At 33.3% G+C, this 133,239-nt stretch overlaps 2 protein-coding genes across 7 annotated transcripts; one reads left to right on the top strand and one right to left on the bottom strand.

The window, feature by feature from the left end:
• Positions 1-9,234: 9,234 nt before the first annotated feature.
• On the top strand, positions 9,235-92,969 carry Appl (amyloid-beta-like protein). 5 transcript variants are annotated; one of them, XM_013317589.1, is made up of 17 exons: positions 9,235-9,370; positions 85,441-85,605; positions 86,304-86,439; positions 86,684-86,905; positions 87,081-87,281; positions 87,440-87,600; positions 87,732-87,839; positions 87,930-88,055; positions 88,309-88,446; positions 88,590-88,736; positions 88,834-88,929; positions 89,039-89,221; positions 89,296-89,511; positions 89,647-89,739; positions 89,993-90,094; positions 90,224-90,379; positions 90,783-92,969. In XM_013317589.1, exons 1-17 carry the CDS (start codon positions 9,305-9,307, stop codon positions 90,891-90,893), a joined length of 2,427 nt encoding a protein of 808 aa, XP_013173043.1. In that variant the 5' UTR covers positions 9,235-9,304; the 3' UTR covers positions 90,894-92,969. The 5 variants fall into 5 exon arrangements, with proteins under 5 accessions (XP_013173043.1, XP_013173046.1, XP_013173045.1 ...); XM_013317592.1 differs by having other exon boundaries at positions 87,081-87,272; XM_013317591.1 differs by having other exon boundaries at positions 86,687-86,905.
• A 17,177-nt stretch (positions 92,970-110,146) lies between these two features.
• Positions 110,147-122,704, bottom strand: LOC106121807 (uncharacterized). Of its 2 annotated transcripts, none has more exons than XM_013317624.1 (2): positions 122,479-122,704; positions 110,147-112,356 (listed from the first exon to the last, which is right to left on the bottom strand). In XM_013317624.1, exon 2 carries the CDS (start codon positions 112,353-112,355, stop codon positions 111,867-111,869), a length of 489 nt encoding a protein of 162 aa, XP_013173078.1. In that variant the 5' UTR covers position 112,356; positions 122,479-122,704; the 3' UTR covers positions 110,147-111,866. The 2 variants fall into 2 exon arrangements, with proteins under 2 accessions (XP_013173078.1, XP_013173077.1); XM_013317623.1 differs by lacking the exon at positions 122,479-122,704 and adding an exon at positions 112,679-112,907.
• Between the last annotated feature and the right edge of the window lie 10,535 nt (positions 122,705-133,239).

The following is a 133,239-nucleotide window of genomic DNA, read 5'->3' on the forward strand; positions in this document are numbered from 1 at the left end:
ACTTTGGCTTTTATAATATATTCAATACTAGCTGTTGCCCGCGACTCTAGCCGCGCTCGAATTAAATTTCATCAAGATCCGTTGAGCCGTTCCGGAGATATCTTCAAACAAACTATTATGCATCCATCCATCCATTTAAAATATTATAAACATCGGAGGAATTAAATTAATAACAGGTTTCCTTTTTAACATTTGATATTTTGCCAGTAAGTATATAAGACGTCTTAATAAAGTTTTATGTGACCTATATAATTTCTTTGTAACAAAAGCCAGGTCAAGGCTCAAGTCGAAAATGTTTCTCAAAGCACTACATCAATGCTGTCAATTTTAATAAATATTTTATTTAATTTTCAAGTTAGACGAAAAATAAGCTTTTATATTTTATCCGATTTTGTTCACGTAACCTTGAACTTTCGTTTTAAAAAAGCGAAATTCGAAGACGTCAATAAAACGAAAATTAACATTCCTTGATATCGCACTCAGAATTCTTAAATGGTCTCATGTCCTGTATATCAATGTATAGTCATAATGTCGAACTTATAGAATTGCCAACTAAATGATTCCTTAATCACTCAAATAACGACTTAGTTAACCTATTACTGAAACATTTCGAAATTTTTAAAATTTAAATTCGCGAATATAAAATAATTGTTCTGCTCAAATCAAATGATTGTTTGTTATTCATTATTCAATTGTTTCAAACACCCTTTATAATAGTTAACTTAGAATTTACTTGGTCAATTAATATACGTAACTTGTAGTATGTTGTTCACACTTTGCACAACAGCTTCCATCGGGAGTGGCACGTTTGCAAGGGGGTAGCAGTCACCCTATTGTGCAAGTGTCGAGGCACAAAGGGGAATTATTAATAGCTCCGTTCAATGCAAGGCTGTAGAAGGGACGCCCGCGGGTCGATACGTTCGCGTTTGATCAAAGGTCATGGTGTTTGGCAAATATCATATACAAATGTTTGTTAATAAGAAAATTAATTATAAAATGTTATTTTACAACTGCAGTCAGTGTCTATGTAAAAGAAAATTACCTTTTAAATTCTGGTAATATTAAAAAAAGTAAGAAAAATATTCCGAAATGCGATCGTTAAAAAAATATATAATATTATTTTTTTTCAACAGATTATTTGGACTAATAAAGGTTTGTCATTTATGTTGTTAGTTATATAAGAAGTTTTTAATCCATTCTTTGTTTAAAATATTTAATAAATTTATATTTTCACAACAAAATAAAATAAATTCTTTTAGTTTATAAATTAGATGTTCAAAGAGACCTTCGTTACACGTACGCTGTACATTCGTGACGTCATTACACAAGAGTTCAGCTGTACTAGAAACTTCCAGCGCTCCTTTGCGGATGCTTGAAATTAACTGTGCCACGTATATCATTAAAGCTTGCCTCAAAATATCTTTTAATTAAAAATAAAGTTAAGGGCAAATTACTGCGTATGTATTACGTCACTTAAAAAGAGTAAATTAGAAGAGGCTAACAAAAGAAATATGACGTCATAGTTTCTTTTGTTCGCTCTTTATTCTAGTAATAGAAGCTTGTTAGAATATATTTTGCTGTGTTCGTAACGTCATTTCATTAAGGGTAAGTGAGTACAAATGAAATAGGGTAATATTTGACTTATAAAATTAAGCGACTTAACAATTACTAAGAATATAATATCTCTTAATAGTAGTTAGATTAGTATATGTATATTCATAACTAAATCTAACTTAACACTTAGGGTTAACTTAGTGTCTGATTATTAACACCAACTTTGGCAGTTAATCTATACTTAAAATTACAATGAGGTAAGATTTGCATTTTTGTATATAACAAACAAAACTAATAACATAGTCTATCTTAGATACTTTTGTTTTATTCAAAGAAAACAAAAAATTTAGAATCGTTTCCCTTGGGCGTATAAAATTTGAAATTTCCCCCTCGTTTTTAAAATATGACTCATAATCAAACATGAAAAAATTCCTTTGAAGTCCCTTAAATACATATTTATGACAAATTGCTATGACTTGTGTATTTACTTTTTACTATTTTACTAACTTATAGTCACTAATATTATAAAGAGGAAAGATTTGTTTCTTTGCATTGATTAGGCTTCGAAACTACAGAACCGATTTTACAGAATGTTTTTTTCTCATTTCTTTTTAATTCCACACGGAAGAAATCGCGGGAAACTGCAAGTGTAACATAGAGTAATGGATATAAACTTATCATAGATTAAGCTTAGAGCAAATGTGATTTTTGACATAGGTTATGTTAAGTTTTAGGGTCGGAAATTGGTTAAAGTGTCCAGAAGAATCGATAGTCAGTTCAGAAAGATTGTTGTTATTTTTTGATGACACATCATAAGATTTGTTTGTCTTTTTCGTGTTGTCAATGTGTAGGGTGAAAACACAGGGGAGCACTCGTGCACGCTTTGCACGCGGCTGCATTCTATTGAAGGGAAATTGGCAGTGTTTTCATATCGTCGGTGACTCGACATACGAGATGTTTTAATATTCTTTTTAGTTAACTCTAACACGTGATTTTTTCTTTCATAAATACATATCTGCAATTGGGTTTACCTAATGTAGTCAATAAATTCCAGACTGATACCTTCACCCGTTTTTGATAAAAAGAGAAAAAGACAGAGAGACGGACGGACTTGACGGAAAGTGATCATATAAGGATTCTATTTTTTTTCTTTCGATGTACGGAATCTTAAAAATGACAAAAAAATATTATTCTTCTATTTTCGTGGTATTATCCTAAGTCTCTTACATCGTCATTACAATTTTGTCATTAATTTAGTATAAAGTTTGATAGAAAAATAATAGGGTTTGTGAGAAAAATCTGAAAGAATATTCTAGAAAAAAGTTTCGTCAAATCCGACCGACATCCCTAAGGTTACGTAAGCCTTTATCTGAGACCATTAAAGGTTAAACTTTGAAGTTTCTTTAAGATATTCAGTGGTACGTGACATTTGCACGGAGCTCGTCGACTAAGTTTTATACGTTTAAATACAACTCTATTCCATAACGTGAAACTCTGAAAGGAATATCGTTCTACTCTTTTTATTTTATGTGGCAAGGATGAATTTTTAACGCTGTAGACAAAATCAAATACATAAAGAAATTGCGCAAACCGATGAACGTAAAATACATAGTTAATGTTGAGAAAAAATGTATAAAGATATAATAATTTCAATCAAAATAAATCTTTGACTTTCCACCAATAGGAGACTATTAGTTAACAGATATTTTATATTTATAGAAATAACATTACTCTTATTTAGTGCCTATTTAACCCTTATTGTGGCAAGATTTCTTTGTTGAAGAAAAGCAAAAAACCAAGTTAAAAAACTACGTTAATAATTATTATTTCGTAGTGATCGTATATTTTTATAAAGTTGTATGTATGGTATACTATACAAAATGAACATAAGGGAATCCTTTTTCATAAAGGTTAGAAACGAAACAAAGAACTCAAGGTAAAGCAAGTTTTATAACAATACAACTCATAGTGCAGATTACGGATTCCTGTCTGTCGCAATGCTGGCACACCTCTTATACGTATTACATTTTGTCAATAAATTCCATATATGAAGTTAAAATTAAAATATCCTGAGAAGAAAGATATTAAGTTTATAAACTAGATATTGTTCTAATATCTACTAAAGTGACACTAATTCCAATGAGCAACAATGTCAAATATTGCGACAAATATTCCCAACAGCATACATTTCTAAAATGTAATGCATGAGCTTTATCTTATTATTCAGGATTTCATTTTGTGTTATTACAACTTTATATTTGGTTTACATTATTCCAGTACAGTAACTCTTAAAATTAGCTGGTATACAACTGGTATAATGCAAAGACTAATTGGCGCTAGTGAGCCGACCAGTTCATGCCTGGTCGGCGCTTTTGTCCTACTGTACTGGCATGGTGTAAACTATTATAACTTCGAAATGCAACATAGCACGGTTGTAACATCTTTAACAATGATATTAATAATTTCTTTATTTGCTTTTAACTCAAAATAAATTAATTAATAGCGTAATTTAATTTTATATCAGTTGTAGAGTTAATGAAACGTATAATTTATCTTGTGTAAAATGTATATTTCTTAATATTTACTTTTGTATACAAGCAAAATATGGATGAAATAACTATTAACTGAATGTACCGAAAGTCTGCTTTATAATACTTTTATATTCTTTGAAAAGTTGAAATACAACAATGAAGTGAACACAAAAGTTTTGGTTTTTATATGTAACAATGTGAATTTTTAGTTTGGATTGAAAATTAAAATAATTCATTGCGAGATGAATGTAGTAACATAAAACCTCGCTGCAGTCAGTAAATTCTATACATTTTATATCCACATTAATCAGTTAATTGTGGCTCTTTGAATGCATGAAGAGATGTTTAGATAGTTTCGCTAGCAGGTCAAAGAGTTTCGCTACCATTAAAGCAAAAAGCAACAGACTGTTTAGTCGTTTGCAAAATGCATTAACTCAACAAAACTCATCTTTTTGTCTGAATGCTTTAGACGTTGCAATATTTACAGCAATATTGGTTTGAATATTTGTCATCTAGGATATAAATTTATATTCTGTTACATTCGAAGATTAGAAATAGAGATTATTAAAAATTGTCCGTTTTATTTTAAAAACCATTTAGGTATTAAACAATTGTCAATTGATAATCGTTGACAAAAAAAATAACATATCGAAATTTTATTTTTATTAAATAAAAAACTTTATAAGTATTTTTTGTTTTTCTTACTATGTTTTACATCTGTGCCAAATTTCATTAAGATTCGTAGGGATGTTCCGGAGATATCTTTTAACAAACATCCATCTAAACTATCCACAAAGATCTACAAATAATCAAGAATCTACAATGCACTAAATAAAAGATAAGGCTTATCTTTTGGTTTGTGTGAAGGGAGTACATCCCCAGTCGGCAGTGTGGGTGCCTCGAGCGTGGCGTGGCACACGGGATCAATGCAAGCGATAGATGCTCCGTTTGATAGCTGATATTATGTGAAACATTCCCTTGACGGTTATCACGGAATAGTGAAGGGCCTTTAGGGATATAGTTGAAATGGCTAATAATGGCAGACATCTTGGCACATTTTTACACAAATCTTTAAGTTAAGTTGCAAGGGAAAAAGAAAACTGTATAAAGAAGCTCTTGATGGATTTTCTTAAATATGTGTAAGAAGGTAATGAAGTCAGATATGACAGGAGCATGAATGATTGTAATTACTTTTACCACACATAATACTCTACTTAAATCTGATTTTAATAGCTACCACGCAAATTCAAGATATTTATGCTTGGTTTACATTATGCCAGTACAGTTAGACAGTAGCACTCATAACAGCGCACACTGGCGTTAGTGAGTCTGGCTAGTGCTACTGGCCAACTGTACTGGTATAATGTGAACCAATAATTATGCCCCTTTATATTGTACCATAGGGTTACTTATTCTTTTTTTAAAATAACTCTTTGTTTTAATATGTAAAGTTTAAATAGCTACATAGTTCCAAGGATGCAGGCTATCTGGTATGTACCAAATGCATACGAGTATATGTTATATAAATTGGTCGGTACTGACGCAGAGCGTTTATGTAATATTTCTCTCGTCCTAGTTTCGACGGCATTACGAGAGCATGTCCGGGGACAGGAATCGATCGTGAGTGCTCAAGTGCATCAGTTTGGTCGCACAAAGCTCTTTATAATACGGCACGGCTAAATACCGGACCGTCTGGCCAGTGACGTCATCTCGTATGCAAATATCTCGAACATTCTAGAGACTAACTGCAGATTCAATCGCTTGGCTTGCTGACTAGACAACGCGATTTGCTATATTTTATTGTATTGAGATGTCTCAGTATAATAAAATATTAGCGAAGCGCATAATGTATAGGGTTGTTATGAAATCCACTGCTGAAATATTTCTATTAAAAGAATATTCATCTCTCTGGTCTTATCCCAGTCAAGTGGGGTCGGAGAATAAGGTTTTATAAACCTTAATGTTTTGGGATTAAATTTTACGGCCGGCCGTCTGCCTGTCGCCATTCCTACTAGGGAGGAGTAAATAAAAATTAAATATATATTTTTTTATAATAAAAAAAATAAATATGATACTTTGCAATAGTACAAGCAATGTAATTATTAAATTATTAATAGTTTATCTTATGTATATAGTTCTCATGTTACAATTTTCGTTCCCATACTCCTCTGAAACGGCATGAACGATTTTTATGACATTTTATATGCTTACTAGCTGTCGCCCGCGAATCTGTCCGCGCGGGATTAAAAATAGATGTTGGCCGATTCTCAGACCTACTCAATATGCTCACAAAATTTCATGAGAATCGGTCGAGTCGTTTCGGAGGAGTATGGGAACGAAAATTGTGACACGAGAATTTTATATATAAGACTTATTAGGTATAAGAAGCGGCTACTATTTATTTTTTATTCCCGCGCGTAAGAAGTCGTGGGCTCCAGCTTAGTATTATAATAAAATGTAATTACTATATGGGGGACATTTTATTATTTGTAGTACAAAAGGTATCAACGAGTAAATGCTCCGCACATGTCGTTGAAGCGAAATCTGACAATGGCTTTGGTAGCGAAGGAAATCGAAAATCCGATTACTTGTGTTAACAATGCACTCTATGTGAGAGAGTTGAAAATATCATTTTTGCAAACTTCATATACATTATTTACTTATATTGCAAAAAAAGATATATTTTCGTACATCAATGATATGGGATAAATATATTATTAGTCCTAAGGAGTAACCGACTATTTACCAAGAAAATAAATGCTTAAGCACTTCTATAATATAAATGAAAAATAAATAGATATTACTTACGTATACATCGACTAGATTTAGATGTACAGTCAGCATCATAAATATGTATACAAAGTTTTAGAAACTTGTATACGCCTTCGGTTTACAAAATTTTTATGCACTTATCCATCTTTACGCTTCCGACCATAAATTTTACTTACGAATATGCATGTGCATTTTTGAAACCGAAGACCTATACAAGTTGTTATTATAAATACATATTTATGCAACTGACTGTACATGTTTCTTTTAATTTTCCAACATTAAGTGTACCTTTAGTATGATATTTGAAATATAAAATATGTGTATTGTTTTAATGTAATATAATAGTTGTTGCCCACGACTCCGGTCACGCGGAATTACAAAAAACCTTAATAAGTACCCTATGTATTCTAGACTATGTTCTACATGTGTGCCAAATCAAATCAAAATCCATTGAGCAGTTCCGGACATACCTTCAAACAAATATTAATCTATCCATCCATCTAAACTTTCGCATTTATAATATTATTAAGAAGTAACATGTTAACACAATTCTGGGTAATAGCTTACGAAGTGAGTCGTAGAAACAACAATAAAATGTATTGTTTGGCTCATATCCATAGCTTGGAAGCTATTCGTATTATAAATAAGGGAGTTACGTAAACTAGGTTGTGTGGTCGACCACATAGAAATAATATATCGCTAGTGAATAACCATGGTGAGACTTTCATTGTATAACAATTACTCTTATCTTTTAAATTTCAAGATTATTGTTCACATTAGTCAGGATAAATGGTTAAATCAACACCTGACACCACAATCCGGACACAAGAACCGACCGATAAATGTTATGACTTGTTAATTTTTGCACAAACGTATGAATTATGTTTGAATTTAAACATGTTATGACACGTTTTACATTCTTTTAGTATGTGTGTTTTTAAGACCAATTTATAAACTTTATGTTTTTAAAAGTTTTCGAATAAAATATGAACAATTTGTTTATTTCTAGTGACAGTTTTAAAATAATAGACTCTATCTGCTTATTTCTTTACGGTAAAGACTTCAGCGCGCCTATGTAATATATAAAGTCGGATACAGACGTACAGTTTCAGCTGAGTAGTCGAAAAGTTAGAGATAAAGGTTTGCCTATGTAGGCAACTATGTATGTAACTTTTGTTACATATGATTATGATTATCTGTAACATATGATTAACCATGCGTATGTACGCACGGTAACAATAAAACTGAAAGTTAAAACTGAAGGTGTGTAGTGGATCTAATATTATTACTAGGACACCAAAACATTATTCTAAACAATATTGACAACCAAACTTATGTTCAATTTAATTAATTTCACAAATTAAGCACGTAACATGTTGAAGCCTTTATATCCGATCAGTTGTGTAAACGTTAGCAAATCGTATGTTAAATGCTTGTACAACGAATATATCATTTTAATTTTAACAATTTGTTTGTAACGTATGAGCAGGATACGTCAGTATTAAAGGTTACCCCTTTCATTCTCACACAAAAGAACGACCTCTGGTTCGCTTATTGAACGCGCAAATTAAGTATGTATTTAGGTATTCAAAGTGTGATCATTAACTTTGTTATTATCTGGGTCAATTTCTATATAACAGACAAATCCAAAACGATAGAGCAGCACAGTGGTAAAAATCGTGTCGTAATAAAACCAGCAATAGGTCCTAATGATTATCCATATGACACTCTGGAAATTACGAATTGAATGTCACTAATATTCCTCACACCGACCGTCAAGCCGCTTAGAATCTTTATATGTATTAATCTACGCTGATTGAAAATTAGGAATCGTACCCTGGACAACCAATATGAATCGTTATGTGCATGCAGTTAGTTCAGCCAATTATCTCTACGTCCTCGTCTTTAACACTAAAGACTTCTAGAAGCTAATCACATTGTTATTTAGTAGCATTTACTAAAGGCTTCATCGTATATTGATTCGTATTAATTAAAAGAAGTGTTCGCTTCGCTGCCTCCAGTTTATTGATTTTGTCGAGTCGAACCTTTTAACTTACGAGTACTGAATATTGAGAGGGAAGATCGGCATATGAAACAATAAAGTAATTAAGAAACATATTAGCTTTCGTCGTTATCTAAAATGATGGCTCATCACCGGGAAATCCAGACGAGAAGGCGGTGGCGAACGTGATTCGCTCAGCTGCGGAGGGAGTCCTCGCCTGTGTTGCGTTGTACCGCACCGCGCGTGCGCTATCCTCCCTCGTTCCTCTCTCTCTAACCTGCGCACTCCGTCCTCCGTCCCTCTCGCTCCCGGGAGGGTCGATATATACTCCGCTAGGTACGCGTACGGTGTCGTACCGAACGACCAGTACGCAGGTTTCTGGCGTCCTGAGCAAACGTCACTAGAGACCAGTCGGTTCGAGGAAGAGAACGCCGCGGCCGCAACTATGTCGCGCGCCGTGCTTTTTATAAGTGTTTTTACCATATTTTTGGAAGTGCTGCATGCGAGCCAGGTAAGATTCTCCTTTTAGCAGGTTGATTCTAGCGTCTCGAAGGCGACCCGTGGCGATGTGTCGTCGTGTGAGCTCCACTAAGTCGAAAATCGATTAAACGTTTGGTAATGTTTTCACGGCTCGCGTTAAATAGCGTGGCCGGCTGAAAACAGCGCCGGATACCATAAAAGTTTTTAGATGCGAACACCTCGACCGTTCCGGTTTTTTTTTTCAACGTAAGCACCTCTGTAAAGATTGCGTAATACTCGTGTCCTTTCAATTAAAATGCGACGGCAAAGTGCGAATTTACGCTTACTCTGCCACATGATTTTGACACAAGCGTCGAGTGGTTTGAACGTTTATTTATTTACTTTGCATGTTGGTTGAAATATATTATGATAGGGTTGGAAAATGAGTTCTTTTATTTAAAAACGACGGTACCACATACTTACGGTACAACTCATAGCTGTTGTTTTTGGTTTTTTAGTACATTTTCATTTCCCGTCGGCACTTTCGTGTGGTCTGAAACGGTACCTTCTTGTAATTTTTGTTTCAAAACTATAGCATAAATGAAGAAAATTCCTCGTATATGTTCGAAATTATTCTAGAAGCTTCCAGAACTACTTGTTATGAATAATATTAGAGCGCATAATATGTAAATGTGGGGCCTGAACCTTTTTGTTCGGGACCGTATCTAAATTAAAAGTGACTTAGTTCTCATAGTTGCCTCGTTAAGGGCAACTATCGACTGGAGGACGGTATTTTAATGCGATTTACTTGCAATCGAATCACGTATCGTTTTATAAAAAAAAACATAAAAGTGATTTTGTTTTCGTTTAATTTTATTCGAATGTTTAACAAATATCATTACGTAAATCGCAAATATTGAACATTAAACAGTACGATTTCACAAAGTGTTAAGAAGCGAAATAATTTTCTTTATGTTTTTGAAGCTATGTCTAGATAACGTTGCAGGTATGACGTAATATGCAGGTATATGAATCATCTGCATTATATAGAAAATTCCTGCCAATTTTAGCCTGAATTAAAAGTAATTTTTATTTGAAACGGAATCCATTTTAATTCCATTTTAAAAGGTTTAAAAGAGAATTTTGAAATTTAAAACATCTTGCCGACGGACCAAGTACGTAGTACGTCTTTAAAAGGAGCACAAATGAAACATAAATAAAATCAATATTAAAGAAACATAAGACAAGATTTATAAAAGTTTTGGGTTTCAGTAGATTTTTTTTTAATTCAGATTATTTAAAACAAAATGACTAAAATGAGCAATGCATATTAAGCCTCTTCGATTGAATTTGGTTTGCAGAAGTCCCAATACGATTTTGAAAAGCCTGAAGTTAAAAACATATTTATGGTCCAGAATTTTGTAATCACAGTATACTCAAATACTACTTAAAGCTTCTAGAAATAAATTCAGTTCAACCAATGGGAATAAACCTCTGTGTCCGGTTTTTTTTTTGTTTTATTATTCTAGCATGTCTGTTCCGAAATATTTTGCCGTCGGCGTGTTTTGTGTCCATTTTCAAAGCGATATTATCAGCGCAATATTAAATTATATAAGCTAAAAGCAGAAAAATATGTTAGATTTTATACGCGATATTTCGCTTTGTCTCATCAGAAGTAGTGTTAGCGTATTTATTTAACAAATAGTCAAAGCAAGATTATCGTATATTATGAATTTCTTTTTCTCCTTCTAGATTTACAGTCCTTTGTGGGCCTTGGCTTGGTTCAGCAACTTTTTCCACCTCGGTCTATTTCTACCTCGGTCTATTTCTGGTCACGGACTTCCAATTTGTTATGCCCAATTTTTGCGTCTTTATTTATGCCGTCTATCTACAATGTATTGTTTATAGTATTATAAAATAAAGTATATTCGTTTAGAACAAAGAAAAAGTCAAATTAATGAATATTATATAAAAAGAGTTGTCTAAAATTATATGAATAATATAGAGAATAATAAAAATAAATTCCAGTTTGATACCTTCAATCGTTTTTGAGAAAAAGGGTCTTGTCAGACAGACGGACTTACAACAAAGTCATCCTATAAGGGCTCCGTTTTTTACCTACTACTACTACTACTCAGCCATGAGACGCCCACTGCTGGACATAGGCCTCCCCCAAAGATCGCCACGATGACAGATCTTTTACCTTTGAGGTACGGAACCCTAATGAAGTGATAGAAAAAATTTTCTGAGATGTTTCATACTATGCGAGACTACAAACAATACTGGCAAAAGAACACTTAATCTGAGTTGTTCACAATAAAAAAAAACATTAAACTCTTAGTTTAAGAGGCACTAGATGAAAATGGATTTATTTAATTTAATAAAGCATAACTTTGTACAATTAAAAAATAATTACTTTAATCAAACTCTACTTTGCTGGATTAAAAGTTCGCAGAGCGGAGAGAGTTGCACTTAACCTTGTTGCTATAACTTTACACTGAAAAGTAATTAATCGCAACTAACATTTTAATTCAAATGCTGTTCGTGTTATTGAATTTTTCCGTCCACTTTTTTTAATTAAGATAAGGATTGCAATTTCTCTTTGTAAAGTAAATTTGTGGAGTTCGTTTTAAGTAATTCCTATTTGAATCGATGAAACGGTAAATCTATTCGTTCATTTTTGTGAAAAAGTAATAAGATAACATATATCTTTATAAAATAACATACAATATATTTTGAATAGTAATTTTATCAGTAGACACCAACATTTTATATATAAAATTCTAGTATCACACTCCTCCGAAATATCTTGAGCGATTGTTTGAGAATCGACTACTGTATCTTTTTAATCCTGCGCGAACGGAGTCACGGTTGACAGCTAGTATTTTATATATAATTAGTTCTTACAAAGCTATTTTCTTACGAATTGCACAATATACAGAATGCACTTCGGTATTTACTCAAAGAGCTCGGAAAATAAAAGCTACTTCGTATCCATATGTCGTTGCTCCAAGCTTCAATATTATGTATTATTAGTACATAGTACTTATATACACAGAGTATAAAGAAGCTTCGAGTATTTGTATTGATCAAGTAACGTCGTTTCCATGAATAGCTCTCCCGATATCACAGGCTATTGATTTCACAGAGCAAATAGCGAATGCTTTGTGTTCATGTCTACTATATATATTGTATATAAAGTGTATACGTGTAATACTAATACTAATGAAGCGCTTCTATTTCAAAATTAGAAAACGATGGGAAAAGGACGAACATATATAGCTGTGTCTATTCAAAGATTATAAATTTAATTCACGCGCAAATTATGCGACGTTTACGAATGACGTTTATGTATTAATTTAAACTCTGTAGACATCAGAATAATCTTACCCTTACTAATATTATAAATGCGAATGATGGATGGATCGATGTTTGTTTGAAGGTATCTCGGGAATGGTTCAACTGATCTCGAAAAAATTTGACATATATGTAGAACATAGTCTGGTAGAACACATAGACTACTTATTAAGTTTATTTTTTATTTTGAATTCCGCGCGGACGGAGTCGCGGGCGACAGCTAGTAATACATACAATACATTTACATACATTTTATAAGTACATTTTACATAAGCTTTTGTATTAATATGTCCATCGCAGAACAATAGCAAGGCTAAAGCCTTTGTCTGACACGGTCTGAATAGGGCTGTCAAATTTTGTATAGAGGTCATCTACAGCAATTAGCATCTGGAATGAAACGTATCATAAAGATCTTTATAATTAAGTGATGCTTTTTAATTAATCGACATAAGACCACATTTTTTAGAAGCCATCAGCCATCCATAGCTGGTTATAAGTTTTTTTAGCGTACTTTATATTAACCCTAATAAAAATCGCAGTAATAACAGAATATCCATTAGCCGATTGATCTATTTTTGTACTCTGACCCATTAATAATTCAGATCGATTATTGGGTTCGGACTTAAGTAAACTTCAATCTATCCTAGATCGTGATAGACTAGCTCCAAATGGTAATTCCATTAGGATAACATATTTCTCTATTTGAAATAACCTTTTTTAATATTTAATTTTCAATCTCCAGTACAATTGCAAAAGAGAAATTCTTTGTTAAATATAGAATGCTTCATTGAAGCATTATCTGCCTCCGCTAGATGGCGCTATGCAAACTTAAGACGGGCTTAGACGAGTAGAGCGTAGAAATGAACATCCTTATGCATCGAGTATTTAAATTTTTCCTTTTAAATGTGTACATAACTTTAATACAAATATAAAAATTATATATATAAAAGTGATAAGTGAAAATAAAATTTTCAGAACGAAAATCAAATCTCGATCCAGCTTTTGACAGGGACATTTCAAATTTTGTTTTGTGTCTGCAGTTATAAAAGTTTTAAAGTGAATACACATATTTTATGTGTCTGGAATTTTGTTGAACGAAGCATTAAAATATTTCTATTGTAACTTTTAATGCTATTTCTAATAAAATAAATAATTTTCTTTTATTATTTCGGTATTAAATATCAAAAAGAGTTATATTTTAACAAGAAGATACAATAGTGATGGCAGAAGCTTTTGGCTTATTAAACGTATATTATTCTAACATCTCTTTACTTAAATACTCTGTGGTTGTGTGCTTACATTCTCTGGATCATTACTCTATTTAACAGTTGGTAGTTATACTATAGAGATGTACGCATTTTAAACAATGCGATAGCAGACTTTTGTTCCTGCACTACAAATCCTGAAAGGAAACACGGTCTTTAAGATTTACAGTTTTCGCTTAATGTAGGCTGTATTCTGTTAGTTCTCAAAGTTGCTTACTTGATAATGAATAATTTTTTTTATTTTTGTATAACAAGGAAAATAAGTAAAAAAATTCCAGCTTGATACCTTCACGCGTTTTTTGAGAAAAAGGGTCTTGACAGACGGACGGACGGACAACAAAGTGATCCTATAAGGGTCCCGTTTTTTTCCTATGAGTTACGGAACACTAAAAACACGAAATAGTAATAAAAATGTTCTGCTCTTTGACAGATTGTTTTTTTATAGTCCTGTATAAATAGACTACGTTTAGTTTAAAAAAAAATACGTCAGTGAGATTTTTATCCTGCCAAAGTAGAAATTAATTATACTACCTTTAAAAAGTTCAAAAGAAAAAATATTTGGGTTTGACTTTCCAAGTTTAAATGGTTAAAGAAGCTTTGTGGTATCCTCTAAGTATAACTAAAATCAAAAGCTTTTACGAGCAAAAATGTAAGTACAAAATGGCGGCGTCAAATCGCGTTATTTAATAAAGATTACGTCACAACTCAGTACATCGTGTGAAAAGCGGAAATGACAGCGAGTTGTGATTTATACGCGAAATGTGCAATGGAAAATGTGAGGTGCAACTAAATATAAAAGTTATTTCGGTGTTAAATTTTTAGCTTTAAATTTTAAAATAGTTTTTATAGTACGTTCAAGCTTTGTAAAATTGGGATTTGATTTGTAAAGAGTTTTCCTTTTTTTCGATTTATAAGTTTGATTTCCGAATAGTAGATGATTTATCTGATCTGATTTTTAAATAAGGAATTAAACGCATATTAAAAAGAAATAATTCTTTTATCATCATAGAAAGGTTACGAATACGTATCAAAAATATTGGCAGGAAATTATTTATTAAAAAAAAATGTTTTAATTTAAATTTGAATAGTCAAGGATCGTTCACTAACGTAACCTTCAAGCTTAATAATCATAAAATAGTATATGTTGGAGCCTAATTGAGTCATAGGCGCATGGAATGCTCAGTGGAGCGTACTATGGGCCCTTCTGCTCCAATTGCCATGGCGACAGACCTCGATTCACTTATATAGAGTTAAACTAATCTCGTATATGAGTCTTGAGGTTGATCCCGTGAAAAATGAATTTTGAAGCTACTTAAACCTCGTAGGAGAGTAAATTGGGGTTGAATAATTTAGTTGCGTATTCTTATCGGCCGTGTATTTTACTCGAGGGCGCTGTTTTTATTTATTTTGATGAAGTCGGGACGCCTGAGTGAATGTTATCTTCAATTTGATCTCGTCAAATGGTACAATTGTGTGGTTGTTGGAATAGTTTAACTTTTTAGTACAGACAACAAAAACATTTTTTCTTAAACGTGTCCGAAGCTGTCACAATTGTTTTTTTTTATAATAATATTAGCAGACTTTTATAAATTTCTTGTACCATTACTAAGCTCTATGCTTGTGCTAGGATGTGGTTTACGACAATAGTTGATATAGAAGGTTTGTTCTGTGTAATCGACTTTAATATAGTAGGCATGTAGAGATTCTAGTAATGTAATTTTCTAGTACAATTAGTAAGCAAACTCTGACGTTTGCGCTGCCCATTGAGCGAAACAGGACTATTGTCTTCGTGTTTGGCTTACATCCCATTCTGTGGATGTTGGCCTACATTTGAAGCATCGTTGGCCGCAAACATTTGGCCAAACGCTTGAATACGTAGTCACTTGAGCGTGGCATGTCCACAATGCCAAGTTTCCGGATTTGGCTGTTTGTGTACGGAGTGTATGTCACTAATCGGATTGCAATACGTTTATTGGCATTGTTGTGCAAAATCGATACACATCGCTTGCTCTATTTTGTTTATGCCGTTCGTAACAATGTTAATATGCTTAAAATGGTTACATTTCTAATGATATTTTTGTTACGTCAAACATTTATTATGATTTGAAATTAATCTAATATCAAAATACTAATAGAAAAATTTATTTTCTGCTTTAAAATCTTTTCGCCCTATGAAAAAACGTTGAAAGGAATGGCGTCCAAAGTAAATTAGAGTAAAATGTTACTTTTAATAAAACAAAATACAGACATAAAACATATTTTTCTGTTTATGATTTAATGTTATTACGTCAAATATAAGGCAAGGTAAAAGCTCCGTATGTGACGTCACAGCTGGAATAAATTTGAAGTAATTAGCTTTGTAGTTTGAAATGCACGCTCGCCCCAAACCTGCTTGCTTTGTACATTTCGTACTCAGTAAATAGGTACGGGGAAATTGTCATTTGCAGCATTTTTAATTTCTTTCGTAATAACTGACGTGAATTAAAAAAATCTACGGAATTTTAGTGACACAAATGTATTTATATGTTACACAAATAATAAAGGTAATCATTATACTTTTAATTTGAAATTAATATTAAATATCTTACTTCTTACTAATATTATAAATGCGAATGTTTAGATGGATGGATAGATGTTTGTTTGAACGGTACGGAAGGTATCTTCAGAACGGCTGTATAGATCACGCTGAAATTTGGCATAGATGTAGAACATAACTTGGAAGAACACATAGGCTACTAATTATATTTTTTTATTCCGCGCAAATCGTCAAATTATATTAAAATGAAACTACTTAAATATCAGACTTATTTAAATAAATAATACGATTAATAATAGTGTAACACACTTTTATTCTTCTCATATAATATGTTGTGTTGTGTTGTCTCTATGTTGAAACATAACAAATCAAACACAATGTATAGGTATCGATTACATTAACAAACTAATGTCTATCTACATTATAATTGCACGTATGTTGGTCCGTGTAAACTAGCAATTAATGCATGCAAGCCATTAACGCCATCAATATATTAACTACGATAATTGGTTGTCAATACCTGAATACATGGTTATCGGCCGGTTAAGCCGATTGATTTACAACCTATGCTACTGCATATTCAGGCTTATGGTTTATGATATACTAGCTGAAGACCGCGGTTCCGTTCGCGTGAAATTAAAAAAGAAACTTAATAAATAGCCTGTGGGTTTTTCCAGACTATTTTCTACATCTATACAAAATTCAAGCAGGATTCGTTAAGCCGTTCCCGAGATACCTTCTAACAAACCATCTATCCATCCAAACATTCGCATTTATCATATTAGTAAGAAAGTGGTTATGGTTTAAAAATAATAAGGTATCTTGCCTTTATGTCTTAATAAAGAAAAAAATAGTTTCAGATCTTTTTAAAGGTTAAAAAAGCCATTGAATCAATCCATGTAAAGCACGATTTTACACGGATTTTTAAGAAATCCAAATTAATTATTATTTAAAATATATATAATAAAATCTTATTAGATACTTTTATAGATCATTATACGGTGTACCATTTAGATGTTTTTATGGAGCAGACGTACTGTCTGTAACAATGACAGTTAACGATCACTCCCGGCCGCGCCACTAGCGCCCCCAACAATGGTTGAATAGTAAAATACAGTCGACGTCACGAATCATAAAGCTTAAATCACCGGCTCGAATGGCGTTGGTAATATTTTACGACGCCCATTAGATAGTTTACTCCCGCGGTGCAGTTTGCACTACGCTACACTTTAACTGAATTTAGCTTTATAATGTTATCATGCATTTTCACTTCTTTAAAACCTGTAAACACATATTGTTATCTCTGTTTTCTGATATAAAAATGAGAGGGATAGCGAAAGAAATAATTTTCTGTTCTATTCGTATTAATTTATTCGCTCAAACCGTACTATAAACAATAACGCCACATTTAGAATTTCATAATCGCTTTCAGAATCCTTTACATTTATCTTTAATTTTAACCTACGCTAAGGGACTTTCTAAATAATCATCTTTTAACTCTGAGAGTGGCATTATCATTTAATTAAAAGCAAAAATTAAATATACAGAGTTTCGCGTACATAATTAATTCAGTGAATATATTAATCTCATGAGAAGTTTAAAGTGCCTATTACGTATCTAATGGCCATCCCTTTGAAGGGCAATGAAACGTTCGTTCACCGGCGCGCCTGCTAATGGTTGCGCTACGTCTCTGAATTTCGCACAACTCTCCAAGAAAATTTACTTACCGAGAGCACATGAAAGACATTACACATGTGATAAGTGATATTTTACGACTTCTTACAATGAAACATGTAAATGGTTCGGATTTTTGTTCAAGAAAAAGAACCATAGTTCATAAAAAGTCTAATTATTTAAGAATAATCGTGTCTTCTATGATATCGATTATCAAATCAATTTTAAAATATTGTATGTACTTCTCGATGTACTTTGAAAAAATTAAGACTAACTAAGAAATAATCCCTTTTTAAAATCGGTTAAAAGGATCTTATTAAGATTTGTGGCAGTTCTTTTGGTAGACACTGTTTTTTTGTATTGCTACTTAATTTTGCCCTCAAATATTTTTTCTATTTTTTTAAATAGCGGATTTCTGTAAATTACCTAATATTTCTTGTACCATTCCTAATAAGCTCTATTCTTGTGCTAGGACATGGTTAACGACAATAGTCGAATGGTGGGATTCAAACCCCCGACCTCGGGGTCGGAAATCCGTACCCTTAACCGTTTGGCTATTAGAGCTTCGAATATATTTAAAGTAAACGCTATAAATGTAATGGGGGGTACAATGTTGATAATTTATGTGTTGTAACTTTTGACATTGTGCATTCTCTCTCGACTCATCCGCGGCATAATAAATTTACGTTGTCAAGGGAGATATTAACCAAGTTTAGGAACAAATTATCAACTCAAAGTCCCCACCTCGGGTAGTTTGCGAGTAATTACATCGTTTAGCAACGTCCCAGCTACTGTCGTTTTATTGCACGTGAGTATACCTGGTACAGTCGTTACCAACCAAACGATCAGAGATAACCACTTTATTACGCGACGACATGCCACACGGCAATTCCAGAATCAATATCGAGTATTCAATATGTGAACTCCGTATCGTTCTGTTACCCTGGTACAATTCTCGGTGTATTATACGCCTTTTTATTACTACTAAAAGGTATACAAGCGTATACGAATCGTATGTGCAATTTGTATTGTAATATTTGGAAAATAGAATTTTCTCTTACATTTATTTGGGTGTCAATGTTTTTTTCTTATTAATTTTTTAACCTGTATCAACTATTTACTGCTACTGAAACTACTAGATAAAACACATTTGTTTGTTATTCATCCACTGACCTCTATAAAAGGACTGGCTTAAGACGTAGCATTTTGTGCCTATTTGAAGTAACGTCAAGCGCTTCGAATTCGGAAAGCAGCCAAAAGCTATCATTTAAAATCTCAGTGTAGTTATCTGATTTCCTTTTACTTATAAGATTATGATTTTTATGTAATAATTTAAGTTATATTACTCTATTTTTAGATTTAAAGTAAAATAAACCTACGACCAAATGCGGAGTAAACTGTTATATGTTGCCTTTTACATAGGTCGCACAACTATTTATTAACTTGATGAATCTAAAAAGGTTTGATAAGATTTAAGAGGTTTCTAAAACCTTTTCCATTTATTAGATTCATTCCATTTAACTTTATCAAGGTGTTTTATTCCAACTAAAACACTTTAGCTACGTTAGCTAAGTGATTGAATGGTTACGGTCAGAGGTTAAAATTCAGAATGTGTTATTTGTAATTCTAAGAAAGTTTTCTTTTTGTTAAAAAGTTTAATTGATTGATTGTTGAGTTAGGGTCTTAAGCTAGAATAAAAGAAAAATCATACTAAGCAAATAAATTTGAAAAATTTTGAAGCCAAATTTGTATACATATAGGTGCAAGACGAATTTTTGCTTTTAGGGGAGGGTTAACTGAGGGAAATAGACAAGTAAAGCAGTTTTAAAAATTGTTCAAGGTGGGGATTAGGTCTCTCTGGGTACCAGGGTAGCAGCGGCCGCGGGGAGTGTGAGCGACGCAAACGGAGCATGTAGGTTAAGGGCCCTTAAAGCTTTGTTAGCGCGCTCTAATCACTGCCGGGCCTTGAGGGCACGCGGCGCGGCGGCGGCGCTCGAGGGCTCGTGGCGTTTTGTGCCTCTATACCCGACCTATCTCTTGCTACTACCTGTATCCAAAACGTTCTTTGTCACGCAAAATCTATAACTATAATAAATAATTAAAAGAAAAACCAACCTTTCTAAATAAGTATTGGTAAGAAGCTAGAGCAGTTTTGTGACTTAATAAAAGGTATAGCAAAAACAACAGAAGATCTAATCAATAAACATGACTGTTATCTATTGAATTGTTATACTCCATTCTAGGAAATGTGCTCACTTTAAGTGAATAAAGGACATACCGTGATCATAGATTTTAAGAATACTAAAAGAGAAGCACGGAATCAATTAGTTTTTGCAAAATTAAAGAAACCTTAAGCAATTGATATACGGCTTAAATTACCTTGATCGTACATGATACGCAAAACATATTTCGTTAAATATCCAGCTTTTACTGCCATTATTGTTCGTACAAAATTTATTGGCTCCGCGTTGACCGTGCACTGAATTTGTAATTGGATTTCGGTAGTGCTCTTGTCTGCGGTTTCCTCGTGCAATCATTTTTGTATGATATATAGGGTTTAAGGAGCATTATTGCTTTTGTACTCTGCATAGTAAACATCCGTTGGTTTTATTCCATTTATAGCATTTGGATCCTCACGGTAACGGAGTAATATGCCTTACCAAAAATATAGTCATCTTTGTTATTCTGTTTGGAAAGAACAGGGATAACAATTGTTTTGTACAGATGTATTGGCAGTGGAGACGGTTACATTTTATTTTGGTGACATCGACTCGAGTGATTTTAGTTTAGTCTCAACTTAAAAAGTTGCCGCGGCTTTTCTTTCTTAGAAAAGTAATATAAAGAAATTAAATATGAAACAGTTTTTCCAATGGGCTAATAATGAAGTTGGTCCTTTGTGGCTGAGGCGCTAACAGAGCTGAGCCCCCTCTTTAGGGAGAAAGGGGGAGGAGTTGAAACTCATTTCCGGTCCTCCGCCGGCCGTCGACCAATAAGGGAAAAATTCCATTCAGAAATGTCTCGCCACTTCAAAACGTAATTTCATATTTCCGTTTTGCAGTGGCTTGTTAATTTTCTTACTTTAGTTCTTCTGCTTTTTGTGTATTAAATAGTCATTGGTACAGAAAGAAGAAGAATAATCGTACTCCTTGAATCAGCTATAAAGCAAGGCATTTATTTAAACATTAGTACTGTTTGAAACTTCACACAAAGTTCAATTACATTTAAAATTCAATTGTGAATCAGAAGACAGAGGAAATGGACTTTACGTGTTCTTGGCAAAAAGAAAACATGAAATTGGCAAGTGTTAGCAATGTAAAGGTCTGCGTTCGGAAGGCAATGTTGGCAATACTCCAGCCCAGTTGGCAACTACAAATGCAATTCAACGTTTTCACCATTACACCCTAGTTAATAAAATTGTTCTTTGGAATTTATTTTACCAATGCAATATTTGCGCTACATTAGTAATGACTACTACAACTTTAAAGTTTTTCTTTGTATCGATTGACATCAGAGTACCTATCCATGTTGACCTCTTAAAGACTAAATAGATTCGATCGACTTAGTAAGAATTACATATTGGTAAAACATCTCCACGCTGGACATCGAAAGAATACGAATCAAAGTGTTTTACCTTGGGTTTTTGAGACCAAAATCTCTGTATAAAACATATCGTCATACCTGTCATTTTCTTTTAAAAAACAAAGATAACAATATAAAACATATATAAGACTAGCTGTCGCCCGCGACTCCGTCCGCGCGGGATTAAAAATAGATGGTGGCCGATTCTCAGACCTACTCAATTTGCTTACAAAATTTCACGAGAATCGGTCAAGCCGTTTCGGAGGAGTATGGGAACGAAAATCGTGACACGAGAATTTTATATATAAGATTTGGGTGTCAGAAACCGATAGTTTATCACTCAGTCATTTCTCTTAATTTGCTAGTTAATTAAATATGCTAATTTTAAGAGTTTCTATAAAGTGTTTTTATATAATTAATTGTATCGAAAAAAGAAATAGAAATGCTCTCTTTTTTCTAATTTAATCTACACTAGCATAAATTCCTCTAAAGCATATTTGCAGAGGAATCTAGAATATTCCGCTCAGCGTAGTGCAAAAACAAGTTGCAATTTATATCTTCGTGTGAGCTCGTACTAATTGCAATTAAACTCCCTATTAGATACACGTGCTGTGAATATTACTAAAGCATTTTATATCATTTATAAAATACACTTTTTAGTTTCCTAACCTCACTTTTAATATTTAAAAATATAGATGATAAAAATAAGTCTTTCGAAAATATCATAAAAAAAAATAAATGAATAATGAACCTCTAAATTCTGGTTAATTTGTATAAGACCCTTTATTTATTAAACTTGATCCTACTAAGGAAACGATTTTATTTAATCTAATTATTTCTTTATGAAAATTCAGAGGTTTTTATTAGCATTTTTAATTAAGTGGGTCGCTACGTGCTTATTCCATTGTCTTGGCTGTCATTATACGTAATAGCAGTGGGAATTGTCGGCTCTAAAAATTTTAAAGCCGTCGGTCCGCTCTGGAAATGAAAAAATGTTGTGTATTTCCACATTTTCCTTTCCTAGCGTTGTGAATTGTTTCATTTACACGTGAATCTTTTAGCACGCGTTATACATCACTATAGTCTGCGTTTTTTACGTTTCTTAGGAAATGTAAAAAACTCTCACATTTGGCCGCAAAGAGAGTGATAATTTACATCAATTTGTTTGATAAAAATATAATTTAAACAACAAATAATCCAATAACTTTTTGTCAAATATATAAAATTTAATTTTCGATATTGATAATGCTCGAAATAATTTATAACTTTCAATTAATTAAAAAGCATAACCAATCAGCGTTAGTTCGAAATTTGAAAATTGGTGTACGAAATATAAAACAAAATAAAAAAAAAACTAAATCAATTACCCAAATAGGTTTTAGTCAAACACTTAAAATTGATACCCAAAGACAATGTTAAATAAATTCAAAAATATGTTACAACTGACCAAATAGTTTTTGTACATTTGAAATTGATATTTGAAATACTCAATAACTTTAATGGATTCTCAAAATACTCCCCCACAAATGCAAAAAAGCAGACGACTAAAAATGACGAAGCAATAAAAAGTGCTACAATTTATCGCAAAGCCAGACAACGTTGTCGGAATAAAAGATAATAAAAACCAAAGCGACTGTTGCATTTTCAATTTCTTCTAGTCTTTTTGTTTCTCTGTAGACTTTTATTAAAATAGCGGTAATCGTCTGCAGAATATTCCTGCAATTCCTTGCTTCACTTGCATTCAATGTCGGAAGAATTTTTATTATTTTATGTTACAAAAAAAATGGTTTATCTCTTCTGTCTATCTATCTTTCTTGTAACTTATTTTCGATGTAAAAATGTAGACGTATTTAAATACGTAAATGCTTAGATTATTGGCTTAATTACTAGATAACAATATTAGTCTTAGCACATATACTAGCAAAAAAAAGTGTTTTTTATTGATTGTTTGAAATTCAAAGAATTATATTAAAACACTCTTAAGCTATCCGTAAGTTGACTGTTTTTATATAAAAGTATATCTTGCTTTAAGATATTAAAGTAAATTAACGTATCATATGAATCATACGGGATAAATATTCAAGATGGCTTCGAGCGCGGGGAAATAATTAAAAATAGTTATGAAATTCCTCTCTCCAACCGGCTTCTATTAAATTAATTATTAAATAACACAACCAGAATGTCAGTAATTCGCTAAGGAATTTTAAGATAAAATATTAACATTAAATAATAAAGAAATGGTAACAGCTTACCAACTTATTTACTTTCCGTGTTTTAAACATATTTTTATCTCTGTTTTGTCAAACATAATGACAGGGATGACAATATGTTTTATATAGAGATTTTGATCTCTAAAAACAACGGGTACTGTCGCAAAATGTAGGGAAAAGGCAAAAGCCTCTCTTAGTGACCAATTAACGACTACTGAATATAAACGATGCTGCAGTACTTATACTCCAAACAATCCTTAAAACGTGATTTAATAAAGAGGACGTATGAAGAGCCTAGTTCAGAAAATATTAAATAAATATAATACGTGATAAACTATTTCTCGTCAAAAATGTCACTGTAGGTTTACATTAAGGATCTCATCTCTCAGATGGACGAGTTACTTTAGTTTTTATTGTAGCTATAAAACTGAAGCGTGGCAGAGCCGACACGACTTGAATAAATAACACCGCTGTTGCTTCTGCTTTATGGATAGGCTAAGACTAAGTTATTCGGCCTAAAATCACAGACGAAAAAATGAAGGCCAGACATGACTTAAGTTATATTTTAAATCACAGACAAAATTACTATTTTTTAGTTGTGTAAAACTTCTATGCTGGTATAAAACATTACTAGCTGTCACCCGCGACTAAACCGCGCAAAATTAAAAAATATATATTAGTAGCCTATGTGTTTTTCCAGACGTTCTTCTACATCCATGCCAATTTTCATCGAGATCCGTTCAGCCGTTCTGGATATACTTTGAAACAAACATCAATCCTCTCTATCCAACCATCTAAACATTCGCATTTAAAATATTAATAAGATTTCATAATTAAATATCAAAGAATCATAGAGATATATTTTTTTACTAACCCGAGTGAAGGCCGGGATGTTAGTGTAAAGTAGCATTAAGAAAAAAACATTATCATATTACTTTAATAATATTATTCCTCTTATATGTATCACATATTATAGAAAGGAGTTTCGATTTAATTTCCTCCACCTGCTGACTCGATCCGCTTATAGCCACCCGGATATTACTCGGCTGATTCGATCCGGATATAAATCAGACTCTGCTCGAGCGCCATTTTTCCGGAAACTATTTTTATTTTACTTCATCTTCGAATCTTGCACGGTTCTTAGAAGAGCTTATCTCAAGATTTTACTTATCTTTTGTTACCTTTAAAAGATCTTTATCTACTTTGTTCTCGTTACTGGAAGTTTCAGATTTGATAGTTAAGGAGCGCGGAATCACTCAAATATACAAATGCCGTCTCAATTAACGAACAAATCTTTCTACATGTTTAATATGTTATTTGTTAATTATTAATCTTATTTCTTCTTTAAATATTATTTAGCTTCTATGTTTTTTATTTGACGCGCCTTATATAAAAGTTAAACAATTAAATTAATCAAAGTAAGTTTTGCTTTACCGCAATTAATTAAAAAGACGCAATGCATCGGCCACTGCATTGTGCCAAGAGATTACTCCCATATCCGGGTCGACGCGCCCTTTATCTACATTCACCCGGGCAGCGGCGGGCGGCCGGGCGACCGCATTCTGGTCCGATACACCCGGGTATTACCTGGTCAGCCCGGATATAAATCGTCCAGCGATTTTGGTTGCGACATGAATGATATTTGGTGATATCGCTCGTTTTATGGTCACTTTGTCTCTTTGATTAGGTAAATGTTTTTTCTTGTTTTTATGCCATTTTTTTCAATTTATAGATAGCCAGCAATTTGTAATCTTAAAAAAAATATTACGAGCAAATTTCTGAAGTTTTTTTTAACGGACAGTTTTTTTTAAATACAAAAATCCTTGAGGTTATGTGTTACATTAGATTTGTCCCGCTAGATTCTGGAAGCTGAACAAAGCGTGTTTAATTAAAATAGTTCTATAAAACTTTTTTTTTTTTCTGTAAAAAGTCTTTGTCTCCAGCTCTTGTGCTGGGCGCAAACTGCAATAGTAAGATTTCGCGGGCGTTCGCGTGAAATGAAAATCTTTAAAGTCGACATTATCTCACTGAGGGGCTTAAATTGTAATGCCTTTTGTTATTACGTACTTTTAAATGGAAGTTTGCGGGAATGCTGAATGTTTTATATATTTTTCTCATTTCTATGTTAATGAAGTATTGTTAAATATAGTTTGTAAAATGAATTTAGTATGAACTTTGAAATTTAATAACTTTATATCGAACGGAAATCTGCAAATGACTCTCTACTAAAAAGGTATGGTTTATGGTATAAAAATCAAATAATCCATTCTAATGAATTAGAAAATTTTTACGATATTAAAAATATATAAATATAGTAAGAAAAAAAACACATTGTGTTACCGTTGTATAGGTATTTTAAAAAAAAATCATAATAAAACAACAATAAAATTGGCCCAACATAACGTGAGTTGATTATCTTCTCATATGTATTTTAATTCGAGAAATAATAATGAAAATATTTAAGTGTGCTCAGGCTATATTTGTGTATGTAAGGGGCATGCGGGAGTGGGGGGGGGGCGTACCAATTGCTGCGCTGCGCTGGGCGGCAATTGCAATTGGCGTGCTGAAAGTTATTTACAACGAGCAAACGAAGTGAATGTTTTGCGAAATTTTCATTCTGATGAGGAAGCTTCACTCGTTATAAGCTTTTGTATTGATTTTTTTGATAATTTTCGTTAAAAAAATTTGTCTGTCTTCTTACTGCAATTACGATGTTCTCTCTTTCAAAGAAAAAAAACTTGAAATAATTTTTACAATTGAAGCTCCAATAGCCTAATGGTTAAGGAAATGGATTTCCGATCAAGTGGTCGAGTGTTCGAATTCCGCCATTCGACTTTGGTCGTAAACCATATCTTAGCACAAGCCTAGAGCTTATTTGGAATGATTCAAGAAATATTAGTAAATTACCAAAAACCTTCTATTTTCTTTTTAAAAAAAACAATTCTCGTATTACCTTAGTACTTCTGGTCTTGTATACATGCTAACCCGTAATCCAACAGGAAAATATGTTATCTGTATAAATGTATAAAGGTTAAAGAACTCAGTAAAAGCGTACCTTAATTTAAACAGTTGCAGACTGCATTGCGTGTTATTTGACTATAAAGCGGTTGCATACGATAAACCCTAGTGTGTCCGTACCCTTAGAGTGGAAATTAGTTCGTGCACCTCATCCACGTCGAGTACACGGCTTTGTTAGTTTAGGATTTCAGTGTTATGTTAGGGTGCACGCAGACTGGAAATTTGATTATAATCAAAGCGGGCTTAGTGTAGCGTTTGTTTAATTTTGGTTTCATCAGTGAATGCACAATGTGGGGGCACGTGCGTCTGATTTATTTTAGACCTGTTAAATAAGAATGGCTTAAAATAATTTTATAGTGAAGTTACAAAAGTACAAAGGTGTCATTTATTTAGAATTTGACTACAAATAAAATTGTTTAATTATGTTTTATAACAATACTGGCTGTCGCCCGTGACTCCGCGAGGAATGAAAAAAAAACTTAATTAGTAGCCTATGTCTCCAGATTATGTTCTACATCTACGACAAATTTCAGCGAGATCTGTTTAGCCGTTCTGGTGATACCTTCTAACCAACATCCATTTATCCATCCATTTAAACTTTCGCATTTATAAGAAGTAAGATGATTGAAGTCAATGCATTTTGTCCTCCCTTCTCGGTATATTTTACCGAATATATGTTCTTAACAATTATTATCGGGAACAAACGTCCTCCAATTCTAAATGAATTGGTATTGAATCGACATGTACAATACGTGTCGACGTCAGAGCAGATACAATGGACACGTGTGGACGTCAGGTCGGCAATTACATTAGCCGTCGGTCCATTCCGCTTGGTGACGTTGTAGGCAGAATGGATTCCCGACCCACACTTCACTAGACGTGTTCTCTAATAGACTACGATAGTGTACAGTTGAGTCTAAGTCATATACTGAAGCGGGTTTTTTAAAATTAAAATAATAGACTTTTGTTAATTTACTAAGTATTTATTTGTTGCAACTATTCCAATTAAGCTCTGAGTTCTAAGATTCGAATCCACGGGCACGTGTTCGAATGTTCGTACTTTTACCATTAACTTTATTAAGCGTAATATAAAATGACTGATTCATAGCATTTAGGGTACTGATTCAATTAAGTTTTAGATATAATTTCCACAAATGTAATGTCGCATGTCGCAAGGCTAGTGAAAATGGGGTCTTCGAACGAAGCCTTTACTACAATACCATACTCCTATATCCGTAGCAGAAAATACTTTATATTTCCAACAAAATACCGTGAACAACGTCACATAGCTCAGTGCCTCTGAAATGCGAGAATACCTTTGAAATATATGGGCGGTATTCGGTGCGAGCCAAAGTGGGGAACGGTTTATTGCCTTAAATAGAGGAGAGCTAGGCTATGAGAATTATTTCCTTGTTAGCCTTTACCCTTTAACCGTGTGTGTAATTAAAACATATACTTTATTGTTAGAGGAAAATTTTTATTGTGACTGCAGCAAAATAATATAGTTTACACTTTTAAACATTTTCAAAGGTGTCCTTCGTAAGCGCGGAATAAAGAAATTAAAAAAGTAGCCTATGTTAATCCCAAATACATCGACTCTTCTAGTATAAGTCCAAAATTGGTTCAGCCATTTGGGAGATTACCTAAAACAAACGCGGATTTGCGGACGGAAAGAGAGACAAACAAGATTTTTTGTTCAGTATAAACATAATGTTCACATATGATTGTTTCACTTCAGTTTTAGTAATTATATAGATATAGATATAGATAGATAGTTACTACTGCGTTTGGTAATTTTGAGTTCAAGAAATCTTGTATTTCTGTTTGGTAATTAACTGAAATATTTAATCGAACTGTGTACTCTGTTTTTTTAAGCTCTATGTATTTTTTAATATTCTGTAAGTTAATAGAAAGTTAAGTAATTTTTAACAAAGGCCCAAGAACAATCTCAGCCTTCCTTGTCTCGAGTTTCTTAAATAGGAACTTGTAAACTTAAGTTCCTGAGAGTGTAGTTCCGAGGACGCTTTAGCAATATTGACCCTCCGGGAGTTAAGTAAAAGCTCGAGAAATATGGCTTCATAAATTATGCTCGCCCAGATTGTGGGGTTGTACTGAATAATGAATTAGAACTAGAGTAGTTCAGTGGTTGACTGTTTTCAATTATTAAGTGTCGAATCCATTTGATTCATTTTAAAGTACTCTAAAATAGTGTAATGGTTATGAAGTTCAAATTAAATCTACTCTCTGCTATAGACAAAAACAGATTTTTAATTTTTTTTTAATTTAATCTTTGCTATTGTTGAGAGTTTCGTCTCATTATAAGTTTTACGTAAATATTATTGTTAATAAAAAAGTAAATCAAACCGAGAATTTATGTAAATTATAATTTGATGTAAAACAAATATAATTTCTTTAAAAGTAAGATTTTTAAACAGTAAAATTAATTGTTATAAAAAATAATACGTATTATTCCATAGTACTTTCGAATCCAAAATTCAAAAGAATCATTCAATATTGGCTATTCGACTTCAAAGCTCTTTTTCACGTTTTAGCAATCAAAGTCTGTGTCAAACGGCTAAGCGTCCCAAGAGCGCTGGGAGATAAATGGCCGCATCACAACTTCTGCCTCTCAGATAACGGTTATTGTAACAATCGACTTTAAATGTACCATTTGAGATTTCCGATTCAATCAAAATGAAACGAAATTTCTTTATAAGCAAAATTGTTTTCGCAAAGAAAATATTTTACGTTTCGATATATTCGTACGTTGCGTTTCCATTGCCTTTATACTTGTAATAAAACTAATTGTCTGTTTTACCACAGAAAATAAGGCGTTTCTAAAGTATAAAATAACACAAATTATTAAAGTAATCCATGGTCAACTTTGCAAATTAGTCAAAGAAAGATTTTGACTGGTAGGTAAAAATGAAACAGAAAAAAAACAAACTAATTTAAAACCTCCTTCTTTTTAAAATCAATCAAAAGTCGTATGTACATCAGACGACAAGATTATTGTTTTGTTTTTTTTTAATATTTACAGGTTATAAAAATAGTATATTATAATAATAATCTCTTTTATCGTTGCTTTGTAAATATTCTATGTCATTAGCGATCTTAAATCAATTTGTAGGTTATTACGTCCTATCTTATCTCGGAATGGCTTCAGGTTGCGTCGTTAAAACTTTGTACCGTCGCATCGTAATGACCTACCGAATAGAGAAGAGAAACTTCTAAAGAGATTTCCCTCGGACGTCCTCCTTCTAGAGTTAGATAGCTTTGAGCGTTATTAAAACGTTTCGACTGTTCTTAAAATCTCGGTATTAGTTGAAAACGTTTCTTGATTAAAGTGTGATAATTATAAAAGTTCTTTGTAAATTAAAACGCGCTTGTAAATAAATTTGTTCAATTTGTTAACACTAAAACAACACGACGATCATTTATTCATTTACTACAATTTTAAACATATGTTTATGTATATATATATATATATATATATATATATATACAAAGAAAGTCGCGTTAGTTACACTATTTGTAACTCAAGAACGGCTTTACCGATATGGTTGAAAATTGGTAAGGAGGTAGCTTAGAGCCAGGAGACGGACAATTTTTTTTTAATTTGTGCCTTGAAGAGCTGCTTTTTGTGTAACTTACTAATATTATAAATGCGAATGTTTAGATGGATGTGATGTGGACGGGTGGGCTACACCAATTAAGTTTTTTTATATATCCACGCTGACGGAGTCGCGGGCGACTGCTAGTAGATGATAAACTACAAAAATAAGTCGGACGCTAAAACGTATACGGGATAAGTCTTACCATAATTGTCTTATCTTTATTAAACCTTTATAGGCGTGAGATATTTTATATCTTAAGACATTATTGTAAATATTAAGCCAAAAATATAATAAGTTGGAGTATAAAGACTGCTAAAACTAATTAACGAGTAGAAGGTCGCTTACTTCAAGTCAATATAAGCGACGTAATGAGGCGCCTCCAAAAGTAGTACTTTGTAGCGAATAGCACCAATTCAGCTCTGTGTTCGCTGTCGGGCCGTGTAGCGTAAAGCGCTGGATCTGATTCCGCAGTTTCTCTTGCGGTTAATAGTGAAACTTTTCTCATTTATTTGCGTAAATATTGCGCTAATTTTGCTGTGCTTTACATTTCGCAGCGGGCGCTTAATAATAAATTATACGGTATTCTGTTCCTCACTTGGAAAACATTCGCGAATGCGGTTAAACATTACAACAACGGTTTTTGTCTTTTTTGTATTAGGAATGTAAAATTTTGTAAACAATTTTTATTTTATAGCATTTTTCGAGATAATTTATCTTTTTTATACATAAATGTTTTGCTAAGAAATAGCTTATGTGCTTCTCTCCGATAGCTAACGTGATTTTGAGATTTAAACTTCATATTCAACACCCAGACTAATTTACCCAAAGTATAATAAATACAGAGATGTACTTAATTTTATTTAGATGTTAATAAAATTTCTTAATACATGTTTTTACTGCCCTTGTAAAGTCTCTTCTCATTAAGGCATCACTCGCAAATTCTAATAGTCTAGTGCGGCCCTGGCATAGTCACGCGTTTTTTTCATAAAGACCTCAAATACGTGCTCTACATATTAGAGCGGAACTTGTTATTTTCTACGTATACTAGCGGTCGCTCGCAACTCCGAATTAAAAAAAAAACATAATTAGTAACCTATGTGCTTTGCCAGATAACGTTCTATACGCATGCAAATTATTATCGAGATCCGTTTATACGTTCTGGAGATACCTTCAAACAAACATCTATCCATCTAAACATTCGCATTTATAATATTGTAAGATGTACTTTATGAAATAAAAGAAAACGATGTGGTAAAGTAATATTTTTTTTTGAAAATAGATTGAAATTATAATATTAAAATTATAAATTAACATAACACAATAAAGTAATATTAAGTTAATTTTATCGTCCATTCTTTTATTTTTAGTAGAAAAGATAATGTTTTTATTGAAAATTATCATTGGAACTATAAAACTATAGAGTCGCCAAATTAAAAATTTTACGCGCGTTTAAAAATTCAGGCTCAAAGTACGGTCTATTTAAATTTACAACACTTTACGGGTGTTGAATGGCTTTTAAAATTGAAAATGTTCTTTTTTACTGAGCGTAGGATGAAATACTTTATAAAAACGTAGCAATAAAAGTCTATAATGATATAAAACTTAAAATGTATTTACAAGAATAATGTAAAAGGGACGGAGCTGTGTTTTTTAATACTGTTAAGAAATGAAACTGGACAATTGGAAATTTGGAGTTACAAAAAAAATGTTTTAATAAAAAAGACAAACTGATAAATTTTATTTACTTTTTGATATCGTGTTACTACATTACTGTAACAATATGTACTATTAAATAAAGCTTATAATATATAATATATATTATATATTATAGCAGACTTAAAAATGGCGTAGGAAAATTTTATTCATTAAATAATAAGTTGAACAAAGAAAGCTCTTGTATTTCAACAATTAAGCTATTAAAGCGTTATTTGCTCCTTTATTAAATTATTTACCAACGAAAAGGCCAATGCGATTAAGATTATGTTCGTTAAAGAGACGCCTCCTTAAACTCCGGAGTAGTGTGGTCCAAGTTAGAAGGGAAAACCAAGAGAAAGAATTAATTCAAAACGTGTTAAATAAAACATAACTGTAAAATAAAACATAAAAAATGCATAAAACCTGTATTTTACATAACTTAAAATTTAGATTCTTAAAAGTAAATAAAAATTAATTTTTAATGTATATAATTTTGTTATATATTTTAAGTCATTGAATAAATATTACACATTGATAGTTTAGAACAGTTTACTTTGTCGAGTTTGTTTAAGTTACGTAACATATGTTAATGAAGTTGTTCAGCCAGTTTTACAGTCTGTTTGAATCTGTTTCTTCGTTAAATGAGTTGGGTTGACGCCAAAAATTTCGTGTGTATAGGTACTTAACAAGATTCACCCTTTCTCAATTCAAACTACAATAAAAAGTGTTGTTATTGTAATTATTTTATAAATAAGCTGTAATTTTATTTTCTTGACTTAAAATCCATAAATAAAAATATTCAGAAATACATTATCGTTTAAATAACAACAGCGTCGCTTGTGGTTTATTTATTATACCAGCGAGTTTTTTCTCAAAGCTTATCTCAAGGACACTTCGGTGCCTTCCTGCTTCTGAGTTTATCTTCGCTTCGAGTGGTTGCTACTTTATAACTTTAGAGTTCGCGAGCGGGCGTCGCCATCGGAACATTTTCAGTTTGATCAGAGATTTATCAGCTTTTTGTGACGAGGATTTATCTTCTGAACGTGAAAATGCATAAATTTCGGTAAAGAAATGCTTTAAAATTATTTTAAAGATTTATTCAACGCCTAAGCAACCGTCGATAGATTTGAGAATGTTAAGTTTTAGTTGATAAAGAAAATATGTAACAATTACCAATGTAACTAACAAGAGAGAGTAGGGAATCCGTATCATTATTTAAATATTAAATACATATATGATAATTTTAAACCCATGAAGCGCCAATAGCCTAATGGTTAAGGGTGCGGATTTCCGATTACGAGCTCGGGGGTTCAAATCCGGGCACGAATATGTATGTCGTTAATTATGTCTTAGCACAAGCATAGAGCTTACTTGGAATGGTACAAGAAATATTAGTAAATTAACATATATCTGCTAATTTTTTAATTAAAAAAAATATATGAACTAAATGTAACAACGCGGATTGATGTACTTCATTTTAATTAGTGAATAAATTTAATTTATTGCTGCTCTAGCTTAATATAAGGGTATTTTATTATTAATATGAATGTATCCGTTAATATGCAAAATATTTTCGAGCGCTTGTAATGAAATATCGTGAGATAATTAAATGGATGCCCTGATACAAAGCGATTTTAATATCGAAATGACGTTTGGAAGTTGTTTAAAATATAAATTAATATGTTAATGAAATTCTGTCACAAATGGAATATATTAATTAAACTTTTCTGTAATTTTCATGACCTACTTCTTACAGTGAAATTGATAGTTGTTTATACATCACATCTTACATTTTATATATAAGATTCTCGTGTCACAATTTTCGTTCCCATACTCCTCCGAAACGGCTTGACCGATTCTCATGAAATTTTGTTAGCATATTGAGTAGGTCTGAGAATCTGCCAACATCTTTATTAAATCCCGCGCGGACGGAGTCGCGGGCGACAGCTAGTATATTATGAATGCGAATATTGGGATGGATGGATCCTTGAAACAAGTATCCTTTGAAGGTATCTCCAGAACGGCTGAATAGATCTCGCTAAAATTTGACATAGATGTAGAACATAGTCGCAGTCGCTACAACAGCTAGTTTTTATATTATTTTGTTTATAGTTTGTGTATAATGCATATATTTTAATTATGCAAATGTGATGATACATTACGTAATACTCCCAGCTTTCAGTGATACATTTATGAAGCTTTAGTTACTTTCAATATTGACGGATACATTCGTAACCTTTGTAGTATTTACATACTGAGAATATCCATTTTCTAAATCAATATAAAATAGATTATTTTGTTTTAGATTGTTGGATTACCGCTTTGATTAAATGAAATATCAAAATTAATGGTTTAAAATTGTATATTTCACTGTTTCTAACTTGTATTAACTTTAACAGATGTAATTTTTTTATGATATACTGAAGGATACGTAAATCGAGAGCCAAAAGGAACTATAAAATTCTTTTTTGTCTGTTTTTGATTAATATTTCTTTAGCAAGAATAAATGCAATTACATGAGTACACGTCAAACTTCTAAATGTCTTTTTCTTCACGTTCGTATCTTAAAGATTGCCGCGAGCAAGCCTGCTTCAAACGAGGGTAACGAGTGAGAGAATTAAGAAAATTGAACAGAATTCTATTGTTATTGCTTATGTTTATAGACAATGCTGCTATTACATAAATGGATGCTTAGTGTTCTAGTTTGAGCACGTCTCTCTATTTGTAAACGAGATGTTTGTATTGTAATTAGAAAAGTTAATTGAATAAATATAATATAGTTGGCACTAACAACAAGGCAATTTAAATAAACAAATGAATACATATCTTTTACTAGGCATAATAATGCTCTAAACCTCTGTATTTTGATATAAATGTTCGTGAAAATACAGTTTACATTATAAGTATACTATAATGATATTACAACTCTACACTAGACAGCTGTTAAATTTAGACTAGCAAAAATATCATCTCTCCCTATGTTTATAAAACGCTTTCGCTTGTGACTTGAACCGCTCTTCCCTGAGCCATAATAACGCCGACGCCTCCCTCTAGCGTGAGAGATGCTTATCTCGCGCCGGCACCTACGCTGATGTATATTATTTAAATTAGGCCCTGTTCAGTTTTAAGCTTGCGTGGTTAAAGTCCATTAGCCGCATTTAGAGTTTCACGTACGCGTACCACCGAGATATTTCGTATCTCACAACACTAAGTATTGTTCCATCTTTCTTTATGAACAAATAAATTTAGGCTTTTATTAGAGTTTAAATTTTAAGCCTATTTGCTTAAAACTGAAAATTCAAGTAACGCCTAAAGATATATTCAGTGACTGTAATTATTTTTACAGGGTCGTTGCAATTTTCACTATCAAATGTGCACACATTTAAGTGTGTGCTCACTCTTATCTATTAAAACGTCTTAATTTTTAAGGTTAAGTCGTTCCATATAATAAAGCATAGCTTTCGTCTAGCTTCATTGTTGGTTCAAGTTAACGTGGGTTTATTTATAGCTGTTTGTGGAATTAGAAATGTTGTCGTTTAAAACAATGCCTTTTAAAGGTTGATTTTATTGAACTGATAGCACTACAGAGGTTAAATTTAGTAGCCTGTACTTATTGTGACAAAGTTTGTTGCTTTAACTAGGCATTGTTATGACCGGCTTCAGTAATAAAATGTTAAGGAATGGAAAAATTATTTTTAAAGCACCTTCTGTCTAAACTAAATTACGTTAAAAAGGACTATTTTTTCATCATATGGGTGAAAAAAATTACAGTTAGAAAATTTTTATTTCAACAATCAGTTTGTTTTGTCTGTTTTTAATCTTAATTTTAATCCATATCTTCAATTTTATTAAAACATGTTTTTAAAAAGTTACCTTAAATATTATGCTTAAAAAATTAAAACAGAATAATGTAATATTAAAATTCCAGATACAATTTAAAGTCCTAAAAAAAGTTGAAAAAAAATTAATCCGTTTATTTTGGCGATGCTCAAAGTTGCCGTCAGTCTGAGCTTGGTAAATTAAGACCAAAACAATGCCGGCTACGTCAAATATTTTACCAGCTTAATGCTATTAATTTTTAATTTCATGCTTATAAAGTTATTTCAGCGTGTCCTTTTTTAAATATTCTAACATTATTCTGTTTTATTATATTTTAGGCTTATAAAATTATATGAAAATGTAACAAAGAAATAAAATGGTGAATTACTTTTTTTAATAAATTAACATGTACTCATGTCCTTAACCTAGATGGGTAGGCAAAAACACATCTCTCTCTTTAAGAAATAAAGTTTGTCATATAAGTCTTATCGGTCTGAATTTCCTATTTAAAGTTCTTACTCTACATTCTCTGAGTGTGCCGGAGATAGGTTTGAGTGAATGAGAAATTCCACAAGTTCGTACGTGCCTCGACTGCTCGAATCAGGATGACTGGCTGCTCAGAAATGGAACGACACGATTTAATATATCATCTAGAAAGATCATTGTTTAACTAAATACTAATATGTTTAACTAAATATTATGGACATGTCTTAGTTCACCATTGGTATATTAATTAACCTTTTTACCTTTAATTATGGTGATGTGGCACTACCTTAGTAAATGATTACGAACTGTCTACGTCTGTACGTCTGTCTACGTACTCTTGAAGGCACGTTCACTTTCTATTTGTTTAAACAAAAACAGATATAACATGTTTTATAAATGCGTTTCTGCAGTGGAAACTCTCTTTTAAATTTAATAAAATTAAAGCATAACTTTCCCAAAGTATCTTAATAATGAAACAATATAATCAGCCCTGTTCCAGTTCAGTGGATTATCGATAAAAAAATTCGTTTCGCTTCTCTGAATTTCGTTTATCTCGAAGCTTTACAGCAGAGTAATTAATGTTTCAGCCAATATTCTAGTTAATATAGTCAGTCAATTGTTGGGATTTTATTAGGGTTGTCATTCATAAAACTTTCGTTTATTTTATTATTGAATAATTTATACTGTTTTAAATGTAAAAACTCAACTCTAATAGCGACAACCCTAAACGTATTTTTGTGGAAGCATTTTTCTGAGTTTAATTTTCTGTCGCTGTATTTATATTTTTAATAGCATTTTGTCTTGATGTAATTAGGTTTTTTGTTGTGGTGAGTTTTCCGTTTTTTCTGTTAATTTAATTAGAACACAATCTGATTTGGCTACTTTATTGGCTTTATTCTATAAACACAGATTCTTAAAAAAATAAACTGGAAGTGGTTGTGAAATGTAATAAGAAAGTTGTATAGGAATATCTATAAAAATATTTTAGTAATATTACTGCTGTATTTGGTAAAACAAAGCTATCTACAAACTGTATGTATCAGAAACGACGAAACAAATACCGCAAATGAATGCTGTCCAGTCTGATATCGGACAGTGCATAATTATAAGTGATTTACACTGACAGCTCCCGTAGTGATGCAAGTTTGGAGCCATACAGACCGCTCAACGTATACGTACATTACCAAAACGGTCGTATTATACCACAGAGAGTGACAGTTGATAGCCTCGCTATTTTATTCAGTCGGGCCTTTATGACAGCGATGTAAAACGATCTAAATAACTCCCAGTACTATCATATTTATTAATTTAACGCGTGATATATTCCGACGAATAACTCTACAGTTAAAAGAGATTTATAGGCTTTAATGCAGTAACCTGTTAGGAAAATTTATACTACCAATTTATGTACGTTATTACGAATGAAGTGAAAATTTTTATTACTCTATTGTTTTATTTAATTACTCTTTTTGGGGAAAATGATAACTGGCCAACTATTATTGTGGTACAATATTTTAACACGTTCAGTGCCACCGACTCGCCTTGCGATTTGACTTTCATATGTAAAAATATTAGTAGCAAAGAAAGGGACAAAATCCAAACGACACTTATACTCTTTATCTTTCTTTATCCATGATGATCTATACATGTCTATTTCATGAGTTTCATAATCCCTTACTAGCAAGCAATCTAGCTTGTGGTTCGATACTCTCGGATCTCGTGCATCAACACGAATCGAAATGCTAATAGCTCAAAGTAAGATCTCACCTACTATACAAAGCTTTCAGTGAAGTGTTCTAGGTGTTTAATCTGCTACCATTGCGGTTATTGATACGAACACTACAAGCATAGGTGGTTTAGTAATCCAACGAGCAAAGCAATAGCTTAAAGCTTTAAACTTAGCTTAAGCCTTGCTCCTTTAACTGTTGATTTCTGAGACCAAAATCTCTATCTAAAACATATCGTTATCCTTGTCATTATCTTTGACAAAATAGAGATAAAATTATATTTCAAGCAGACAATTCAGTCTCAGAAACCCAAGGTCACTTTTCAATTCTGTATTAAGCCTCGGGTACCGTGTTTTGACTGTCGATAAACCTGCCTAAAACATATAATTTTCTTTGTTCTACTTTTAGTTTGACTTTAATTGATAATCCGAATATATAAACCTGTTTGTATTCACCACTAGTTTGTTTACTTAAGTGAAATAACGTTGGCGGAAACTTCGAATACTTAATGCTGTTAATTTTCCTCTTTGATGTAAGCTCGCTCTTTGAAGTTCATTTCCCGTTCTGAAATATTATGCTTAATATTTACATTGTGTTACAAATGAAACAGTAAATTCTACTCTAGTATTTTACTTTTTAATATTTGTTGGAATTGTATCTTTATATTATAGTTGTCGCCCGCGACTTTGTCCGCGCGTTAAAAACCGTAAGTACCCTATGTGTTCTTCCAGGCTATGTTCTACATCTATGACAAATTTCATTGAGATCCATGAAGCCGTTCCTTATAACAAGCATCCATCCAACAAAAAAATCGCATTTATAATATAAGTATGATTCATATGGGCCGCCGTGATTATGGCTATGGCCTAATCACGCTGAACTTAGGGTAGGCTCCGAGTCCCTCGAAGGGGGCGTATAGTGAGCTGATGATGATGATGATTCATATTATTTGTAGGCACTAAGTTAAATTACGATTAAATTCATATGTAGTCGGGCGTATGTACCGATTAGTTTGAACCATCGGGGGTCTTTCGTTTGACTGTGATAGCTGGATTCGTGGTTGGCTCACGTCTTGCACTAATATAATACTAAATGTTTCACGAAAGTTTCAATAACATTACTTTAGTCTTCTTATTAATATTTCTCATCGTTATTGAGTAATTTAGAACTCAGACTTTGAAGTCTACTTGAAATTCTATTGGCACAAGGGAACTGGAGTTCCGTCGTCATCAAGAGAAGTCACGTTCCTTGGGAACTATTGGATAATGAATCTCCAATCCTTTATATTGGATCGATTTGAAACTTCTAGAATTCCAGTTCGAGATTGCAATATAAAACTTTATTTGAAGTCGATTTTCTAACGCGCATTGGATTTTTATGAGCCGTGTAACATTACTTCGACGTACGCTTTTATGATTTTAATATATGTTTGAATAGTAAAGTGGGAAGTAGTTGTTAATCTTTTATTAGAATGTAAAATTTATGATAGTAGTTTTGACTTAATCGCTCTGAAATCTAGATTGCTATTATATGATCCTAAAGCTAAATTCTAAAAAGATCTTAACATTGGTAGAGCCCGCTTTAACATCTTCGCACGAATTGGCCCGGCTCGCCCGGTGAAATACCACGACCACACAGAAGACAGGCGTGAAGTGGAAGCAATTCCGTGTTTCGTCTGCTGAGTGTGTGTCCCGGAGGCCTAATTTAGTCCTCTTTCCCTTCCCACCCTTTTTCTTAAGAAAACGATGGGAAGTGGAAGTGAACTTTCCGGATGAGAGGATGCATGGAAATATTTATGCGTATGTCTATGGGCAACGGTCACTTCGCTATTTCAGCGATTTCTGGTGGCCGCTCGTTCGTTTGCCACCTTATAATATAAAAAAAAGATCTAATGTGGAGGAAATAATATGATATCGTATCTTTCTTAAATGTCGTAACGTGAATTTTTCTAAATTTGTCTTCTTAATTTTATATGTCGAATCAAAAGATTTGTTTTTTTATTTAACTGTATGAAAAGTAAAATTCCGCAACAGGTATTCCTGTAGGTTGACATCAAATCATTAAAAACTTCCAACGAGAGTAAAATCGCGTTCGTAAAACTTCAAAGTACTTGCTTTTAGAGATTTTTTTTCCTATTAAAGTGTTTTTCGTTGCATTTTAAGCTCTAGTTATTTCGAAAGCTTTTCCTGTATTAACATTGCTCAGATTCAGTGCCGCGACTCGTTTGCGTATAATGTAATTTACTTCTGAAAGGCGATCGAAATGTCGTATGATGTAATGACCTAGTTTGCAAAACATGGTCGTTTGGTAACCTTTTTATCTAGCAATAAATGTTTGCTTTTAAAATATTCTTAATGGCAGCTATTGGCCGCAACTCCGTCAGCGCGCAATTAAAGAAAAACTTAATTAGTATATGTTCTTTCAGACTATGTTCTAAATTTAAAAGATGCGTTTAGCGGTTCTGTAGATAGCTTCTCACAAACACCCATTCATCCATCCTGCCATCTAAACTTTCGCATTTAAAATATTGGTAAGAAGACAGATGACTATATAATTGTATTCAATTCTTTGAATTATATTTTACCATTAATACAAAAATAAAATAATTAATTTTGTCTACGTAATTACGTAGTTTTAATTATAAGTAATTTAGTCTGAAGCGAGGCTATTAAAATTTCTTCATCATTAACCTCTTAGTATGAAAATCGTTTCCTTTTACATAAGAAAAAGCTCATTTAGCTTTAAGCTTCAACGAGCAAGGAAATAAATTTAAACTCAGTTTTATGCGAAGACTTCGTAGATTAGCGATTGGAGTCAGGCCAAGAAGAAAAAGAAACATTCCTGAGATTTAAAAAAATACTTTTTAAGCTTTTTTTATGTCGTATTTACTAATAATACTAATTAAGTTGCTTTTACAGACCTATCTAGTAAAAAAAACCGTATTTCCAAAAAGAAAATGGCAAAATAATAACCACTTAAAATAATATCGATTTATCGTGCAATCGTTTGCCGAAAGATAGACGTCACTTGAAAAATTATATGAAATTTTTTATCCTATGCTTTGGTCAAATATAGACCTACATCAAATAATATTGATAGAATTTCTTTAGTATCTATCATCAATTCCGTACGAATCTGTGGCTATCAATATGCGAACAGCGTGATATCTTTATGTGACTGTGAAAGCGAGGGCGGAGACAAATGGACGCCTGATACGACGCCCCAACGTATCGCACAGACCCTACAATTATCCCCTATGATGTTATACTGAATCCTAAATCTTTTTTCTCTTTGGAGACGGCAAACGAGCGAGCTTATAAATACGAGTCAAGACTACTCAAAAGTATAGGTAGTTAATCACTTGATTTTGGATTTATAAAAATACTATAAACATAAAAAAAAGAAATATTATTCATCTATGATTAAACATTTGCTGTCGAACAAAACGTATTTTTCATTTACCATTTATATTTAAAAAGCAATCTTTTGTAATATATAGAGTTGAAAACAATAAAAATATCGGCAATAATAAGAAATACGGTATATACTTACGATACAGTTAAGTATATCAAAATGTAAAAAGCAATCTCACAAAGATCAACCCTTTAACAGCTGCGAAGCTAGTATAAAAAATACTACGTCTGCCAACGGTTTACGCGTGTAATTCCTAAGCTTGCAAGTATTCTTGCCTAATGAAGAAACCAGATGGCGCTGATAAAAACCGCGTGGGAAGGTCTCAGAGGATTTCTAAATAGGAACTAGTTTGAACCGGTTATCGATAGTTGGCAAGTTTAAATCACGAGGCTAACGTGATATATTGCACTGATCGTGATACTCGGTGCATAATCTTGGATTTACAGCATTGGCTTTCGCGTGGGTAGAAATTCCCGATCGGAAATATCTAAAGCTGCATGTTAATTTAATTTTGATTAGATTTGATTTTCATAAATGCCAAAATTATAATGAAAATTATTATTAGGTAATTCTGGAATGGGTAAACAGATTTGAAAGAAATTTGACACAGAAATAATCAGTCTTGACTTAACTTAACAGATAGAGCATTTTATAAATTAACTAAGAATTCGAAATTCAAATTTAGTGTACTCATTTTAATAAATTGAATCAGATTAATTCTTAATTTATGATACGTTTCTTAAACAAATAAATCTATCGCATCGCAAAACATATTTTATTTACTGAGATCTTAATAGTAAAAAATAATTAAATCAGTGGCCATATAAAAAGGTGAAGACGATGCATCGTAGTCTTGCGTGGGAAGATATTTACTTGGCATGTTGGAAATGAAGAGGCGTTTGCGTCTTCTATAAAAGATACAGTCAACGATGTCTTCTTTCAACTATCAATAAGGAAAAGACAAGTAAAAGTATGTACAGGAATCTACTTAGTTACAAAGTAAATATGTTTACGATGAAATAAGAGAATGCATCATAAGATAAGTTAGACCTAAAAAACCACACCATAATTTTTGTGATTAATTTAGTCAAAAATTCGATTTACTGTCCTATTACCATAATTAAATATATCATTATCTCTAAAGGAGACTCTAAGTGTAAATTAAGAAAATAATATATATAAGGTCAATAGACTTCGGAAATACTTGTATATTAGTAGAATAACAAATGCAAATTTAATAAAAATCCAAAAAACAAAAGAAGACAATTTAGACAGTAATAAACTTTTGTACACAAGAGAAATAATTAAGGTTTTACAAAACGTTAAAAGCTTAGTATTCGCGACGTTGTAAGTTAAATTTACATTTCTGTACTGCAACTACGGGTTCGAATACAACTGCAAAAAGAGTAAAAACGCAGTTCGCCGGCGGCAACTGACGGCAACATTGCACGCTCTCACGCTCCTCCCAGTGCGGATCTAACGACTGTTTATTTTTTTATGATTCGGAATTCAACAACTCGTTTTTAAGAGCTGTCAATGGCCAGTGCTTTCACACCTTTTTCAAAAGAGGTTTTAATTATAGAATGTTGATGAATTGTTTGTTATCGCTTTTCAATTGCAATTTCCGTCAAATGATTAATTCCATAAGTTTTACTTTGTCATCAATTGTCATCAAAAGTATTTGTTAGTATGTTAATTTAATTTAACACGGTTTTATGTTAAACAGATTAATTATTAGACCAAATTATATGTCCATTGTGTGCAATAATCAGTTGTATTTAGCGACGTTTCTCTTTAAAGAAAAGTAACCATATAAACAGCGTCTCAATAAAAAACAAAACAAATTGACGTTTCTCAATATTCAATAGGAGGATTGTAAAAGCTTTATTGTATGAGGGAGCCGCCTATCAATCCGTCCTCACTTGGTGACGTCACAATTGATTGCCAAACGATTCTTTTCATAGGCGAAATAAATTGAACTTTGAATAATACGAATTCGAATCGGGCAAAGCGTGATTGTATAGTAACATTTTTTATGTTTGAAACAGTAATAAATTAAATAGGGAGAGCTATAAGAATGAAAATAAATAAACATTGGAAATAAAATCAATTAATTAATTTAAATAATATTATGGTTATTATCATCCTTAACTTAGGATAGGCTCCGAGCACCTCAGTGGGGACGTATAGTGAGATGATGATGATGGTTATTATGAAAGAAATTAGCATTTGAGAAGTATACGTGTAGATTTAATATTATATAAATGAAGGAATACAATTATTTATTATTCTTTTCTTTTAGCTCTAAATTACTAAACAGAAATCAATCCAGGACACATGCGATGATGAAAATGTTTTTAATATTTTTTATTAAATTACATCGAATGTAATTGGTCTCTGTTAAAGATAGTCTTTTATGTTAAAAAAATCTTGTATGTAGATTGTAGATCGTATGTTGAACGAACAACAAGTATCGTATACTTCTGACCAGAACAATGGAGTCGATATTGATTTTAAGAGCCTTGTTATAAGACCTGCAGTTTTTCCGAGCATCAAATTGGTTGCCGACCTTGCGGAAAATTGCATCGCTGCATACGTTCTCTTTTCTTTGTGAAATATAATTGGTTTCATATAGCTCCGTATTTCAGTTATCGTAGTACGAATGAACGAAACATAATGTTATAAAATAGTAGCATTATGTATTTTAAAAATTATTCAACGCAATTCAATTTCACTTTATAAATAGTAAATAAAATTAAAAGATAGAGGCAATTTTCAGATCTATATTAAAATTCCGATAAGGCAACTAATACTAGAATGCAAAATCCGTAAACTTTACTTTTTATTTGGACTATGGGATTCTATATTTACCTTGTTGTGATTATACGACAATATTTTTCAGTAACTCTAATTATATTTATGCATTTAATGTGAGATGATGATATGGGAGTCAGGTTATTACTACCATCATTTCACTATACAAAACCATTGAAGGGCTCGGAGCCTACCCTAAGTTAGGGATGACTATGCCATCAACCATTCTGGGTTCACACATATCTTTGAATTTATTCCCAGATATATAACCTGCATATACATCACGATGTTTTCCTTCACCGTAAGAATGTCGGATAAATGCAAATCGAATATCTAAAAAAACACATTGGTATAATCAGGTTATCCAAAAATAACCAAAAAATGGTTATTACATATTTCTGTACCTAAATAATATTCAAAATTATGTAGAAATTAAATTTAGTTTGAGCAAGCTATTGATAGAATTGTTTGAGGAAGCGACGGAGGCAATTCGTCTGTATTGGCTCTGCCGCTCCGCTGCTGTCGGCAAAGGAGCTCTAATGAACTTCGTAACAAGTTGCTCGACAAACTCCCAACACATACAAATGTGTTCAATTTCTATTTATTTGCAGTACCCATATATATAAGACTAACATTGGTTTAACTTTTAATTTGTTAGTCTATAATTTTATGTGTAATCGTTTGATTACTGTGAAACATGTGTATCTGTGTATTGCAAATAGGAAAATTCTTCTTTACTTTAAATCATGCTTAGTACTGTTAGGAAGAAAATCCGACACTGTGCCGGTGTACTGGCACAATACTAGCCTTACTAAAATGTCGACATTTATGTCCCCTCACTAATCATTCTGATACTTGACTTTGTAATGAAAGCGCGCCATCCGCGCTAAAGGATTCTACTTAATAATGTCTAAAAGTACAGTCTCAAACATCTTGCTCTTTATTATGAAGAGTTGATACAGTATGTTCTAATCTTCCACATTTCTTCCATACAGCTCTATCAGTCGTCATATTTGAATCCATCCATACTTTCTTTTGTCATCCCCTACTCTGTATTCTTTGTAAATTCAATTGAATTGTAAACTTACTTGTTCCTAAGTTAAAGTTTTGTATTTGTACTCGTTAATTAGTTGACTCTCAGAAATATCAACTTTAATATTAATTAGTTTGGGAAACATTAATTGATCGTCAGTGAGTTTTTGTTTACAATTCAATACCTGAATCTCGATACTGGTTAAGTTCCAAATTAATTAATAATATTTTAATTAAAGGAATCCATTTTAATTGTTCGAGGTTGCGTAAAGTTAAGCGAAGCGAGTGATTATCAAATGGCATTACTTTTGTAGGATTCTTAACTCTTTTAATTTTGTACTTTGAGATATAATTTTAACGTTAAATTGCTGTGATTTTGATATGTATTTATAAATAAAAATGTATATTTGATAATCACTTACTTCAAAGATTCTTTGGTTTTTTTAGCTTATATTATTGTGTAATAAGTAAGGAGCAGAATAATTATAGTCAACGTGAAGTTTATCGAGGCATTTGTTCTTGATATTTTATGACTTGTATGCGTGGTAGTTAGTCAGCAAATATCACGGTATTTAGAAACTTACGAATGAGCGCGTGCTCATTCATGCGTTGAACGCCGACGAGGACGGTCGTCATAATCGATCTAGTGACATTAAATTATGATCAAAGGGAGCGGCTATTAATAAAGTGTGGCATTGAATTTCAATATTATTTTACAACTGTGTAATTTTATGAAGCAGTAAATTAATATACAGCCTTTACAGTATATTTTTTTATATCATAAGTTGGCAAACGAGCGAGCGGCCACCTGAAATCGCTGAAATAGCGAAGTGACCGATGCCCATAGACATACGCAATTGCATATGCGTTGCCTACCTTTAATCGACGGAGGAGAGGATGCATTGAAAGAGAAAATATCCTTTCCATGCATCCTCTCATCCTAAAAGTTCACTACCACTTCCCATCCTTTCCTTATAAGAAACAGGGTGGGAAAGGAAAGACGACTAAATTAGGTCTCCGGGACGCAATTTCTAGTGACAGGAACGAAAGACCCTTTTCTTTAATTTCTATTCCATGTTTTTTTTTATTTCATTGCGTATGAAATAAATTTTGCTGTCATAAGCATTACATTTAGCAAACATTTCTATTTTAGAACATAACATCAACTTACCTTAGTCTGAGACTTTCTTGGCTACCTCGAAGTTAATTGCCGCATCGACCCAAGCTAACTTGGTAACAAATTCCAGACCTTGTGCCGAGCGTTGAAAAGCCTTCGTTAACCTAGAAAGACAAAGAAACTGGTTTTATAATTCAAACCCCGTCCGAACTGGATGGAGAAAATGTTCGAGTATCCAGGTCAAGGCGACAAGATAGGGCTCTAAATTCTAACAGGCAGACCTATTAATATTGCGCCAACGTTCCACTTTCCAATTGTATTGGGCTCTAGGATAAGATAACGACTTCTTTATCAGTATTCTGGACAATTCTTGCTTTTTACAGTCTCGATTAAATTAAGTTACTCAAAAGATATTTTGCTAATGTACATTCTGTTTATTATTTTATTCTTTGTGCTTTCTAGAATCGTTTTTATTTATAACAACTGTTTTTCTTTTTATTTATCGTTTACTTATCAAATGGCAATCACTGAGTACTAATGAGTTTTGTAGATGTATTTACAAATAATACCAATGAAAGCTTTTCAAATATTTAATAATTTAAAAGTGCTTTGTTACATTAATTTTAATGAAGTTTATTAGAAAGTTGATTGTTATTACGAAAATTATTTGCCTTGAGTTGTTTAAGACATCGGAAATTACGAACATTTCTCATATACTAGAGTCCTTGTAAAATTAATGAAAAATAATTATTTCCCTCTTGAGAAAAGACAGGGGTTCATGTTTGACCTTACAAACGCCGCAGGGAACGAGGGTGTTTCTTCCAAGTGAAAAAGCTTATTTTAAATTGCACAATTCCAGATCTTATTCAGTTGGTATAAAAGCTATTTTTCTTCGACACAGTAAGACCACTAAGGGAACAACGAAAAAGGAACCTTCTGTTCCTATGATTAGGTTTATAATGAAACAATTTGTATTCGATCAACTCGACAATAACCAGCTTGTAGATTGTAATATGAACTTAATGTCATAAGCACAAAGTTTAATTTCAAATACAGCTGTTTACATTGGCTCGTTATTCGAGCTTAAGCATAAAATGTATTGTAGGGTTCGTTGTTCTAGAATGTAAATTTTAGTTTACGCCTGGAGGTTGTGTCGTGTAACGAAGACTCGTAAATATCGTTCGACTCAATGTCGCTTGAATATGTTATAGTTTTTTTTATCGCATGTGTTCGGAATAGGCCGCCTGATAGGATTTATATGACGTCTTTACGTTCGGGGAACAATAAGTTGTTTCGTAGATAGAGTATTTGAATTTATGAAGGTATATTGTTTGGTTGGTGCAATAAATAGAGTTATTTTGTACAACTATAGAGCAAAAAAAATCTAATCTATTTATAAACATTATTACGTTTCAAACGACATTTTCGGTATACGATGATACATGAATAGCGTTTTATTTACGCGAATAAAATTGCACAAACTTTGCTAAAGAAACAAACTTTTAAACAATTTTAAACGTGGAAATTTACTTGATTTCGCAAAAATCTTCGCAATCTACTCGCAATTATAGAAGCCGAATTCGGGAAAAAGTTGTGAAAGAAAATTGCCAAATTTCTAAAGTTCTCTGATATTGGACGTTTTCATGGCCTCTTCTAAAAAAAATAAACATACTTTTTACGCAATATGTTTTTGCTATGCTATTGGTTAACAGATCTTTTATCTACAATAACAATTAATAATAATTTTGTCAATATCAACTGAAGTTATTCATTTTATACGCAAATTAAAATAGTGCTTCTCTTGAATAAAATAAAGGAATTTTTAAATAATTTATTTGTTGTAACATTCTCATGATTTAATTTAAAATTATTCTTGTTCGTTACCTAACAAGAAGTATATACAAATATATACATGCTCAAAGTACATAACAAATGTAGTTTCAGACCCGTCTCAGTTTGCGGCGAGACACCACGACTTACACAAAGTTATGTGTTTCATTACAAAGTGCTTTCTAACTCTATTTATTAGAGTCGAAGGAAAGGGCCATTGCTTTCTATCAGGTCTTGTCTACAACTTGTTAATTTAGTACACCAGTTTTGAGATCCATAAATTGTAATAGTAACTCACGACCGTAACCAAAAGGGGGAAGCAGAGACCACGGAGGCAGAATCACACATCTCTAGATTCTTCTACAGTCATACATCTATGCATACATAAATGCACTTCGGTTTTGGGTACTTTTAATACCGACATTCTTAAGTATTTTAACAATCTAGAGGTACAAGTCGGTGTAATTTACCTAAAATAATGTCATGATAACTTAAAAAAAAGCTAACGATATGTTTATTTTTTTCCAGGTAAGTCAATCTGACGAAGTTTTCAATATGGTGTTTGATTTTAATTATAACGAGGGAGGTAAAGATATCAGGTTTGAAGAATGAAAACGTCTTTTGTTGCTTGTTAAAGTTTTTATCTAATACTTGGACTTTTAATCTTAATAAATCTACGAACAGACTTTTAAAAATTGTTTTTGTTAATGGCCAGCATTATCGCGGGTACAATAATGAGAAAAATGTTCGTAAAATAATTAAAAAGAAAACTTATAAATAAGTTCAAACCTTGTTTAAAAATTTAATCGAAGATTTTTTCGTTTAAGTCTACTGCCATACTGCCATTCCGATTACTAGACTGGAAAGCTCATTGACGCGTGTGCGAGTCTACATTTTGCCAATTCCAGTGAGGATTTAAATCGCTACTGGTTTGCTGTACTGGAAATATGTCTTTTTAAGCCCAAAAATAAATGGGTAAATGGGAAATTATTTCTATAACTTCCCTCAATCGCAATAGTAAGTCTAATAACATCATAAATAAAAAGATAAATGCAAATGTCGACATTAAAATAAATTAAAAGCAAATAAAGCAACTTCCTTACTACAGCTTGCAATACGTAGATAGCGTTGAGCTAAAATATTCATTCGCTCGCATTCTCAGGAGGTTTATTAAAGGAGATTAGAGGGAGTTGGAGGGCCAATAAAATGCTGCTCCGAGCAAAATACACCGCCTTGAGTACGGAGTTAGGAATGTACGCAGTTTTTTATATGTTACTATGGGTATGTTATAGTCTGGGGGCATCCGAATTGGTCCCTCGGAGATAATGTGCTGACCATATCATGGCGAGACCGCTGTCGGGAAATAGACTGCGAAATATTTAATGCACTAGCAAAATAGTTAGTGTCAATAGAAGTAAGATAAGAAGCGTATATTTAGTATCGCCATTTATTTCATTCATTATACAGTTTAACTGAATGTTTTGTATATCTTAAATCATTATAAGAAACACTTGTAAAATTGTAATTAAACTAGCTATCCCCGCGACGCCGTCCGCTCAGAATTAAAAAAAAATATATACGATGTGTTCTTCCAATTCCTTCAAACATTGATCTATCCATCCATTATTTCGAAATTTTCGACTCTATACGCTTTTGAAAGACATACTCGTTAAGAAAATTATAGAAAATCTACAATTAAGTGTAATTTAAAACGTAATATACGCCATCTATTGACGAAAAGTGTACAACACATAATTACATTCCGTTCCTCTCTTACTATAAGAAAAGACACTCGTATTTACGAGAGTATCACTTTAACGACAATCTGTAATCAACGTTGCGATACAAGAGGCAATGGTGACGCGACAAATCGTGATACATCACAGGTTCAGAATGGGTCGTCCCGCTGGGATTATTAAGCCATTAAGCAATGAAATAGGAGCCCATCATCCTTATCGTAACACCACAGAGCAACAACGAGCAAAACAAATCGTTAGCGTTACAAGCCGTAGTCCAAATTAACTCATATCAATGTTCTTACTCTGTGTTCTGTAAGTAAACATGTAACGCGAAATGAGGAACATTTAGTTTATGGTACCGTGTAATTAAATCTTACATTGAAACAATGGGAGAGGTTATAACATTGAAACTTCGAACTCAGGGTATTAAATAGTCGCTAAGTGTAAATTTAATACGGAAAATCTAAACTAAGGGACTGTTTACATAACTATTAAAAGTGTTGTTGCTGAGTGGAAGTTAAATTAATATTTTATATTTATTTTAAAAAAGATTTCGTTAGGTTCTTCTTATCCATGAATTTATAAATAACAGTATACTTTAATTAGATTTTAACAAAATAAATTAAGTATTTCGTGGCCGTATTTTGTGTTAATTACCTGACGTAAAAACGTTATTACCCAATTAGACGGGATATTTCAACGACTTTTAAGCTTCTCTTCGCAACGACGAAGGCTTAAGTGTAATTATGAGGGAAATTTATGCTGATAATTGGCGGGCTTTCGATATTGTTCGGTAGGTCGCTAGAAAATTAAGATTTTTCTTACTATGATAACATCAAAAAGCAAGCAATATAACGGAAAAAAATCTTTATATACAGCTTTTAAAGAAATATCTTTTATCAAAGAAAATCTTATTTGATTGATTTTATTATTTACGTTATCAGGAAACTTTGATAAAAAATCAAAAGAACTTAAGCCTCTTACGGGCAAGGAAATCTTTTTCTTTTAAGGAAAAAGTCTTTGAATATTCTAATTGAATATGAATTTCTTAAATAAAAAACATTAAATAAAACATTTCGTTGTTTGTATACGAAATTAATATAGCAATTTAAAAAATTCTTTTACTGTTGGAAACTATACTATCCCCGGCGACATAGGCTATATTTATAACAGGTTTTTTTTTATTCCGCACGGACGAAGTCGCTGGCAACTGCTTGCAAAATAAAATCACAATGGCTTCAACACTAAGTTTGATAATCCCTTATGTATCGTTTCAAATTACGAGGTCCCTAAAATGCCCATGTCCTTTGGGACCTATTGACACTGTATTAAAGACCGTTCCATTATGTATAGGCACTCAAGGTAAATGATTACAAAGAGACTTTCGACACCTTCAAAAGTAGACTAATCTAATTATAGTTATTATGTACAATTATTTTAATTGTTTATTTTATATAATACTAGCTGTCGCCCGCGACTACGTCCGCGCGGGATTAAAAATAGATGTTGGCCGTTTCTCAGACCTACTCAATATGCTCCCAAAATTTCATGAGAATCGATCAAGCCGTTTAGGAGGAGTATGAGAACGAAAATTGTGACACGACAATGTTATATATAAGATAATCAAATTATATTAGATTATTTGGAACATAAAGTTACAGTTAACAATTATGAAAACTTATTTTCTATTGATTTTCATTGTATGTTCTACCTTTGTTCGTCAGAATAATATAGACGTCTGGAAGCCAGACAGTTCTATAGAATTGCTTTATGAAAACCTTTCCGCCGTCTCGTAGCAAAGATGTATTTATTGAAGCGTTAACTAAACAAGAAACGATTCTACCCTCCTATATCAACCCGCGAACGACATTTTCATATCGACGAATTTATTTTGTTACACTTGACTCTATATTAATATTTTTTACAAGCGAAAAGTCTGGAGTATTATTTAATGTTTCTTTTATGAATTGGTATTTGAATTTAACATCTTTGATTCAATTTTCATAAAAAAATAAAGGATGTTTCAAATTATGCCGATGGACTCTATGGATTCGATAGGCTCAATAGAACACACCTTTTTTTTTTAAAGAATCAAAGGAGAGACGTCAGCTAATACTACATGTACTTTAGTAAATACATTCATTAACCACATGATAATTATCAAAATGAATAATTACATTTTCTAACTGAACAGTATACTTAATGAGGGTGAGGGTTGGAGGGATGATGTTAAGGGGTTGTGACAATGCGTCAGGCTGAGTCATGCGTATACCCCCATATGAGTCACGATGAATAAACTAATCGACTACTTAATATCAGAATGATGACAGTTGTTTTCTGTATAAAAAACCTCACAAGAGTTCCTACAAACTTTCAATAAATCTTACTACATTTAAAGGTAAATTTTGGCATATAATTATATATTAAACCTAGCCCCGTCCGTGCGAGGTTATAAAATAGATAGTATCCGATACTCAGACTGCATATGCATATCAAATTTTATAAAAATCAATCCAACCTAAGTAACTAACATTGTGACACGAGAAATTTATCTAAGACTATAAAAATATCTGATTTATAGTTACGGCAAACTTTTACTGTTATAAAACATTGCTATTTATTTTTAGTTTTTTTCATCCCTAAATATTACGCATAGTTATAAATTTTCACTAAAATTAGCTTTTTTTTGTCATTTTTGTAGAGTCACTGTTAATAATAATAACAGAGTTATTCTGTCACGTGTTTCTGCCATGCGCACTGTAATTAAATATACCAAGAGACAGGCCTTGTAATATAATAACTCTTGGGTGAAGTATAAGGAATTACCATGATAAACACGCATCTTTCATATTTTTATTACGCTCTTCCTAACTATATTAGACATACCATATTACGATAATATTACGAGGATAATGTTATGTTGTAATGACGTCATAGAGTAAATTGTTGTAACTAATAATTTATCGTCTATTTTTATAGCTTAATCTTTACTATCTATCAATATTATAGTTTTTCTAGTGTAAATAATCATCAGAATGACTATTTTCTGTTTATGTTATGTTTTTATTCAATACCAATAAGCCATTCATAATCTTACTAATATTATAAATGCAAAAGTTTAGATGGATGGATGGATAGATGTTTGTTAGAAGATATCAACGCATCGGAAGAACACATATGCTATTTAGTAAGTTTTTCTTTAATTCCGCGCGGATGAAGTCGCGCGCTAGACTTAGTTAAATCATATACTAACGGAGTTAACTTTTTATTTTCAGCGATACGATGTAGAAAATTGTAATACCGTGAACGTTAAAGTTAGCAAAAAATTACACGAATGAACGTATACACGTAGGATTCCGCAGTGCGTGAATCGTAATAAGTCGAAAAGCGAATCCGATTAAAGCATAGACAATTACAAATGGCGGGCAAACACAAAGTTAGGCAGTTATTCAAGCTTCACAGAAACGAGCCCATTGTTCCTGACGCCCTTTGTCTAAGCCCGCGATCCGCGGGGGCCTCGAACTCTGAAAAATAAGCCTTTGTCAATGACTATGTTTGAACACAAATTTTTCACATGTTTTAGGTTTTTAACATAATCTCATCTTTACAATTATACTAGGAAATTAACTTATTTCAAAAACAAATGTAAATTATTTTATTTTCCATTTTTCTTCGAAAGTGAGTTGTGTGAGTGAAATGTTTCATGAGTGTCGCAAAATATATCAGCATTAATAATAAAATAAGTATTATAGTACTACCATTCTTAATCTCTTAGCTATTATTATACTTTCGTTAACAACATAACCTAAAATAATTCCAATTCAAAACAAAAACGCGAAATCCGGAAATAATAACATTCAAAATCTATCACACACCGATAACTCAACTGATGATTAAAAATATTCATTTGCACACTATTCATGATTTCCGAAAACCGGTGGATTGCAAAACACAAAGCTTGGCAATAACGCACGGATACCCAGCGCGAATTAACACGATTTTAATCAACGCAGGATAATTGGAGGATGGAATTTAATCGAAATATGCTAAATGAACATGTTGATTTTCATACACGCTCTATAGATAACGCCTATTTATAAAATACGATCATAGTGTTATTTCGATCTGTCTTCATCATGAACATAACTAGTTGTCGCCCGCGACTCCGTTTGCGCGGAATTACAAAAATAACGTATTTTGTAGCCTATTGGTTCTTCTTGACTATGTTCTACATCTATGCCAAATTTGGGCAAGATTCATGTAGTCGGTCTGAAGATACCTTCTAACAAACGTCCATCAATCCACCGAAAGACTGAATATTATTTTGGAAAAAGTTAAATATATTAGATTGAACGTACAATAATTTCTAACGAATAAATCAAATGTAGTAGCTAAAATATTCGCTAAAGAATAATCCTTAAGCCTTTAAAGCGCTTGATAAAAATAGCTATACTAACATAAATAAGCGCTGTTCTCGCTATCAGTGTAATCCACAGTAATACCTAGTACAGGGTTCATTATTTCTCAACCCTTTCCCCGCCATCCATTGTTTGTAAAAAGAAATGTGGAACGCGTATGTCTCTTATCTTCTTTTTTGCCGTTTTCACAACACAACGACAAAGGAAAGAATGTCGCAACATTGGCTTTCCCACTAATGAAAACTTTTTGGTTGCGCCTCCCCCTTCACAGACCGATCTGATAAAGAAGTGGAAAACTGCTTTATTGTTGGAAAGCTTTCGGAGTTTTTCCTTTGTTGGACATTGACTTACTATACTCTTTTGTTATAGTGTAGACTAAAGGCGTATACTAACCGTGGGTTTCTGAGACCAAAGTCCCGTTTAAAACATATTGTTATCCCTGTTTTGTCATAAGTAATGACATGGATTACGATTTTTATATAGAAACCAACGGTATCAGATGTAATGTTAAGTTTAATAAAAAAAAATTATAATACGTGCTATAATTTAAACAAGGAACGACAAGAAAGGCATTAACGCATCTGCGGTTCCTCTGGTATTGCTGATGTCCATGGGCGTCGTTGAACACCTAGGTGTTCCCGCTGCTCGTTTGCCCCCTTCTGTTATAAAAAAGACAATTTCACTCTCACTATTCATGAAATAACTTTTTTTATGTTTTGGATTTTTTACTATACTATTTTCTTATTTTATGCTTAACCAGAAAAAGCTTGAACGAGACTTAATGCAGCCGAAACCCATAAATACTCGTAAGTCAACTAAATAGAGACTAGAAAAGTGGACAGTGGTTTTCCATTTCAAACGTCTTCTTTTTAATTTATAGAAGTTAGATATTAAAAACTCCTTCATAAAGACTGGAGAGGAATATTAAAAAATAAGTATTTATTATGCGCATAATATTAAAAACGCGAACTGAATGGAAACAATAGTGTATTGTCTTTTGATGAAAAAAAAACTCTACTTTTTCCTAGAAGTTAGTTGCAATAAAATTAATTATTTATATGCAATGCCATTTCCAGAAACTTCACAATGTTTCAACAATCAAGGCTATATTGTCGATTAAGTTTACTACTAAATATATGAACAACTGACTAACTAAGACTTCGTTTATCTATAGGCAAGTAATCGAGTCGTATCGGTCAAAGGAACCGCGGAATTTGCAGAAGCGCGTGTTCCATTTCCAAATAAAAGGGAAACTAGGCGCGTACTAATCAAAATGTTTTTGTTTGTGTCTTTTGCCGCTGCCGCTACCGTGGCCTAATTCTTAGCCCCACCTCCCTTTGTGTCGCCTTTCCGTACTCTCCGACATTCCTTTATGTCAGTTACAATCAACTTGTGTTTATTTTAGTTTTTTTTATACGCTTCTTATTTTCTTTGTGATTTTCTGTGTAACATTTTTAATATCTTTTGATACTAGTTGAGAAATGCCGTGATATGTACGCGTAATATTTTTTTTTAAGTAAATTACTTTAGTATTAATATGGTGATTTTGCTAATAGATACGACTAACTATAGTTAATCTATTTTTCTATTGTATATCTGCTTAACTATTTATTAACCGAATTTAAAAAAGTAGAGTAAAAAGTTCTTCTGTATCTTATTTATTTTTAATTTTTATTTCATAAATTTTTATGTAATAAATTAGCGGTCAGTTATTAAAACGTTGACTGCGCGTATCCATTATCCTGTGAGTGCAAATAAACTCGTACGTAACGTCATCATCCCGCACTGGACGTGACAAGGGTTTGATAAATAAATTGTTTGTATTGTTACAACTCCCTCTGTGTAACTTTACCCAAAAACTCTTTTGTTTTTTGAACATTATGGAAACAAACACCTCTCTTATTTTTTAAATATACTTTTATATTATTAATTAAAACTTAACGTTAAAAAGTTTTTACACAATATAAATAGAAAATTTCCAGCGAAAATAATTATTACAAAATAGTATTTACTCTACAATATAGCGATTTCCATCTTATCTTAATAATGGATGGATGGATTTTTTTCTGTAGGTATCACCAGAACGGCGTAACGGTGCTGAAATTTGACAAACATATAGAATGTAGTCTGAAAGAACACATAGGCTACTAATTATTTTTTTATTTCGCGCGGACGGAGTCGCGAGCAACAGTTAGTGTAATAATAATTTAGAAAATTGCTTAATTAACGTTTGTTTCTTCTACAGTAAATGATGTTTATTTTACAATTAAAATTGTTACACAAAGAATAAGAGAAATGTCTTTGTTAGAGTTTTCTACGAAAAAGGTTTTGTTGTATCTTTTAATTGGTTTCGTTAATTGCTCGCTGCGGCCGCGGCCATGATGCGACGAAAAAAACTTTTATTAATTAAAAACGAATAAAATATTCATTTGTATCTGTCAACACAAAATTATTATTCTATTGAAAGATGATACAATTCTTTTACGTTTACGTTAAAGAAAGCGAAAGGTGTCTGATGTTTTTACAATAAACTTTGTAAATTTCAATATATTTATATCTTTTTGTCAAACAACTATGTAACCTTTCCATCTATATTAATCTGAAATGACTTTATCATACAATTTCCACACCATTATGTGGTGAGGTGGTTGGCAGAATGAAAGATCTTCCTCTTCTTATTACTTTATAATATCTTTTCACCTGTACTCGTTTCGTCTTACCGTCCTTCATATTGCTCATTCTATTCGCTCCCATACCTCCGTTCCATTCTGTCCGATCAGTCATTCACGCATATCAATCTTAATTGTCTAACATTCGTTCAAAAACCACAGACCTATAATTATATTATTTTTTATATACTTTATCTTTTGAGTTGAAAATATATAAACGTCATTGTGTCGTAGTGAATCGAAAATGTGAGGCTTGTAAACCACGTAGCTTGAAAATAATAAAATACAAGTATAACAATCAAAATTCGCGACGGCACTTACACAACTTTAAGTTGCAAGCTGACAACAAAAGAAATTCAGAGAGCGCGTAAAGCCACTTCTCTAACTCGAGACCAGCAAACGCTTCCAAGATGTACTCGTATTCAAGATAAAAACTTACTCCTGCCTCATGTCTGTTACAAGGATTCTGGAAATGAAAAACGTACGATTCAAAATGTTCCTAAGTCTAAAATATACACTATTTTATCTTTAAGAAAACATAAAACGTAATTATTTAGTTTTTCACATACACCCAGAATTTATAGCTTTTTTATAAGAGAAGAGGGGAAGTCCGAGCTGATCAACGACACCCATGGACATCTGCAATAACAGAGTAACTGCAGATGCGTTGTCGGCCTTTAAGGAAATGGTCTGCTCGCTTCTCAAAGGACCCTAAGTAGTATTGGTTTGGAAATACCGCCGAGGACAGACCGTTCCACAACGTGGCTCTGCAAGGCAAGACATTACGCGAGAATCGCACCGATTAGTAATGCCAAATGATTTTGTAGGAATACAATTTACATATAATAGCTTTTATCCATTTGTTACTAGCATAGAGTTCCCAAATTCCATTTGACGTGTGCATCTAGAGCAATATTTCGTTGCGATTGAAAGTTTCCCTCCGTCGCCATTTTGTGGGGAAATATGAATTCAGTTTCTGTACAACATTGTCGGTAGCAAAGGGAGAGAGGGGACGTATGTTACGCTACAGCGTCGCAATTCTATTGAAAATCGAATACACGTAATGCTGAAAGAGGATTTCGTAGAAAACTACTCGACGTCTGTGACATCTCAACGAATTGAATATCTTGCTTCTAATGCAAAACATGGGCTGTGTTTTATTTGAAAAATAGATGCTATGAAGATATATAACACATGTAATATCGTACCTTACAGATATATGAGGTAGCTACTGCATGCAGTTTTAGTTCAGGGAAATAAATTGTTGCAATTGTTATAGTTTTCAACAATGACATCAGTTTTCATTCACACCATCTTGAAACTTGTTAGTATCCTAAATCTTACTATCTTACTAATATTATAAAAGCGAATGTTTAGATGGATGGATGTTTGTTACAAGGTTCCTCCAGAACAGCTCCACGGATCATGATGAAATTTAGTACAAATGTAGAACAGTCTGGAAGAACACATAGGCTGCTAATTATTATTTTTTATTCTACATGGACGGAGTCGGGGATGACAGCTAGTTAACACTATTTATAATTCATAAAAGACTAAATTCGCTCGGACGACAGTAATAATATTAACATTGTAACAATCCAAACATTTATATCTCTAGAGAATCCTTGTTCCTATACCAATCTATGTTACAGCTTATTTAATTTACCTAAAAACCTTCATGAATTTCCATCGCTGTCAATATAATTCGGTGCCATCATTGAGAGTAGTCTCGGGATGGGTTCAACACAGAACGATTTCACAGAGAACCGTATTCGGTCGTCCAATAAAAAATTGACAAAGAAATGCTTCGCAGAAACAGTTCTTATTCCAATGTACTAAAGAGGAAATTCTATTTTCTTTTGGTAGGAAATACCGCAAATAAACGGAGTACGCGGCTAAATGGGATAGCCTTGTGTTTGCCATCCATTTCGTCAGAAGCGTGCGTAGAATTCGAAGATTTAAAACGATGTTATATGTAGATTCGTTGGAAGAACTGCTTCCAATTTTATTTTGTTTTATTAGAACAAAATGAATAAGTAAACACTTTCACTATCTTCTTCTTTCGGTTTTTCGGTTCCATACCTCGAAAGGAACAAAACAGAACCCTTATAGGATCACATTGTTGTCCGTCCGTTTGTCTGTCTATCAAGACTCTTTTTTTTGTTTAGGAGTGACAACTGTAAGTCATAAGTAAGGCTTCTAGTAGTCATTTTGTTCGGTTTCTTAAATTAACTAGGACACTATTAGTTTCATTATTATTCCAAGCAAGTAATATTGAAAATTAATTATCATTTTGTAATAATCAAGCCGAAAAAAAAAGTTTATGTAAGTATACTAATAATAGTATTCAAAAGAATTCAATTTGCATTTGATACCTTATTATTAATAAATCGAGCAGAAATCAAAACAAAATTTTGCGCGTGGGACGAGTTTTTTTTTATTTTTTTGACAAAAAAAAATATAAAAAGCAAAAATAAAATATCGTAACATTATCGAAGTGTAACAATTGTTGTGTACTTTGCTCCTACGTTATTTCCGGCGACGTATCGGATACAAAAGACCTTTGTTAGGGATCCTCCGCGTGTAAATATTGCGAGGGCATCACGATATCCTAAACCCTTGTTTCCTAAACGGCGGCGAACGTTGCAAATTTATGTTTATTCAAATGCTTCCACTAAGATTTTCTGCTTACATAGTCTTGGTTTGATATTTTTTCCGAACGATATAATAAAACTGACGCAAATTTTTTTTAGAAAAAAACAAATTTTGAAAGGATTTCTTCTTCTTCTAGTGCCTCTTCAGTCTTGAAGGTTGGCGGCTAACTTCGATAAAGTTAGCTACTAGGAAAAAATAGTGCAGTGTTTTCCCGTTGCCTTCTGCACCAGACCTTTCTGAGGTTATTTACTCCTCAATGCTGCTGAGGCCTCTTCCGACTGCTTGCGCAATCAGGTGTATGGTTATACCACCACTGCTCGGTCAGTTGAAAGGATTACAACATTACAAATAACCTTTGGATTTTAGAGTCTTGGAAGTAAAAGGAATCCAAGGAGCAATCTACATAATATCCCTAAAATTGCGAAGTGTAGTACACATTTGTCCCGTACAAGCTAAAGTTGCAGTCGGTGCTTATCTTCTACGAGGTGTAATTTCTTTATATCACACCTTACATCGTTTGGCAAATAGAACTAACCTCTCAATAAGTAAAATGAAAATGTTTACCACCGTCAATTTCCGGGTATAATCTTTGTCTACAAGAAACTAGGTTAGCTTCGGTCATGCATTTATTTCGCGGCCAGATTGTAATTGGTAGTTTCAGTTATCAAAGGCAGAAGGGTACGCTGTACCCGCTACAAACTTTGCCTCGTTAGCAGATTGACGGTTAACTGTTTCTAACGAGAATTGCGAAATGATAGCACGGATTTATTTTGTTTAAAAATCATACAGCAACCTGAAATTATAATTAAATAGCTGTCGCCCGTGACTACGTCCGCGTGGATATATAAAAAAAACTTAATATATAGATAAGTTAAATAAAAAGCAGCTCTTTAAGGCATAAATTCGAAAAAAGTATCCTATGTCCGTTTCCTGGCTCTAAGCTACCTCCTCACCAATTTTCAACCATATCGGTAAAGTCGTTCTTGATTTATAAATAGTGTAACTAACATGACTTTCTTTTATATATACAGATTTAAGGATTCAGTAAATATTGTCAGTGCTATGAATTCTTTTAAGTTCTTCTCATTTTTAAATATTTGAAAAATAATATTAAACGTGGTAATGGCCAACATTTAAACGTACAGGTAATGAACGCCAACGAACACATTGGTTATCTATGCTATTCTAAAGGAAAAATTTGTATTTTTGTACGTAACTAATAAACTCAAAAACTACTAGACGGATTACAAAAATTCTTTTGATATTAGAAAGCTAAATTATCACAGAGTAACATAGACTACAATTGTTAGAAGATTTTTTTTAATTGTTCGCGACTTTAGCCGCACGACAAAATATTTTTCACCTTTTACTAACATCGTGATAATCCGTAATATTCTTGCAAAATACTAGCAAGTTACCATTTGCTTAATCAATAAAGTCTACTATAGCAAACCTATCCTTAGATCTCACATGTATTTAGTGATAAATGATCCTTTTCATAGGCAAACTTTTTTGACAGCGCAAAATGTTCTTTCATATTTAATCTGTAGCACTTTAGGTCTTCCCAAAGTTGAATATAAAATCAGAGGAGCGTAGTTACACTGGCAACACTTAAATCCTCGTATCTGTGCATTCGCTTGACTAAGTACCCCATTGAAGCAAGCTTCTTTTTCGCTAGTGTTCGAAGATTTAACAAACTCGATTACACCTTTTCCTTCCTTTATATTTGTTCGTCAAGTTTCCATCTTTTTATGTTAAAATACAAGGATCATTGAATAAAGTAAGAAATATTGATATTATTTTTTTTTCAATTTTCTGTTATTTTTTCTATGATAGATGTCAAAAAGTAACAACCCTTGCTTTGATTTGAACCTCAAGGAAAACATAACGTATTTCGTTACATAAATATTTATATTTATCTATTACTAATGTGATAACATTAACGCAAATCTGATTTTATTATAGCACAGATGTTGTATAAAACAGAGATTACTTATCTAAATTGAAAACTTGATATATTACAGTTTTAAATTTCCTTCAACGTGGGGAAGATTTTATATGAAACAAAAGAAATTAGAATCTCGTTCCGCCCGGGTATGGAATAAATGCTACTTAGAATTTTCACGTCATGTAAGTAATTTAATATCAAGCTATTTAACCATAAAATATGAAATAAAAGCGAATATTTCAAACGCTACCTAGCTAGACGAATGTTCCTACAACTTTTCTTGATATAAACCTTTAGGTACGATTTATGTTCAACCCGTAAAACCGTTTTTGGCGGTTGAATTAGTTCTCGAGTTATGAATAACGGTTGAACTTGCCTCGACTTTATGGTACCACGTCGGTGTAATACTTAATGAGCTGTAACAAAAGTGGTATAAGTTACATACATACGTGTGTATATTGTTAAGAATTACTACAAACATTTGTCGTTAAGAAGAATTAAGTACTTTCCTTTTGTGTGAAGCATATTTTATGAATTACAGTACGCAATTTTGCTTACACTAGTTGACTGAGAAGAACCGATTTCTATTAGACGCAGTGCATGATCTTTTGTTTTATGGTAATGCTAGTTAACGCCCGCGACTCCGTCCGCGCGGAATTAAAAAATAGTAATTGGTAGCCTATGTGTTCTTCTAGACTATGTTCTATATGTATGCCAAATTCCATCCAGATCCGTTCTGGAGATACTTTCAAACAAACATCCATCCATCCAAACATTCGCATTTATAATATTAGTAAGATTATTGTGGGTTTTTGTTAATTGAAATATATGTTACCTATAACTTAAACTTGACTGATTTTGAAGGTTGTGTGTCACTTGATTGACTATTTTTAACTGAAAAGTTTAAAGACATTGTCAGTGGGGACTTTTGTTTCATCTTAATTTTATCCCTAATAACATTTTACTCCGTTTTCCAACAATTCAGGCTATTCATGAAATGACTCAAACGTAATTTCCCCATTAGTAGCAGTCATAAATTAACTTCTGTCCATTTAACACAACAAAGGTCTATTTCCAACATAATTGACCTCCACTAACCACATAAGTAACTCGTTATAACGGCTGTTTGGTTCGGAACAAAGGGATATTTCGTTTCTAATGCACTGAATCATTTCGCTACAGGAAATTGAGAATTATTGACCGGCTTACATGTAATATCTTCTTACTAATGTTATAAATGCGAATGTTTAGATAGATGGATATTTTTTTCGAAGGTATATCGAGAACGGCTGTATGGATAGATAGCTCTCTAGATAGAAAGATAGACAATTTCAGTTTTTAAACTTTATAAACGTGGTTGGATTTCTCAGTACTTTAATAATGTACAGGGTTAGCGAATGTCAGGGACGTATACAAGAGTGCAGTTATTAATCGATTGCATACATATTGTTACGTGTAGATAATAATATAAGAGAAAATACTACTTCGTGTCACTACAATTATAACTCTAGAGGAAAGCTTCATTCAAAAATATTTCGTATCGAAGCAATAAAATTTATTGTAAATCGTAAAATGGTCCAGTTTCCCCATTACGTTTTGGGCATATCGGTGTGTTATCCCATTTCTTAAATAAGTGTTTGTAAATTACAATATTACATTTATGAAAAAAAAATCTACAATTAAAATATAAGCTAGAACAACATGTCTGTAGCTAATCTGTGTTTCCCTTTGTTAAAGGTGAGTCAAGTTGGCGGTGGTTTACCCCTAGAGTTGTCACGCACATAAACCAACCTATATTTAAAATTGTAAAGGTAAAATGCATAATTCCGAGAATGAATCATCATAACGAATATCAATTATTTTTACCTTTTTGTGTCAAATGCAATAAAATCAGAAAGCACTAGTTACATAGTTCAAAGAGATTATGTACAGACCAACGAATTTAATTTTTAGGTTCTTGCTATATTGGTCTTAATTTTTTGCAGGACAAAAATAATCGTCATAATTTGTAACAGAATCTGCAGTAAAATCGATAAAGTCGTTTAAATTATATAATGCATCAGCGATTTCGGATGTCTATGAGCAGCGGTCGTGTCGCTATTACGGCGAATTCTGGCCGCTTGTTCGTTTGCTACCTCACGATATAAAAAAATGTAAAATTGTTGAATAAGTAATAAATAGCAAATCATATGTTAAGTAATAACATAGCGAGTTTGATTCTAATTTGCTAGAATATCTAACTTGTCACCAACATTTGTTATAGTGACTTGATTTGAAAATCTATTGAGATCCAATCAGTTCCGGAGCGCTCACGATGCAGTGCAAACGATTGCAGCTCTCAATCATTCTGGATGTGACGCCCTCTGGCGTCGAAACGACGTTTTTCCGTGATCGCAAAATTATTTAGCGTGCACACTGGTAGACTAACTGAATATTCTGATATATGTATAAAATACTAGCTGTCGCCCGCGACTCCGTCAACGCGGAATTAAAAAAAAACGTAATGAGTAGTCTTAATTTTACAGACTATCTTCTACATCTGTGCCAAATTTCATCAAGATCCGTTGATCCGTTCCGAAGATATAATACGTTCAAACAAACGTCCATCCATCAAAACATTCGCATTTATAATATTAGTAAGATATAGATGAGAGATGAAATATATTTCATCAAACTCGGATGTTTTAGTTTTGTATTTTGCAAAATTTGTCTTAATGCACCTAGAGTCATTAAATTGTCGCGAAGGAAGGCGCTTAGTGTATATTCCATACTAAATGTACACTTTCATCTTTCTATTTGCCTTTAATCTATTTTCCTAGTTTTCAATAGTCCTAAATCAATTTACTCCTTTACTTTTTCTACGCTTTCGCATTTAACGTATGCAATTTATAGTGCTATAAAATTACCTACAGCCGTATATTTTCGAACGTATCCTAATGATTCTGCAAAGATTTATCTGAATTGCAATTAAGGATTTATCTTTAAATCAAAGAGCGTGGGTTTTTCGGATTTAGTTTGCTAGCCCGGTGTGCAGGGAGAACGGGGCAAGAGGGGGAGAGGGTACCGTGTTTGCGTACTTTACGGCCACTCGTTCGGAAATTGCAAACAGCGTTTTGCTCGATTTTGCTCAGCACTCGGCAGCCGCTCGCCGCCCGGGCTGCGCTAATTGCTCGCAATCTATTGCGTTTTAATGCGTTCTCTCCAAAGCTTTATACCGATCATATTTTTTTAGAGATTCAACGCTTCTAATTGCTTTCCGTTTGGTGTTAAAATTGATTGCAACTTTATCATAGTAAGGTAACGTTTAATTGTTTATTTTATTCCTAGTTTCATCAAACTTTCGACTTTATCATAGTAAGGTAACGTTTAATTGTTTATTTTATTCCTAGTTTCATCAAACTTTCGATTTAACCAGTGTCAGATTAAAGGCATAATTTAAGGTCTTATAATTTACCTACATATCTTCTCTAGCGCTGCTTCACATTACTATTTTGTACTTTGTTTTAAACATTAATATGTCTAATATAGTTCCCTTTAAGACCATGTTTATAGCTTTTACTGGATTACCGTTGCCCGGGGGAAAGGTAATAACTCCTTCGTGTAATAAATGCCTTTGTTATGGATACAACGATTAGGGACGCAAAGTGATGGAGGGTTCAGTCTCGAGATTTTATGACCCCAAAGGCCTTTGAGTAATTTATAAAATAATTGCCACGAGGTCACAGAAATGAGTCCCTAAGACTTATTTACTTAGTAAATTATTTATATATATTTATACATATAATATATTTAATCTAATAATACGATAATGTCATTTAACGTACTGTCACAATCTTTGTTTTTTTTTTTAGAAATAAACATTTTTTCTGTTTGTTCGTGACTGACATTAAATTACTCAAGCGATTATCAAAATGATGTCAACATTAAAAAGTACTACATCTTCATATTATACGTGTAACTTAGTCAACATAGCTGTAGCCCGCAACTCAGTCCGCGCGATATTAAACAAGAACGTAATTAGTAGCCTATGTGTTCTTCAAGACTTCTACATCTATACCAAATTTCAGAGAGATCCATGGAGCTGTTCTCGCGATACCTTCAAACAAATGTCCATCTAAACCAGTGGTTCCCAAACTTATTTTATCTACTGCCCACTTTGAGAATAAATATTTTTTTAGCGCCCCATATTTTCACATATTTAAAAACCACTATAACTTCAAATTAAATTAATTAATTATTGTGATGTATGTATATTAACGGAGAATTCTAAACGAAACTTTTACTATAACCCGCAACTTAAGACCTGCAGCGCCCACAATGGGGCGTTATCGCCCACTTTGGGAAAGACTGATCTAAAGATACGCGTTTATAATATTAGTAACATTTATTTAAGCAAAGCTCGGTAATAATTTAGTGGATTGAAATCTGAATATTTTGCTTCTTCCACTTTTTAAAAGCTGACAGAAAGCTATCAGTAGTACTGAAATTTAGTATTATGCACAAACTCAGTGAAGTATAGTTGCGTGTCCGTGGGGTTCGATTTATTGTTATTTTGTCTAGACGGCGCGGCGGACGGTATCGACCTGCCGCTGCGACGGCTGATTCACGGCGTACAATGAATAATTAGATTTTCTGACTCATTACCATTTATACAAACTTTGTTATTCACAGAACTATTTTATGAGAAAAGTTTAATAGATTTATAGATTGGTTTGTTGATTTTTGAAGTTATGATACATTTTTTTTATATCATAAGGTGGCACGAGCGAGCGGTCACCTGAAATCGCTGAAATAGCGAAGTGACCGTTGTCCATAGACATACGCAATTGCATATGCGTTGCCTACCTTTAATCGACGGAGGAGAGGATGCAAAGAAAGAAAATATTTTCCATTTCCATGCATCCTGTCCTGCGGAAAGTCCACTTCCACTTCCCTTAGAAGAAAAAGGGTGGGAAGGGAAAGAGGACTAAATTAGGCCTCCGGAACGGACACTCATCAGACGAAACGTGGAATTGCTTCCACTTCACACCTGTCTTCTGTGTGATCGCGGTATTTCACCGGGCGAGTCGGGCCAATTCGTGCGAAGATGTTAAAGTGGGCTCTACCACTGCTAAAAAAATTATGATTTAGTAAGGGATGAAGTTTAATTTAAAATAGTGAGATTTTATAAACGTTCATATTATTAAACAGGGACATAGCCTTCATAAGCCAAGGTTATTCAAATCTAGAACTTGGTTATTGCTAACTCGTTTAATATATTCGTTTTTAGGTGAAGGTTATTTTGTGTCCTTCTACAAAATTTATTTATATTCTAGCTGTCGCCCGCGAGTCCATCGCCGCGTAATTAAAAAAACTTAACAAGTAGCCTATATGTGTTTTTCCTGACTATGTTCTACGTTTATGCCAAATTTAATTGACATGCATGTAGCCGTTCTGGAAATTCAAACAAACAACAATACATTAAAATTAAAGGTAAGTATACAAAAGGCTTTCACTACTTTTTTAAGATAGCAAGAAATAACAGAATTACTCTCCGTCATAGTTACCATTCGGCAATTTGTAAGAAAATGGTACTCAATGGTAAGTCGTTCACGTATTGACAGTGCATTTATTTCTATGGTGTCAAAAACTAAAACAAACTTCCATATACCGAAAGTTTAAATTGAAATATCCCAACGGAAATTCCGTGGAAAAATGTTCCGTTCGCAAACGGAATCTGTCAAACATGTCGAAACATTTTGATGGTCGATGAAAGTTTTCCAACCGCAATGTATTTTGTTTTACCCGTCAATAGAAACAGAGTACATAGTACATATTTTCCGCTTAAAATTGGAAAACAAATATGACAAAAAAAATTACTCAAATCACAATACTATTAATAATTCGCTTTAACTATTTCAAAATACTATACTAAAATTAGACAATGTATAAGCTTGATTACAGCAGAACTCCACTGCTGTGACACTTGTTTTGATGCGTATTGTTATCCCATTCATTCCCTTTTTAGATATAATAGAGATAAAATATATGTTAACAATAGTTTAACAGCAGTAGAGTTCTCCGTTTATAAAGGTATATAAATAACTAGCTGTCGCCCGCGACACCGTCCGCGCGGGATTAAAAATAAATGTTGGCCGATTCTCAGACCTACTCAATATGCTCACAAAATTTCATGAGAATCGGTCAAGCCGTTTCGGAGGAGTATGGGAACGAAAATTGTGACACGAGAATTTATATATTATATATAAGATAAAATAAATGGCATCTTTATGCTGCAAAGAAAAACTAGAAATGTACCGTACCAATAAACGTTGCACTAAAATTACTCTGACCGGTACAGAAATAGCTTTGGAAGTTGCTAATTTACTGGATCTGTATAAACATACATATATGCTTCTAATGGACTTTCCCATGTGCATTACACCATGAAATACGTTAATGGAAACTCAACTTAAGCATATAGTAAACTTCGCTAATGGATAGGATTTACTATAATGGATTAGAACTCTTTAGTTACGTAGTTACTGGATTTTAAAAGGATTTCAATAAGATAAAAGTATTTATTAACTCATTTTTGTCCAAATAGGTACTGTAAATATTTGAACTTTATACGTTACAAATTATATGAAACTAGCAACCGCCTGCGATATCATCCGCGTGCAAATTAAAAAAAAAACTAGTAATAAATATGGCCTACGTCAGCCGGGGACAGTGTAGCTTCCTAACAGTGAAAAAAAACTTTGAATCGATTCATTAGTTTCGGAGCCTATTCATAACAATTTAAAAATTAACTCTTTCCTTTTCAAGATATTTATTAGTATAGTTTAAAACAATAATGTAAAGATTCGAATTCAATAATAGCTGTAGTGTGTATAAACATCGAATCCAATAATAATGTGAAAAGAAAACACAATTGCAACATGAAAATTTATATACACGATTCTTATATAACTAGATAATCAATATATAAATAAATAGAACAAAATATAGTTTATTTTGATCAAAGACAATACTATATATTCCTTCCAAGTAATTGTCTGTCAGCAAATATTCGGAACATTTCTGTGGCGTGTGTTTGAACGACGTTTTCCATCGGGACCGAACTTCCTTCGGACAATATCGCTTTATATTTGCCCATGTTTGAACTAAAACCACTCTCTCAAATGTTTAGATATAACAGTTACCGCATAGTCCAAGACAATACCAAATGAGAACAAGACAACGTTACAAATATTTAGCCTTCTATGTCCCAAGCTTATTTGTAACTTAACTTATAGTAAAAAATCAGTTTCAGTTCACTTACAAGTAAATTAAAGTCAATTATTGCTTTAATTCCTAAAATATTTAAATTAACTAATATTTGTTTCAGAAACAGGAAGTTGTGTTGATTAAATCAACAAACATTAACAAAATAACTATCAAATTCGAAACAGTTTGAGTAACCAAAGATAGCTTCATCATTATATTTCGAATTCAACCTTATTACATGGTAATAAAGTAAGTTTTAGATGGAATATTGGATTCAGTAAATTCCAATTTCGTAGTGAATCTAATCCCGTATCTAGTATTAGTTCACGTGCTCATCTTGGATGCAAGAGGATCTGTTTTCGCATCACGTATTGCGGCGACTCACTCAACTTCAACACCAAACCAAGCTTTCGTGACTTACGGAACATTTCAAAGCTTGTAAATAGAGAAAACGTTTTAGTATTCCAAATTCAAAAATTTCAACTAAAACTTTAGTTTTTTTTAAGTGTATTAGTAAAAAGTTATGCTCATTTTCCTACTTGACTTTTCTTTTTACTGACCAGCTCTGCTTTATACAATAAATGTATTTCCAAGAACTGCTATGTAGTCAAATGACTAACTAAAGATCATGTAACAGTAAAGCCGCATTACATTTATTATCTTAAGAGCAATGTATGATCCAAACCTTATTATTTTTATAATCTTTTTCCTGATTCCTTTCTACAAACTCAAATTTCAAACATAACCTAACAAAATGAAGACACGTCTCACATTAATTGATATTCAAAACACATCTATTGCCCGTTAAAAAGGAGCTTACATTTAAGAGTAACAAAAGTATTTCAACCTCACGTGCCAAAGAGGACTTCAGTCCGCATTGCAGTAACTCTTGACCTCCAAATATAATTATATAAGTATTTCATACTAGGCTAAGATTAAAAATTGACTTGGAAATTTGTTTACTTTCTTGGTGCCAAAGTTTCGTAATGAAAATATGTCATTAGTGTGATTAAATTTAACTACATATTTTCTCAGTTATTTTTCGCCCTTTTTATCAAGTGTACTAATTAATATAATTACAAACTAATTGCCCAAACGCCTATCAATACTACAACAGTAAATTTGTAACATTAGGAAAAATTATTTACATGTAATAAAACTTGATGTACAAATTACCTTTTTAAAAACATAATAATTATCAAATGACTTCACATCTCTTTCAATCACATTTGACTAAATAACTGATAAAAACCTTATTTCACAAAATCGATCCCGTCTTTGCCCGGAACTTCGTTTTTTTATCACAAAACAGACAACAAAATTAAACGATTACCTTACTTAAGATTATAAAATTATAAAAATAAAATTGGACTTACGGAGCGGTTACCTTTGCCTTTTTTCCAATGAAAAGTATGAAAGTCAGTTATGACGTAAGCAACAGAAAAAGCTCCCGTGCCAATACGCAATAGAATTTAAATAAATAGCCTGTGGATATCCGCAGTGCAGCGTCCATGCGTATCAATCTTCAAAGTCCGCAATCATTTGTATAGCTTACACACAAACTATGACTGGCAAAAAGGAATTTAAAAGTTAAAATTTTATTCAGCGTAAGAATTAAAAATGTATAATATAACATTTATGCTGATCGTATAATATAGGATTTAATAACTAACCTGGTGAATAAAATACAAAAATAATATTGGCTTAACTACTCGGAAAATTAAACTATTTTATTGCACTTGTTTTAACGATTCTACTCTTTTATAAGGGTACAAAGTCGGATATACAAAGAGCCCATTTAGAAGGCGGTAATGTAAAACATTTCAATTTACTGCCGCGTCAGCGCTGATGTAGTTAGTAGGGTCTCATTCATCAGGCGAGTAGTCGGCGTGCGTTTCCCGCTCAGAAATTGCCAATTTCCGCTGTCCACTGGCGACCGGGATCCGATTTGCCTTTATATACATACGTAATTTGTTTTCCGATGCGCTTAAAACGTTATTTAAAAGCTAGAGGCGATAATTCGTTTATTGACACATTCGACTATTAAACTACAACACACTATTAAACTACTTCTAACTTTTAGTAATATAGACAATCTTCCTTTCGGTATATAACTATGTTTAATACTTTTATCACTCGCTTACTATAGACTTACATTTCAAACGGCGACTAACACTGTAAGTGCACTGACTTAAGTGCTGTTTCTTTTTAAAATAAATTGCTATGTTAATAGTAATCTATCGATTTAGCAGTTCAACCAAGAGGTTGCCACTTAATCAAAATAGATTTTGAATAATTGACTCCGTGAGATCCGCGATTCGGCATCGATTTAATTAAATGAGTTTCCCGGGTTAATTAAATTGGTTTCTAGTTGATTATGTTGACGAGCGCTCGTATCGCGATAACAATTACAATTTTAACTCGTGTGTGTACAATCTGTTTACATAATAAGAGTAAGAGACTTCATCAAATTTTGAGGCTATGAGTGATTAGTTTTCAATCCATGCTCTGATTACATTGTCGTGACAAATCAAAATTATTTGAAACTGTTATAAAGCTCTAGACAGACTATAATGAAACTTTCGTATGTTCACAGTCAGTGAAGGTCTGAGCCTAAAAACATCTAAGAAAAAAAGTAAACCTTTCTTTGTACTATGCTTTGATATATATTTGAAATTTAATGTTTTTACTGTACGTGTCAAAGAATTAAGGGTAAAGCTAGTAATTTAATATACTATTTGGAACAATATTATAAATGTCAATGTTTGGATAGATGGATGGATATTTGTTTGAAGGTATCTCCAGAACGGCTACATGGATCTTGCTGAAATTTGACATACATTTAAAAGATAGTGTGGAAGAACACATAGGCTACAAATTAAGGTTTTTTCTTTCTGTGCGGACGGAATCACGGGCGATAGCTTACTTTATGAAAAAATTATCTTCTATTTCTCTGGAAGGTTACACTGTACATACCAGCTTTGATAATTGATTGCTTTGCACGATTCAATTCGTTGTTATCAAAGTTAATTGGGGCGCTTTCTCCGGCCGCAATGCCGTGCGGGGGTCGGGGGACGAGTAATTTTGTACGAGTAAAAGGAACTAAATAAACACAGTGTGTAGCAATTAAGCGTTGGTTTCCACTGTCGAGAACCTTGTACAAAATTATATTGTCTCTCAATAATTGAAACAAGAAATTCAAAGGCCTTCGCTTTAAATTGTAATATTTAGCAAAATGTTCAAACATTGTTGATTTCGCTTTATACTTAGTTCGTAATTAGACAAAGAATAATGGGCAACCGGGGTAAAATTCCTAGGCAGAAATTATGGTCTTTTGTCGCGGTCTTGGAACACCTCACTTGACTCATCCACATTCATACATTTATATTTACATGCATGTTGGTTACGGAAACTCTTAATACCGACCTTTCTTTAAATTAATACCAGATTATTTACACTTCATTTAAAAGGTATAAAGGGTGTTGACAATATCTAAATAAGATAATCCCAGACTGGGATTCAAAAGCTTCGTACAATTATTTCATTATGAAAAGGGCGAACGGATTACTTTAACGACGATTTACTGTTTAAATATTTATATAATTATGCAGTATACAGTATGTTTTATTTATTAATAAAATCTTTTTTATGTTATAATAAATACTGTGTGTTAGTAACACACTAGAATATTATGGTGTTTAAAAATATATTTATTTTACATACTTTCAAACAATATCAAGTTATTTCGCATTCACAATACATACTTTATTTCGGATTCCGACAAATGCCAATAACTTTTTGCCGTGACAAATGATTTATGACCGTGAAAGCTGCAACTGACATCTCTCTCACCAACAAGGGTAGAGAGGTGAGAATGGACACTAAAATTACTGAAACCTTTTCTATAAAAATTTAAATTAATTTAGTATAAACAAACAGACCCATACATCGATGTTTGATTCTTAAAAAAACACTAAATTAGTTTTTTTTTTATAAAGTTGTTTAATAATTTTTGCTACTTCGATAACTAAACTAGATAAAGTTATTTAATATTTCTCAAAGAACAAAGTAAAGCTATAATCGAGAAAAAATCAAAGTTTAAATATAAAGTGGAAAAAGAGAGAAAATTACAAAATTATAATGCACATTCCTTGTAACCGACACATCGATTTAACCTAAGGGATTCGAGCGCCCCTACAAAAAGGTTCGATTCGAATTGTCGCCCTCCCCCTCTTTCTTTGCCCCCCCAACGCCCACTGAGGGATGGGGGGATTAGTGTTGCGCGCGCACACAAAATCAATACGGCTAGTTGAGCTACGCATAAATACGAACGACCAAGTAGAGATGTCATGGCCATGATATCGATATTAATTAACTGCCTATCTCTTGGAGTGTTTGGCTCACTCAAATAGCTTGATGATTGAGTGATTTGTTTGCAGCTATTGTCCCGAACCAATGTGGAAATGGTCCATCTGTTTGAGTCATGTTAATCAATACGGGATTGCTTTCATACCTCATCAATATTTCTAAGTTGCTTTTCATTCTTTATACTAAAACCACGAAAAAACTTTGTCTAAAATACAATAAATTTGTTAATTACCTAACAAATTAAGCACACCTTCATTCCAATATCTAAATGAAACTTTTTTGTGACAAAAGAAAAATCTAAAACATTATAAAGACTTAAGAATAAACTTAATTTTATTAACAAGAAGACGAGAGATACAAACAAGGTCTGTAGATCAATCAATTGATCGGATCTGCGATCGCTTGATATTTAAAAGAAAATGCTCAAAGTTTTCTCATAAAAGTTATTCGTCTATTATTATCTCTGCTACTATTATCTGTAAATAATATCTCTTTGTATAAATACTTAAAAACTTTTTTAATTGCTATTTGTCTTCATTAATGAGCCGGATAAAGTTAGAGCTGATAAACAAAGTGATTCGAATCAACTTTTGGTGAGTTGAGAGGAGGAGGAGAATTCTAAAAAAAATAATCAGTATTTTCTTACACTATTGTGTAAAAAATGTCAGTAATTTCTGCACTACTGTGTGAACATCTCAGTAGTTTTTTTTTACACTATTGTGTACGGTTCAGTGAGCAATGACGTGAGCAGCCGAGTGACGCGGATTTTAATTAACTCTGTTACCTTTGTTGTGTAATCAAGGGCAATAGGTTAAATAAATATTGGATACGTATAACTCTTTAAAAAATATATTTTTCAAATTCATTGTTGGTACATAAATTTTTTTTGCGTTAACCGCTTGCTTAGTTTCTTACGAATAATCATCAAATTTTAACTAAGTAATCAAAGAGGCTCAATAAATCTTTTCAATGTATTCATTTAGTTAGAAAGTTCTATAATTTCAGTGTCATAAAACGATTACTTGTCTAACGTATTTTAAGAGTAATTTTCCTAATCGTAATTCCTTACTTTAGAATTATTTGTAGATCGCAATAAATTGGTCTGTTTTCTCAAAATCCAACGAACGAAAAGCGCTTACCTAATCTAATTAAAATATTGTCATTCATAACGTGGGATAAGAGATATCGCGAGCGATCCGCGAAATCTAATTAGTTTGTAGGAAGAGTCCGACCCCGACTCCGAGCTCTCAGCTCTGGGACGTGATTAAAATGACAAAGGGACCCATTACACGGCACCGGGCGAGCCCCGGAGGTGCCCGGTACGACAGACTCCGGGATATTCCCGGCGCAGACCCAACGTTTTACTTTAGCTTTAAAATTATGAAGAAAATCATAGTGGTAATACTCGGCTATGATATGATAAGAGTACGATGAAGATCGACAATTTCGAAATAACTTTATCACTAACATCTTTTGTTCAATCAAAGTAGATGTTTTTAATTCGATTTTTTTTTCCCTTGAGTAGCCTAAAAAGCATTTTCCTAATATTATAAATGCGACAGTTTAGATGGATGGATGTTTGTTTAAAGGTATCTCCTGAACGGCACAACGAATCTTGATGAAATTAGGCACACATGTAGAACGTATGAAAGAACATATAGGCAACTTATCATGTTTCTTTTTAATTCCGCGCGAACGAAGTTGCGGGCGACAACTAGTAACTTTATAAACATTTCGAATACTAAAACTATTCCAACGATCACAATAATGGTTTGCATATCAAGTTGGATCTCCCCTCTCCCCTTTTACCCCCGGAAACTTCCGATGGGGGTACTTAGAGGGTTTCCGAGTGCGTGACATACACAATATTGTCGGCGAATCAATAATACATTACACAGAGCACTTTGTACACGTACACACAACGGCATGTAGCACGTGCCCGAAATGATAATAATATACGAAACATCTCGTTAACATCCTTCGCTTTTGATCTGCAGTGGACGTGACGTTTGCAATGCGGCTCTACTATCGAATAAAATATTAAATTTAAGTTTTACACAGCGATATGACTTTATGCATCTAAATCTATGATATTAAATAAAATATTAAAAACGAATAATTTACTAAAATATATTATTATTACTAGGAGTCATTTTAGGCAAGGTTCCGAAGATACTGGCAGCGATCCTCCTTTAAATAGCTAAACTAATTCTTTGTCTAAGATACTGTGCTCATGTACATAGGGTCAAATTTGCTATCTAATTTTTCTTCTTTTTAAAGTTTATTTTATTTTTTAAAGTTATTTTTTATCTAAACGTTAAAGATTAAATCCACAACTTCTTTAAGGATAATAACAGAAAAATATAATTTATTTCACTGCTCGTGGCTCTAAATGTGACCTCGTCTTCTTTTACATCAAGTATTATTGATTTATTTCACCAAGTATTATACGTTTCGAGGTTACACGTGACTTAATAATTGCTTCCGTTCTATTTAACGTACGAAACGACACGTGCCTGAATACGTACTTAATTGTAAGAAGAAAATTAAGACTTTGGTTTCAAACAGAATTTTATAACGTCACGCTTTTAGTTACCTTTGTAGGGAAAAATATAATATGGGGTACACTTACACTTATTTTTCTCCTCACATTTTCCATAATAATTTTAATTCAAAATATTTAATTTAATACAAGCCTATTAAAATTATTTATGCTTTCACATATATATTAGTAAAATCCAATATTTGATTACAACGTTACTACGTCACACAAAACTTTTGAAGACGTCAAAATATAACGATGTACGGGTAATATGTAAAAATTCTTAACGTTTTCTTCGCTTTTTCGTATTCAAGGAGACAAATGGTGCCCGCGACGTCCTCTTTCGCTTTTATCCATTTATCATGTCTATACAATCTATAGGTAGGTTATCTGAGCAAATCGGTCCTTTTTTCCTCCAAAAGTTAGATAATTTTGTTTGACACGTCAAGGAGCGGCGTCGGCGGGAAGTTAATGACACTTCTGGAACTATTAAAAAAGAAAAATGGCAAACTCCTCGTGTCGGAATTAATTTGTACTATTCGTGGAAAAGGTAAAAAATTGTTCAGGTAAAGTTTGAAATTTGTTGAAGTTTCTGGAAGTTCTATGGTACTTACTTAATTCGACTCTTTGTAATTCTTTTATTCTTTAGACAATTTTACAATTAGATTTTTCGCAGAACCTATTATCTGTTTAAATTAAAAATAATTTAAAGTGATAAAGAAGACAAGCAAGTTGAAACTTCAAATACATACTTTATTCGTGATATTAAAGATGAAGTAAAAACCGCCTGTTACGTTCGAAAACGTAAATCCAAACGCGTAGTTATCACGGCAATATTTTAATAGAATTACTTTACATCAAAACCATTAAATATAATACACTAGCGCCTGTTATAAAATGCATCGCAATCATTTTTCAGAGTCTTTTAATTTGGCGGTGAGAGGCAGGCGCGTGAGGAGTGTCGCCTCAACGGGCGCGCGAGAGCTTCGAGGGCCGTCACATCACAGCGTCGCGCTGCGGTTATGCTAGGGCTGGCACTAACGAGCTTTTTTAATTGAATTTTAAACGATTTAGAGAGAAAAAGTTTCCTATAATTACTTACGATTTTTCGTTTTTGTCAAAATTATCGAATGATATTTATACCGTCATTCACTATCATAACAAAAACTTACACAAAAAGTGATTGGAAGAGTCAGATTTAAACACATTTTTTGAAAATGCTAAGGTAGAAACTAAAAACATTCTATTTTATAGACCTATTAGGGTTAAATATTGCCTTAGCCCTTAATGAAGAGTTTAAAAGCTTGGAAAGTTTAACTTACTATGTAAAATAGATATTGCTTTTTCTTTTTTTATACGTAATAGAAATGATTAAGTTCTCTTGAAGCGATCTCATCGTAAAGTGGCCTTTAAGTTTTTTAATATGCGCATAACGGAAATTTTAATATTAATGACGCAGTAAAATTATCTTTGAAATTGGCGACCCTGGCAACTTGACGATGCTTCGTTGTCAGACTGCCAAGCACCACTACTTACCAAGGAATCTACATACATTTGCATAAAAAGGAAAGTGACGGGGGAGTATGGGGGGACTTTGATTCGCTTTTTCTATCCCCCCCTTCTTCCTACTTCATAGTTTTTAAGTACTTACGATGCTTAAGTCTGTCTTTCGTAGATAAGGAGAAACATTACTATTTGTATGGAGTCTATTTCTCAAGATAAAATCTTTTATTGCCTTATTTTTAGTCTACTGTTTTCATGCGGACCATATTTTATAAAGTTACAAAACAAAACCTATACTAGAAACTTAATAATATTATAAACGCGAATGTTTGGATGTATGGATGGATGGATGTTTTTAGAAGGTATCTTCGAACGGCTGCATGGATTACACTGAAATTTGACATACATGTTAAACATAGTCTGGAAGAAATCATAGGCTATACTAATTAACTTTTTTATTATTTCCACCCTGACGGAGTTGCTGGCGACAGCTAGTCTTATATTAAAAATTCTCGTGTCACAATTTTCGTTCCCATACTCCTCCGAAACGGCTTGACCGATTCTCATGAAATTTTGTGAGCATATTGAGTAGGTCTGAGAATCGGCCAACATCTATTTTTTAATCCCGCGCGGACGGACTCGACATGTAGAATAAGAATTTGTAAAATGCCTTTCTATACTTCCGTCCCATATGAAGATATGAGTTAGCTAATTAAGTTTCGAATTTAAATCAAATGCCCGCAAAACAAGAGCTCTAATGAAATATTTATGAATGCGTTGTTTGTACGAAAGACGCGGAAAGCTGCGACGCTAGCGCCACGGCGGTGAATTGCAACTTCGCATGTACACAATGTCGCACCGTTCTCATTTAAAAGGTTTTCTCTAGACAAAGGGAATTTATAATTTTATTCGTAATTGCTTCCCCATTATTACCTCTTATTCTATACAGTATATTTTTTTCTATTAGACACTGTTTTTGACAAAAAAAATCAGCAATAAATATTTTACCTTTTTGGTTGGGATTACACAACATTTTATTTCAGTTCGGAAATTAATATAACATAAAATAACATGTTGCTTTTATACCGCGGTATCAACGATGTAAAATTTAAAAAGTTTCCTTTAGCTAAGCGATGGTAAGTCGTTTCTGAATAAGTTTCAGCGAATAACAGCTGAAAGTTTGCCAATATCGGACACTCGGTGCTCCTCGCTTCGTCTACAGTCACATACAATATTAAGCGAGACTTTTGTCTCGTTTGTACAAGTGAGAACACAATAAGAAACTTTTTTCTTGTACTATTCAGCGTATTTCAGTATACAAATGGATCTCATTCTGTTCTTTTTATTTATATTATAAGGTGGCAAACGAGCGAGCGGCCACCTGAAATCGCTGAAATAGCGAAGTGACCGTTGCCCATAGGCATATGCAATAGCATATGCGTTGCCTACCTTTAATGGACGGTGGAGAGTATGCACAGAAAGAAAACATTTTTCTTTTCCATGCATCCTCTTATCCGGAAAGTCCACTTCCACTTCCCATCCTTTATTTATAAGAAAAAGGGTGGCAAGGGAAAGAGGACTAAATTAGACCTCCGGGACGCACACTCATCAGACGAAACGCGGAATTGCTTCCACTTCACGCCTGTCTTCTGTGTGGTCGTGGTATTTCAGCGGGCGGGCCGGGCCAAATCGTGCGAAGATGTTAAAGCGGTCTCTACCGCTGTCTTCGGAAAACGATTCTAACATTGTTTAAATTTGATGGTAAATAAAAAACATGTCTTTTTTGATGATCACCCAATAAAAAATATATTGACAGAGACGTGCTTGTTTATATCTGAGCAGTTTAAATAAGAAGACTTGAATCGAACTGATAAAATCAAATATCGGTATGTAGCAAACAACACAGAATAATTTATGAATATTTTAGGCGACCTCTTTTTAACAATATGTTAATCTAAAAAAAAAGTAATAGTGTTCTATAAATAGAGAGCTAATATTTACTGCATGATTTATACAAAACCATTTGCAAATAAAACGGATAAAATGTTCGTAAATTCTCTAAATTAATTTTATCGTTCGCTTGAAATCCAATGCACCGGAGCTCGGCGCTCGAGCTGTAGTCGGGCCCAGTAATTGGTCCAGATACCAGCTGCGCCGATATTGATGAAGGCTAATCCGATCATCCAATCGTTGCAGACGCTTCATCATTTAAAGGTTCATTTCGCTCAATTTAATTCTTTTTATTTTTGTTTTACAATATTTATTATGAAATTCTTTTTTGCATATTACTTTGATGTTTGCGGACGTAATTAAGTAAGCAATACTCTATGAGATATTAAAAATAACTTTACCAATTAAGTTAGTTAAACTTTTTTATCAACAAAATTTTCTGCTTGTCCTTCATCGGTTAAAGGTAAGCAAAAGATAAACACATTTGCAATTGCGGATGTCTACGGGCAGCTGTCGTCGCTATTTCGGTGGCCACTTGCTCGTTTGCCACCTTGATGAATTTAAGCCAAATAAAGATCTTTTTTATAATACGAATAATTTATCCAGTTAAAAGACTGAGATTGTTTAGCGTTATCTCTTATTTATGTTTTCCTTATTTAAGAATTCGAACTTTAAATTAAATAAATCTAAGTGTAAAGTTGTTTTAAGTTTCACGGAGGAACTACAAAGTGAATATTTCCACGTCAAAGTGCGAGCAGCCTGCGGAAAAGTATACAGCCTTCGAGGTGCCTGAAACTTTGCAAGAATTTTCCCAGTGCAATGTAATTAGTTTGTTCCTCAACATATTCTAGTTTCTTCACAAACTTCAATACTTGTTTGTGCCACGTAAGAACTTATTTTGCACTTAAAATGCATTAAAACTTTTAAATTATATTTCGTATATGTCAAGAATTTGATAATAAGAAAAATTGTCTAAAAATGTGAAAATTATTTTAGATTTAGATATGTTTTATACGGAGAAGTCTCAGAAACTAAAGGTTAGCAAGTTAAGTTTTAAGTGTACATAATTAATATTATAATTTTAAAACATAGGTAGGTAGGTAGTTCGAAGTCTTTCTCGAGGAACTCATGATCGACACGATTATGAAGTACATCACAAGATCTGTCAAAACTGTGAAACTCGTAGTACCGAGAACTCTATTAGTCGAAGTAGTGCGAAACTCTGAGTTCGAACGGGAAATACATTACTGGCCGTGCGAAACTCATTGGCAAGTACCAGAGTTTGCACTTAGCCTCCACCCATATTGCTGAACTTAAAGTCGATAAGCGAGATGCACGGAATACTAAGTATTAAGTTAAAGTACATAACTTATTAGCAACATATTCTACGTTTAATTTGTATCATAACTTCATAAATATGTAAGAATCTGTTTTTTTTTTAAATATTGACACAGATGCTACTATTTTGATATTGTGTGAATGTTGCGGCAATACCTATTCTTAAAATTATGTAAATGGAGGTCAGTTAAATTTCTCTATTAGACTTTTTTTTTATTTTATGACAATTGTAAGTTACAATGAATTATATTATGAAATAATTGATAGCTATTCTTATGTGAATAAAAAGGTTTTATTAGAGATATTTTAGAATTTAATGGTTTTAGCGTAAAACTTAGTTTGTTTTCGTTAAGACTTTTGATTTGATTCCGATATATGTACGGTATGATTTTGTTTATTTGCAACTTGCATTAGAAATGGCAGCATTCCCAACAAACTAACAAGTCACTAAATTACAAATACCCTTTGAATAGACGAAATTGTAGCGTAGTATGAAGTTAGTTTCAGTCGTCTAACGACGCAACTTGCACAATTTGAAACTTTCGAGTACTAGGTGATTTCCCTTCTATCCTTTGTTCCGTTAAGTTGAGAATAAGTTTACATTATGTATGTATGGTAGGCTAACTGGAAAATGATGATTAAAGTGATAGGAAAACATCTTAAAAGTAGAGAATGAAATTACATATATTTCTAACTAGCTTTTGCCCCGACTCCGTCTGTTCGGAATTTTAAAAAAAAACGTAATAAGTATCCTATGTGTTTTTCAGACTATGTTCTATGTGTATGCCAAAATTCAACGGGATCCGTTCAGCCGTTCTGGATATACCTTCAAAAAACATCGAACCATCCATTTATCTATACATTCGCATTTACAATATTAGTAAAAGAAGTAAGATATCTTTTATAGAAAAAAACTAAAAATAGTAAAAAGTAAATTTAAACTAAGATTTCCTGCAGCAGAGTTAAGGTAAATTAAATTAAAAACATGCTCCAAGAGAAATAACTAAGAAGGATAGTAATAAGTTAAGAGAAGGACATCTGTCGGCGAACTGTAGTCTGCGAGAAACACAAGCTAACTTTTAAACGAGGGCACTTTAAATTAATTAACCAAAAAGGATACAGTGAGTTGAAATAGCGGAGTGAAAAGTCGCCAATTAATTGCATACTACGAAGAGTGAGGGACAAAGTGCAAACGACGGGGAGGGATTGAAGGAAAATATCATATACTTTAATTATTTTCTTGCTCCAATGAGTTTTAAAATCACAATAAATATATGGTAGGCGATGGGGAATCAGTAGTCAATGTTCTCCATACACGGACCGTAATTTGAAATCGCCATTAAAATGGCGCCATACAATGACCTATAGCTGTACATGTTGGAACATGTTTTTTTTTTTTTTTTATATTCGCAGATTTTGTTACTTTACTTATATTTCTTGTACCGTTCTAAGTAAGCTCTATGCTTGTGCTAGGACATGGTTTACGATAATAGTCGAATGATGGGGTTCAAACCCCGACCTCGTGATCAGAAATCTGTACCCTTAACCACTAGATTATTGTCGCTTCGATGATGAATCAAGATTAGTTAAAGTTTCTATGGCTCTGCATCACTAATCAAATTAAATTAGCCTTCAGTTAGATTAAAGACGGGCTTTCACTGAGCTAATATAGTCCTATTAAACCAAGACTAATAACTCAATGTTAAGGAAGCTTCTAAGATCCATCGCTCTTTGGGATCAAATTGAGTTAGTTCCTAGTGTTTTAAGCTTTAACTTAATTAGTAAGTGCAGTCGGGTCTTATGTGATGGAAGGATTAGATCTTAAACTAGCCAGAACTTAACCTAAAAATTTCAGTCTTGATTCTGTCTGACGTTAAGTTACTTGGTAATTTAGTTGTTACTTAGTTTACGGACGGACGTTTTCGAGTAAAGGAAAGTTTTAAGCAACTGAATATTTTCAGAAACTTAACAATTACATCTAATGTGGAGCTTGATTATAACTTTTTATAAGTAAAACGAGTCTTAGGTAAATAATGAGATATAACCATGTTATATATAACGAAGAATTTCCAGAACAAATATAATAACAAAGTAATAAAACAAATACAAACACACGTTGAGTCCAAAGTAAACATTTAGAGAAACATTCGCCTACGCCGGGGTAATGTTTATCCGAGTACATCTATAACTTCAAGTACAAATACTTTATTGTACTTTATATTGTGTACTTTATTTAAAAAAAAACATTGTTTTTTTTCTGTAAAAGATTGTTACCTAAACAATCAACCAGTGATAAATAAATGCAACAGCTGCTTTCGGGTTTGATCACTCAAACCGGTATGGACAGCAGAACAAATTTTTATCGTAAATAAAATTGAGCTTCATACGATTGAAACAAGATTTAATTTTACTAATGCCGTCCTTTTTACGCTTGCATCCGAAAAAAAATAGGTGCAAAGAAAGACTAAACCTTATTCTCAATGAAGAATGAAGGTGTCTGTTTCTTACCCCATTCTTTCTGTACGGACTCCAAAACGGATAATAAATTTTAAAACAATGCACAAACAATATCAATCGTCCTTTTCATTATCTTTGAATAAATAGAGATAGCAATATGTAATTACTAACGGTAAAAATATATTGTAGCATAAACAAAGGCAATTAAAATGTGATAATAAAAAAAATCTGTAACCGATCTGAACAAACATGTTCTATGTACGCTTTTATTCGCATGGGGTAAACCACCGTATTTGTCATCCTGCCCTCGTTTCATGTGGATATCACGTTACCATCGATTACAAATAAAGCAACGATACGCTTTCAAATGAAAAAGCTCATGAAAGCTATAGGGGTCGATGAACTTTGCGATTAAAATTATTTCGAGAACGTTCTTTTTTATCGATATACTAGTTCGATCACTCTCGGTCCACGTGTATAAAAAAACATAATTAGTAGATTATGTGTTCTTCCAGACTATGTTTTATATTTATGCCAAATATCGAGATCCGTTCAGCTGTTCTGGAGATACCTTCAAACAAACATCCATTCATCCATCCATGTTAACATTCCCATTTAATTTATAAAAAAAACAGTTTTAAAATATGATATTAAATTTGTAAAAGTATACTTAGGTACAAAGGACTTTACTCTTATATTGAACTTCGACTTTCAAATATATTCAAAGGTTATTCTACAAATCTCTCTCTCTCTCTCCCTAGCTTGCATCTCACAAGGTGGTGGGGTCAGCTTTAATTCTACAACTATAATATAATAAGTTATTGAACGATTGAACTTGTGAAGTCATTGTCAAAATAATTAAAAATAGTATAAAAATAATTTGTAATTTGTTAATAACACACAGAATAAGCCATACGTGCTAAAAATAAAGAATAAAATATTTGACATTTTATACACTTTTTGGACGAGTTCACAAGAGCGATCACCGAGGACTATGGACGAATATGAGAAATATTATTAATAACTCTTTGTGTCAATATTTCTTTATCAGAGTAACAGGTTAGTGACCTGTACGTCTGGAACGTTTCACTAATCTATAGTGCCGACTAGACAACAGTCCCCGGTGTCTAGACAGATCTGACAACTCTGTACCTATATAGACAATTTTTAGTTAGTTTCCATTAACAAACAGGTATTTTTGAGTATAGAAACCTCGCGGTTTAAATCAATGTTTTTAAATAAAATTTTATTACATGCATTTTTTTGTGAAAAAACACTTTTTTATGATGCTCTCAACAAACATCTTAAGAAGATTTAAAGTCCTTACAAACTATAATACAATAAGATCGGACTAGACACAAAGAGACCCACAACTTTTATACGAAATAATTCCACAAAGTTGAACCCATAACAGTAAAAATTCCAAGGCAAAATATTTACAAGAAGCCGTGTATTACAGCGATATCTTAATCATGTCCCCAGCTCGGTCCATTCGCTTGTCAATCCGAGCTCTTCAAAATAAACGAGCTCTTTATCACCCACATAAAAGGCATTTCTGGCAAAGAGAAATTTATTTACTGTTAAAGCGGAGTGGGTCTCCATTTTTATCTTCTTATCGGACTTTTACATTTAAATGTTATTTCTAAAGCTCAAGAACATGAAATAAAGAATCTTTTGGTGCAGACAAAGTAAATTATTATAATTATATGCTAATGTATTCGATTAAATAGGAAGAAGCGTTATAAAAGAATTTTCATTGAACATTTATTAGAATTGAAATAACGTGAGCAATAAGAGTTTACTATAACAATTTTATAGAAGCAGCCATTAAAACAAGTTTTCATCATAAAAAAAACATTACCAGACCAGTGGAATTGCAAGTATGTCTAAACAGTTATGATTGCGCATGTCAAAAACGATATTCCTACTTTTTTTTGGTATCAGGGGGAATCCTTCCAAAATATACCCTGCCTTCTGGGGGGAAGCTGTCAACCCTGTGGTGTCGTAGGGTTTCACCTAACACACCCTCGAACCCATATAGACCTAGAATGTAGCCTAGAACTTCAATTGCTTTGGTACTAATAAACTTTTTCTTAGCAGGCAAGCAGCGGTGCGGAGCCGCAAGTGGCGGTGCTCTGCGATGCCGGCTCCAGCTACCACCCGCAGTACATGTCTGCCGCAGGCCGCTGGACTCCCGACCTAACCACCAAACCTCACAACTGCCTCAAGGACAAGATGGAAATACTCGACTATTGCAAAAAGGTATGCTTTTTCAAACACGTTCAGTTATCCTGACGTGTCTACTGTTCGTAGTAGTCTTTTTGCTTTCGAAAAAATTACTTACTAATCCGTAGAAGACACATTTATATATATTGGATAGTGTAGTCATATTTTTTTGAACGTTAAGTTAGATTGAACATGTCTAAATAATGACAAATTAAAGATTAATGACACTTTTTGCGATTTGGTGGCAATTTTTTCAATGTGATCACACTTTACCAAAAAATCTATTTAATTTGGCTTTTCTTTGTATTAAAATGATAAAAATCACATTCTATTAAGTCCGTTGTGTATAAACTTTGGGCTTTATCTTCCATGTTTATAATTCATCATGCGAAAAGTTCCATTAATTATTCTGTTTGGTAGATCGTCGACTCGTCGGCTTTATGTTGGGAGAATTCATTAGTTAAAGCTGGATCGACTTGGGGCGTTGTTTGGCTCGTGTCAAATAAACAATTAGCAATCATAACGAAATCAAATCGTAGCCTGACTTTCGTAACTTGATCCATTTGTAAATGATGAAAGGAGTTAAGATTTATTGAACATCATTCTAAGCTTTTATATCTTAGTTTTTCTTAGTTTCTATAATTATAGAAATTGCGATAAGCCAATCGAGGCATAAGGTGGTTTCTCCTTAACGTACACAGAGTTTCTTATATATGTATTATATTTGTTTCCAGGTGTACCCCAGCCATGACATTACCAACATCGTGGAGGCGTCGCACTACGTCAAAGTGAGCAACTGGTGCAAGCTCGGTTCCAGCAACGCCGCTAAATGCAAAGTCACCCGTTGGGTCAAGCCTTTCCGTTGTCTTGGTATGCATATAATAAGTAACAGCTGAATAAAGACATTTCTTGGTAAAATAGTTAACCAAACTATGACATAAAATATGTTTAGAAAAAGCCATAGTCCAGTTTTTAATCCACAGAACTTTTTTCGTTTAACACATAAGTCCTGAAACTGTACTTATTAGTAAGAGAAGGTCCATTGATCCCTTGAAAATTTAATTCGATGTTTTCTATCAATAACACAAGAACTACAAAGACTATTTGTCGGCAGAAGGTCCATTCCAATCAGACGCGCTGTTGGTGCCCGAGAGCTGTCTGTTCGACCACATCCACAACCAGAGCCGCTGCTGGCAGTTCGCACGTTGGAACGCGACCGCGGGACGTGCATGCGCACAACGAGGCCTCCGACTCCGTACCTTTGCTATGCTTCTGCCCTGCGGCATCAGCCTCTTCTCCGGTGTCGAGTTCGTTTGCTGCCCCAAGCATTTCAAAGGTAAAATCAGTTATTTTAAATTTGCATAAAATGTTTTGAGTATCATTTCTATTTTGTTGAGGATAAGATTGGTATTCAAATAAAATATGTACCAATCTGTTTTAATCTACTAGGCTACTAAAATTAATTTTTCTCTTTGAAATGCCATCGCTGACATGGAGTATAACAATTTTAGAAAATGTCAAGATGCATAAGCCAATGGACGTCGGTGTACCAGTCAGCCCTGGCGGTGAAGAGATGCTGGCCGCCTCCGCCGCAATGGATGAACGCGATGATGAACTGCTGGATGATGAAGACGCACTCGCAGATGATGATGATGACACACTTAACTTGAGCGATGATGACGATGATGATGACGCCGATGACGGTGAGTTCGGTGAGCATAAACTTATTATTTCATATTTTGTATAGTTTTTTTTAATACATATTAATGTATGTAATGAAATCTTTTTTAAAGAAGGCATTTCGATACTTAAAAGTTGGTTCCAAAAAGTACAAATAACAAACAAATCTAAGTTACAAATACGTTTTTAGATATGGATGAAGACGAGGACACTGACTTGTCCCGCGACGACGACGCCGAAGACGACGACTACACAGACGGAGACGATAACGCCTGGCCGCGTCCCGAGACCTCCTCGCCACCTTCTACCACCAGCACAACTACCACTACCACGACGACATCCACCACTGTGGTGAGTTTGTTACAATTCCTTAATATTATCAAGAATTTCTTGAGATAGACTTGTTTCCATACAATTTGTTATAACTTCTACGTTCTACGATTTCCAGTTAGAGTTTTGAACAATTGTCCTTGTTCTTACAGGCATCTACCGCTACCTCGGACCCATACTTCTCGCACTTCGACCCCCGCACTGAGCACCAGAGTTACAAGGATGCCCAGCAACGCCTTGAAGAAACTCACCGCGAAAAGGTACAAAATAAAATTCACTTTAAAATTTATAATTGATCCTACTGTCGTTGGTTTCATTCATGATTAAATGGGTAAACTTCAATGTCGTAGATCACAAAGGTGATGAAGGAGTGGTCGGAACTTGAAGAACGCTACCAGCAGATGATGAGCACCGACCCCACCGCCGCGCAGACCTTCCGACAGCGCATGACTGCCAAGTTCCAAGCCAACATTCAGGTAAACAATTCCACAATCATACTAATGTGCTAAAATTGCTAGTCAAATCTTGATTGTATAATAGATTGTTATTAATTGCTTTGTTTTGTTAAAGATGTCGAGAAGTATTTATTACATCCTGTAAAACTCTACTAAAATTTTGGCATAATTGGATTTGGGAAGCTCTGATCCACAGAACTATTTGTAGCAGCGTAAATGGTCTTAATATTAAAACTCATAACATAGAGCCTAATGTTAACTATTGCTTTATCAGTCCCTGGAGGAGGAAGGCGTGGCGGAGCGTCGCCGATTAGCCGCACTGCACCAGCAACGAGTTTTGGCACATCTGGCTCAACGTCGCCGCACTGCGCTCGCCTGCTACACCCGCTCTCTCCGCGACACACCGCCCAATGTAAGAAGAAACCAACGTACATTAACATTCGACTTGGAGAATACGCTCAAAAGAATAAGTGAAAAAAACATAGACCAAATAACGTAAAACTAGCACGACTATGTAGAGAAGTCTGTTTCACAATTTGTAACATATTTGTCCAGGCCCACCGTGTCCAGAAATGCCTGCAGCGGCTGGTGCGAGCCCTTGCAGCTGAACGTAGCGGCGCACTGGCCGCTTGGCGCCGCGCTGCAGCTGCGGGAAGAGAAGCCGCCGCCGCTGAACGAGCCTCTGCCACTGACCGCCTTCAGGTCAAATCACTTCCTTAATCAAATTACTCGTACCTTTATGACTACTTTAATTATTCTTTGCTTTCTTAATACTAACTATTGAAATTTATGATGACAGGATGCCGACCGTGCCCTTCAACGTGCTCTGTCCTCGCTCCGCCGTCGCCCGCACCTCTACGCCAGCATTGGAACCGCTATTGAAGACTATGTCCAGGTACCAATGTCTTAATTTTTAGAAGGGTAGAGCAAGCTTTAAAATAATGTCTTTATTGACAAATTCTTATTCAATTACAAGCAACCTAATGTCATTCTCTATATTTCAGTCGATGCAATCGAAAGACGATATGGCAGTGTCTCTGATGTCGATGACCCCTGAGGCGGAGGAGCTGCTACTGGACCGCATCGAGGCAGAGGTGCAGCGCGAGCAGGCGGCACGCGATCAGCTAGGAGCTAAGCGCGATCAACGCGCCAGGCAGCGGCAGGATGTACAGAACGAAAGGATCAAGGTATGTACTACAACGAAAGACAGTTGATCACCGTCATCTGTTTTAAATTTACCACATAATTCTATCCCTATCAGACTTCAAACGGCGTGAAAGAGAGCGATGAGATCGACGATGAGGCCAACGAGGTGAACGAGACGGAGGAAACGACGGCCGCCCCTGCTGCCCGCAGCCCGCCACCTTCCTCCCCCGCACCGCCCGCCTCCTCCGCCTCCCCCGCCTCGCCTGCCTCCCTCGCCATTGCCCGTGACGCCACCACGCGCATGGCCTACACACAGGAAACTACTACCACTGTGAGTACAATATTAATATCTGAAAGTGGAGACCTTAGTCGCATCAGCATCAAAAAGTAGGCAGAGCAAGATGGAAAAACACAGAAACCGTTACTTAATATGAGTATGTTTTGTATTAAAACTTTTTGTTCATAGGAATTTCTAACGAGCACGGTGACGGAGGCGGCCGAGACCGAGACGGAGACTGGCGAGATTGGCGAGACTTCCAGCCGACGATCCACCAGCGAGGTACGATACACAACATCTTTAAAACATGTTGATGATATGTCTTGAAGTTGACATGACATGGTAGCCCAGCACTTTTACTCAGAATGTATGTTTTTTACTTTACGTCGTACACCGTATACCAATGCGGTTTCATCGTCCATCGACATATTGGCTGCCACAAGTTCAGATATAATGGACATTAGAAAACGTAACACACCAAAGGTTAAAATATCAAGTAATATATATATGGTTGCTTATTTGCTTTTGTCATCAGACGGAGGGTGAAGGACTACGCGCTGCACTGGAGCAGGCGGAGGAGCGTGCACCGCCGCCGCCAGCCCATGCTCTTAAACATGAACTGCAACACACGCAGCCAGTTAGTACCAGTTCCTTCGTTTGTCATTTAACTAGATCTCTTATTTATCTTCAACTTGGTGCATTTAAACCACTTTAGCTTCCGAAACATTGTGATAACAATTGTTTACTATTGTGACGTAAATTGCAGGGTTACACGGTGCGCGGTTCTCCTGGCGGCAACAGCTCGGGTGCTCTGTACCCAGCATTGTGCGTTGGCGGTGCCGCGCTGGCCGCCGCCGCAGCTGTTGCTCTTGCCGTCGCCCGCCGCCGCGACCGCGCCCCAGCCGCACAGGGCTTCGTGCAGGTAAACAAATAACATTTGCACTCTCTTAGTTGATATAAAGAAAGACGTAAACGCACCTGTAGTTGCAACACAACAAACAGGTATACTTGAAAGCCGCAAGAGAGGATATAAAGAAGTCATGTCTTCAGAGACTTCTATATGTTTATGAACTAATGCTTAGACAAAATATAGGACAGAGTCGGTAGCAACCACCTTTAAAATTGTATACAAAAGGGAAAGTCTTCGTAGGAGTACAAGAGCAGAGACTATTCTTTTCCTCAAAGTGCTATCTACTTGCAGAGATTGTCCCTTATTAACGTATCTCTTGATACCTTACATCTGACTAGATATATTACTCTTAATACCTCTGTCTAACTCGCAATCATTTTACCTGATAGTACCTAATCTTGTCTTGCTTTCGCAGGTTGAACAGACCGGCGCCGTGGCCCCTACTCCCGAGGAACGGCACGTAGCCAACATGCAGATCAACGGCTACGAAAACCCTACTTACAAATACTTCGAAGTCAAGGAGTAAATCCTCCCCTGTCCCTCCCACACACTCCCCACCGGACACACTTCTTTCACTCTTCTATATTCTTCTATCTTTTACTAATCCAATTTAATATTACAGTTTTTATTAATTTATTTTAAGCATATGTTTTATAAATTAAATGTGATCGCGCTGTTTATTTAATATGTTTATTGCGAGTTTGTAGTGTAAATTGAGATATTTTGTGATGTGTGCTAGGAATCCCCTGTAGGCCCTTGTGTTTCGTGTCCCGCGTACTTTGTCCCCTAAAAAATAATTCTTTATGGAATGAATGTGTGTGTATACTTCTTTCTACTTCTTCGCGTCCGGTGGCGGGGATTAGAGATGTAATTAACATTTTAAAAGCTTGTGTGATTAGTCGGCATACATGTTGCGGTACTCGCAATCTCATACGATAGATAAGTCATCTGATAATATTACGTTATATTTTGTTACTTTATGTTTGCACCAAAATGTTTTTTTATTTTTATTTTAAAGGTTAGATATAAGTTTTCATCTAGTGTCCCTAGATATTGTAAGTCACTTTGTAGTTTTTTTAATTAAGTTTTCGAGGCCCCGGCCCAAGTGATAATGTCCAATGCGAGTCTTTCTCTTTCAAGCTTCTATGATATTGAACACTTGAGACTTTTCAAATCGATCTCAACTACGTTAGTATTTTAGTTAAGTCTACGTCTTTCTTGCACGACATGCGCGGGGCGTTGTCCCTTGGGCGAGTGGAACAAATCGTCCATTGTACGCTGTGTATATAGACTCCGCGTACATAATTCAACCTAAATTTTCTTAATCTTTATAAACCCGCTTGTTTTCTAACTTAGGTAGATTATAACGTGAATTCTATTTAATAAAATGCGAAAATATATTTTAATAATTATCGTGTACTTAGCGAAGATTCGGGCGGCAAAGCCGGTGCGGGTGAACCCTGAGTACTGCAGTCGTTCTAGTCAATATTATTATTTGATGCGCGATCATGATTATTATTTACGGGTTAATTTATTTGTTCTTCCTTTTTTCAACTTCTTGATCTTTGTTCGCCCGCGGGACAATACTCATAGTTCCCACTTAAAAGCCCGTGTACTCAAACTGTGCTTCGTCACTGTTGCAAGTGCATTGGTCTGTGGCATATTGGAAGCATTGCTGAAGCCGCAATATCTAGTCACAGTTGTCACAGACTATATTGTATCAGACAGACGCGCACATTATGAGCACACGCAGAGATGGTAAGCTTAGTGAGTGTATGTACGATTATGTATAAGTAGATGTACAAAAAGTAATACATTATATAGATGTTTTAGCGTCAGATACATAGATATAAAGCAAAATATTATTATATATCGCATTCGTCCGTTTAAAATAAGGGCTTGCGCTCGTGTCTAATCCCACGTACCACACTTAATGTTACGCCGTAGTTAAGATGTAATTCTGCCTCAGTATTATATACATTTAAGCTTATTTGTTACATAAGCTAATTTATATACACTTTATCTATTTGTTTATGGGCGTTGTGGCGCTGCTACGTAAAGAAAGTCATATCAGAGGCGTCACGGCGCTTTTTGTAACTCCTATTTCGTTGCGCTGCAAATGATTTCACGAAATAAAACAGATGGCGTGATAACCAATAGCAAAAAATGTATTCGCTTGAACTGCGACGTAACGAAAAAGGTGTAAGCGCCCGCCCGTGGCTTGTACGACATTTTACATAAGTCTATTCACTGTGTATAACGTAAGTTTAATCCTGCATAAATAACCGCTGTGTATTTTTAATAATGAATCTCATTAACTACAAGCCAACCTTTTATTTTTTTTAAACAAAACTTTTTGCTCAAATTCAATTCGACGGCATTATTAATGTTTCAAGATGTCGAAAATCGATGTCAAAAAATTACTTAAAAGATATTTGTCGTTTGTCAAACTTATCGATGTCGTAGTGAAACCCTGGTTTATGTAATTCCCATTTCAATGTTATATGTACTTTAAGAATATAAAAGGTTTGAGATTTTTTTTCTTTTTGTGATTTACTGTGCTGCATTTCATTGTGAGTTCGAAGTTCAAATTGAATCAATAAATAGAATCTTAAATATTGGTCTTGTTACTGGCGCTTTGCGCCCAAACCCAACCCTTCCCAAGTCCTATAGTAAACTAAGAACAAAGAATCAAAACAGTTATAAGTACTCTAGTAGATCAATCTTATCTGCCCCGGTAAGAGGCGATGTTGAGAAGTTAGTTTTGTCTGAAAATATGTTAAAAAAAACTTAAGCAATAGAAAATGCAATAAAATATTTTTTGATATTGCCTATTATAATTTAGTTTTACTTTTGACCACCGGGTCAGATAATATTGTCAGTCTATACAAGTAAACGTGGGTTTCTACTAAAATTACTCATAGACTCACTAGTCTTGAGTAACTCAACTAACATTGATGACCTGTAGACACTGACCTCTATAAAATGACTGGTTATAAGACGTATGTTTATTTTACTTATTTCATTTTCGCGATTATAGCACGTTTGTAATAGTGGTGTGAATTCAAACTAACAAAATAGATAAAATTAATGGTCAAATAACATCTACAAGCACGTTGAAATCAAAACAAAGCAAAGGCTGTTATTTACAAGCAATCGCCTATCCATTTATAGAAATCAGTTTGGACCAGCTAGCGGTTCCCATGTGTGAAAAGCTTAGTGAACTTGCTCTCAGCTAAGCTTAATTTTATCTATATAGAGTTATGATTTGCGTTTCATACTGCAAACTGCGAGTGACAAGGTAGCTCGTGGCTCATCCACTCACATTATAGTACATCGCAATGAGCCATGAGCTGCCAATTTAGTTGCTGATTCACAGCTCAAGAGAAACAAAGACAACAATATGTGTGACACGTGTCGCTGTAATCGAAAACCATAGTAATCGTAACTTTAAAGAGAATTAAACATGTGTGTAGTAAAAATGTTTTTGTATTACGTCCTGACGAAAGAAACACTAAACATTAGTATTAAGTTTTTTTGTAGAAAAGTTCAAGTCAAATTAAATTGACTTTAGCGACATCTCTAGTAAAGTTTATAAAATTGTTCGGCAGGCTTTGAATATTTATCGAAGGACAAAGGATGTCAGGCTTTTCAAAATATTGATTTATTAAAATGGCTTAGCTAATAATATTATATTTTCGGATGATCGACTTCAGGTTACTGCGCCAGTGGAGGAAGTAGCTAATAATAAAATAATTCCAACATTACAGTTTCTCATATATTTTTACTTAAATTTCGTCATTTGTCACATAAATATGTGAGCAAATTTCTAATTATTTTTTTTTTACAAAAAAATACTAGTTTCGTGTTCTTGTTTCTATTTAGAATAATGCAAACCTAAGTACAAAATAAGAGAACGAGAACTAGTCCAAAGATAGATCAGTGCCATCTATCATTTACATTAAGCACTACTACACAATTTGGTTTTATTGAAGTCGAAATAAAAATGAATTAAAATAGATGGCGCTATTATTAAAAATTAGTGCAACTCGAGTACACTTGCTTTACATTTCGTTTATCTCAGTTGATCAATTTGTAAATATACGTCAGTATTACTACACTATAGGCATGTGGGCGTCATTTATAGAACAACATTGGCTCTCTTTAGTTTGTTGCGAACATTTTCGAATATGATTACTATCTTTAACTTTGTAAATCTAATTTAGTATTTGTCTCAATCTTTGGCTCTTTATTTTAGTCACTAACCGATTTCTCCTTGTTAGTTAAAATATAAAATAAATAAAAATAACTCAAGAAAAAATGTTATTAATGCGTACGTCTTTTTTCCAAAGGCTGTTGAGTATAGTTCGATTCGGTTGTCCATACCTAGTTGCCGAATTACATCAATATACTTGGTTTTAGTGCAATATTTAAATTACAAATTCTATAGCGATTTCCACATAACTCTGATCTAAACTGAATAGAGCAGACAAAATAATTTTTTTTTTCAAAAAAACACCAGTTGCTATGTGGACAGGATTTTGATTTAATTAGCAATATAAAGGCCACGATTACCTTTTATTCGTCACATTCATTTTCAAATTAGTAAGGTCAGTGACATAGTTGTGGCATTGTTTTGTTTTAAAGCGAGTTAAAGGCATCAACAAAAAACAATGATAAACCGAAACATTTCCTCAATATGATTTTAATTCAACAAGGATTCGACTTAAATTCTAAAAACTCACTTTCAAGGAATCAAGTAATCAAAAATAATTCGCACAATTTTTCAGAAATGCAAAATTGGAAAAACAAAACTAAATAAACACATTTCGTTGGCCTAACTACATAAAGAAAGATAAATAATTATTGTGAGTTTTCACCGACGTGATACTTGTGTTACAACACATTCTTCCCATCACGGGAAATAATAGAGATATGATAGTACAAGCTGTTACCCGCGACTCTGTCCGCCCACAGTAAAAAAAAACCTAATTATTTTATAAATTTAAATTATATTATATTATAACGTATATAACGTGTATATTTAACAAACATCCAGATGAATAGATATCCATCTACCCAAATATTGGCATTTATAATATTAGTAAAATCTACAAGAGATTTGGTTATAAAAAACCAAAGCAAGACAAACATAAAATATGAAATTAAACGCCATTATGTCCAAGTAAATCAAAGCCCACTAAAATCTCGACGCGTGGCATAATTTGATATAATTACATTTATAGCATAATTGCTTATAATAATAACGATCATTTAAGTGCGAAGTGATAATATACATAAGTTCATTACGCGGTTGATGACCATTTCAAAATGGCGTACAACCCGACATCCTTGGTGTATGACGTATTGGTGCATAATTCGTTCACTGCACCTTCGTTCTTTTTCTGAATACATTTCTTTGTAAAGATCTGTTTTGTTTATGCGTGATATTTAATTTTTCTATTAATGTTTTTACTTTTATACTGTGGTACATTTTAGAAAGAAGAAAGTAGACAAAGGTTATGTAATCAGCCATCTCAGTCTCGCTACGGTTGACTACACTTATGTTAGTCTTAAACCAGATTTTTAACATTTACTTTTATAAGATTAGAGATTTTTTTTAATTCAAACCTTTTTGCTAAAGTTGACGTCTATTTTATGAGCATATTTTTAAATTGTGTTCTATTTTTAAAATTCCAAATATGTGTTCCAAATTCAATTTGATTTTGAAGTGAAATGTTTTACAATGTTTTTAAACAATACATGGAAACAGATCAACCTCGATAGTTGAGACTTAACTTTTTCGTAAAACCGGATCTGGTGCGTAAACTCGGCCCGCGTCGACTCGGCCGATTTATAAAGTGAATACTTGTTTCTTTAGCGGCCGCGCGTTAATAACATAATCAATTTAGCCTGGTTCCTGATACCGTAGCGGCTTTTTGTCGTATTCGTGTCATTTGTTAACATACAACATTTCCATATGCTTAGCTCGCGTCTACTCTAAACATTTTTTATTCTACTCCACACATTTTTATGCGTATACGAGATGTCAACTGTCCCTTTGACATTTGTAGTGATTTATAGAAAGTAATTACACAAAATAAATCAAATGACAGTGACAGGTGACATATCAATAAAAATTGTCGTGTAGAAAGGAGTAGACATAATATTTTTATATTGTGGTCATTCAAATCTTAAACTTTTTATATATGTACATTTATCCTATGTGCTATTTAATATTTTACATAAAAAAACACTTAAATCTATTAAATAAAATATTAAAAACGAATAATTACCTAAAATATATTATTGAAAGAAGTCCCTTTAGGCAAAGTTCCGAAGAAGTAAGTAATTTAGGATGATTTTAGCAACTGCTCGTATTTGACATTTAATATAATTTGTTATGGTACTTTTGAATACAGTATAATTTTATTCTAACGAAGTTCAAATTAGTATACGATTCAGTTTTTGTATTTAAAAGTCAATTAATGCGTTAAAATAATGCAGCGTTTCCGCTGATTTAAATATTTTTAGGTCTATTGCTCGCCAATCTTACTGCAAAAAGTGTGGAGTTGTATCTTGAAGTTTACCAAAACATGAATAATTTATGTTAAAATTGTATATTTTTAAAGCATTTTAAAACATTTCATTGTTCGATTGATCTAATTTTAATGAAGGTTATTTGAAGAAAACATTAAAAAATCCAAACGAAACAGATTATTTTAAAGGCAAAGTGCTGCTTTAAATTATCATTTAAAAACATATATGTATTAAGTATAATGTATAATAATATCAATAGATGGCGCTGTTAAACTGAAATGTAACGGAGTTTATATCGTTATAGATAAAACACATGTTATTTAATAATTTTGCTACAAAACAATGATTTTCTCAAAGTTTTAACTTACTATTTAATATTTTAATAAGTTTTCTAGTTGCTATTATAACTATCAATAAATATTCGGGGACTTTTCAATATTTTACTGTAACGGACACGAAGAAACGGTGTGCTAGTCTCGCTTCACTGCCCTAAAGCATAGGCGGCTATTTTATTTGATGCGCGTAAAATTTGAAACGGTTTATTTTATAACTAGCTTAAAGCCGCGGCGCTGTCTGCGCTTACTATTTATCAGAATATCCGTAACGGTATCATCGCGTCTATAACAACGATCAAGAAGCTCAACTCGCTCTATAAATTTTTATATATCTTAGTACTATAACCAGATAAAATGAACTTAACAATGTCTATACCGAAGCGAATAATTTTTCAAATTTACATATGAATAGATTACAATAATACAATCTTAGAAATATCATTGATTTTTACCAATTCTTAATCACCAACAAGATTGTAGTTTATTCGGTAAAATTTCCGTTGGTTTTTATTATGTTTTGCGTTTACCCCTGACTAGCTGTTGACAGCGACTCCGTACGCGTATAAATAAAAAAAAACTTAATAAATAGCCTATGTGTTCTTGCAGACTATGTTCTACATCTGTGCCAAATTTCATCAAGATTCGTTGAGCTGTTCTGGAGATACCTTATAACAAACATCCATCTAAACTTTCGCATTTATAATATTAGTAAGATATTCAAATACGCCATATTCTGACTTAATATCAGGTAAATTACATGTTTTATTGGTTCTTAAAAAAGACAGTACTGATTTAAATGAATTATTTTATTAAATCTGTAAGATTCAGTTACCGTGGGTTTCCAAATTTCCGTTTAATACATATTATCTGTAATGTCAAAGACAATGACAGGGATGTTGATATGTTTTATATAGAGATTTTTGTGTCAGAAACCCACGGTTAATCACGCAAATGTGCTTGTTATTTAGCATATATGTTTAGGTACTCTATGACTTTGTCGATATCATCGTTGTTCAATATTGTTGATAAATTAATACCGAATAACATTGAAGTGAACGAAACGCATGGCCTTTGTAATGTGTACCAAAGTTCATTGACCCCCGCGCAATGCTCTGTGCAATAAAACACTTTTTATTTGTCTAGCCTATTTAGTGTAGTCGTGTATTCCTTGATGATTCCTCGGTAGTGGTGTCCTTTGTTTTCATTCAAGATATTTCGATGGAGTTGTGTCCCCGAATAATTTCTTAAATAAGGTTTATACTATGTTTAAGTATATTTTTAGTTAAATGTTTTATATTCTACTTATATATATTCTGTGTTTGAAATAAATATTTTACAGCAACCATATTTAGTTCGATAAATGTGAATGCGTATATATTTTTTATGTTTAATTACATAAAGTAATAGTACACGTAAGCCGATTGTTCCAAAAGCAATAACTGAAATACGCTTTGTGACTTGTAAAATCAATTTACTTCGCAAACCATTAATTCACATATCGCTCCGTACTTATCGTCGTCCAATATAACTTGAGCTCCCATGCCCCGCGCTGTACTTGATATTATGATGATAAAGGTGCATTTCAATGGTATATCGTAGATCATGTCCCGATGGTGGATAATAAAAGTAACCCTCGCGATAAATACAATGCACTTGCAGGGGCTAGGACTTACCCTAATGTCGAGGAAGATTGTAGGGAGTGCAGACAGGGGAGAGACGTATGAGCCTGCAATCACTTGTCTGTGACGGTCGTACATCGATGCATGTACGAAAAATTAAAAATTCAATACGCCACGATACTTAGGTATTTACTAAATATACGTCAGGTAAAACAATTTACGGCAGGTTTCTGAATGATATGTCTGTCCGATATACTGTTAATTTAATGAACACGTTTGTCAATTTAATAGGTAAATGATCACTTCCAGATTTATCTTACTAATATAAATGCGAATGTTTGGATGTATGGATGTTTGTTAGAAGGTTTCTCCAGAACGACTAAACGGATCTCGCTGAACCTTGGCATACATGTAGAACATAATCTGGAAGACTACATAGACTGCTAATCAAGTGTTTATTTAAATCCAAGCGCTCGGAGTCACGGTCGGCAGCTAGTTACAAATAAACGTTGAAACAAGTTGAAAATAATATGCCAAGCTAGATGTGACATTTCTTGATTTACGTTTAGACACAAAATGTACGGATTAAAATTAAATTTAATTAAAATTAGAAACCGAAATGCATCATCATTTTCAATGTTTTTTTTAATATTATAGATATTATATAGGTACTTACATTCTGGGATGTCAACATGTGGTTTCCGAGCTAAAAATTAAAAAAAAAAGTCAATTTTTATTTTTGGCTTCAAATACATAGACTTATGATGATTTTTTTAATGAAAGCTGAGGTTAAGGTCCAAATATGGTCTATGGTAAAAACATAAGTCAATAAGTCATATATTTATGCATTTATTAAACACTATAACTGTATGGTGAGGCGTATAACATCGTTTCGCTCATAGAAATAAATCAATACTTATTTTGATTTTATTCCGGTAAAACGGAAAGTTCTATTTTGTTCCTTTAAATCTGATGTTTAGCATTTGAAATCTTATAACAATAAACATAGAAATACATTTTTAGCTTTATAGTGTTCACAATTATGCGTAAAAAAGAGCACAACATAGTTAAAAGAACGCTGTTGTATTTTTGCATACCAATAGAACATGACACATAAGCAATGACTTCGTAAGAATGTCAATTAGCAAATTAATAACTAATTATTTGCGTTAAAAAATATAAAAATGGTTACCAAACATTTGCCATTTAAAAAGAAAGTGCTATAATCTTTTACTTTCAATTATGTTTATAACACGAACAATCTTGTTGCTACTTGATTAGGTACATTTGAATCGTCATATTTATGGCGTCATGCATATGGGTGCGACGAACACAGAACAGCCATTTATAACGAAAGCACTCACCTTGACCCTTCCATACGCAGTAATTAACGTATCACCATATTTTCTAATTCAATGCCTTACATAACATTACACAATTAAAATTAAATATTTCAACATGTTAAATCAACTTTAAAAAGTGAACTGAAAATTATTAATGTCAATATTTATTGAAACATTAAGCGCTTTAAGACAATGCTGTATGTATAGTGGTATTATTTAAGTATGGGAATAAAGCGCTTCAAGCGTTTCTTTATATTTCAAACATCGCTACCGCTTGGCAGGGCAGTGCTGCGTTCGCGCCAAATGGGTCGCGGTCATTGCCACAGAAGAACGAATGACTCGGGCAAGGGGACCGCGAGGTGAACTAAAAATATAAAGATCATTCAGTCAATCCATTAAAGGAGTTTTAATAGATTATTTATCTATATCTTTTAAAAATAGGCGCCATCTTGTATTTTTTGTTAAAGAGGTTAAGAATGTTTTATTTACGTAAATGAAATTATTAATTTTTATACGTATTGTTTGTTGTGTTTATTTTATTTCCGTCTTAAATTTGACTGTTGAGTTATAATAATGTTATAAATTAACATAAGAAACTAAATTACGATTAATTTTTGTTTTGTGATGTTTGAAATTATGGACTCTGACGAACGTATAAAGGAACAAGGATATTAAAGTACACACTAATATACTATTGATGAAAATTTCTAAGACTTAATATATATAAGAATTTCCACTTCAAAAAAGTATGTTTAGTTGCGTGTAGACAGTTAAAGGGAATTTTTACAAATATAACAATGAGTATATAAGCTTTTCATGTAATTCTCGTATTAAACGTAAATTATTTTTGCAGATCAGTGAAATACATAGCTTGACTAATCGCTGGTTTCTGAGACTAGAATCTCTGTATAAATCATGTCGTTATCCCTCTTATTAACCTTAACAAAACATTATTTTTAAAGAAGTATTTTGGTGTCAGAAACCAACGATAAGTGAGTGAACGGAACACATATGACGTGTAACAAACCTGAATGCATTGCCCTTGTTGTGGCCGAATGGATAAATATTAATGAACGATACGAACCCGGCCTTTTGGAATGTAGGAAAAGATCATGGTTGGGTAAAGTATATTTTTTCCTTGACATTTTTGGGACTTTCTATTTATAACATTTCGCCTATGTCTAAATTACTAATCGTTGGTTTCTGAGACCAAAATACCTGTATAAACATATTGTTATCTCTGTTTTGTCAAATATACTGAGAGGGATGCCGATATTATTACATGGACTTTGGCCTCAGAAACCAACGATAAAGTACACTACATTAGGCTAAATATTTTTTTAGGACTAGATGACTACAATGTCTGTCGAATCCATTGAACTCTCGGAAATCAATTCCAATCTCATTTAAATGTTGAAAGCAATTAATTATTCTTTTAACTTTGGTTCACAGAAATAAAATTAATAAATTATAGTTAAGATACAATAAAGTACATTTTATTGACTATATTTTGTCCGAAATTGTTAAGTAAGTTTTTATACTAGAATTTTATTACGCGAACTTGTTCACACTCATTAAAATAATGAACAGCTATAATTTCTTCCTGATTTAATTGCGACGGCGTCAAGAGCTGGTTTGTTTTTCTGTAGTCATATAGTTTTATTTCACACTAGCTGTCGTCCGCAACTCCGTCCATGCGGAATAAAAACAACTTAATAAGTAGCCTATATGTTCTTCCGGATTATGTTCTATATGTATGCCAAATTTCATGGAGATCCGTTGAACCGTTCGCATTTATATTACTAAGATAAATTTTATATTAACACAACTGTGTATTATTCACGACTGAATATTAACACAACTGTGTATTATTTCACGACTGAATATTAACACAAATTAATTAAATAATTTCACATAAAAGAAAGCAATTAATTATTAAAAATAAAAAAAAACAGTAGACATTCGGTCGCCATTTGCTTTATCATTTACACACACAATAGAAAATTACACGCACATTTACACGAAAGACCTTGATATTATACACACATGCGCGATAAAATATTCCTAACTTTATCAACATACGTACATTATAGATTGTACGCCGATAACTTATCAAGTATGAAAGAAAGAGTTTATATCGGTTTTAGTTTGAAACGTTTTTACATAAATTTAACGCCTTAATGCACTCAGTCACTGAGTGAATTATAGATTTCTCTTAATAATCTACTCAAAAAATCCACACTTAGGCGACCACTTAATGACTCTATCAGATAACTAAAGAAGGCTTTTTTATGACACCTATAACAATATTTTTATTTGTTCACAACTTGAGTAAATTAAAGAATTTAAGTCAAATGTTTTGTATGAAGTAGTAATAATTAGAGACGGCGTAATATGTCGCATTTTTTTAACTTGTTTTGTGTGGGCTAGAAAATAGACGGCACTCTGCAGTTCCTCAACGGATGTCAATAGACGTAAGATCAATTTAGGTTAGGCGGTCCGTCACTCGTTTACCCCTTTTTTCTATAAAAATACAAAATATTATTAGAAACTTCCTATGTATTTATTTATTTATCATATTCTTAATATAGTACATTTCATATATTAAATAAAAAATTATAGAAAATATATTAAAATAGAGCACCACAGGCTGCGAAATCCCATGACTCAAGCAACCAGCGGTATTAAGATTTTATTTACATAGGTACACTCTAACAAACTTATTGACCTGTATATTAACTATATACGATAATCTTACTGCCCCACTAATATTATAAATGCGAATGTTTGGAATGTTTGATGAATGGATGGAAGTTTGTTTGAAGGTATCTCCATAACGGCTGTATGAATGTCGCTTGAATTTACCATAGATGTCAATTTTTTAAACTCCGAACGGACAGACTCGTGGGCAACAGTTAGTACTGAATAAAAGACGCAATGGACATTACGGATATACAAAAGTGACCCACTTGCGACATCTAGTGGCATTTTTGAGCACAGTGTTGAGGGCATCATTGCAACTGTAGAATGGAGGCAGGTTTGCGCAACTATCTAGAAACTCGCTGCCAGAAAGTGGAATACGAACTGTCGAATAATTGCGGTAATAACTTTTTTAACTAACAGTTTATATTTTATTATACAAAGTCTGCAATGTACATACATGTACACTAAATTTGTTAATCTTACTTCTTACTAATATTATAAATGCGAATGTGTAGATGGATGGATGTTTGTTAGATAGTATATGCAGAACGGCTCACCGGGTCCCGATGAAATTTTGAATATAGAACATAGTCTGAAAGAACACATGGGCTACTTTATTAAGTATTTCTTTAATTCCTCGTGAAATGTATTAATAAATGTAAATAAAGATAAAATAATTATATTATAATGAATTTTATAAGAATTAAAAAAAAATTATAGCAAGCAAGCAAATTATTATATAATACATTACTAAATTCTGTGGTAAAAATTTGGGAAAAAATAGATTGAATATATATTATATTAGCTGTTGCCCGCGACTCCGTCCGCGTGGAAATATGTAAAAACTTAATTAGTGTAGCCCACCCATCCATCCATCCACAATATAACCATTTATAATATTAGTAAGTTAAATAAAAAGCAGCTCTTCGAGGCATAAATTCGAAAAAAAATATAAATAAAATGAACAAACGTATCCTATGTCCGTCTCCTGGCACTGAGGTACCTCCTCGCCAATTTTCAGCCATATCGTTAAAGCCGTTCTTGAGTTATAAATAGTGTAACTGACACGACTTTCTTTTATATATATTACTAGCTGTCGCCCGCGACTCCGCGCTGGATTAAAAAATAGATAGTAACCGATTCTCAGACCTACTCAATATGCTCACAAAATTTCATGAGAATCGGTCAAGCCGTTTAGGAGGAGTATGGGAACGAAAATTGTGAATTTTATATATAAGATATAAAATATTTAACCGTAATTGTTATTTCATACCATTATTATCAGTGCGTTGACATTTGTAACACGTGCTATGATTGATAGTGTTAGTTTTGTTAGTGACGATTATTGGAATTAATTCAATGACATATCATCCTAAAAATATACAACATTAAGTAAGTAAACATTGTTTCTTCATAATCTAAACAAACATTTGATAGGTACTTTTTGACATTCTTTTCGTATAAAGATTTTAAATATGCTTCTTTTAAGATTAATTTCAAATATCAACTATAAATCCAATCCCCAGTATTCATAACTCATTTTGACTTATAAGTCAAATTGATAAAGTAAGTCCCTCAAAACACGAAAGAATTCCTCTTATTACACAAATCTACAGCCATACTATTTCTATTAAAAATATTGTTGTCTCTGTCTTATCAAACAGAGTGAGAAGAGAAAGAAATCTATAGCTGCGGAGTAAACTAAACGTCATTATGTGCGATGAAATGCGAACTTTGACGTAACTCACGAGACCTTGACGTGGTCAGGTGTGACGTATTAGTCACAATCATTCGCTATACGATTACTACAACTAAATTTCCTGTACCTACACAATTCAGTTAGGGAAATACGACTTAAATAATCAATGATTAGTCAAAACAAGTTACAAATTTTGATGTATAAATTGGTTTAAACCAAACCTTTGAATATATATATATATATATATATATATGAGAATGTTTAGATTGATGGATGTTTGTCTGAATGTATCTCCAGAAATAAATGAAAAAAATAAACGGATTTCGCCGAAAATTGGCATGCAACATAGTCTGAAAGACCACATAAGTAAATAATTATATTTTTTTTATTCCGCGCTGACGGAGTCGTGGGCGAGCGCTAGTAATAGATAAATATTATCCAGCAACGGTTAAAAAATGGTTAATAATCAACATTTCACTTTTCTCCTGTTACATATTAAGTTTTGTCCTCTTTAAACATAGGTTAGATGTATTAATGTATTTAATTATATCAAACACAATGAATTGTAAATGCTTTGATAAGAAATTATCAATAAACAATATAAAACACACAAAACCTTGTAAACTCAAGTGTAAACAGCAAGGAAATAAAATTCAGATATCAGAAATTTTCAAATAAAAAGACGATTTAAAATTTTTATGGAATCCAGAGGAATGACCAGCGTTGTTATTTCTTTGACATCCGTGTACCTAACAGTTATAGGTACAAAAAACTGTGAACAAAAACGCGTCTAGCAAATATTTTTATTACGATGCACCGATTCGCTTATTCTATACAGTGTTCAATTTTTGCGGACTTCCCCGAAGATGAAACGATTTAGGGTTATTCCATATCCAACTTTAATTAACAATTTGTTTTCCCCGCACATTCTATTTATACATTTAATTGAAATAATTTTAAATCTGTCTATAATCAATCTTTTATCTTAACAGATCGTGTAAAAGAAGCCAAAAAAATCGTAAAGTAATGAAAGAGCTAGAATAACACGTTTGTCAACGCGTAAATTACAGTAAAATTGTAACACATTCCATATTACTGTTATCTCTTTTGAGAGAATGAGAGAGATATCAATAATGTTGCGATACAAGTTCTGACAATGGAGACTCACTGGAACATAGCACAAAATATTATAGGATTTATTATCTGTAAGCATAAAGATGACTAAGTCGGGAGTTAGCGTATGTATAGCAACAGGACACAGGCCCCGGTCTTCCTCGTCCCCACCACACTATCTGTACCCTAAAATTACATTGAAATAGAACCAAAAATAGTTCCATTTTATAACATTTTAGTATCAACGCAATTTTTATGGTAGCTGGGATATTTCTTTATAGAAAAAAAACTTTTGTTTTGAGTTCTTTATTTTATTTCTAACAATATAAACCGCTACGACTTAGGGTCCTTCAAGAAGCGAGCTTATCACCACCTCAAAGGCCGGCAATCTGCGGTTCCTCTGGTATTGCTGATGTTCATGGGCGTCGTTGAACACTTCGGTGTTCCCGCTGCTCGTTTGCCCCCTTCTGTTATAAAAAAAAATGATTTGTAGATTACATAGACAAAATTGTTTAAGCATTGAGTCTAAGAGAAACAGGTAAAAAGTTATTAATAGATTTTTATTCGTACCTAGTATCTGCTATATAGAGTTTGTTTAATATAAATACATATTCATCATCAGTTCACTACACGTCCCCACCGAGGGGCACGGAGCCTACCCTAAGTTAAGGGTGATTAGGCCATAGTCAACCACGCTGGCCAAGTGCGGGTTGGTCGACTTCACACATATCTTTGAATTTCTTCTCAGATATGTGCAGGTTGCATCACGATGTTTTCCTTCACCGTAAGAATGTCGGATAAATGTACATATCAGAATCGAAAAACACATTGGTACATGGCGGGATTCGAACCCAGGACCTGCAGATTGCAAGTCAAGTGCTTGACCCCGGAGCCACCGACTCCTCCAGAATACATATTATGATTATTATAAAAATATAGAAAAGTAAATGCTTGACTACCGGTCGCATGCGACTCTGTGTGTTCTTCCAGACTAAGCCCTATATGTGTGTATAATTTCATTAAAACCCTTTAAACCCTCCCGGAGATAGCTTCAAACATCCATCTAAACTTGCATAATATTAGTAATATTTAATTAATTGCAAATTCATTTACTATCGCACGTGTATGTAAATAGTGAAATCGATTTGACCGTGTCATAAAGGTGCGTTCACATGGCTTCTTACAATTACGTTGTACTTCGTAATATAACTGTTTCCGTTACACACGTCTACTGTGTACAGTTGCTACTTTCTAATACAATAAATCTGTAAGGTTACGTTTCATTCCGTTGTTGGTATTCCTGGATCGTGTGTAATAAGTCCCTTGATTCATAAAGTCACCATAAAAATGTACTTTTATGACATATTTTGGCTTGTAGCCTAATTTCAATCCTCTTTCTTTAGGATTGAATTTTATGAAGGATAGGATAGGGAACTATTACCTTTCTGTGCGTCTATTCTACCATCGATTAGATGTAGGCAACGCATCTGCAATTGCGGATGTCTATGGACAGCGGTCGCTGCGCTATATCGGCGAACTTAGATAGCCGCTCGTTCATTTGCCACCTTATGATATTGAAAAAAAATATTGGCCTACTTGACCTTACAGTTATTTCTTTGATATTAGGCTAAAGTTATTACATAAGTCATATATTTAGTTCTTTAAAAGATTGTGTTTTAGTCTACTTCAGTTCAGTTTATTTAAAGATGAAAAATATTCGTTATATGAATTTATAAGTTATTGTTGTGTTTTTTATTGTATAATCCATTTTATCATGAAATTTAAAAAAAACACTACGTTTAGAAAAATCGGAAATAATTTAAATTACAATATTACGGATACGGAAACATATAAATGTGCAGGAAACTGACAGCTTTATATTTTTGTAGTTTGACAGGCATTCAAATGTAGCCCCAGGCTATTTTCAATATATTACTTACCATAAACAAATGTACTTACTTATAAACTGTTCCGGAACCCTCTTTTATCAACTGTAGCGATAAAAATCATAGGTATAAGGTAAAATAAAGAAAATAAAATGCGAAAAACAATCCTTAGCTGTAGCATGGCTTTTTAGGCATTTCGTGCAATATTAATCCTTTTTTTAAATACACTCTGTGGTACTTTTAATTACAATAACATAGTTCGCAAGGTTACTGGCTGATAGTATGCGTCACAATTCAAGTCAATCGCTATTTACTGTACCAAACTTGAGTTTGCGTTATTTACTAATAGATGGCGTTACTCGGAACGCGTTAACGGTTCAAGCAACCAAGTGTATATTAATAGAATTATCTTTGTCTATTTTTTATCTATAATTTGAGGAAATAGTAAAACAGTTTTTCAACAACCATAGTAACTTCTTATCATTATTTACGTCACAATGATTAGATTTTTTTCAATTATCATTACAGGTTAACTTTATAAATAAAATAACAATAAATTTTATTTTAATATTTATTTAATGATCATCTCTTAAACTAAGACAGGAAACATTTATAAAATAGCAGCTAATCACGATAATATGACAAACAGATCGATCTTTTTAAATTATTTTTTCTTTACCTCGCCTCTTCTTACGTAATATGAGTCTTCGTAACTCTTCTATAGATTATCTTTAAATACATACACACAACAAAAACATATTTTAAAATCAATATCTTTTATATTGCACGTTAATTTATTTATTACATCAAGGTAAATTATGTTATGCTTGTATTTTATTATAAAACGTAATTAGTTGTCAGGGTAATCAAAATAATGTTAAATGTAATAGTGCCACCAAAAAGGTTTGACATTTTTTGGAATACATTTGAATAATTTTAAAATTGGAAACATTTAAAAAAAGATAAATGCTTCGAAATAAAATGACTAAAATAGAATTTATTTAAAAATTAATTAAATTAAAAATGTAATTTTATTATTATTAATTTTTAATGTTGGATGTAAATTTTAATAGGTTACAAATTTATTGAATCAATTTGCAAAAAAATTATTTTATAGACCTATCTATTAGTTTGTAAAATATTTGTAGTGGTTTTGGTCTGGATTTTTCTAAAGAATGGTTGTTCTAAACGTAATAATTAATAAGGTACATCTTATAACATTTCTTTATCTTACAAGTACAATAGCAAAATATTTCAATTAAATGCATAATGTTTTTCACATAACATTTCTGCCTCATTCAGTATTATGATTATTCCTTTGTGACAAAACCCGTACCGAGTTAACGCTTACTCAATATGTTCCATGTAATTATTAAACGCAACAAGTACATTGCTCGCTATACGTTATAAGTAGAGTCAGACGTGAAACTCGGTAAGCAATGTACACTACATTAACTGACAATTTTGCAATTCTCATTTGCATGTTACATGATAACTATACGGAGATTGTATCGAATTATTCGATTATACCGGTTTCGTTCTTGTCCATTGGGAGTGAAAGGGACGACAAGCATAGTATAAGTTGGCGCGTAATGCCTCATCCACATATTTAGTGTAGTTAATTACAGATGACATTCTTTACAATTCCGAAGTCAACAATCGGGTAATGTTTATTCACCTGCTATGTATGTTATTTGGATTGTTTTTTTCAGAAAAAACTTGTATATAATGTATAAAAAGATATATGTGTACCCTTTATGTAATTGATTTGTTCAATATTCGAACTTTTTTGTTGTCTTAATATTGAATAATAAAATTATCGATATTTTAGGGTTACTAAGTTTACAAAATAAAAATAGAGGCTCGGTAATGAAATTATTTATTATTTTACAATAAAATCTCACGGCTCGCTTTCGAGCGTGTTCTTTGATCCATGTTTTTATACATTTTAAATATCTACCACGAAACTTTGGTCGTTTACTCGCGTATAAAATTTATTTTACGCCAACATAAACGTGGCTTATACATTCACTGCTTAATTTATATGTGTGCGTGTACAATTCATTTACTGAATACATTTTGGTAGTGATTCCGTTAAATCTAATGAACAATAACATCGTTCGGTCGTTTCACTACTCAGAAAAATTTTACATACAAAGCCTTTTTATTTGTAGGGCCTTTTTTAATTTCAAATATTTAACTAACAACTCGACCTTACAGGTTATTACATTGACTTTTATTTTTACTCATAAATTTTCTTATAAACAACGACCTTTTAATTGGACAATTTAAATTGACTGCAAAACACAGTCCACGCATACAAACGGAATTTCTAAACTGATATATAAACACGGCTAAACACTCACGTATATTCGTCCGGTGGCGGCACCGACTAGTTTCGAGCACATCTGGGGCCCTTCATCAGGATGAGTGGTACTGGTATTATTTCGCGGACGCGGCTCGTCGCTCATCCTGATGAAGGGACCCCGATGGGCTCGAAACTAGTCGGTGCCGCCACCGGACGAATATACGTGAGTGTTTAGCCGTGTTTATATATCAGTTTAGTATAATGTCTCACGAAAGTTTAAATAATTTAAACGGAATTTCATCGACCATTCAATTTCCATAGTATATGAGGCATTACAAGCACTTAATTATATAATACATTTTCCTTATCAACATACAAACGCCATATAAAAATCATACTACATATTTATTGGTACAGTGACGAGATATCTAAACGCACTACCGCCGGTTAAACGGCTTCAAAATCCGGTTAATCCGTATAAAATCGCCGATTTAGAAAAAGGATTCATTTTCTCAAGCGTTACTTTTTACAAAGCACAATGTCAAAAAAATCGTCAGATGGGGAAACTAGCACGAACATGACAAACAGTCTAGGCTAATATCACAGGAGTGCTGGGAACGGCGCGCCCCTGCCCGCCTCTCCCCTCCCACCGCACCGCGACCACCCCCGACGTGCCTACTTACTATACGGAGGGGGCAAAGCGGGCAACTACCGATATATTTTGCGACAATTAAGATTTCAATAGAAAAACGCAATTACTCGTCGAAGCATAGGTTGTATAGCCATCGCAAAAGATTATCCCATACAAACAATAAATTAACAATTACATAAACAAGTTACAATATAAATTGTTGCTACAGTATCAAAACGAAAAGCTATGTAACCATCGAACTTTATTAGATTTATCAACCGATTTAAATAAGGTATGGTAACAGGGCGTAAATTATAAGATAAGGTAACGTAGAAGCAAATAAGAACGTTCAACTCAAAACATAACAAAACAAATTAAATACAAAGAGTTGTTCGTCAAAATGCAATGCTTCATCAAACATTCGGCTGTTGGCCCTCAAACATTTGCCCTTGCCGATCTCCGCGAGTGAGGTCGCGAGCCTCACGAGCTGCCTTCGGCTTAACACGCGTCATAACTTCCAAAATACTCGCTTTTATTTTGTTTCATTATAACAACAAACTGGCGACGGTAGTGGCAGTCGCACGTTGCATGCGATGGCGATGGCCCACCGGGCGGCCGCCAGCCGAGCCAGGCGAGCTCGCTCACTCGCCGCTCAACTTTTACTTTCGAAGTTTGCGGAATGCGAGGAACAGATACCATTTGAAATATTAAACATAGCCATCTCTAACGCGACAACGCAAATAAAAGTTAAAATAAAATAATCATAAGAAAACGAGTAAAAAAACTATACGCTTTCGAGGCTCTCGCGACCGTTCCCAGTAATTTGCACTATCACTTATAAACTATTTACTTTAGTAATTATATAATATAATAATGTAACATTATGGCTTACAACTATATCTCCGATGTAACCCAACAACACTTCCTGGATTATTTCTCGTTCCCTTGCGTCCTGTGGCGGACGCTGCTCAGGGTCCTCCGATTGAACCATCATCGAACACTAATTGGAGCCCCCCGCGGCGGCGGCGCCTGAGCAACTTTCACTAAATAATAAAAAAAACATGCTAACAAAGTAAGTACTCTTCTTAGACAACAAAGAATTGGCTACACGTTGAGTGTCCGGGTGACGTGTATGCGCTGGTCGCTCATGGCGGCGAGGCGCCGTACGGAGCGCGACCCGGATCGCTCGGAGCGCACTCCGGGTCGTTTGGAGCGCGCACGTCCGGAAACACGGTCAACGTTTCGAGCGCGTTCGGCTCGAGCGCGTCTCATTCCGATCGCTGGCGTCACAGCGGCGAGTTGAGGTGCGTGGCGCGGCGCGGTCATGAGTCGAGCACGGTGAGCAGGCTGGGCGGCAGCAGTGGTACGTCCTGCCGGGGCAACTGACGCGCCAGTTGCGCGCACCCAAGGTTCGCGTCGCCCAGCTCCGGGATGGCGTCCAGTAGCGCGAGGCACTCGTCCTCCACCTCACGGCGCGCCTTCTTCCCCGCCCACGAGTCGTCGCACTCCTCCCGCGCACGACGCCGCCGCGCCTCCTTCTCCTTGCGCGCCTCCTCGCTCAGCCGGCAGTAAGTGTTATTGATGCACACCGACCGGCGGAGGTCGCGCGCCGGGTCCTCAATGTTCTCCAGCTTCTGCGAGCATATTTCGATGACTCGTTTACGCTCCTCGTTGGCCCGCAGCCTTGCAGAGATCATGGAGAGCTTGGGGCGCGCGGCGGGCTCTGTGCGCGGAGGACCGAACATCTCCTCCTCGAAGGCATCCGCGATCTCCACCCCGCGCGCGTTCTCGCGCTCCTCTTGTGGCGTCATTCTGTAACAATCATATCGACAAATTAGCACTCGTTAACTTACTATTCCCGGACGCTTTAAATTTACTCAAAACATTACCATCATTACGAGTGTATGTCGGCTAGGTAGTTTTAAATATTCTTATAACAATAGAAATGAAAATCCAAGGTATCGATAATAGTTTATATTCTTAACAATTTTATTAAATATAATGGGGAAAATCTGTTAGAGTAAATTAAATGACATAATAAAGAACAAAGCGATGAAGACAAAACGGGTCATGATACGCAATCCGATAAGTGAACAACCTCACAATAAATAGACATCAAGATATTAATACGCACCTCGAAGTTAATTCGGAGGAGAAAATAAAAAATCCGGACATGTACATTATTGCAATCAAATTAATGTAATTATTATTCTTAATAATATTCACACCAATGTCACAAGTTTAAAACACTAGCACCGAGCAGCGAGCGATTCGTCGTCTCGTCCTCGACGATAAAAAAGTATAAAGGCAAAAGTGAAACAAAAATAAACCGCGCGAATGTAACGACGTGTGCGCAGCGCGACGGTCACTCGGCGAATGACAGTACACCTCGCTGTAGATAAGACATTGAAAAAGCCAATTGCGTCATTTGCTACGTACGTGTGGAGAGGAAACGGGTGACGTCGGCCGTAAACCGTCATTTTCGACGCTATTGACTGTCATGACTCGATCTATTTGTTTACGACACAAAAGCTTAAAGGTGGCAAATCCATAAAATTATCCACGGCTAAGATGGTAAAAAATAATGGACATCACAGCTTGATACTGTATTCATATTTCTAAGTGCAAACATGTCGTTTGTCAAGGCACCGTAGCTCTTTGTTTACAAGAAGCTAAGCGCACTGATCTATAAAAACAATAACACAAATAATTCATCAAATTACAGCTCAAATTATGACGCGTAAGATTTTTTATCTGGTACGCCATAAATTGCAAACATGACTTACATAACGTCGGTTTAGGAAATTTAGTGAAACTATTCAAACATCGGCTAAAACTGTTTGATACATTGAAAATTATAATTTAAAACTATAATTACTGAGCTTAAACATTTTTTAATATTGTAATTAACATATTACATTCCGGCCGTTTATTAGACTTTTGTTTAATTAACCGACATTAAGTGTTAATGACCGGTATGATACTGATCAGAAAAGCCATTTAAGTATAAATAAAAAATAAATTAGAAACAAAACGTACCATATTCAAAATCCTAACATGTGTACTACATTATTGCGTCTCTCTCTTTTTATATGAAAATAACAGAGATAAAAGTACGACCATACTTGAAAGAATAACATCTTACATCTACATAACATAATATTAAGATGTGTAAATGTGTATTATGAGTGATTTTAGATCAATCACGGGACAGAGCAAAAAGACTACGCTGACTCACAAATGAGAATTCATCTTTTGTATATTTAGAACTGTGAGCAATTACAGCCGATGAATTTGTCACTTTACATGTTTTTCATACAGACACTATAACAAAATAATTAAACGCGTACAAGATTTGCAGTATTAAAAATAATTAAATATATATTTTGTTTGTGATTTCGAGCCTCGTATAAGATATAATTTGACCTTTAACTATTTCTAATTTCGCATTGTTTTGTTTAGAAAAATATCGTATAAAAGCTTGTGGAATTTAAAACTTTAATTTCTATCAAATTTTTTTCTGCAAAAAGTTCGTTAAATTTATTGGAATTTAATTTAGAATCCGGTTTTTTTTACTGGACTAAAAAATATTGGATACAAATAATTCAAATTATGTAACAAGCAATTAATTTAATAGTAACTTAACAATTTTTTTAGTCTAGATTTCTCTAAATATCTAATTCTATGTCTATAACACTTCCTAACCGTTGGCTTCTGATATCAAAATCTGTGTATAAAACATATAGTCATCCCTGTCAATATCTTTGACAAAACGGAGATAACAACATGTTTTAATTGGGGATTACGGTCTCAGAAACCCACAGTTAGTAACGTTTAAACTAGTAAAATATGACTTATAAGATTGATCAATTTGAACTTGATTATGAAACTGAATAAAAAGCGAACAAACAATATAAACTCGCTTAAAAGAAATACTTGATTGAATAATAAATGAAAAGTTGCCTTTCAAGAACAAAGGGATAATATTGAGGGCACTTGACGTTTGACAATGCCCCTACAAAGCTTTCCGTAACATTACGAAATTACCAACAACCAACTGTTACCTAATAAACTGTTTTGTAACTATTAAGATTTAATATAAGTATGTTTATTGGCGCTATGTTGCCGGAAGATCTTTTGACACAAATGCAAGTTTTAATTTTACGGTTCAAATTATTTTTTTTTAGATTTCTAATGGTATTTATTCATTTCTAAAGTCCGTAAATTATTATGTTATTGGGTGTCGTTTTTCCGATTATTCAATTTCGTATTTAACAACGAATATTTTTATAACAAACAACTTGTTTTAAATTCACAACATGTTTCTTCAAACATGTTAAGATCTCTTTAATAGCGATCGCAGTTAACTATGAACGTGTCGCTTTTTTGAAACAACTGTTTACTTAACGTTATAGCCGTATTCGAAAACGTTTTACAACTAAATTCCGTTGTTTTTCCTTCTTCTGTTACGTTATTTTGATAAAAATGAACGCAGCCAAACTTTGTCAATGATTGTTATTTCATATTTCTGGTTCTTATTATTTATACAATCCTTTTTATTATTTAACTTATACCGGTAATAAGTAAATTAGTTAGTTATAAGTAATTTTACATTTACGATAAACGTCATTTGACCTCTTTTGTGCGCAATACAAGGAAAACAGACAAAGGTAATCATGAATGACGCTCTATGGTTGCGATGATTCGAATTTCGAACGACATAGACAAAGTTTTTTTTCGGTATGTAGCGCGCGATGACATCGACGGGTGTTGCCGACCTCGGGCGGTTACGATCCAATAAATCTTGCCCGACTCGACTTTGACTACCTGCACTTTCTTTTCTCTGTCTCACACGAGCGCGCGATGGCGTATTGAAACGATTCAAAAATCGTCATGATTCTTTTGAAGACACTTCCCTCATGCCTTTTTTGTCTAAGTAGGTAGAGTTTACGAATGCGTTACTCCAGCATGCGTCATACACTATGGCCGACTCAAGTAACCTATTTAAAAGCGCAATAACATGCTTATCAAATATAAATTAAAAAGAGACAAACATTTAATCAAAAGTAATTACGAACTTATTTCTATATTTTCTCCTGAATTAAAATAAAATGCATTTATTTCGCAATAGAGACGATGATCTTGTATATCTCAATAACATGCGAAATGATGACGTCACAGAATTACCCAGTTCAATTGCATCATTATAATTAACAGTACTGGCTGGTGACACTACGTAACGGCAAGGCAACTTTTTATCATACTGAAATATCACAACTATATACTAAATTGCGAGAACTTGGGCGATTATAGTATCAATATTATTTTTAAATTTTATTTATTCTCTCTTCTATTAAGCAAAATTATGTTACGATTATAATAGCACTTTGATAGAAGTGTTAGGAAAATAACAATTTATGGTACAACGAACTTATGTGGCCTGTAAAAGAGCAGCTATAATCAAACAAGGATATCTGGCCCGATGAGAAAGGCGGTGCTATCACGCTTAGTTCTAATATCAATGACATAAAATGGCATAAATTAAAAGAAGCATGACGTAAAGTAAGAAAAAGATCTTGTGGCACATTTTTGATAAGGACAGACGGGCGCTATCGTAATTTAGTTTCACTTATTTCCACCGGGTCGGATAAGTTTATCGAATTATAACATGTCTTCAAGCCGCCAGTATATAACCTACATGCGTAAAATCAAACTATGATATTCTAAACAAAGAGACAATGCGTTCACATGATCAAATGCACGTACGCAAAACGAGTAAGTGACGATTCTCATTTGTGCAATTTATCAATGCACAAGGTAACTCGTATGACCAATTTGGAGGAAAAAGAGACAAAATACTAATACCACGATGACTCAGTGGTTATCGACTTGATAATGTTTAGGGTTCAATGCCAAATTACATTAATTCTGTTACGATAAAAATTAAATTTAAATAACTATTGAGTTATAGCCAATTCTGTTTATAACATAAATAAATTCTGCCTTAATTACATTTTAGTTATATTATAAACGCAATTGTTTGGATGGATGTTTGTTAAAAGGTATCTCAAGAAAGGTTGCACGAATCTTTTGGCATAGATATAGAACATAGCCTGGAAGATTTATGCTATTTTTTTTTTAAATTCCGCGCGTACAGTACACGTAAAGAAATAAAAATTGTTGTCTTTCTAACACATATTTATCTATTAAACTGGTTAACAAAGATATGAATGAATAATAAAATAGTTAAATTATTCAATTTAAGTAAACCTATCTTTTAATATTTTATTGTCAAAGGCTTCCCTAAACTTGAAATAAAACGTTTGAGGTCGCATTTGTTTAATTCCGTTATCTATTTGTTTAGTGACCTTTGTTGGATCACAAAGATCAAATAGTCGGAATAAACAAAAAGTTTTTTTTTAAACTTCTTTGTAAACGCGTCCAAATAAAATCAACCTAATAGCACCGCCAATGAATTCTAATTAACTAATTACAACGCAGTCGGCTTCAGTACTTATGTCGAGTTTTATCTAGGCCCGTCTTTTTTGTTGCCACATCGCCTTAAAAGGTTATGAAGATTTAAAAACGAGGTTTTATTGTGAGGCTTTGGTTTTATCAAGATGTCCTAAAAAATTAAAGCTGATGTTTTGTTGTATTTCTTTACATTTTTTTTAATTCTCACGAACAAAGAAATACGACAAAATGTGTTTGGTCTTTTTAATATTTTCAATTATAATTTGCAATTACAGCATTTCTATTTCACTTAAAAAAAATTGCGGCAAGTGTAAATAATAATAAAGCTAAACATACAGGAAATTAAATTAAATAGTGTCATAATAACAAAAATGCCATAAAACATAATTTTATTTCTTAATAAAGATAAAATAAAACGCATAGCGTGCAACATAACCTCTTTGAGGCCGCGAGTTTTCAAGTCTGGTTTTGTTTCGGCGCAACGACCGACCGAGACGACCCAATCCACCAAATGGAAGCATCGCTCTCAGTTTTCGTATCCATACATCCCGGTTTTGTAATTTGAACGGTTTTTATCGACCCTAAGATGTTTAATTACACGATTATACCACATAAGGACATTGTTAGTAACGATAACTTTCGTTCTCATTAAAAAAAAAAACATTCCCCTTAAAAATAAAACCTTTTTGATGGCTTTTTAATTTGTAAATTAGGCATAAAAATTTGCTCGTAATTCAATTTAAATATATGAACATTAAAATACAATAATGCGTAGTAATTCTAATAAAATCAATACTAATTACATCGTTAAACTTTAATTATATTAGGTGAGGAAAGGTGACCCTTTCCACCTGTTGGTAGACCATAGACAAGTCACCCATAAACACCTGCATTCAAACTTGATTAATAAAACAACACAGCTATGTATCGTCATCCACACGATAGAACAGATTCTAAACAAATAAAAACGAGATTTTTTATGACCATAAATAAAATGTTAGTTTAAAGTCTCGTATTTTTTTATCATTTATGTATAATTTCAAATATCACTATTATTATAGCATAAATATTTATGTCAAATTAATCCTTTTTAATCAATATCTTTTAATTACCTTTTTTTCTCAGACGTAGTTTTACTTCGTAACATTTGATTAGTATTTAATCATAATTGTAATTCCCAATTTCTTTATTATATTAGTAAATCTCCAAATGGGTTTTCTGACATTAAATTGTTGGACCTTTTCCCCACCATTGCTTCAACAGCGTTTATAATACATAAATTGATATGTTTATATTAAATTTCTTGCTCTAAATACCTCTAGAACAGCATTTGCAGACATGAAATGCATGCCAAACAGCTGTTTGTTATAATCAACGTTAACTAAAAACATAATATAATTATGCAAAGTCTCAATAGAGTGAGGCAATCACTTTAATCAGAAATATGTGGAAATAAATTAGTCCGATCAATCAGACAATTGTTGCAACAATATTGCTCCACTCGCCGCGACTAAAGGAAAACGAAACGACCTCTTTCTTTGTTGGAGGGAACGAACCATAGATTAGATTTTTTTTCTTTTTAATTTGAAGTGCGGGAAATATTCTTTGACAGTTAAGGGTTATGCAAATGTCAAACTTTATTTTTTAATATAAACAGTTTTAATTAAATTATTTTATCCGTTAACATATTACAATACTTTTAGGCATTTATTATTAAATTATTATCTATTTGAACAGTAAATTTTCAATCTTTATCAATATTATATGTAAGAACTTGATAGTTGATTATGTAATGGCCTTTATAGATAGTGAGCAAATAATTGTGATACCATAACAGAATAAATAACTCAATAGTAAAAACATTATTAAAAATTAAATACTTTGATTTTGTTTTGGATTTCAAATAACTTAATAATAATTTAACATAGAATTATACTCCATACAAAATAGTGTTTATTTCATTGAATATTTAAAATAATTATGTGAACATAAAAGATAAATAACGCAATAATATCTTTAAAATTCCATGTCCTTGTAAAAAGGAGTAAAAAGCCGTTAAATACTACCGTTACCCGCTACGTGTAGGCCCAAGTGATCGAAATTAACATAACGCAAAGAGAGATATACATTGCCCAGTTACGTGTAACAAATACAAAAATGACAGTGAAAACCGCACAATGGATACGGTACAGACTATAAATCAATATAATTGCTTTCTATCTTAATAACTACTGTTATTACGTGCATGTCTCGTAATACTAAATTAGAGTAGGAATAATTAGATATTTACCGCTTTTTATTTAAATAACAGCAAAATATTTTCCGAAATTCTAACCTCAAAAACAATTCTACGCAAATTGTGCTTTGATTTCTTTAGATTAAATTTAGGTTTTTACCTAAAATCGTTTTTTTTTGTCGAATAGGAATTAGGTTCGACACCGCATTATGTTATTGAGTACCTCCCAGACGTGCACAGTCGCGCCATCTATATCTCCAAAAGGATTAACTAGCTGTCGCTCGCTAGTCTGTCCGCGCGGGATTAATAAAAACTCTTAATTAGTAGCCTATGTGTTCTTCTAGACTATGTTCTACATCTATCATACCTTCAAACAAACATCCATCCATCCAAACATTCGCATTAATAATATTGATACATTCGCATAAAACATATTAAATAGTCAAAAATCGCATTATTTTCTTTGAATGTTTGGAAAATATGAGTTACATTCAGAAAAAGACATGGTAAGTGATGAAAAATTTTCCGTAACTGATAAAACGTGTTTATAGAAACTTAAATAGTAAAAACATTATGTAGATATATGAGAATAAAGAGAGGTGTGGCTAGACCTTGTACATTACACGTAATAGGTACTTCTCTTTACCCCACTCGCTAAATGGATTTACAGTATCCATATTTTTCTACATCATATTATTATTAGTGTAACAATTATCTATATAAATAAGAAACAAACATAAAAACTACAGGGAAGATAAAATCTTGCACCTTTAGAACGCTTGAATGTTTATCGTTAAGAAACCTTGATTATGGTTAATATTGTTATAAAATTAAAGATAAAGAAGGTTTCTCTCTCTTTTTCTTATAATGTAAGGATGGGAAGTGGAAGTGGACTATCCTAATGGGAGGTTGCATGGAAAAGGAAAATATTTTCTTTCTGTGCATTCTCTCCTACGTCGACTAAAGGTAGGCAACGTATATGTAATTGCGTTTAACTATGGGCAACGGTCACTTCGCTATTTCAGCGATTTCAGGTGGCCGCTCGCTCGTTTGCTACCTTATGATGTAAAAAATCTCAAGTTGTACGAAACCTAAACGCAAAATGATAAAAAATCAAATTGTCCATAATGCTTGAACATTTGACTAGACATATTATGACGTAAAAAGTATTTAATAAACACAAACCATAGGAGTTAGTGTAGAATGTATAAACGTTAAATAAAACCGAATCGTGATTATTCAAATCCTTTCAAATCATGCAAGCCGTTGAAACATTTTGAAACAATTTCTAGTCTGCATTGCAAGGATGCTTGACTCCCTCCGCTGGGGTTTTGACGCGACAAATTGTTATCGAAGCTATAATAACTTCACAGAACTTACAAACATTATAACTACAGAACCATTAAGTAGTATTTTCTAGGTCAATATAATCAAATAAATTGTAAGAATCCATGCGCTTTTTATGATAGATTTTTGATTTTAAAATCAAAAAAGCATTATTTAAATAATTAGAATATTGTTACATATTAAAATTATAGATTAAATATCTTATTAGATTAAAAGCAGCTGATTTGAACTCAGAACTTGTACATATACATGTCGGACGGTCGCCATTTTGAAATGCAATACTTTACAAGATCAGAAGAAATAGCCAGTTGAATAAATAAAAGACGATGTAACGTTAGCCTCTAGTTGTTACGTAACATAAGTAACAAGTCAAATAAAGATTATAAGTTTATCTTACTAACTATTCTTCTAACTAACCGTTCTTTAAATTTTATGCAAGAGATAAAAAATACGTAATTACATTTAAAAAGCAGTGCCAGATCATTTTTGATGTAAAAATTGAATCGATATATTACATGAAATGCAAAGAGTCGGCTATTCCATTGTAATACAACACCTGCAAATTACGACTAGAAACAAATGAAACGAGTTGTGGGAAATGTAACCTAACTCTTTGTTCGAAATTATAGGCGTACATTTTTTTTTATTATTTCTATTATCAAATTAAAAGATAAAGTACACTAACAGCTGTTCACGAGACTGACATACCTTACACGTGACAAAGAACGAGCGTGTACATATGTGTGCGCATCTTTATAAAAGATTGCTATTTTACTTTCACCAAGTTATAAGGATTCTAAATTTAAAAAAAATATGTGCATATCACCAGTATTACGTTATTTTACTTATAAAAGAAAATCGTCTATTAGTTCATTTAAATTTGAACCCCGTACTGTTAACTAAAGGAATCTATAACCACTGCGTCAACATGACTTATATTACATAAACTGCATCGTAAAAACTATAAAGAATTCTGTAGAGTAAGTTTCTTCTAATGAAAATTAATTACTTTTTAAAATACAGTCACATAATCGAGAGTCAATCAAACAAATTTATGATAATCGTATTACTGTAAAAGTGTTTAGTTTAAATAGAAACAATTCATTCAGTCTACTTTAATGTTTGCTCTTGGGCGGGGTCATGTTCCGACAATTATTCTTTAATGCGAGAATTCACTTTTAATAGAATCAAGAATTTCGGGCGGTTACTACTTACCAACTAATAATGCCGCATGACGCGTCCCTATTCCGAAAATCTCAGAATCGGATCCGAGATATCCATATATCGCACTATGCGCGAAAGAGACAGAACATTGCCGTTACGAACAAAAGGATGGGTCAGGTAGAAATTGACAAACACGGTCTATCACATCTCAAGAAAAAATAATAAATATTTCAAGCATGATTAATAACCATTGTTTCACGAGTATGAGGACGGGCTAAATCGATTACGTCACCAAAACCCACGCATTTTTAAAATACTAAAACTAAACTTACTTCTGCACCAACTTCGTTAACTTTAAATCATGTAATAGATTTAAATTTATTAAACTTGTACATGTTTATTGTATAAAATAAATAGTCGCTAAGTGCATCTATAATTAATCACCTCTCAGGCGCTATTAAACAAATCGCTTACGAAAATGGTTTAAATGGAGTATCAAGGTGCCTACGTCATGTGTGGGTAGCATTCGCCGATCATCTTCATTTTTTTTTGACGAAACAAAGACAACTAATAAAATATTCAAAAAGCAACATATGTGCTAGCTATGTAGTAAAAAATAAATACAAAAAAAAGTCTTAAGTAACTTTGAACTAAGAATTTATGAAAAGACTCATGAAAGTTTTAACTATAAATATAAAAGTGTAAATATTTACCTCAATTAAAAAGATAAAGTCCGAAAAAAAATAATCACTCCAAATTAAAAACAATAACACACTAAACAGCTCGAAAAGCGCACGCCTAATTTAAACATAATGCCAACCTCAACGAGCTGTATCACATGAAACGATCAACTTAATACTTGTCCAAACAGGCGAGAGCTACATAACTAAATGTGCCGGATGATTCCGAACGCGCCGCTACGAGTGGCGGGGCCGCGATCGCGCGCCAAACTGCGTGCCGTTCGACTCCGCAACCGAGTGGTGGCCACGAGCCGAGAGAGGGCGCTCCGAGCCCTACCGACCCTTCCAAGGATACCTCATTATCCTATCCATGTCTTTTTGATAATTTGTTATCCTTTTAAATCCTATTGATTACTTTATGCATTTATACTTCTTAATTTTATTCGTTATTGCCATCATTAAAAAGTATATAAACTTTAAGAAATATTTTATTAATTATTTTACTATGAGAGATTCAATTCGCTAAAACATGTTTTACTTGGCAGCTGTTTAGAGATGTGGTTTACAAAGCATTTTAGTTAACTAGTTTTGTACGCGTGGCTTAAACGTTACTCAATTGATATCCAAGGTTGTTCAGAGTTGTAATTGTAAAGGTAATCAACTTGTTTAATGAAGATTTATATTGTTAAAATGGATATTTGTTTGTCAAATTAGCTATACTTTTATAAAAATAAATACGACTAACTGTAGTGACAGCTTCACGTAATTAGAATTAGTGATAGAAAGTAAGGTTAGGTTATTCTTTAAGTAAGTTTCCCACACGTTGTGGTGATTGAATACAATTCATTTAAATTTGAATAAGCGCCAAAGAGCCAAAGTGCTCACAGTGACAAGACGGCAGCTGTTCTACAACCGACCCTATATACCGCACTCAATCACGCGTGAAGGTGCACGCCACATCGAGATCTCGTAAACTCACAAATTTATGTTATTATTTTAAATTATTTCACACACTTTACGATTGTGACTAATATACAATTCATAGCGAATCTGTTGTTTCGCCCTTGATGCTTTATTCAAATATAGATTATTTATTAAAATATATTTAATTTTATACGTTACAAGAATATAATTATGTTCTAATTCTTAATAGAAATAATATAAATACATTAGCGATTTAAATCAATTTGTCTACAACAGTAAACTCCATTACGCTAACTATATTTTAACTCCAATGTTCTTTTTGTTATGATCGCTCAATTTTATTTTATCCATAAATTAGTTCTACGATGAATAAAAGGTGTTACCTGAAAACCAGTTGTAAAGTGACCATTACACTTAATTCCCAGTCATAATTAGTAATTTGCCGCGTTTAAGAAGATTTGTCTTAAAAAGTTTTTACATCGATTACACAACCATAATTGATTACAATTCTACTTTGAATTCGATAACATTTTGAATGCTAAGTAACCCAAATGAAAGAGGATGTCAGTCTTAGACCTCTTTTCCACTAAGCCACTAGCCAAGCGTTTTTATCAGTATCATGGCCTCGCCTTTAGAAATGTCATTAAATCATATCAGATATTTGAGATTTAATTAATTTGAAGCATTTAACTGAGTATGAAAATTCAATTGCCCTCTAAACAATAGATTATGCTTTTGGTTTACAATGCGACCTTTAGATCGGTTTAATTTGAATAAAATGGATTAAAAAGTTTTTTCAGAAGTCGCAGTACTTTTATGTAATGACTAAAAAAGGTTCAAGATAGAACATTGATTTCGGCTGTTAGTGGAAACAGTATTTAAGATCGAACAGTCGCAATATCGGTATGGACTAGTGAGACTTTCACCTTCGCGCCGAAGCGCCAAGGCCGGCCCGCCGCGCCGCACCGCCCGCTGCCGATCGCTACTTCCGCGCCCGATGGCGCGTGCTCCGAACTGCGACACACGGACACTTTAGTTCTTGTAGTATGTTTCTTCAAAACGGTACAACACTAGAACAAATGTGTCTAATCGTTTTTAAAAAAGTATAAAAGTTTGAACAACCGTATTCTACCATAGAACAAAAGGGCCAATAATATAAGTATGGTCCAAATATTATAATATGTATGACTAACAATATATAAAAGCAAAAAAAACAAACAAATAAATATTATAGAGATAAATAATACAAATATATTATTAAATTTTGTCGTAACATCACTACTTTAAGATGGTTCTTTTTTGACAACGGTACATTAGCATTAGTTAACAAAAACATTAAAAACTTGCTATATAATATTATTGTCAAACAAATATATGTAGGCCAGTAATAAAGGCGATGCTATCACGGTTAATTCTGGCAGAAAATATATAAAACCTAAACTTACATGGCAAAAAAATGACATTATAGCTACAGTACGAAAAGAACCTTGTGGAACTTTGTTATTGGCAGGAGGGCGCTAGTGAGCTATCATAATTTAGTTTGACTTATACCCACTAAGTCATGTATCCTTGTCCGGTTTATGTCTTTTTTCTGTCAACAAATGACTGAAGTATATCATTAGAAAAATAAAATAAGGAAGTAGGAAGGAATAGAAATATGCAAATTACTTACGTTTTAATGTTGTATAAGTATAATTTATTTAATTAAAATGAATTATTCATTTATTTACTTTGATAGTTTGTTAATGTAATTTTATTTAGTAAAAATTTCACAATAATTTCTTTAAGAATCATCATCATCAGCTCACTATACGTCCCCACTGAGGGGGGAGCCTACCTTAAGTTAAGGGTGATTACGCCATAGTCAACCACAATCCTTAAGAATAGTTAATTTCATTTCACAATAAAGATTTCTATATATATAAGTGAAGTATATGTCTCTAAAATAAGCCACTGGAATAAACAATACTGTATGTTTCATATGTGTTAGTTTCATCGCGCATCCATTTTAGAAACAAAGAAAGCAATCTGATGTACATTTTTCATTTACCATGTAAACAACACTCACACTGCGACAAACTAATATAAAATAAAATGCATTGCAAATATTAATAGTTATTTGAAATCTTAAATAACATCGTATCTAAACTAAATTATGCTAAAATGTTAGATATTTTGACAACCTTGATGCACAATTTTAATATTTACATTTTAGTTATATTTGAAATTCTAAGTATATTTTTAAACACATATTTGATTGAATTGTGATTATAGATCCTCTTAATAGATGCGATATTAAGAGAGTCAACCCTATAAAAATGGTGAGAAATTGGAGTGGAGAAATAGGATCCATGGATGGACCGATGGATGTTTGTTAGAAGGTATGTCCAGAGCGGCCCATGGATCTCGATTTAATTTGGCATAGAAGTAGAACATAGAAAGGGGTGCTTAATTAAGATTTTTTAATTTCACGGGGACGGATATACGGGTAAGAGCTAATTTAAGATAACAGTGGTAGAGCCCGCTTTAACATCTTTGCACGAATTTTCCCGGCTCGCCCGGTGAAATACCACGACCACACAGGAGACAGGCGTGAAGTGGAAGCAATTCCGCGTTTCGTCTGATGAGTGTGCGTCCTGGAGGCCTCATTTAGTCCTCTTTCACTTCCCACCCTTTTTCTTATAAGAAAAGAATGGAAAGCGGAAGTGGACTTTCCGGATGAGAGGATGCATAGGAAGGGAAACTATTTTCTTTCTGTGCATCCTCTCCTCCGTGTATTTAAGGTAGGCAACGCATATGCAATTGCGTATGTCTACGGGCAGCGGTCGTTTCGCTGTTTCAGCGATTTCAGGTGGCCGCTCGCTCGTTTGCCACCTTATGATATAAAAAAAACTTAAGATATTTTTGTTACAATCTAATGGTTAATTGTTACGCTGTCGCAAGGTTTTTAAACGATTAACTAATAGTTAATAGCAACAGAACTTTTCTAAACATTGAAATACCATTGTTATTTGTTACCTGCTTCACTACGCTCGGACAGTCGCAACGAGTTACAGCCGACCCATATTCTGTGCGCGACTGTACAGTCTCATTCCGCTCGTTAAATCGATGCTTTTAATAGAGATGATGGCTCAAGACTCAAGACTCCATTATGTTTAAATAAACTGGAGGGAGAACACGTGCGAAATGTTATCCTGACATTTCGAATATCCACTTTATACCATGTTGGTATTTCACCGTTATATTTTTTTAAATCTCCAAGTGAATGTCACAGGTCAATTCTAATTCGGTCTTATAACGGTCTCCTTTGATTATGTGTTCGTGGGCTCAAGTAATTTATAAAGAAGGATCGAAACGGATGATGGAAATTATCACGCTCATTAAATAAATTTTGTGTGATAATTTTTTTTTTGAGATTTGATTTCTTTTGTTCAATACTGAAATTGAGGAATGTATTTATGACTTACTACCCGGCCGGACTCACGGCGACGACTCTAAAAAAAGAACTTAATATGTAGCCTATGTGTTCTTCCAGAATATGTTCTACATCTGTTCTGAAGACACCTTCTAACAAACATCCATCCATCCGAAATTCGCATTTATAACATTAGTAAGATATTCAATAGTGTTTTAAACAATTATCATTAGAAGTTGTGTTCTTTATTTTGCGTGTAAGTTAACAATTATAATCACACTTTCATACTTTTAAAAAATTTAGCATATTAAATTTTACTATGGTATTAAAATGATATACGTTTGAATGCCATAGGAAAACTTTGTCTATTACTCTAATAATTTTATGACGCACATTACTAGAATTACTGATGATAACAAACCTGATGTCAACAAGATGGTAACTTAGGGATGTCGAATAAGTAGACTTGGACACTGGCGGCAAAAAAATAATAACGAGCAGTTGTCAAACTCGAATCCTTGGAAATGAAAAGAAAGAAGTCATTTGTTTAAAACACCGATTGAATCAAAAACATATAGAATATTCACTATGTAAATCACGAGAAGTGACAACCCTGACAGCACGTGAAAAATCTTCCATACCAGACGCCATTGACCGATTACTACTGTTTGACATTGGCTAATTTTTAGATAAGCCGTTATCAAGAAATCTAAATTCACGACAAGAATATTGTTTCGTATCACGACCTAATTGGCTAAAGATTAGGTGGCGCTAATAGATTTTTTAAGAATGTGTTTCTTTTGTTTTAGACGCCCAAAAGTTATTATTTCTAATTTTTTTATTGATTTAGTCTATTGCCTATTGTCGCTTATCTTAACGTGTTATTAATATTTTATTACTCTAAATAAATGACTATATAAAAATCTATGAAAAATGTATTTGAATTTCTAATAGTCCAAAATCTTCAAGGCCGGTCAGAAATCTACTATCAAAATTAAAAACATAAATATTACATGACATTAAATATAAAAAAACGTATTCTTAAACTGATGCAAACGACGCGATTTGTTATGTTTTGAAATGACCACAAGACAAACAATACGCGCTTGATCTTGTCGTGTTTTTCAACATTGCTTTGTAGAATCGACGCGGCCGCTGCGTGACGCGTCGGAATTACCGAGCTACGAACAACGAACCAAAATACGACGCAAATATATCGATAGATATACTAAAAGTTACTTCGCAATACTACTTACTGCCGCGTGTCCACTTATTTATTTACTAGCTGTCGCACGCGAATCCATCTGCGCGAAAATAAAACTTAAAAAGTAGCCTATGTGTTCCAGACTATACCAATGCGAAATTTAACCGTGATTTTTTAGGCCGTTCCGGAGATAATCACAAAGAAAACCAAAAAAGAACAGATATTAACAAAATGTGACATAAATTAGATAAAGCATGTTTATAACAACGGTATTTTAAAACAAAATAAAGAACAAAACTTTCATGAATAGTTGTCTACGAGTAATAACGTCTGCTGAAGAATTAATGAACTGTTTGAACATTCCTAAATGAATACATTTTCATTATTATACATCATTCATACCTTGCTCTAAACATCACGACCGTGACCTAGTGGTGTGGTCAGAGATTACAACACGATTGTATACGGGTACTTCATGTTGATCTTCATTAGATTTGTAAGAAAATAAATGAGTTTTACTGTGACAAGTAAAAGAGATTGTAAATTTTACATTCGAATTTTCTTTTTTTTAACATGTAAAGATTTTCTTTTGAAATACATGCTTAAATATGGTCTAAGAGAACCTCTCTGATGTTTTCGTTTATAAAAATCTTAATTAAAATTGATAACAAACTATGGTCATATATTTAAAAAAATTACTCTCTAACTTGCTGTACTTATATCTTCCTGGATCCTGGAGCCCGCCAGTGGCACTAGAGGATGGCCACGCAGGGTATTTTAGTGTGTAAAAACCCACATAACCTTGTTCCCCCAGATTTCCCTCAACGATAACAAAAAAAACACGTACCCGAATATCTATACTTAACGTAATAAAGTGTAACGCGTGTTATTTCATTGCTATAGAAAGTTTTCTAAGCACTTATTTAATAACCACTTTCACATACGTGTTAGAAACATGCCAAGTTATTAAAAAATGCAACAATTCCACTATCCCTTACCATTTCCTTATTTAAAGATCAAAAGTAATGTATACAGTGCGTTCAAAATTAGGTCAATCTAGACATGCGTACAGTTTGAATCAGCGCGTCCAAATTAAACAATCCATTCATACAAAGGATGAAGCGTAAATTACAAAAAAAAATAGTGTGTTTTAATTTTCTTTTATGTTATAAAAATATACTAGTAGTTTAGTAGTCATGATTACGTACGCCCGAAGCGGGAACAAAGAATGTAACGGAGTAGCGCTCGGGAGTAACCGAGACCGACGAGCCGACTAGGACCGACTGGAAGCGAATGAGAGCGACCGAAGCGTGGCGAAGTCGGGCGAAGTGGTCGAGAGCGATACACGCGCCGGCCTGGCTCCGCTGTTCCCCGCTATTCAATATACCGACTCCACTTTATGAACTTTTAACTTGTAATGCGGAACTATTTTATAAACGAATTGAAAATGATGACAACTATTTAAAATAAACATTTCATTGTTAACTTACACAATTCTAACTGCTAAACATTCATTGAGCACTAAGGGTGATCTTTAGTACAGATTTACTATAAGAAATCCACGTTAAGGTAGGTAATATTTGGAAAATCTTGGAAAGCGCGGGAGCGGCAATTATATACGCCAGTAACGCCAACATGGTCGTCCATACAAATTTCTATTTGGCATTTCCTTTTTCGACGCAAAGTGTATATCATCTCTTATGAGATCTATTTTCGTCGGATTGGTTTTGTATAAGCGCATTGGTGGTACATACAAAGCCAAATCAAATGCCTCTTAATGATAACAATAATTTTATATTAGTGTTACGCTTGTACTACTTGTATTTACTTGAGTTGTCTGGTAGAATCGCATACCGATAAGGCGGTCTTTACCCATTCTTAGTCTATTGATGGTAATCATGTTATGTGAGCAATAAAGTGTTTATAATTTATTTATTTTTTATTTAAAATATAAGCAGATTTTTTTGTAAATTTACTTATATTTCTTTAACCATTCCAACTAAACTTGTGCTTATGCTAGGACATGGTTTACAATAGTCGAATGGCGAGATTCGAACCCCCGACCTGGTGGTCGGAAATCCGTACCCTTAACCATTAGGCTATTGACGCTTCAAAATATATAACAATAAATAAATAGAAGCATGAGAGATATAGATTTATATCGAAATCTCATATTTACAGTTTTATTGTTATTTTCGTTATTCAGTTATGTCGGTAAAATATTTCCATATATTTAAATTTAGTAATTAATTGAAGAGAATTATGAGATTTTTGTGAGGCAGTGCGAGCGGAGATAAGCTAACAATCGCTGTTCAAACTCGTAAACAATATCCCGCTTAACGTGACAATATGTGGATAGAAAAATAAACAATAATAAAATAAATAAGCTTTAAATAAATAAATTAGAGCAAGATTTTACTTGTATCTGTTTAAAACGCAGAAATACTAAACCTAACTTGTATATCTATGTTTCAAATTTAATTATCATCTTTTAAAAAGTTCATAGTAGTACCATTTTTGTATCGTAAGACGGCAAATCAGCGAGCGCTTCGCTATATCAGCCGCTATGACCGCTGGCCATAGATGTCCGTAATTGCAGATACGTCGCCTATCTTTAATCGACGGCAGAGAGGTCGCACAGAAAGAGAATATTTTCCCTTACGCATTCCCTCCACCTTTATTAATTGACGGCATAAGGTCTAACTCTCTCACATTGTTCTACATTTAAATACCTAACTCGTACTAAAGACTGAGATTTGGTGTAATGTAGCCTTTTTATCTGAGACTGCAAAATGCGGTCCGTGTATGGCGAATGTTAATTGTTTCAATGCAGATCCCTTGAAGCTTAAAAATTTAATGTTTAAAGTCCGTGTATTTCAGTCCTTAGTATCACTTACGCGTTCTTCACTTTTTATAGGAATAAATAAACAAAAGACAAATCAAACGCATTGTTTTTTAATGAAATATTGAATACCGAATTGATTTGTGTGTAATCAGTAAAACATGCCTTATCTACAAAAACGGTAACGTAAAACGCCTTGTGGTTAGTATGAAGAAATATCGAGATTGTTACGTCACGTAATAATGTTTGTCACTGCTGTTACCAAGTAAATTATAAACTACTAGTTGTCGCCCGAGTCTCCGTCCGCAAAAATAAAAAAAAAACATTAATTAGTAGCTTATGTGTTCTTCCTGACTATGTCCTACATCTATGCCAAACAACAACATAATTTTAGCTGTTATAGAGATATCTAATAACAAACATCAATACATCAAAACATTAGCATTTTTAATATTAGTAAGATTATAGGATAGCAATTATAACAAAAGTATTCCAAAAATAACCAGTAAAAGGATCAGTTGAAATGCTTTTTTCAAAACTAAGACCCTTTAAAAAAACAATACAGCAAGAAGCATAGATAAATAAGTCATGATTTAAAAACAAAAGAAAACTTTTTTTAGTTGACCGACAAAGGAAAAATTACAATTCCCGTACAGTACAGTATTTAGTGAAATAATAGAACAGTCAAAATATATTTTCGCCGTAGTTAGATTTGACAATTTTTGTCGCTTCCTTTGACAAGTCATTCGATAATCGGTATTCTAAGCATGCGACAAAACAATAGTCCCTTTTTTTTACAAGCAATAAATTGGACCGAAAAAGGCAATGCTTGTAATAGTCATGTCACTGACCGATAGTAAATGCCGCCTATTTGTAATATACCTAGACAAATTGTAAGGATTCGTTAATTAAATGACGTTTTATGTTTCGACACTGTAAAGACCACACTTCATTGGCTCTGTTAAGCTAATAGAGTGAGCTGGAAGGTAATAATAATATGCAATTGGTAATAAATATCCCACGTATAAAGTGTCGATTTGTGTCACTTTGTGTATGAATCTGTTCGATATGCAATTTGTTGCGTTTTAAAAAGTTTTCCTAGACAAATTGCATACGGACAGGATTCCCGATCGTTAGGTGACAGTCACCGTATGATTCGGACATCGCTTTAGTTGTGGTGAAAAAGGTTAACGACCAGCAATTGGAAAAAAACCTGATGTGATCATATTAAGTTTCGGTACATTCTGTTCCGTTACTTTGTTTATAACACTATCCGTCGTTTCATTCTTCTAAGTAGGTCGGGTATTGTCCAGGTATGTAATGGAAAAGTCTGCGTACATGCACAGAAATCCACACACATGAAAGAAAGGACTAGTCTTTAGGTAGGGTCTAAAACTGTAATTACAGTCATTAATCGAATCTTTACAATCTTTTGAATCAACATAGATAGCCTCTAAAAGAAATTAAAATCAAATTCAAAATTAAAAGTATTCAAATATTAATTGTTATATTAATGTTACTAATATTATAAATGCGAAAGTTTACATGGATGGATGTTTGTCAGAAGGTATTTGCGGAACGTCTCAACCGATATCGCTGAAATTTGGCATTGATGTAGAAGATAGTCTGGAAGAAAACATAGGCTACACATTATCACCTTCATGGTATAAACAGCTACAACTCGTGTGCAGAAACTTGCGACGGCCTCATGACGTCACGCGTTACAAACCTGCGCGCGACTAATAGTTGCTAATGAACACACTGGTTAAAATAGAATATCTGTTCATGAATACGTAAAAACTAATGAGTGTTTTATTTTTACTTTTCAATGTCACTTTACGCATCCTTGCCAGAAATGTCATCGACTCCATTGATGAGTTAACCGTGGATTTCCACAGCTAAAACGATCGTATTGCCTTCCCTCTCGCCGTCTTTGGATATTCTGAGATAACAATATAATATTCTACAAGTTTACAGCAATGGGAATAAATAGTTAAAATAAAATACGTTTGTTGCAAATTATTTATTCCTTGAACACACCTACGTATATTCAAATGTTTCGATCAAGTTTTTGTTACCAAGGTGATGTATTCTGATAATAGAAATAAAAATACTATATAATTTTAAAAGGCTTTAAGCATAAAATATATAACAAAAATAGTATTCTTTACCTCAATACAACGTTATTAAGCGTACTTGCATCTCAGTTTATTTTCGAAAACAGATCAATTACTTTCGTAATTCCAATTTCAAATTCAATATGATCCAAAATTTCGTAACAAACCTTAGTTTATTCTTGTTTTTTATGGTGTGATAACTAAATGATCTGGAATTTTATAATTTCATATGTCTAGTAACAAGAGGTGTACAGAAACGCAATTAGACTTGCCGTACAGTTCAGACGGCCCG

The sequence above is a fragment of the Papilio xuthus genome, unplaced genomic scaffold (genome assembly GCF_000836235.2).
Source record: "Papilio xuthus unplaced genomic scaffold, Pxut_1.1 DF826938.1, whole genome shotgun sequence".
NCBI classification, from domain to species: domain Eukaryota; kingdom Metazoa; phylum Arthropoda; class Insecta; order Lepidoptera; family Papilionidae; genus Papilio; species Papilio xuthus.

Bases quoted from the DNA above. Each gene is read 5' to 3' on its own strand.
- Appl (XM_013317589.1), top strand. From the start codon at position 9,305: ATGTCGCGCGCCGTGCTTTTTATAAGTGTTTTTACCATATTTTTGGAA. The intron at 90,095-90,223 runs GTTAGTACCAGT...CGTAAATTGCAG, and splicing joins AACTGCAACACACGCAGCCA to GGTTACACGGTGCGCGGTTC. The intron at 90,380-90,782 runs GTAAACAAATAA...TTGCTTTCGCAG, and splicing joins CCGCACAGGGCTTCGTGCAG to GTTGAACAGACCGGCGCCGT.
- LOC106121807 (XM_013317623.1), bottom strand. From the start codon at position 112,725: ATGTACATGTCCGGATTTTTTATTTTCTCCTCCGAATTAACTTCGAG. The intron at 112,357-112,678 runs GTGCGTATTAAT...TGATTGTTACAG, and splicing joins TCCTCCGAATTAACTTCGAG to AATGACGCCACAAGAGGAGC.